Source organism: Leptidea sinapis, chromosome 30, assembly GCF_905404315.1.
Source record: "Leptidea sinapis chromosome 30, ilLepSina1.1, whole genome shotgun sequence".
Lineage (NCBI taxonomy): Eukaryota > Metazoa > Arthropoda > Insecta > Lepidoptera > Pieridae > Leptidea > Leptidea sinapis.
In genome coordinates, this window is record NC_066294.1 from 9636070 (window position 1) to 9757965 (window position 121896).

Here is a 121896-nt window from a genome sequence, read left to right on the forward strand (position 1 = left end):
GGCTGAGCAGACAAGCATACAACTCATCTGATAGTACAATCACCGCCCCCCAACTCAAGCAGCACGAATTATAACAAAAATGTGTGTATGCGGAGTACATTTAAAAAAGCATGACAAAGCTTTTGTTTTTCATGGGAGCACTTAATATGGGGTGATCGCAAAGCTAGTTTAATTAACACCTTTTCCGTATGATTGCAAAGAAATCGCTCTTCATCGATATCTAATATCGTATAAAGTAGTCTTCCAAGTTCAAGTCGACCCGATGAAAGTGATGTTTACACACGCCACATACTCACATATCTTCATAAGCACTTGGATTTACAAAAATGAAACAAATAAATATCACAAGTTTTCGAGTTGGAGCTTAAATGGGGGGGAATGTTATTGTATACATACGTGAGTGGTTTCATTTTTACTTCAAGGAATGGCAAAGGTACACCCATACAGCCAACGCGGGTAAACTGAAAATTACGAAATATACCTAGTAGCATCTTGATAAATTATATTAACAAGTTTTTTTTCTTGAGTTTCCATTAAAATGTGCATTCTAATGGCTTAAAAATGAAAATATTATGTATCTATGTACTACGTCTTACCTAATATTTCTGTGAACCAACCATACCTAACCTAGATTGAGTTGTCTGTGGCACCAAAACAACTGTGCTTTTTGGCGACATGAAAGTATAGTAGACCATGCTTTTTTGGGCCATAGAGTATAGACTTTTTCAAATTATGTAGGTACTTAAATTACTGATCGTGGCTGTATAAATGAGAGATAAAAGTAGAGGTGTAGTAAAAAATCATTTATTCTGCAACTTAAAGTATACAAGAAGACTTATTTAATAATTTATATGAACATGCAGAATTGGAGTTCACCTCAGCATAATACTGGTCATACCCACCAGGCGATATGATCAGCGCTGGTCTTCCGGTGACCCCAGGTGGTCTAGCGGATTGTCAAACTACTTATAGGTTATGGATATATGAAGGGTTACCATACTAAAATAATAATATCACAATAAAGAAGTAATAACAACAAAACAAAAATTACATAAAATTTCGTGACCTGACCTAATTCAACAAGTTAGTAATATGATTAAGGACACTAAAATAGCAAAAAAAATAATAATAATATATCTTTATTAAAAGGTATGCACCCAGTTAAAATTACATTAATATATGTATAAAGTATAATAATAATAATAACAATTGAGTACTTATTGTGTGAATGAATGAGTGTTAATTCTGTTAATATTAATAAGAATGTCTCTAAAAAGAACTATTAATAAAACGGCAGAGAAGTGATATTTATTTATAGGTAACACGCTTCGAATGTCCGAGGCAATTAATAACTTATTATCTGGAATGTTCCCAGGGGTATCTATGGCAGTGCGCGGCGGTCGGTAAATGACGTGATCAGTACAAGCCTACACAACTTCACTTAATCAATAAATAACTCTTTTATTTTTCAAATAATCTTTAAAAATGCTGCATACCTTGCTCCATTTTTGATGACGTCATTTTTTTATGGAAGAGGATTTTAAACGAGCGTACGGTTCACCTGGTGTTAAGTGATCACCGCTGCCCACAATAAAAGGCATTTTCTCAAAATTGATTCCTTTAGAATTCTTTTTGATGTCATTTCTAATATACTAGATACTACTACCGCTTCGGAAACAAATGGCGCTCTGAGAGAGAAGAAGGCCAATTTCTGGCAATACCAGAGGAATCATAGGAGCGTTGCCGGCCCTTATGGAAGGTATACGCGCACATGTACTTCAGGTTTCTACGCTTTGCAATCTTAATTTAATTTAAATAATACTGAATCAACAATATGTTCGGATAAAGTACAGCTCGTGAAAAGAAGAGACTCAACGGTCTCTATTAATCAATGACAATTTTAGTTTTTTTTATTTTAGCTATAATATACTTACATAACTGTTGAACATGAAGAAGATGTTCCACTTACTCGGGACCACAGATAATCTATGCTCTGGACCCTAAGCTACGCTTCATGTTCTGCCTGCGACGCGAACCCAACCAAATAACTATGCATCTATGATCATAAAATTATTAAGACTTTCGTGAGACATTATAAGCTTTATTTGTCTAAAAAGGCTTTACTCACGGTTTGTTGGAGTTGGTACCGGCCTTTGGACCATTCGGAGATGACCATTAGGGTAAGTGTATGGAGTTCGCGGTTTTTTTATGAAAGTAAGGGCGAGTCGAGCAGATCGCTAAGCTGATGCTAATTGATACGCCCCGCCCATTACAATGCAGTGTCGCTCAGAATTCTTGAACAACCCAAAAATTCTGAGCAGCACTAAAATTGTGCCACCTTGAGACATAAGATGTCAAGTCTTATTTGCCCAGTAATTTCACTAGCTACGGCGCTCTTCACACCGAAACACAATAATGCTTAGACATAACTGCTTCTTCAGAAATAGGCGCTGTAGTGATACCCATAATCTAGCCGGCATGCTGTGTAAAGAAGCCCCCCACTGGTAAGCCGTTTTAGTCAAATAAAGCATCTATGATCGGCTTGTTTGATGGTGTTGCGTAGAGATGTTGGTTGTTGTTGGTTCTCTGTGCATTTTCTACTGCATTTATCACGGGGAGACGGGAGCTTAGACGACTTGTTCGTATTGATACCAACAGGCGAATTTTACAACCAGACATTGCATCAAAATGCGAAATTCCATCCGAATTATGTTTACGTCCGGCATTATACAACCGCGAGGAAAATCTTGCCTCGCACAGCCACTTTGTGGAATCAATTACCGGCTGCTGTTTTCCCGAACTTAGGGGCATTTAAGTATAGCGTATCACCATCATCAGCCGGAAAACGTCCACTGCTGGATTTGTCCACCTTTGGGCCTCCCCCAAAGATCTCCACGACGATCGGTCCTACGCTGCCCTGATCCAGTGTACTCCGGCAATCCTGACCAGATCGTCGGTCCATCTTGTGGGGAGCCTACCAACACTACGTCTTCCTGTACATGGTCGCCATTCGAACGCTTATCTGCCCCACCGGCCGTCTGTCCGTTGAACTATGTGCCCTGCCAACTACCACTTCAGTTTCGCAATCAAGCATAGTGTATACTCCGAACTTAAAGACCGGCAACGCAACTCTTGACGCCTGGTCTTGCGGATGTCCATGGGCGGTTTCCTCAGCTCTTCTCATCACAGACATATCTTGCCCGTTTAACTCTCGTATAAAGAAAGAAATGTCTACTATGCAATGCCCATAGTGTGACCTATACTTACTATTTGCCGAACACTCAATCTCTCTTTTCTCATCTACGAACGCTCGAGTGAAACTCACCTTAATATAGCGAATAGGAATGGCGCGACCGCCCTCAGGCTATTAAATAATAAGTTTCATTGTACGATATTACATAGCAACCATATTTGTTTTAAAAAAAAAGGCAGCAGAGTTTTTTGCGCCCTTTCTTCTCAGGTCTAAGGCATACTATTCCGAATGAGTCGTAGTTTTTGACTTACACGAATTAAATTTCAAAACAAAATTTATCAACAATGCGGGACTCCGCAAGCTCTACTCTAGCGCTCTTCCACTAAGCCAACCGTTCGAGTGACGTATTCTTGATAACCTGCTCAGCCCCAATATTTGCTTATTAGGAAATTTAATTGAGATATCGCTCCTTCAATACTAAACTCTTTTCTTCATATCAATGATATTTTGGACACCTCTAACATACATTGCTATGCAGACGACAGCACTGGTGATGCCATATACACGGGCCATGCAGGTCTCTCTCGGGAAATCGGTGACTAGTGCCGGGAGAAACTCTGTGTCTTCTATCGAGTCCTCTCTTGAGAAGGTCGCGGAATGGGGTAAATTGAACCTTGTCCATTTTAACCCCCAGAAGACTCAAGTTTGCGCGTTTACCACTAAAAAAACCCCATTTGATGTATCACCGCTCTTCGAAAACACTTCCTTTGAAGCCTCGCCTAGTATCGAAATACTGGGTCTCATAATCTCGAGCGATTGCCAATTCCGTGGCCATCTGGAGGGCAAAGCCAAATTGGCTTCCAAGAAGCTGGGGGTCATTAATAGAGCATGGCAATACTTCAGGCCGGCCCACATTCTAGCGCTCTACAAAGCGCAGGTCCGGCCACACATGGAGTATTGCTGTCATCTCTGGTCTGGCGCACCCAAGTATCAGCTCGATCTATTTAACCGCGTGCAACGCAGAGCAGCTCGAATTTTCGGGGACCCAGTGCTCTGTGAACGGCTGCATCTCTTGGCGTTGCGTAGAGACGTCGCTTCATTGTGTGTCTTCTACCGCATTTATCACGGGGAGTGTTCCGAAGAGCTGTTTAGCCTGATTCCTGCCGCGGAATTCCACCTTCGCACGCCACGCCACAAGTTAGGATATCATCCCCACCATCTGGATGTGTGGCGGTCCTCCACAATGCGGTTTTCAAGGAGCTTTCTTCCTCGTACTACAAAGCTGTGGAATGAGCTTCCTTGTGCGGTGTTTCCGGGACGATACGACATGGGTACCTTCAAAAAAAGCGCATACACCTTCCTTAAAGGCCGGCAACGATCTTGTGATTCCTCTGGTGTTGCAAGAGAATGTGGGCGGCTCGTTTGTCTATTTCATAAAAAAAAATCAACAGTAAACAATTTGTTATTTTTTAAAGTGATAAACCTCACTTCTGGGATTAATTACACAAATTAAATTTCACTTTAAAAATTTGAAGTTGAATGCCCTGGCATTAATTACACAAATTTTTAAGTTCGACCAAGTTTAAAGAAAATTTATTGAAGTAGGCGTAACTTTGCGGAAATCCATAATCATCCATATGTTTTGAGTTTTCCTTAGTGTTAATTCCGCCAATATTTGTCTACAAACAATTCTACACGTGTTTCGCCTCTACACGAGGAATGCTCAGGAGATATTGACTCGCCAAACTCTGGCACGAGACTGTCTCGTTCCAGAGAAATTTTGAAGACAAATATTGGCGGAATGAACACTAAGGAAAACTCAAAACATTTGGAGACCAAGTTTTATTTTAGCTTCTAGTACTAAGATGGTTCGCAAGCTATAGGTTTTTATCACTTTAATGTTATAATTAAAAATCATTAGGTCTTCTTTGTAATCGTGGAGCTGAGTTGGTCAGAGTTGACCCCCAGCTATTAGGAGGACTTCAATGCAGTGCCGCCGTCGAGTTAATTCTCATCTCGAGCACTAAGTAACCTAGTGTGTAATCATATTAAGCTTATCCCGAGTAGGCACGTACTCGTAATTATATACACCTAGACAGGGGGGTGCATTGGTTTTAGCAAGGTAGGTCTAAACTAGATCTAACTAGTCGTAGATGCACTTTAGTCATATAGTGCTAGATTTTGTTGTTTTTTTTTTTAAATTAAAGTAAGGGACGAGACGAGCCGGACATTCAGATTAATTGATACGCCCTACCCATTACAATGCAGTGCCGTTCAGGGTTTTTGAAAAATCCAAAAATTCTAAGCGGCGCTACAATTGCGCTCGTCACCTTTAGACATAAGATGTTAAGTCTCATTTGCCCAGTAATTTCATTAGCTACGGCGCCCTTCAGACCGAAACACAGTAATGTTTACACATTACTGCTTCACGGTAGAAATAGGCGCCGTTGTGGTACCCATAATCTAGCCGGCTTCCTGTGCAAAGGAGCCTCCCACTTGTGGTTTAACTGGAAATGATTGTTAATCGTATATATCTTCGGGACTATTTGCTCAATCTAATACCTACTTTATACTGCTTTCCCATTTTATCTAAATAGCCTTGTACGCGAGATTTTTTAAATAAAGTGATTTTTCATAAATATTAACGATTTTTAATATTACGATGTGAAACGCACGTTTTTTTAGTTTTTATGGTCATAAACACATACTGAATCACTTCTTGGCTATAATGTATAGTCACTAGTGATATATTTATTTAGGTCCTTATCTAAGTAGGCACTGCCTTATTACCTATATGGTGTACACGCCCCTGCACCTAGAGAATACCGCCAAATAAAACCATTTAAAACAATATGTTATGTTTTTAAAGTGATAACCCTGACTTCTAGGATTATAACACAAATAAAATTTTAAAAACAAAATATTGTTTAGATTTACAAGAGCGACATCTCAAGTCAATGTCCCAATATGCAAATATTGGGGTTGAGCAGGTTATCAACTGTAAAGTTGATCCTGTAGATGAAGCCACAACCTGAGACTTGAACAAAGCAAACCGAATTTTATAACGAGGCGGTTAGCTCAGTTGGTTAGAGCACCGGCACGGAAGGCCGGAGGTCGTGGGTCCGAATCCCGCATCGTTCATAAAATTTTGTTTTTCATATTTTATTTGTGTATAAAACCATTTTACTTTGTACATCGGTAAACATGATAATATTATACTTAGAATATAGAAGCCTATAGACGAACTGACAGCCCGATAATGCGTGATTTGTTTTGTGAATGTGTGCGTTAGCTACTTTAATAATATAAAAAAAAACTACATTTAAAAAAACCGACTTAAAAAATATATAGAGATTTAATTTAATACTCCTCTTATGCGAATCTTATACCTTTAATATTAATAAAATACTATTATTTGTATGTGCTACATATGGATAGGGCTTAAGTCGGTGGTTGCCCGCTTGGGTTGTTTGGTTCTAGACGAATTTCCCGCTCAAAGTCACCTGCGATGACATTTGGCTTGGCTCTCAGAGTAATCGGTGTACATACATAAAGAAAATACCGATCGAATTGAGAACCTCCTCCTTTTCGGTTAAAAATACGAACTCCAAGCGTGGCTAACTGTTTACGACTTGTCAGTCTAAATCGGCTACATTAACAATAGATTTGGTTTCGTTAGAGATGTCGTTCTCTCTTTGCACGCTTTATTTGTCTGTAACATAGTATGTTGTATATTGGTTAACAATGTCTGTGGTTTTAACAAACGCGAAGTAAAATTAAAAAAGGCATAAAAGGCATTTATTTTCTCAAAATTGATTCCTTTAGAATTTTTATTGATGTCATTTCTAAAATACTAGACACTACTACCGCTTCGGAAACAAATGGCGCTCTGAGACGGAAGAAGAGGCGCAAGAAACTCTCCCAGCATTTTTTTTAGATATTCCAATTAGTTTTAGCCTTACAAATAATTTTGGTATAAAGTTTTACCTGATTTTAAACCCAGAATATGCTAAATGTTGACAATACCGCTGACAACACTGTCAATACAATGATTATTCTGAAGTTTTCCGAATGTCATGCAGCTTTACAAATAAACGCGCGAAAAAAAGAAAAAATGTTACATCTGCAATATTTAAGGTATTTCCACTGCATAGGACGCCCTTATTACGCCATTACGTAATGTAAGTAACTGTATGTTCATAAGCACACTGAGGAATTTTCTAGAAACTGTGACATTCATAATGTTAACACGAGGAACAAACATAATTTTGTTATGCCTACTACTCGGTTAGGTCTAGTTAGTAAGTCTTTTGTTGGGCGATGTATATGCTTCTACAATATGATCCCAGAAAATGTACAAAACAAATGTGTTACGAAATTTAAAAGAATTGTTAAAAAACGTTTGTGTGGGAAAGGTTACTATAGCATAAAAGATTTTCTTAATGACACCACGGACTGGGAATAAAGCGAACACCCCCAGGCTCTTTAATTAGAAATGTTTATTGAACGATATCACATTGTAATCCGTATTTTATATAAAAAAAAAAGCCCGCTGAGTTTCTTGCGCCCATTCTTCTCAGGTCTGAGGCAGTCTCTTTTGTTTTGTATTTAAATACGAGAATACCATTAGCTAGAATACGTTGCAATTAACTGTTAAAAGCTGCGTTCTTTAGAAATCGGCGCGGGCGCGGCGATACGAAGATCGAGAGACAATTAGGAACGCCAATACACATAATATAGCGATGTCTGAAGATGAGATGTATTCGCAGACAGGCGTTATGTTTTCCCACGGGGCGGGTGCCCACTGCCATTCCGGTTTTCGCCAACTTAAATGTTTGTTGTCAAATTAATCTGAAGTCGCTTAGTATGCAACGGTCGACCAGTCGAGCAACTATTCATTCATAGTCTGTGGAATGTTAGATCGCTTGTGGATCGCCTCGACCGGCCTTCGCCCGTCGCCACAAAAACTATGTGAGCCTTCGTGACTCGCGCTCAATTATGTGGAAGTACCACAATCCAGTCCCCAGTACTTACACGGTTCTGTTGCTTTACTTGAGCTTCAGATAAGGTTTTTGTTTCATATCGCACAGACATCATGAATGAACGAATTAATTAGTGGGACTATCGCTGTCGCCAAGCCCCGTTCTAACCATAGTCATACCATAACTTGTATCGATAAAAATATTTGAATTTATGCTTTAGTCTATGGCAAAACATTTTATTCGCAGGATATATTTTTTAATATTGACATTATATATAGCCATAAATATATCAAAAATTACATTCACCTAGTAAATCAGATAGTAGAAGTAGTTAGAAGTATGTATTTAGACGAGAACCGTTTCCGTTAAGTTCGGAGGATTTAAAAACACAGAGCGAAACTCTCTGAGAAAAAAGCGATTCACTCGATCGAAACGTGCAGTCATTGATAGATTGACAATTAATGGCGGCTAGAATCTTGTAAAAAACAGAGATACCCGAAAACCACTACGTTTTAAGCAACTGTTTGTTAGCTTTCAAACTTAGCCGGATTATACTTCGTCGCCATAGTGTAATTACTATTTCATACATAACTTAATTTCAATTATTACTTAGGCAGTCCCGTCTCTTATTACGTAGTATTTACATACTCTTTGGTTAGAAGTGAGTATTTAGACGAGAACCGTTCGGAGGATTTAAAAACACAGAGTACATAACATGACGTCATACATAGATTGTATTTGTTTAATTTGTCGCATTCTCATTGAGCACCGGATGCCTACAGTCACTGACCTTTTTACTACGCGGGTGATAGACTTAATTATAACCTGCCAGATCTATAAATCTTTATCATTTTTTATGCGCACTATTATATACTTATTCATCTTCATACAATATTATCATACATTGGGTATAAATATTTAAATGAAATGAATTTATATTATACCTAAATTAAATTTAGGATGGAAAATTATGAAGATTTTTGCTGGTAAATATGTGTAGGTATCTACGTTTGGGAAGAGCATAAGTTTACATAATATTATATAGTTAAACAAAGAAAATAATCTCCGTAAAATCTTGTCGTCCTAAATACCACAGTGTCTGAAGACGAACGTTTTCAACCAGTGTGTGTTGCCAGTGATGACTTACGGTACGCAGACGTGGTTGCTAACTATGGGCCTTATGAGAAAGCTCAGGGTCGCTCAGAGAGCATTATGTGTAACCATTACTGTGTTTCGGTCTGAAGGACGTAGCTAGTGAAATTACTGGGCAAATGAGACTTAACATCCTATTTCTCAAGGTGACGAGCGCAATTGTAGTGCCGCTCAGAATTTTTGGGTTTTTCAAGAATCCTGAGCGGCACTGCATTGTAATGGGTAGCATGTATCAATCACCATCAGCTGAACGTCCTGCTCGTCCCTTATTTTCAATAAAAAAGCACACTAATAGATAATATTTAACATTAACCATAAGATATAACAGATCCAAGAGTATCGATAATATAAAGGTTTTATGTTTATTTATTTATTCGGAAACCCAACAATCGCACACTAATACAAAAATTACATAAAAAAAATATATATCTAAGTGTACAGATAACTTACAGGGTTACACATCTATCATTATCTGTTACCTTCCCGACCATCTATACAACTTGTTTAAAGTTAAATATTATGTTAGTAAAATTACAGTTTATCTAAATAGTATGTTAAAATTAAAATTAAGTTAAGTGAAGTAAGGGTTTCCATTCATCATATTACAAGACCATCATCATCACTGTATGTATTCCTTGTGAATCATTCTATACTTACTTTTGAATTAACCGAGGCCGATGAGCTCCCAAGAGCTGGGGCTAAAGCAGTCCAATATGGTCCGGAACCCATTTGTGGACTGCCCAAGAGCGCCATCCGACACACCCTGAGTAACCAATGTAAACAAGAAGCACTTAAACGCTGGAACAACTCTTCAGGTTTAAACTACTCTAAAGCACTGATAAGGGCATTCAACAGTAGCTATGCGAATGAAGCCCTATCATTGAACAGGAAAAATCTATGCATACTCACTAGGATGCTAACCGGGCACTGTCGCCTAAACAAGCACCTCAGTGTGGTCGGCATCAAAAGCGACAAAGCTTGCAGGTTCTGCCTTGAGGATGATGAAACACCTATTCATCTACTCTGCGACTGCGGCCCACTAATGCATAAGCGTAACACAATCTTTGGTGACTACTTCGTGCCACCAGATAGTGTTTGCAACACTCGCGTCAAGGAACTACTGCGGTTCGTAAAGGCGGCAGGGCTTGACGATGAGCTTTAGTATGAGTGGCGAACACAACAGTCCAATTCTGGACGCGGTGTTACTAGGAATCTTTTAGGACTAGGAAATAGCCACCCTCTTCAAATAATAATAATAATAATACTTTTGATATTCATTCGACTTGCCAAGGTTAAATAGATTGTATTTATAAAAACTAAGCCGAAATTTGGAAAATGCCACAAATTACTAGAAGACTGCTATATCTATACATTGCCGCATTTACTCCAGTTGTTAAAAAAAAGCATGGTCAATAAGCAGCAATGTAAAACATTTGATTCGGACAGTGAAATTTGACACACAACTAAGGAGAAAATTGAGGTTACGTTATCTTTAAGCACACTTTGGCCGTTTCACTATCAGACTGCGATAGATATATACAGAATCTACATATGAGCGCAACTTAAAGCCTTCATACATGACAGTGACCTTGCTCAAAGGGCAAGAGCAGGTGACCAGGGCGTACGAGTCGCATTTAAGGCTAAAAATAGTTATTAATTTAATAATAGATGGTAATAACTAAGGTATCAACCAGTGTGTGTTGCCAGTGATGACTTATGGTACGCAGGCGTGGTCGCTAACTATGGGCCTATTGGGAAAGCTCGTGGTCGCTCAGAGGGCAACAGAGAGTGCTATGATCGGAATTTTCCTGCGAGATCGAATCAGAAATGAGGAGGTCCACGAAAGGCGACCACGTACCAGAAGATGCAGTGTTGGTTGGCCCCCCACAAGATGAACCGACGATCTGGTCAAGATCGCCGGAATACGTTGGATGAGGGTAGCGCATTAGCGATCATCGTGGACATCATTGGTGAAGGCTTTTCTCAAGTAGTTGACGTCTTCCGGATGATAAATATTTGATGACAAAAAAATTAAGAATACCCGATGTTATTTTCGTTTCATTCAATATTTTCGTTTCATTCATTATTAACAGATCGTGCAGTATTAAACTAAATATTTCAATATTTTGATTTCTATAAATAAAAAGTACACCAACCATTTTTAGAACTGCTAGTTATATCGATTTTACTCTATATAATCTACTATACTATCTTTGTCAAAGAAAATTTTGTCTACAGGTGACCAACGCAATTAAGATGCACTTCATTGTTTTGGGTTCAGTTAGGAATCCTACAGAGTACGTAAGTAAAGTCTGAGCAAAGTGTACGTACGTTCTACAGATCTCAGCCGTAAATAATCAATAAATGCGTACAATTTTGGGTTAAAATTAAAGGTTTGATTATGCATTCGTTCCCGCTGAAGCCTGAAACCCATCGGCACCTCAACTCGCACGTCACTCGGCATTCGGCACTCGTCGATACGATCGGCCGGGGCACTCCGGACGGGAGTCGCTTGCCTCTCCAAGGACAGTAAACGTTTACCCGGTCAACGATCGCGATCGTCGCTTTTTTACCATTTGGCCCTGACGATTGGTATCGCCAAATGCTAGGAGGCCCACTACAACACGGCCATTTTGTCAACGCAATAGTTTGTACTATTTTCTTAGTTAAAGCTGACATTTTGTAATGATAATCATTGCTAAACATGTATTATAATCTATCGCACATATATTCGTTCTCATGATTTCGATATCTACGTCTACGTTATTCTTTAATCTATGGCAGCATGCGAGAGTTTTTAAATTTGACAAAAAGCGCATAGCATACAAAATATTTATATTATTTTTGGTAAAAAAAATGCATGCATACAAAAATCCTTACATGTGATTGAAGTAAAACTTAATAATACTTAATTAACTTAAGGAATAGTTGACAAATCATTAATTATTTTATTATATATTGAACGTAAGATTAGCACACGTGAATATAATATTGTTATAAAATATATATATATAAATAATGTCACAAATATCAGAATAAACAAGATGGCGCGTAACCGAATATAGCGACGACATTGCTATAAATTTTCTCTCATATTAATATAGCTTTTAAATCCCAACTATTTCACATTTTATATACCTACACATTTTTTCGCAATTTCTAAAGTTACTCTACTTTCATTATAAAAAGTCTTTTTGTTCTCTAATATAAAGATGTTAGCGAAAGCGCTATTTCCTTTCTGCCGCTACTCACAGCCAGCCAGCATAAGGTCATTTCTTATACGTCCTCCCATCGTCCCACTTCCCGGCCTGGCTCCTGTGATTCTCATAAGCACCAGAATGTCACCTGTTTGCTCCATTTTTTATAATTAAACTAAATACTAGTTCTGTTGATGAACGTTGATTCGATTCTATACATTAGTATTATAGTCCGACAACTTCAAGCGCGACCGTCTCAGAGGGTGACGGTTGCGGGACGAGGTACTAAAGATGTCAGCGGGTAGCGGGTGGTGTTGCGGGGAACAGCAATGGGTGAGACTGCTGTTTTGTTTACGTCAGTTGGTGCTGGGGTTGCTGCTTCGACTGCCGAAGACAACAAGCGTCGCAAATATGTCCGTCTTGCTAAGTCTTACATCTTTGTGCCGTTTGGTGTCGACACCCTTGGCCCGTGGGGCCCAGAGGCGCAGAGAATGTACAGAATACTATGTTCTCGCCTCAATATTGCTACTGGCAACCCAAGCGGATCAGCCTAGCTATCCAACATGGAAATGCTGCCGGTATTCTTGGTACGCTTTCCCGTAGTGATAGTTTTAATTTTATGTAATCATAGTATCCTAAATATAATAAGATTTGTTTTGTTTGATTAATTTATTATAATTTGAATATTTTATCATCAACCTCAGTTAAATTTACGTAGGTACTTATATTATTATCTTACATCATGTAAAATTTTAGTTTACGTTGCTATTTTCAGTTGCTACTACGACAATAATTATAAGACTTCTAGGTTTATAAAGGGGCCACAATGAATTAATTACGTTAAAAAAATCGGGATCTCATATCATCAGTACGTATTTTGTTTTTTTTTTTTTTAATTTCAATGCAAAATAACACGAAGCGTATTTAAGTTATAAAATTTTGTAGATGCCAATTGAGTGTCAAGATACCACGCACACAATCTTTACAAATAGCTAATACACACTACAATATAAAGTTGCAGTAATAAAAAAGCTATTGTTCTTAGATAGTAAGGTATCTAGTTTTTTTTTTTTATTGGAAAAGCTCGTTTGTCCTAAACAAGCGTCAAAAAAAACAAGGTCACCTGGTGTTAAGTAATCACCGCCGCCCATGTTCTCTTGCAGCATCAGAGGAATCACAGGAGCGTTGCCGGCCGATAAGGAAGGTGTACGCGCTTTTTTTCAAGGTACCCATGTCGTATCGTCCCGGAAACACCGCACAAGGAAGCTCATTCCACAGCGTCGTAGTGCGAGGAAGAAAGCTCCTTGAAAACCGCACTGTGGAGGACCGCCACACATCCAGATGGTGGGGATCATATCCTAACTTGTGGCGTATCGTGCGAAGGTGGAATTCCCTAACCAAAAAGTGTCTAATATGGAGTTAAAGAAGTTTTTTGAAGATAGCCATGTCGTATCGTCCCGGAAACACCTAGTTGGAGCGCAGCGGAGACAAATCTTTTATCTAAGTCTAATACATTGCAATGCCTGATATTTAATAAAACAGTTTAGTTCCTAGTTGTCCCGATCTTGACAGCGGGACCACACAGGTCCGACCAATTGTCAACGGTAATGTTTAGTGCTGTATATCCTGTGGGTTATGAGGAGTTGTGTCTTCATATGGTGACCAAACTTCGTGATCACTACAGTGAATACTAAGCACTCAACGCTTTACTTAAATTTGGAATAATAATTATAATAATATTGACACACTCTTACACAAATTATCTTCCCCAAACTAGGCATAGCCTGTACTATGGGTGCAAGACAACATTATATTTAATACAATATACTTACTTAAACATACATAAATATTACATTTTACCAGTGGGAGGCTCCTTTTCACAGGAAGCCGGCTAGATTATGGGTACCACAACAACGCCTATTTCTGCCGTCAAGCAGTAATGTGTAAACATTACTGTGTTTCGGTCTGAAGGGCGCTGTAGCTATTGAAATTACTGGGCAAATAAGACAACATTTTATGTCTCAAGATGACGAGCCCAATTGTAGTGCCGCTCAGAATTTTCGGGTTTTTCAAGAATCCTGAGCGGCACTGCATTATAATGGCAAGGGCGTATCAATTACTATCTGAACGTCCTGTTCGTCTCATCCGTTATTTCATAAAAAAACATATAAACATCCATGGCTCGGAAACAAACATTCATATTCATCATATAAATTGTTGCACCTACCAGGATTAAAATCCAACAACAAACAACAATTACTAACCACTGGGCTGTAGGGGTCGTCATATAATAAGATCAATCATAAAATAAACATACATAATTTTCTCCAGGTATATTTCTAATATGAACAAAATCTAAATATAATCTATATATATATAAAAATGAATTGCTGTTCGTTAGTCTCGCTAAAACTCGATAACGGCTGGACCGATTTGACTAATTTTGGTCTTGAATTGTTTGTGGAAGTCCAGAGATGGTTTAAAAGGTGAATAAATAGGAAAATGCTGCAAAATTAAATAAAAACAACAAATTTGTTTTTCCTTTGATGTGTCCATACATAATTTCTATGAGAGAATTTATTGACGCACGGTTTGACAGTTCTGCTGTGAAACAATTTCATTACGACAGCAGGGTGCTGCATATTTTACGAAGTAATTTTTGATGTTATGATATATTATTGACAAATTCATATAAAGATTTATTTTTTTTTTATATACAGAACAACGTCTGTCGGGTCAACTAGTAATATATAAATATATATAATATATAATAACACACAGACTAGTTTTTAAATGAAATAGATATTTAAACAATTTTATATTATTTGACAGCTATCAACTGAAATACTACCAAATATTTCTTTAACATATTTGAACAAAATTAATTTAAATTTACTGATATTTAAATATATGTGTATACCTTTTTTATTATAATAAGGGACTAGACGCTAGTTACGCCCTGCCTATTACACTATAGTGCCCCATTCTGAGCGGATATATATTCTATTCGAATACTTTATTTTTTAATGTATGCTCTAGTCACAACACAACGCCAAGTGATCAAGCTGTTGACTACGTTGTGTTCAAATTTCAAATTTTGCAACCGTCTACGATCAACACCTATTTTTGTATCGCGATTTTAATATTATTCTATTCCATCCACAGACACGCAATAGAGTTGCCAGATGGCAGTCGAATATAATGATTATTGTAATACGATAAATTTTATGTAAGATAAATTTGGTAAGTCGGTTGGTTTTTATACTCCAAAAATTTTAATTATTGTTTTTTTTTTATTACTTTATAGGGCAATACAACGTTTGCTGGGTCAGCTAGTCTTAATATTTATAAATTACGTGACACGTTGTTTGTCCGCGATGGACTCCTAAACTAATGAACGGATTTTAATGGGGATTACTTCATGGAGTGCAGTTTGGTCCAACTTGAGAGATAGGGTAGTTTTTATTTCGATTTGGGACCCATAACTATTTTTATTTTCAATATTTCTTTTGTATGGGCATATTTTCGATGAGAGAATTTAGTGACGCACGGTTTGACAGTTCCGCTGTGAAACAATTTCATTATAACAACAGGGAGCATATTTTACGAAATAATTCTCAATGTTTTGAAATATTATTGGCAAATTTCTATAAAACCGTATTTTTTTTATTATCTACAGAACAACGTCTGTCGGGGCGGCTAGTATCATATAAATTTGTCATTAGTAATTACCACCAACTTCAAAATGTTTTAAAGGAAATAAATCGGTCCATATAAACGGCTGACACATGAGATACCAAAGAATCAATGTCGTTCTATACGCAAGGACATATCACTCGCAGTCTGATAGTGGAACGGTAAAATTTTCTCCATAGTTACTCTATTCTATTCTATTCTTCCTACTGTGGCTTCTGTGGAAGACACACCACAGATTTGCCAGTATCACGTTAAAGTAGACTACCATGCTATGAGTATGTGTCTCCAAGTTTAACGGTAATGATCGGTGTTAAGATTACATAAAGTTTTATTTTCTTATAATATCTGAAACAGATAATACATGCTATTACACTATAAAGATAGAATTACTTAAATTATTAATTAATATAAGTACTTAATGATATTTACAACTTAATCTTATTTATTTTAATATATTTACAAAAGGAGTGTAAACTAAGGAGAGGAGACATTTAATGGAGGTTGGACGGGGGACTTCAGCGGGTATATAATTGTACAGAGAAGATTGCATTAAGGGACAACTGAAGAACAAATGATCCATGTTTCCCTCATCAAGGCCACAATCACATGTGACACACACAATGATCTCTTATTCTAAGTTTAGCTAGAAAAACTGGAGTAAAGGCGAGTAACTCATGTGGTTGTATGTCAACTGTCACTGTCCGAATCAAATCTGAACTGAATAAATGTTTTCCATTGCTGCTTATTGACCAAGAATATTTTAAACAACTGGAATAAATGCGGCAATGTATAGATATAGCAGTCAATGCTTATTACGGTGTTATTTGTGGCATGTTTCATATTTCGACTTTGTTTTTATACGACGTGATTTGACAATATGTATAGAACGTCATTATTAATCATAATTTTAAAAAGTCGCTTAAAAAAGAACACTTTGTTTTTGATGTCTGTCGATACTGTACCTTATATTAAGGATTGGTCTCCGCTGCGCTCCAGCTAGATACCGCACAACCTAAGAACAATAAATAATTTTATTACGGTAACTATAAAATACTTGTGTGCGTGGCATCTTGACACTCAATGGCATCTTCCAAATTTTGTAAAATACGCTTCGTGTTATTTTACATTGAAATTAATAAAATACAAAATACTTACTGATGATATGTGATCCCAGTGTCTTTCTTATTTCTTGTAGTATTATTTTAATTAGCGAAGTTTAACGTCACACATTGTTCGAGATTGGCGCGATTATAGTCCGGTCAATTTAGACCAAAAAATGTTATCGTAGTTGTATTATAGGTGGCGTGGAAACGTGTGCTTATTATGACGATAACAACTTTTATAACTTTTTGAATCGTTATATCACAGAAACGGTGGCTCGTAAGAAAAAAAGTATTGATACATTTTTTATAGATAATTTTATGATCTACAATTTTTGTCCGAGGTACTTTTCTGATAAAACTTACCGTTTTGCTGAACATCGCGAAATACTCATTTTTTTGACCTTTGACCTTGAATAATTTTTTTTCCATTAACGGGAATGATGGGGAACTTTTACATTTATAATTATGTTTTGAACAATTACACTGATTTTCAGCTTGTTAGGACTTTATGTAACTTCGAATGTCTAAATTGACCGGACTATACTACTTGGCCGTAGTATTAGTTGCCGCACCTTACGACTACGCCTGCACTATACGTAGTTGTAGCGCAACGTTAATCCTTAATCTATGGTAAGTAGGTATTTTTTAATCAGCTATGACTCTAATACTAGCCGTTAATAAGTATATTGACTTATTAATATTTGAGGATTAAATGATTGAACGTTTCTAGAGACATTAAAATATATATGTCCGTGATAAAAAAAAATCCACGTGTTAAGATATTGGATTATGCTGAGGACAAAATTCGTAGCATAAATATTTCATATCCAGTTTATGTGAAGATACACTATACGACTACCTACGAGTATATGGACAGACCTGTTGACTGTGGGAATAAATCTTGGTCTATTTTGATTGATTAAACGTACTACAACTATGTCAATGTATGTGTCACAGTTATGGGCAGAGTTCTCAGAGGTGATATAGATGCACCGAGTTTGCATGTTGAGCTATGTAGAATCTTTGTACCGGACAATTACTATTAGAGGCGCAGGCATAGATTTTTGGTTTTACATTAGAAGTTTGCGTAAAAGTTATATTTCTATTTTAGTTAACCCGACAATGCAAGACCTTTCCAGATCTCGTTTTCAGGGGGACTGCAGATGAAGAAAATAAAAATAAAATACTATAGGCATAGATTGTTCGCGAGTCCGACTCATCGTACTGTGGCTCGCACCAACTCACCGAGGTCTCTCTCTGCTCTCAACGCTCTTCTCGAAGCCAACCCTGCTTGTGATTTATTTGCGGATGGATGGCAGACGATTTTAACAGAGTGCTTGCGTTTTTGTGAGAGGAATGGATGAACGGTATTTGGATGTTAATTGATTGTTAATTATTTACAGTAAACATTGTATTTATTAACTATTATTTGTGTAATATGTTTTGTTTGTAGTTAATTCTTACTTTAATATTGTGCTTGCGCCGTTTTATTAAAGTATAAATAAAAAATAAAAAAATAAATAAGACTTATTATATAAAATTAGCTGACCCCGGCAGGCATTGTCCTGCCACCTAGAAACACAGCGGACTTTCCACCTCTGTTGCTATAGAAAATGTGCTAGCAGTGATAAAATTTAATTCAAGACAACTTTCAGAATTCTAAATTATAAGTATTATCTATATAGCTAAATTTCTAACGATTGTGAACTATTTTTCTTTTGTTAATTTAATTCAGTTGGTTTAGACTAGTTTAGCAATTTTCGTTCCAATTGTTTCTCGATAGGTAACGAGTACTAAAACAACGATTATTGTTACTAATTACATCGATATTCGATACAGTTATTGCTATAGTTTCATAGAACTAAAACTTTTCTTTGCAATGATAATATCAACGCTATCCATAATCCGTGACAAGACCGGAGATGCAAACCATTTTTCGCGCTTTCTTCCTTGCTGGGAACACAAAGTTTTTTTTAATATTTTTTATGCGAAGTATTTTTGTTTAGATTAACCCCCATGGGCGCTGTATAGTTACGCGGCCGATTACAATAACCTATCTATCCTTTGTTTAACTTACTAGAGGTAGACAAATCTATCCTTTTACGCTTACTTACATTTCTATAACCTATTTACATAAAGCATTGGACTATGGACATAAGATCTTGTCATTTAACGGTGACAGCAATATATCCGTAACTAGAGATACGTTATCGAAAACGGCCGTTAGACGATTTGGCGCATCACGTCTATACGAAAATAAAATGACATAATAACTATAGACTTAGAAAATTTACTGAAAATTCATTTTCTTCCCACTCCCGCTGAAGAATTTGCCCGACGTAGAAATTGTTTTCACAAGCAGAAATCAATTTGCTAACATTAATTTGTAATTATATAGTTATCATTTATTTTATATGTGGCAAAATGGCATTGCTTGCGGCGGCGTCGTGTGCCGGGTCGTGTCCTTCCCTCAAATATGTGCAAAAGGAACGATGGCTGGTCCATGTGATAACTCGTGAATAGATAATATGAGCTCAAGCTCTTTATGTTACAGTATTTTCTCATGGTGAAAATACTTCTGAATTTGACTCTATTTTAATTTCTTATGTTATTTTGGAATAAAATTACGTTATTGTATAGGAAATTGAATTTTTTAGACACTAAAGGTAAAGGAGCATTAAATAAATTAAAAAAAAAAACACAAATTCTAATCATTTTTAAACAAACAAAAACTACAAGTTTCACGATTGCTCGATGCTGCGCGCTTATCCATATGAAACAAAACTTAACTTTTGTTATTGTATCACAAGCACACATTATTCAGGACTTCTTCTTCTTTTTTTTAAATTACCATAGTTCTAAAATCAAATCAAATCAGTCAAATTTCCTAAAAGGCAATACATGTATATAGTTAATAGTATTAATTTGTAAAATAGAAATGCTGTAAAGTTTGCTTTAATAAATAAATAAAAATAAAATTCAATCCTCACTTTACGAAATTATAAGTCAGACTTTATACGTCTATAAGTCTAAAAATGAGGCTAAAAATGGCACATAGACTTCGTATACGGTGGTATGGTAGGGATGCGATACTACATAACGTTCCCCGGTTACATTCCACGTCGCCGCGTTCCGAAGCCTTGTGATTCCAAGAAAGAGAGTTCTCTCTCTTTCGCACCAACCGGCCACCACACTTCACTTATGTTTTGGAATCCCGTTCATTGTTTGCACTCACACTCATTTCAATACAGCCGCGGAACGTGGAAACTCAAAGCAACTTTTAGGTCAGAGGTCTTTGAATATTATTATATTATATTAAAATTCTCTTCTCTCGTAGATGACAAGTTCTACGCGTTATGATTATAATAAATTTCAGATATCACATTAGAAACATCTTTTATAAATCCACAGCAGCCTGTACCGATTGTTTACGATATACTGCTATTATTACCTGACCAATTACAATATATTGCTATTATTACCTGACCAATTACAATATGTTGCGATTATTACGTGACCAATTACAATATGTTGCAATTATAACCTGACCAATTACAATATGTTGCGATTATTACCTGACCAATTACAATATATTGCTATTATTACCTGACCAATTACAATATATTGCTATTATTACCTGGCAAATTACAATATCTTGCGATTATTAACTGGCCACATACAATATGTTGCGATTATTAACTGGCCAATTACAATTTTTTTTTTTTTTTTTTATGGAATAGGAGGACAAACGAGCGTACGGGTCACCTGGTGTTAAGTGATCACCGCCGCCCACACTCTCCTGCAACACCAGAGGAATCACAAGAGCGTTGCCGGCCTTTAAGGAAGGTGTACGCGCTTTTCTTGAAGGTACCCATGTCGTATCGTCCCGGAAACACCGCACAAGGAAGCTCATTCCACAGCTTCGTGGTACGAGGAAGAAAGCTCCTTGAAAACCGCACTGTGGAGGACCGCCACACATCCAGATGGTGGGGATGATATCGTAACTTGTGGCGTGTCGTGCGAAGGTGAAATTCGGCGGCAGGAATCAGGTTGAACAGCTCTTCGGAACACTCCCCGTGATAAATGCGGTAGAAGACACACAATGAAGCGACGTCTCTACGCAACGCCAAGTGATCCAGCCGTTCACAGAGTACTGGGTCCCCGACAATTCGAGCTGCTCTGCGTTGCACGCGGTCAAATGGATCGAGCTGATACTGGGGTGCGCCAGACCAGAGATGACAGCAATACTCCATGTGAGGCCGGACCTGCGCTATACAATATATTGCGATTATTACCAGACATACAACAAAATGTTTCGATAATTACCTGATCAATAACAATATCTTGCGATTATTAACTGGCCACATACGATATGTTGCGATTATTAACTGGCCAATTACAATATCTTATGATTATTACCTGACCAATGAGGAGTCATTACCCGGCGCCCGCTCACCTGTCGGTTAAGTGAATTGTTTGGATATTATCATAAGTATTTAAATATCAAAAGTTTCTGAGTTATAACCAAAAATAAAAATACAATTTTTTTTTTCATTTTAATTTGCTTATGACTGCTGCCTCTATGAATCTACACTCTAGACGTCACGCCATTCCGAATCACTCATATTTTTTTTTAAGACTTTTATCAAGAATTGAACAAGACATTTATTTACGAACAGATTATTCCACAGATTTACGAACCATGCGTCACTCGAACGGTTGGCTCAATTGGTAAGAGCGCTCAGACGACACCCAAGGAGAAGTCGAGTCCCGGATTTCATAAATTTTGTTTACAAATTTAATTTCTATAAGTAATCCCCGAAGTGAGGATATCACTTTTTTTTGTAAAGAAAAATAACAAATTAAGATTTAACACGTTTTTTAACTTTTAGACTAGCCTAGTGTAATGTTTAGTACTCGTGTCTCCGTATTTGCTCAGATATTTAACTCGATCATTTATTAATTTGTATTTAAATGTAATTTGTTTTAAAAAGGCATATAAGGCATTTACTTTCTCAAAATTGATGATTCTTTTTGATGTGTTGTGATTGTGAGATTGTGTGATTTTCGGAAACAAATGACCTTCTGAGATAGAAGAAGCGGCGCAAGAACCTCTTCTAGCATTCTCTTTTAATATTTCTCTCAGAATTTGAATTTGAATTTGAATTTAGCTGTGGAGTAATAGGATTTACTCCAGAGATTTATATATAGATAATGCCTGAACAGTGACTGGGACTTTATTATAAAAGTGTATACATTTTACCTACACCTTTAAAGCATTTATGTATCTTTTGAAGCATATTAGAATAAGTTACAAGCAATCCCTTATTTCTAGTGTTATAATAATGAAATTGACAATTTAGAGCAAAAAGGTGACGATTTTTAACCGACTTCAAAAAAGGAGGAGGTTCTCAACTCGTCGGTATGTTATTTTTTTTGTGAACGTATATTAAATGTACTACAATGAATAGTTATAATATTCATTTCTTTAAATTTTTCTTTGAGAGACTGTCTATAACCAAGCTGATATATAGCACGAACAGATCTCTTTTGCAGAGCAAACACTATATCAATGTATAAAGTACTGTCAACGAGTTTCAGTAGAGTCTGAAGAGAGAGAGATAGAGACTGAAAACCGAGGTGCTGGCAGCTATTTCAGTTCAGGGTCAGCTATTCAACGCGGAAATGCTGTCCATATTCCTGGTATTTCACTACACGTAATATTAAGTATTGTAAATATAATTAAAAGCATTCTTATGGTCTAATTAAAGAGCGTTTAATTATTTCTGGTGTCACATACGTACTGAAATATTTTCACTCGATATCAGTACTATAATTACCTCGAAACAGATACGACTGTATACTTCGTAAGTAACACATGTGATTGTTCATTATTTTATATATTATATTAGCTTTTACTTGCGATTTCGTCCGCGTGGAATAAGTTTCTTTGGGGAGCATTTTAGGATACTTTTTCAAATAATACACATACAAATTGGTCTTTCCGCTACTGGTGGCGGTCTTCTATGATACAAGGAATATCCCTTGTCATTGTGGACAGTCTTCTTAACAGTATTTCCCTGTGAACTTTAATCTCCTATTACATCCCCATGTAGGTCGAAGTTTCAAAAATGCTCGAACAAATGTTTATTACTACTTATCAAGTGGCTCAATACAAAGTTTATGTTATTATCTCCAAAAATGACGAATTAACTAATGAATTACAGACATCCAACCCGTCCATAAATTTTTTTCGCAATTAAAGGTAGCCTATATCCTTTTCCAAGCTCTAGTCTATCTCTGTACTAAATTTTATCAAAATCGGTTCGGTGGTTTAGGCGTGAAAGCGTAACAAACAAACTTACATTCACCTTTATAATAATATAAGTAGGAATTTCATAATTGTGAGAATTCGTTTGTTATTAATCACATTATCTTTAAGTTATGATAAAAAAGCATTTAAAAATTGTGATATGATCAATACTTGTACCAATGTGTAGCTTGTATCGTCGTTTTAGGAAGAAGTGAAAAAGGATAGCCTAAGGTTCGACTCTTAGATAAATATTTGAAAGATGCCACGCACACAAGCATCTAATAGTTGACGTAATAAAAAAAGCTATTGTTCTTAGGGTGTGCGGTATCTAGTTGGAGCGCAGCAGCAGACCAATCCTTAATCTAAGATTAAAAGCAATTGAAAACTTCAAGATTCAATAAATTTTATTGGGAACAGTCAGCACCAAAATTACATATAATTTTGTACCTACTTTATCACTTCGTCGCGAGCTATATTTAATTGGGCGATGTATTGTAAAACAATATGATCCCAGAAAATGTAAAAAACAAGTGTGTTACGAAATTTAAAAGAATTGTTAAAAAACGTTTGTGTGGGAAAGGTTACTATAGCATAAACAATTTTCTTAATGATACCACAGACTGGAAATGAAGCGAACACCCTCAGGCTCTTTAATTATAAATGTTTATTGTACGATATTACATTGTAATCCATATTTTTATAAAAAAAAAAGCCCGCTGAGTTTCTTGCGCCCATTCTTCTCGGGTCTGAGGCAGTCTATTTTGAATGGGTGGTAGTTTTTGACGTTCAATAAGTGATTTTGAATCCTATTTTGATTAAAAATATTTGAATTTTAGTATTATATTTAGGTTCTTGTCTTTTTCTTGTTTACGTATTAAAGGTATAAATATTTACATATTGTACCATTTTACAATCTTGATTATATCTCCGAAGTTGTGTTTTAAAGTAACCTACGGTGGTTCTTCTGAATAGTTCTGTTTTTCTACCTTGACAAGTGAAAGTAAAGTTTTCTAAAATTATAAGACAAAAAAGAAACTTTTTTTTTTTTGTCGAGCCTATAGATTTTGTACTTTAATTTAAAAATGTAATGCACAGAAATGTCACTTATGTTGCTCATACAAAAAATTACATTAAGTATATATTTTTTACTTTATACACAGAAGAATTTAAAGTTAAGTTTAAAAAATAAAAGTAAAAGAAAAAATACAAAACCCTTATATTTTATGCAATAAAGAGTTACAAATTTTATTTGTTGATAATAGTTTTTTAGTTCGTTAGTTATGTTAATTAAACTTCAACCTATATATAGGTAAAGGTCTTATACAAGGATTGCCAGTCTACGCTGTATTGAGCTAGCTGGTACCAATTACTACAAGCTATCTAAAGGATTTTGTCCTCCCATCTAGCAAAGAGTCTGCCTTTTTTACGTGCCCATTATGTTCTTTCCATACAGTCACCTTTTTGGTCCATTTTTGGCCCTGTAGATGGTGATGATTCAAGGATCGTGCACATACCAGGGCATCTTCTACTTTTGTGTTGTTTCATTTTTTTCATCTTTTCTTACTTAGCAGTTAGCACAAACACATACACACACATCCATACATACACACACATACTTCCATACACACACATCCATACACGCAAATTTGTTTTATTTTTATTTTGTACTATTATAGGGGAAGAGACAGGACCTCACGACACAGGGAATCCTAGTGTGAGGCCAGAATACTTGTAAAATTAAAGTTACTTACTTTAAACCAACGTATACTTTGTAACAGATATTTTAAATCTATGTAACTAATATGGTACTGCAATAAATTATTCTTATTCTTATTCATATTGATTTGCAATTTTTTTTTAACTTTACATATGTTTCCCATGCTCTAATTTAAAACAACTAGAAGAAAAATTAAATATTACAATGGACAAAATCTTTTGTTGGCTAAATAATAATAATCTTGAACTTAATATTAATAAAACTAAAATTATACCTTTTAAACCTTATCAAAAATCCCCCTTAAATATATCATATTCTTACAAAAATTCACAACTTGAAACAGTTGACACAGCTACACTACTGGGAATTGATTTAGACTCACACTTGACATGGAAGCCATATCTACAGAAATTAAAAAGCAAAATGTCATCTTTTACTTATGCTCTTTACCAACTAAAACGCGTAACAGATTTCAAATCTGCCCTTGCTGCTTATTATGCATATGCACATTCTAGATTATCATATGGAATATTAATATGGGGAAACTGTAGTGAAATAAAAGATATATTTATTCAACAGAAAAAATGTATCAGAATTTTAGAAAATATTCAGCAGATGGATTCATGTAGACCATATTTTATTAAACACAAAATTTTAACTCTTACTTCAATTTACATCCTAGAAGCATGTAAATTTGTTAAAAAACATTCGGACTTATACTCAACACTACCAAATAACAAGCGAAATAATAGAAATTTAAACAAATTAAAAATTCCCCAAACAAGTATGTCATTAGTGTCATCGAGCCCTTACCACATGGCAATAAAAATTTATAATCACATCCCAAACAAAATTAAAAATAAAGAGAAGCCTTCTCTATTTAAAAAACATCTTAAATTTTTTTTAGTTTCAAAATGCTTCTACGATTTACCCGAATTTTTTAATTACAAGTGTGAGAATTAGTTACAATATAGTATAAGAATGTATAAGACTTATTTATTTTATGTATAACGTTGCTGTGCCCTTGCAGGCTGTCACATATTGTCTACCCATTAATGTACCAACCATCCTACTGTAAAATGTGACTTGCAATAAAATATTTTGATTTTGATTAAAATACTGCTGATGGTTCAAAATGTCGAAAAGGTAAGTAGTTGTTACAACCTTGCTGTCTACAACAATATTATTATATATTACCTTATTATATTATAAGTATTATTATTTATTATTATATATTAAATTTTTTCAAATTTCGATTTTGAAAATGTTTCCCTGCATTTGTAGTGTTTGTGACAATTAAAGGCCAATTAAAGATCTTTAAGTATACTTAATTACTAAAAAATTATTCAGATTTTTCTATATCTTTCCCAGGGCGGTCACCAACACACATTTAATTGATTGATCATGTATAAAAATTAATTAAACTGAAACAAACACTCATTTGGAGTTGCGTAGAGACGTCGCTTCATTGTGTGTCTTCTACCGCATTTATCACGGGGAGTGTTCCGAAGAGCTGTTTAACCTGACTCCTGCCGCCGAATTCGCACGACACGCCACAAATTAGGATATCATCAACACCGCGCCGGTCCTCCACAGTGCGGTTTTCAAGGAGCTTTCTTCTACGTACTACAGAGCTGTACTACTTCCTTGTGCGGTGTTTCCGGGACGATACGACATAGGTCTTTCTTAAAGGGACCTTCCTTAAAGGCCGGCAACGCTTATGTGATTCCTCTGGCGTTGCAAGAGAATGTGGGCGGCGGCGATCACTTCAAACCAGGTGGCTCGTACTCTCGTTTGTCCTCCTTTTCAATAATAAAAAAAAACATTCGTCGTACAAATGCTTTAAACTGTGTTCGTCATACACCTACCGGGATTCGAACCTGGACTTTTCAGCCACTGGCCGTTATACGCTGTCATAACTGTTGCTATAAAATATTAATAATCTAGTCCCACTCAATAAACGGTATATTTAGAATTCATTGAAATATTTACACTTATAAAGTATTAAGATGCGTGTAATTGTAACTGTGTTTTTACATTAGATTTTTGCGTAAAAGTTACATTTTTATTTTTGTTTTAGTTAACCCGACATTTCAAGACCTTTCCAGATCTTGTTTTCAAGGGGACTGCGGATGAAAATTGTCATAGAAGTCAGGTTAACTGAAATTAAAATGTAACTTTTAAGCAAAAATCTAACATACAAACACAGTTACAAATAATTACACGCCTTTTAATCCATTAAAAGTGTTTTATTTAATTGTGTAACACTCGCGTTAATGAAAGAAAATAATAATAATTATAATCACAGACGAGTAAAATAAGAAGGACTCCGTGTTACCTAACATTATAGGCACCAAAACAAGCCGGGAAACGTGTAAATACATAGCCCCACGCATACATTGCAAATAAATGAATATGAATGAATGAATACACTGCCACACGATTTGCCATCGTTTGTGACGGATCAGTGTGCGTCGCAATAAAAATTAAAAAAATGGCGTCGTGCGTTGTGTAAAAGTGTAAAAACAATACTATAAAAGTAATTTAATTGAGAAAAATTATTGTGTAACTGGTGTAGTAACCGCATACACACTAGCATAAAGGCGCTTCACTTGCTAATATCACGGCGCGGAGTCCTTCTTTTTTACTAGTCCGTGAATAATAATATAAGATATGCATGAGAATGACATTAGCTACGTAATTTGACGTAACTTGTCATTGACATTGACGTGAGCACGGGACGGTACATTATGCGACTACGCGGACGGAAATGGGCGTCAACCGGCGTCGATTCCTCATTTACATTTGAGGATTAATCGTTACCTTTGTCAAAAACAATAACTTTCTCGGTCCACTTGGGAGGCTAGACAATGCTATACCGTTTAAGATATACAAAGTCATCCTGCTTGGATATAGCTATAGAGTTTTTATTCAATTGCAAAAATCTATGCACATGCTAAGATTGAGGATTATCCAAATGTTAGCAACCATATTTTCATTGTAAGTAGTGCCGAGGTACTTTGTATTTCGTACTTTATATGTGAAATTTTCGTAATGGTCTCTTAAATATCATTGCTTGTGGCGGGGTCCTGGGGCGGGTCGTTCCCTTCTCTAAAGTATGGCGAAAGACTAGTGAAGAACTCTTGCTTCTGTTGGTAGTAAAAAGTTTATTTAGACTTACAAATTTTTCACACGTGGGTGTAAATTGATACCACAATGCAAATACTGTCGTTATAATTCTTTTGAGTTTTTTCTCTGATTTATTGTAGTGAAAACTTCTCTGTGGGTAATAAATAAGACTGATGCGTCACGCCCGCCTATGTAACACTCTTTAGGTCATTACTCATTAGGTAGAATGATCCAAATAAAAGCACAACAAAATAGGGAATGTAAATTGACGGAGTATTATTTATATTTGGCAAATCTTCAATCAAAATCACTTATTTATTTAATATTTATATTACCTATCACAAAACTATTGTTTCAGTTTCAGACACCGTAAAATCTGGTGAGTAATTTATACACAATTATTATAAAATGGTATTACTATATAATACCTAAACACAAATATTATTTATTATATATTCTTACCCTCAACAGAAAACAAATAATACAAAAACGTAAATGAATAAATACTTAGATAATTTATACGTACTTATATATAGAGTCACTTGCTGTTAGACAACCGATAAAAACAAGCCAGGAATATTTGTTTAGTATGCGTGACAAGCTACGTCTTACACTCGCGATATGTATGACACTTTGTGTTCGTGTTTTTTTTTTTAGAGAGGAGGAAAATACATTTACGTTTTGAAGACCCCGAAGCGAGGCCCATATGTCGGGCTCTCCTCTGTGCTGATAGCCCAAATAAAGGCTTTTACAGCGAAGCCGGGCGGGGGCCTTGGAGGCCGAAAATGTCGCTCACAGGCGCTGGGCGTCTCGAAGTGTTAGTGTGCGTGAATTGTTCAAAATAGAGGTTGGTTCCAAAGTCTATTTTTTTCGACGTTTTGACAGCTGTCATAGTTTAGATAATAATAATTCTAAGGGTACATGTAAATAAGTATGCGGTAAGAACTTGTTTTGTTTATTTGTAATTTAATATAACAGTTTGTATAATTATAATATGTATAAAGTTTTTAATGGTAATAAGTGTTAAAAAAAAATATATATTTTTTTTATGAAAATAAGGGACGAGACGAGCAGGGCGTTGAGTTGATGGTAATCTATACGCCATGCCCATTACAATGCAGCACCGCTCAGGATTATTGAAAAACCCTAAAAGTCTGAGCGGCACGACAATTGCGCTCGTCACCTTGAGACAAAAGATCTTAAGGCGCCCTTCAGAGCGAAACACAATAATGTTTACACATTACTGCTTCACGGCAGATATAGGCGCCGTTCTGGTACACTGGTTATTATTTTATAGATATTATGTCGCTTAGTATATAATTAAATTTTCTCTAATTATTTATTTATAACATGCGACGAGTGTAGTAGGTACATGGTAAAACCCGAATGGTTTTATGTTTAAGTAAAATACTTTTTTGTGTGTAAATTAATAAAAAAAAATTGTAGATTCTTTTATTATAATATATTCTATCTTAAAATTCTTTATTAATTTTTTTTTGTAGTTCGATACGTTTTAAGTATTTGTTGCATCACTTTGAATATATTTAATAAGCATTTTGTGAAATGCTGTTGTAACTGGACCCTAAAAATTGATTTAAAAGTTGCCACTCGCAATGAGTTTCTCGACATTTCATCTCATAAAAGATCTAGCTTTCCAATGGTGCTAAAATGTATAACTTTTTATTTTGACATTTATAAGTGTCATTTATGACGTACTTAAATGATTTTTTGATTTAGAATGGCCCTCTTTCTCAAAGTCAAACTTTATTCAGTCTTAAATTAAGTAATTTAATTACTACAAATATTTCTTTCAAATTACAGAATCTACCGTATGTTCGGAAAAAGTAGAGCTCGTGAGAAGAACATACAAAAAAATCAACTGCTCTCTCTCGGTATATACATAATATAACTATTAAGTACTAGTAAAAGCTAATGCCTACATCATATTATAATTAATTAACAATTGGCTTGGAATAATTATGATAATTTAGTTTGAAATTCAAACAGTAGTAATATTACTACGGTCTACTGAATTCAATTTATATTTTTACAGGTTACCTACTAGGCAGCAACACAGCTTCGATGTACAATAGTGTTCTTGAAATGGCGCCGAGAATATTTAACATACCTACACATATCACAGAACTTAAGTTGACGTGTTTTAAAAAGAAACTATTTAATGTGCTAGTGACAAAATCGTACTATTCCAAGACTTCTTTTCAGATACAACACTCAATTAACATTTTTTTAAATATCATTTTACTTAATTTAATTTCTTTTTACCAATTTCACTTGTTACCTATATGTTATTTCTAAATACCTATTCAATTATTGATATGTATATCAATGAACTGCCGTTGTGTATATATATATATATATATATATTTGTTTGACTTGTTATTAATTACTATTTGTACGCCACAGCATGCGGGCAAGGAATGGAGAACTTTTATTGTGATTTGAAACATCTATGTATACCCATGACTACAAATAAATGATCTTATCTTATCTTAGGTATTTCCTCATAGAAATCAAACTTCATATTATTTAGTCTGGTAGGTAGGTAGGTACGTGCGATATTAAACCGTCATGCTTGTTAATTTTATAATTATAGCTTGCACCAGTCAGGTTATTACTAAGTAGGTACGGAGTATTCTAAGTAGGTAGGTATGCCAACTACTTTATGAAGCACATTATTGTAACAATACTAATTTTATCTTAATTCATTTACCCACCGATTTTTGTTAATATAATATAACATAACAACCTGGTATATATAAATAGGTTTTACATAGATAATTATAACGTTTTAAAATTTTAAGATTAGGTAATTTATTTTTCATTAAAACACTCACTTGTACCTTTTTTCTCGCAACCACGACCACGATAAACGTTGTCATTTGTCATCGTAAATAATCGACACAAGGGTACCTGTTAATTGCTGTAGGCTCGCTACGGAACCCCAAGTAAGCGTGTCCGGTACGCTTTTGACCGGTTTTTTATTATCACTTATCAGCCATTGTATAATCCATCTCATTTCGTAAATACCTAATAGAATGAGAAGCAAGAATCGGACGGAGTGTGAGAGAGCAAGCGAACGTAGTTATATTCGAATATCGACTCGGGAGAAACCTGCGTGCGGGCCTCAGGGGCCACGGCTCACAGGCGGGCGCCCCCTCCCCCCTGCCGCCCCCGTCCCCCTGCCGTCCCCGCCCCGCCGATCATATGTTCGCCGGCCGGTGAGCGACCGCGCGCAGCTCACTCATTGTGATTCGGGCTGTCGCCGTCGTCGCAACAAGCCGTGCTAGCACACTGTGACCGCGATCAGCTGTGCACGACACGACGCGACGTTACATACTCGAGCCCTAGATAAGCCGCTGCGCGGTGATATGGAGCTATTGTGTGCGGAGCGCGTGAGCCCGGGCTCCTCCGGGAGCTCGAGCAGGCCGGAGGTGGAGCGGCCCGGGCCTGCCGCCGCCCGGGACCCGGTGCTGATGAGGCGCCGAGTTCTGGACAACCTGCTGAGGACTGAAGAGCGCTATGCCGTCACCGCCAACTACTTCAACACCGTGCAGACAGAAGTCACGCCGCACATGCGCCGCGTGGTCGCGGAGTGGATGCTAGAGGTGAGCGACGAACGCGCGGTGTATCCCATACATACTCTGTGGTCCTGCCAATGTCTCGCTCATCGCCATCTTGTCCCTTACGCTCGTACCCACCGCGACCGGCGACCGGCCACGTGTAGCGCCGGTGACATCACCCGTGGGCCGTGGCCCCCGTAAGCACTTAGTCTTACAGCCATTGCGCTATTTCACCACCAATGACCAAACTAACATCCAGGCTAAACACATTCTCACTCCTCGTACAACGCCATTTAAATACTCATTGCAGGAAAACAGCTGTTTGATTGTTTACACGATCAGCTGATAGTGTTTTTGTTTTCAACTTAGAATCGTATTAGACTGTTGGAAGATAATACGATATCTTACACGTTAATAATAATAACAAGGAAAATGTTGATAATTATTGAAAAACTAAGATGTAAATGATAATGTGCAATTAAAGGTTAGGAAACAAGGTGACCGGCGCGATATGCGGGAATAATTAGGTATATAAATAATAGTTGTAAGCGTATGTGGCGTGTCGCTCAGGGGCCCTGTGTGGAGGCGTCAGGCGTGAGGCGACTAACGACTACAGCTCGCAGCGCAAACGGTCGCCGACCGCTGTGGTGGGCTTAAACTATTTGAATAATCAGCTGATTTTGACACACAGCTGACGCGACGCCCTCGCACGACCGGGGCCCCGGACGAGCACTTATCTGTTTAGGCAATACGATATAATGCTCATACACTATTTCCAGCATAATTTGCGTCATTTGGTTCCGTCGAATACGTTTTATTTATTGTTAGAGAACAAATGTTGTATATTAATTAATAGTGAGAGTAGCTTTAATAATCTAACTTTAATTTAAACTAGATATAAGTATGTACGTCCTGACTCCTAAATGCGATAGTCAGCTGTAGACTTGACTAGGCCACGTGGTCCCGACTTAGTGCAGTGACGTCACTCGATCAGCAGCAAACCACAATGGCGGAACTCGCTACGAATTACGATGCCGTCTCTGTATGAGAATAATATTATTATTTAACACTTCTGTGTAAATTCAACAAAAATAAAACCGATTAAAATGAGGATAAAAATTTATTAAGGAGTTATTAGATGTTGTTAATATAAAATTTTCTTTGGATATGTATCTATTTAGCAAATAAAATGTATCTACATTAAAATTAGTATAATATTATATATGCAATACTAAGTAACATAACTAACAAGTTAACAACATAAATTATATTCCCAAGCAAAGCTAGGACTTAGTATGCTATAAAATAAAAACTAGGTGTATATATATAAGTAAAAGACAGCACGTCCAACCGACTGGGAGTAATCATTGATGTCCTATCAAGAGGTAAAGCCCTATTCTTATATCGATAGGCGTGCGATAAAAAAAACCATAGAGACTTCGCCGTGTCTCTGAAAACACCGGCTCGATTGAACAAACAGTACTTGTCGACTGTCACCTTACGGCTACGTACCTACACATCAATAAACCAGTCGCATACCAAATTTCAAGATAAACTGACGAAAAAATGTTTCGGGCCGTTTCGGTTACTGAAAGGTCAATGACACTTCAATGTCGACAATTATCGTATTTTAAATTTTAATTCGATTAGGTAGGTAGGTATTATAATTTACGTCGCTTCTATTATTATTGTATAATAATAATAGTTGATATAAAGCCTCAAGTCACAACATAATATCCTGTATAAAAGTACTTAATCATTTAACGTAAGTAAATATCAATAAATGCGGAATGTTTGAGGTTATAAATAATAATGGATATATCTAGGCATTCTTCAAATGAAATAAAGTGTCTCGACAAAAATCTAGAGTATAATTATAACATATGTGATATTACCTATCTAACATAGAACTTAAATAGTAAAACACGTCAGATTAAGTAAGACTGCTTTGTCTAAAAGTAGGCGAATATCTAGTATCTACTACCTACTTCAAAATGGCGTACCTAGTAGCGGAGGATGACCTTTCTCTATTTTAACTCAAAATCATTTTTAAAAATGTATTTAATCAGTGGTCGAGGTTTACTAGACAATGTAACAGATTACGTAATAGAATACCATATTTATATTCTTATTTCTTTATAGTGATTGTTACGCGACACTTGAATGACAATGACACTGAAATTAGCTGTCAACATATGTATATTATCAATGTACATTAGAGAGTACGAGTAGTATATTCTTTGATATATGTACTTGCTTTAATTGTAACTATCTTTATGCTTTTTTATTATTTAACAAACAAAGAAGCCTAAGACCCGTTATCATTTAGGGTAACTTTTCCTTCCTTTCTTATGCTTAGGAATTGGGTAGCTCTGAATGCATATCAAACAAAAATTGCTTTATTAATTAATTTTTTAAATTTTCATGCCTAATGGTTAACATCAGGTCACAGCTGATCGCTAATTCTTCGTCGCAACATCTGTGCTACTTTGGATACCGATTTGATTTTGTATTTGGCCTTTATACCGATAGTATCCATTTTGAAAGGATTATTTATACGTCTAGATAGACTTTGAGAGCTGTGAAAACGTCGAAAAAAAATATGTTTAGAAAAAACCTCCATTTAGAGCAATTCACGCACACTAACACAAAGTGTCCTACAAATCGCGAGTGTCACGCACACAAAACTAATATTCCTAGCCTGTTTTTATCGGTTGTCTAACAGCAAGAGACCCTACCAAGACGTATAAATTATCCAGGGGATACAAGCTAGGTATACTATGTACCTATTAGTAGGTAACGAATAATATAGAGACTATTACTGACGTGAAAAATCTTAATTTGTGGGTTTTCAATGAGACTGAACGGTCAAGTATGATCATAAGCACCATTTTTTATTTATTTAGGTATATAATTTTTAAGTTCGTACTTAGCAAGTAAGTGTACAATAGCTAAGTAAGTACAACAACGTAAAGTCGCTAACGTAACAGATTCCTGTTACGAAGTTCGTCCACGATTCACATGTCGCTTAATGGACTTGTCAGTTGTCAAGACACAGCTGAGTACAGACTACAAATACCTACATGCAACTCTCAACATTACCCACCAGTAATACAGTTACTAATGCTGGGGACACACCATTCTTACTCCCTTTTTGGTGGAAATAATTCATGTATCTAAATATATGGATATGTGTTTATTAAATTAGCTAATCCCTTAACATATAAGGATTGAAACAATAAAAGCGCATTCTGTAGAGCATAATCATAAGTACTTATTTAAAGTATTTATTTATGATAAAGAAATAAATTTTATGTATGCATTAGCAGGCGTTAAAATAAGTGCGAACCTATTGGAATAAACTTGTACTATATCCAAATAAGTAGTGTTTTTTGGATATTTCCTTCACTGATACTGTGATACCATGGCTTTTATTTATTAAGCGTTAAAATGGTATTGGGTTTTAATTAGCTTGATTTAAAATCCAAATTATTATGGCTGTAAAGACCTGAAAAATATTGATGTTAATTCTAACACCAAACACCACGCGTTACTAAGAAATAGGATATTGATTATTACTTATGACAACAACTCTCATATAAATAAAGAAAGTATATTGAAGAGAATTGAGTATATTAAACTAATTTGTGTTCATAAATTTCATGATTTATAAGTACTATGTTATTATGCTATATTGTGGCATAAATTATTACGTAATTATTACTAATTCACGATAGAAGATATCAGCATACAATTATGAGTATATACATATTGTTGATCCTATGTATTCCTACTGATTACTATTTACTTATAACGTTGTTTAATATTCAAAGAGTATTTAAAAGTAATGAGTGCCTTACAAGGAAGCTAAATGTTGTTAGTAAAGTATGCTTATTATTAACAGTTAAGTTTTTATAGATAGGGAACCCTCGACATAACACACTTGGCTGGTTTCTTAGTTAATATGGGCTAGCTGGGGGCATCGGAATATTATGTATAACACGTGGCTCCGAGAATACTTATCAAAATTAATGAAGCCTTTTTGAAGCACTATTTATTTACATACATACATTCACAGACACTCTATGCTGTACCTAAATTCTTTTTATATCGTATACAATAAAGTTTTAATATTTTAGTAACGTTACGATGTACTCAAAGATAAGGCGAATAATTTAATATAAAATATTTTTAATTAATAAGCTGAGATGCTAGTAAACGCTTTTTATCAATGAGGAAGCCTTGTATATGATACAAGCTAGGTGTAGTGTGCAAGCATTATTATTCTTTGGTTGGAAGGGTGCCGTAGCTATAATGAATCTACTGGAATGTCTCAGAATTTTGGGTTTTTTAAGATCCCTGAGCCGCACTACATTGTAATGGGCAAGGCATTTACAATCAGGTAAATGTCTAGTTTGCCTCGACACTTTTTCTCATTTGACAAGTACTCCTAGTAAATGTAAAAGTATCGTAAGGTATCCTTAAGACCAAAAATCCAAAATGTCCAAAATTATGAAGCAGATAATATAATACTTAAGTCTAATTCTTCTATTTATCATTATTACTTATTAATTGTATTACTATTAGATTTTCTAAACTAAGCCCAACTGAGCGACTGAAAACTATTTCATTTATAAAGAATTATATCGTTTCTATATAAAAAATATAAAAGGAGAATGGCGAGCTTGCATTTGTTTTGGGACCCATTGGTAGAGATAGTATGTTGATTGTAGATACATGTTGGAAACTGAGTTATAGTTGTAGAATGGGATAAAAGTAACAAAAAAAATGTTAAGTATGTCTAAAAAGTGAGAGAAAAAAGATAAAAATAAAAGACACTTTAATAAGGTACATACTTATTATTATTAATTGTACCAAGACGCGTGGGTAGAGATTATTGTTACCGATAGATTATAAGTGCTAGCGTGGGTCCATTTCTGCCATACTCCTTTATCATGTTTTTGTGTATCTGACACTAATTTTGTAATTCAAACAAATTTGAATTAAATTTAATTCAATTTTATGATAATTAAATTAAAATTCAATTCTTTGGTGTGACCTCAGCATTAGGGTGTAGCGTAGGTACATTATGACGCATACGTTGCAACGACGTTGCCTCGGGTTTGATCGCGAACGAAGTGGAAACAGTCTGCTCGAATCTCTCGTGACATTCTCTATTAACCAACTAGACCACTACTTCACTTTCTCCCTTAGTATATTATTCTAGAAATATCCAGTTATCAATTAAAGAAACTAACTGTTTATATATCATTATGTGGTAAGTCGACCGGTATTAGCGAAGTAGTTTTTCCAGCATTTACCGCGTGCAACAATAATAAATATACCGTAAAGGCTTAATGACTAAGTTAAATACCAAAATGCAACGATTAATAATTTGTTTTCTGAAAAAAAATGAAGCCCGTACAAATTATTTTAATATATTTAAAACAATACTCTGTGTTGCCTGTTTTCTTTCAGTGTTTTTAAAATTATTTTTATCCGTAAAACAGCCTAGCGAAACTCTAAGTAAAAAGCGATTCACTCGCTTGTATGACACGTGCAGTGATGGATAGATTGACAAATGACAGCTATAATCTTGTAAAAAACGGAGATAGCCGAAATCCACTACGTTTTAAGCAACTGTTCCCTTTCAAACTTAGCCGGATTATATTTCAACGCCATAATATTGTAATTACTACTATTTCAATCTTATGTCAAATGACTGCACGTTTAATACTAAACTAAATTTCAATTTTTACTTATTTTATTACGTAGTATTTACATCCTCTTTGCCAAAAAATATGCTGACATTATTAGACCCTGAAATTTTTCCCATTTTTAGTATATTGTAGGTAAACTATTTTGATTTATTTTGAATATCGAAATATTCGGCAGTGTTGGCCATATTTTATAAAGGTTTTCTATGTAGGACAGTTATTACAAGATCTTTTGAAAACGTACTGTAACCGTTTTGATAAGAATTCCGATGAAAGTACTCAACGCGCCTTGTTTATCGCGCTAAGTATGAATTGCAGTTGTATGAAATAATAAATAGGTTATCGGGAATTTCGTATGATAAAACGGTTTAAATACATAATACCTACATAAGGCGTGGCAGCCTAACGACTTTCGTAAAGACAGTCGATCTACGCTACATAAACGGAAAAAAATTAGTTTTTTTTTTCTCTTTTTCTCATTACGTTGTCTTCTGTTATGTCTGGTTTTGTTATTTATTTATAGCATAGCCGAAAATCAATAAGTAATACAACAATAAATATTTATAATTCGTTATTTCAAATGTTACAAAATAATTTCACGCTATGGCGCTTACGCAAATTCTTATGGAGGGGTTACGCATTTGCTATCTTTGCTTTTACCTGGTATTGAGGTGAAAAGGATTAACACTCGGCTAAGCCACGCCCTTGCCATGTCAATCTATTTTTATGTCCTTAATAACAAATTACTCTAATGAAAAAAAAATTGCTTATACTAATGTCAATTTCTCGTTGCCCGTGGCGAAACATAAAAAAAATAACATTTAGATAAGCATTCACACAAACTATTTTCTTTATCACTTTCTCGTGACTTTTAAAATTATTTTTTATGGCTTGTATCTAATTCATGGTAATCTTATCAATATGGAAGTAACGCTGACTTTCTGTATCACTCTAAATAAGCCAACCAATTTTGATGAAATTTACATTTAGGCATGGTCTAGGCCGGTTTTATCGCAAAACTTTAAAATTCTCTACGAAATGTGGTATCACCGAATTCTCACTGCATTTCAGAAGTAATTTTGATAATTTTTTATTTTGTTATGTGATAAACAATCTCTCTAAAATAATGGATACATGGCTAATAAAAGTTATGACTTTATAAAGCTTTTGTTGAATAAATCTACTTAGAATGTTTTTTAGACAGAACAAAGTACTTATAAATTTAAGCTATATTTACGTTATATTTGTTTTTAATCAAGTATCTAAAATCTAGATGGTTTTGATTTGGTAGATAAGCTCGTGTCGTTTCAAATTTTAACGTTTTATACATCAAACGAAATAAAAGATACAAATTGCCTTGGTGTCAAAATCGGTAACATCAAAAAAATATATATATATTTTATATATATATCAGTCAAACAGGTCAAATTTTTCGAAACCTCGCAGGGGTCCCGTCTTTCATATAATCCCCGTTTTACCAATATTCAAATGACTTAGAATAATTTGACATGTTTACTATATACATATACTATATAAATTTTTTATAACAATAAGGGACGAGACGAGCAGGACGTTTAGCTGATGGTAATTGATACGCCCTGCCCATTTCAATGCAGTGCCGCTCAGGACCAGATGAACATGTCTTGAAAAACCAAAAATTTTGGACTGCACTACAATTGCTCTCATCACCTTGAGACATAATATGTTAAGACTCATTTGCCCAATAATTTCACTAGCTACGGCGCCCTTCACACCGAAACACAATAATGATTTCACATTTCTGCTTCACCGCAGAAAATATCGCCGTTGTGCTAGCCATAATCTAGCCGTCATCCTGTGCAAAGAATCCTCCCACTGCTATTTAGCAGGCATTTGCCCATAGTCGCCTCTTACGACACCCTTGGGCCTATGACTTCCCTATTCTTTTATGCCCCGGGGAAGCACAGGGCTTTTTATTCTAATCAATCAATCAATCAATCAATTCAACTGTCTTTCCTTTGACAGGTTTGCGAAGACCAAGGCAGTCAAGAAGAAGTGTTTCCACTGGCGATATCGTACTTCGACAGGTTCTTGAGTATATGTACCGTTGGCAAGAGCCAGTTGCAACTCCTGGGAACGGCCTGTTTACTGCTGGCTTCCAAACTAAGAGAACCGGGATCCCGAGGACTTCCTGCAGAACTCCTGGTTTTCTACACAGCCAACAGCATCACACTCACAGATCTATGTGTAAGTTTTAAATTTTCGATCATTGTATTTGTATATATTAATGCAGATAATAAACTTGATCATTATTTAGACATCATTAAGCGGTTAGGGTGAAAGGTATATGCACTTTTATACTAATGTTAAACACTAGCTGCCCGTGACACCATTAAACAAGCATATTTTTGCACCTATAGGCATTTAGAAGCAGTTTGTACGGTACCTCTTTATCATACAATAAGACAAAAAGTAATAAAAAATATTTATGACTCTGTATGATATCTTTAAAAATATATGTCGCTGTCTACAGTTTGAAATGTTAATGGCTCTATTTGCCAGAGCGGAAGTTACGTTCTTATCATGCTAGATTGCTCAGAGGTGACTCGGGCGGGGCGTAAGCGCTGCTATTTCGTTTAATAGTAATAACTTGTAAGTTTTTACGCAATCCGTACATTGTTTGTAACTAGCACACGTAAAATGTCTCATTTGTTTTCGTCTTTATGTGGATGAGAATACATTAATAAATGTTTTCGCTATCCAACTGCTTAAGCTCTAAGCCGGTGGTGGTAATATATTATTATTCGCTTTGATTTATGAATGATGCCGTTGAGGTTATGCAAAATAGATTATTTATCAGATATTTCTTATATTAAGTGATTACCGCTGCTTATTCTATAGCAACATACGACATTTTCCAACCCTTGAGAAAGTTTAGGTACATACACAGCCAGGGGCGTGCATTGGTTTTTTGGCAAGGTAGGCACTGATTATATAACTAGTTGTAGTTGAGCCTGGAGTTTGCTTACCGTAGGTATTTTGGAAATATTATGAGTGGGGCTTCAATAGAAGTTAGGTTATAAAATAACGGAACCAAATTAAAGTAAATTAACTTTAACACTATATTTATTTAGGTTCATAAAGAGGTAGACACTGCCTAATTGCCTATATGATATGCACGCCCCTGTACACAGCATTTGAAGCACTAGTTTTTACGATGTCTAAGATTTTTAATTTAAAACTTCGATGTCCTGCATTCTAAATGGTTCCTCGTTGCCCCTTTCTAAAATATTACGTTATAATATAGTTATTATAATTCTTTTTCGTCAAATCTGCTGTTAGATAGATGTTTGTTAATTATAGATGGCTCCATTTTTTTTATGGGCTTGTTCTTACAATATTAAGATCAATTTGGGCCTCGCAGGAACAGCTTATTATTATTGATTTTCTTCTTATCAAAAACTTAAGTTTTATGCATTCCTCTGAATACAATTTAGCTTGACATGAACTAATTTATGATTCAATATTGTTACTAATATTTCCTGTTTATTAATTAATAACTTGTATTAATAACCTAATTAAGAACATTGTACCTACATAATCTGTTATCATTACTATAGCTACTGTATACATTGTTGTACCAGTGGGAGGCTCCTTTGCACGGGCTAGATTATGGGTACCACAACGGCGCCTATTTCTGCCGTAAAGCAGTAATGTGTAAGCATTACTGTGTTTCGGTCTGAAGGGCGCAGAAGCTAGTGAAATTACTGGGCAAATGAAACTTAGCATCTTATGTCTCAAGGTGACGAGTGCAGTTGTTGAATTTTAGCTCAGAATTTTTTGAGTTTTTCAAGAATCCTGAGCGGCACAGCATTGTAATGGGCAAGGCGTATCAATTATCATCAGCTGAACGTCCTGCTCTCTCGTCCCTTATTTTCATTAAAAAAAAGTTATATTGAAGTTAGCAAAGTGGTTGTGACCATGGGGAATTATCTCACATTAAATACGATTAAAATCTGTAATCATTAATCAGTTATAGAACATCAGGTTTAGTTAAATAGTATAATTCTATTTCATTGATTTTTAACGAAGTTCCTCGCGGATCCTTAGAATTCACGTAGAAACAGTTTTCAACTTCTTGTTAAAATGATTTCTAAGATCCAGAAAAGTTTTTCGACAACTCAATAATTTACTTTGAAAATACTTAGTAGAGTTGTTATTATTCGGACGTAATGAATAATGTTTTTTGATTTCTCGAGTAGACGCCAAAATGATGTAATTAATTTTTAACGCCAGCTCTAAAGACAAACACAACTGCTTTTCGATTCGATTCGATTCTTTCGAGAACATTCTCAAAACTTCTATAGATATACCTTAGATCATGTATACCTCTAAAAAGACTTTGACAGCTGTGAAAACGTTTAAAAAAAAAGTATGTTGGAACTAACCTCTCCTTACTTCACGCACACTAACACAAAGTGTCATACAAATCGCCAGTGTAAGACGTAGCTTGCCATGCACACTAAACTAATATTCCTGGCCTGATTTTATCGGTTGTCGTAACAGCAAGAGACTATCTAGACATATAAATTATTTAAGCAATATACAATCTAACAAACTAATGATTAAAACACGTGTAACACTCGTATTGATCAAAGGAAAAGAAAATACTATGACATTGCCTTATTATTAAACGCAATTTTAAGTTACCCCAACTTTAAAATTACTTCTAACTGTCATGTAATTATGTAGTGACAAAGGTAAGATAGAGACAAAATGTTTTAAATTTGGAATAAATTTACTTCGCGATCATTCAAATTCAAATATTTTTATTCAAAATAGATTGTGACATCACTTATTAAAAGTCAAAAACTACCACCCATTTCAAAATGAATGCCTCAGACCTGAGAAGAACGGGCGCAACTAACTCAGCGGGCTTTTTTTTCATCGAAAAATGTGTTTACAAAGTAATACTGTACAATCAAACTTATTATTTAATAGCCTGAGGGGGGTCACTCCATTCCAAATCTTTGGTATCATTAAGAAAGTCATTTATGTTATAGTAATCTTTACCACACAGACGTTTTTTAACAATTCCTTTGAATTACGTAATACTTTAGTTTTGAACATTTTCTGGGATCTTGTTGTAAAAGCATATGCATCGCCTTACAAAAGACTTACTAATAACACAGTTTACATTTCTCGTTGATCTTCAAATGACCTGTATATATAATCTCGTATTATGTATATATCGTTAGCGCACTCACGCGTAAAACGAATATTTCAATACATTTATTGGAATTATATAATGTCGTAATTTGCATGTTTTGTTCGTATCTTGCAGCGATGTAGGTAGTCGCGATGCAGTTCGGTTCACTGTTCTAACCCGACGGGGCCCCGAATGCCAGCTCCGTAGATAAGTGCACGCCGCATCTGTAACGTAATACGTGGCTGTACATTGCTTATTTTACTTGCAATCTAACTTAGTTCTATCGCAATTACTATCTATGGAATGACATAAATGCTTTATAGGCCGGCTAGTCTTTATCTAATATATAAAATTCTCATGTCGCGGTGTTTGTAGTTAAACTCCTTCGAAACTTTCGACGATTCTCATGAAATTTCGAGTGCATATTGGGTAGGTCTGAGAATCGGACAACAACTATTTTTCATCCCCCTAAATGTTAAGGATGGTCCACGCCAAATTTTTTTTTAATTTTTTTGAATTATTTTTTGAAATTTGTTTGATTATGAGTCAGCGTTAAAAAGTACATACAACTTCAAATTTTCACCCATCTACGATCAACAGTTACTTTTGTATCGCGATTTTTATATCGGCAATACAACGTTTGCTGGGTCAGCTAGTATACCTATATAATTCTTCTGTATGTGTGTTGACAGTGAACTCCTCCTAAACGGCTGGACCGATTCAAATGTTTTTTTTTTGTTAGTGTTCCAGTGGATTCGAGGATGGTTTAGATTCACAATTGAATTACCTCCTAAATGGCTGGACCGCCTTTGGTGATTTTTAGAGTGTTCCAGTGAATTTTAGATAGATTCTCAATACAGTCTCTATATAATTCTCCTATGTATGTTAGTGATCTCCTCCTAACGTCTGGACCGATTTTTCAAATTTAACACGTGTGTACAGGACAACGTCTGTCGGGTCCGCTAGTTTATTATATATTTCTCTTTCTATATGTGAGTAATATTATTTATTAGACTGGAAGACTTTATTGTCCTTAAAAATAAACTTGGTAAACATTTTGCATATTCTTGACCTATCTTAGGTATAACTTTATACCAAATTTATTTGTAAAGCCGTATGTGTACAAGTTATAACTGAATAGCCATGCCCGTCTATGCTTGTAGTTTTTGTCTTTCATTTTGCTCGCGAATATAATGCTTCTGAGGTGTCTACAGAGAACCCTGAAAAGCGTCCCGGTTTCACACTGCACACAGAAATAAGCATCGCGAATTACATCACTGTCGAAAAAAAGGTTAGGCCCAAATTTGGCAGGAGGAATGCGGTAGAGAGGAGGAGGCGAGGAGGGCCTTTGCGAGTGCCGAATGCGGACAGTGGCCAGTGCGCACTAACGAGCCGACACTCGACTTTCTCGGAAGGAGCGAGGACCGCGTTTCAATCAGACCAATTACAGACGAAACATGCCGCATATTTTTTCTCACGGAATCACGACCGCGACTAACCTTGCTTACAGCCAACATACTTATTACCAGCGGTTATAGATACAGTTTCATTCTCAGACAATCTTAAAACTTAAGAGAACTTAAGAAAAATAGACGACAAGATGTCGAACATTAATATAATAATAAATAATACGGAAAGCTGACTATAATACGACGACCCATATAGCCGAATAGTTAGTGACCCTGACTACTAAGCTAGAGATCCCGGGTTCGAATCCCAGTAGGTGCAGTCATTTATATGATGAATATAGATGTTTGATCCGAGTGATGGATGTTTATATGTATTTATGTTATGTTTAAGTAAGTATATTGTATTAAATATATCGTTGTCTTGTAACCCATAGTACAGGCTATGACTAGTTTGGGGCAAGATAATTTGTGTCAATATTATATTATATTATTACTACTTAGTCTATAATAAAGTGTTACTTAGGATGCCTGAAAAAATAAAGTTTAAACGAGGCAATATATGAAATTAAAATATGGCGTCTTATCATAAATCTTAAGGGTTGCTATTGGATGCAAACTTAAATGTTTGTAATATCAAAAATATACTATCTCAGACATGACATCTAATATAATAAGTTAATATCTCAATTCTCATCACCAGACATGATAATCAAGACATTGAGCAAAAGCTAGGTCTTCCAAATTGGATGTTTGGAGATTACTCGAGGCTTAGTAAATATCATAGGCGTCGCCCAAATAAGAAATTAAGTGTTTAACTTTTTCATCAAATTGACAATATAATTCTGAAAAATATTCCTTTTTGAGTTACTTTATGTCTTCTTCATTTTATTGAGCGCACCTAGGCTTTCCTCAGACTTTACTTACGTGAAACATAGCTGAGTGTAAGCTTAGCATAATCTTTGATTTAGTCTTTATAGTCTTTTGACAGCTGAAATTATACTGAATTTAAGCTAAGACTGCCTAATACAAAAGTCAAGTTCACATTTTATATGTATACTAGCAAACCCGATTGACGTTGTTGTGTGCATAGTAAAAAAATACTGTTTTTTATGTATTTGTCACTAATATTTCATAACACCAAGAATTATTTTGTAAAATATGCTTCCTGTCAATGACGTTCTATATTATGTATAGAATATAAAATATGTCCATACAAAACAAATATTGGAAATTAAAATAATAATGGGTCTCAAATCGAAATAATAACTATCCTATCTCTCAAGTTGGACTAAATTGTTCTCCATGAAGTAATCCCCATTAAAATCCGTTCATTAGTTTAGGAGTCCATCGCGGACAAACAACGTGTCACGTAATTTACATATATATATATATATTAAGATAGGTAAAGTCTGAGCAAAGTTATATATCTCAGCCTTAGACTGCTTCTTAATATAGAACATACCACATAAATAGTACACTTTCCGATAATTTGCTTATAATATTTATAATGGTAATTGATCGTTCATCCTTGACATTTCCTCCTGATTGTATCCACCATCTTTGATTGTATCAACCCTTTTGCTTCACGCATTAATGCATAAGAGTTATTTGTTTAAATAATGAACAGAATGATGTATTATTAAACGATACGGGTTTGTTGTTAGTGTATTACCTCCCAATACTTCGTAGCCTCCCAAGACGCAAATGTTTTTCTTTATTTTCTTCTGCACAACCGCTCTGATCGTCTCGTAGCAGTTCCGTAGCACACCGGCTGCTACGAGTCCTTAGCGTCCGGACAGACGCGGCTAATTCTTGCAATTGTTAAAGTATTACGGAAATTTATACATTGATATTATTATACATGAAAACATGAAAAATTATATCAAACACTACTTTTTGAATAATATCCAGTGCAGTATTTAATATACATAAATTAGTTCTTTGAATGCCGTTATAAATTATTAGTTTTGTTAAACTTAAAGCTAAAACAACTTTGCTACTAAGTGTTACTAAGTTAAATTACTACTAATTAATTAACATATAGTTTATTCAAATAAGCATTAAATTAAAATAAAGCAATTGTGTATAAGAAATAATACTTATGTTATTATATATATGTGTGTGTGAGTGTGATTTTATATGAATAACACTCTTTATATAAAACTTAAAAAAATCTATTAAACTGTGTATTAAGGTGCCCATGAAGCTAGCAACGTCACCTCTCTGTATGGCCAGACTTATCCTCTGAGAGAGGTACTTACCAGACTATTATGAGTTTTTGTGCAGAAAAACCCCAAGGACCCATCGTCTCCACGCTAATAGAACAAATATGAATCCATCACCGAGTGATGCATATTTAATCCGAATTAATAAAAAACCTCTTACCGTTAGAGCGCTTTCGCACTACGTCCGATCAGAGTCCGATCCGTACCCGTGAAGACACGGTCCGGAGGAGTCGAAGAGCTATTATTTCTATAGTCGTTTACGCACTACCGTCATCCGATTTCTTTCCGTCAACCGTTAGAAATAGTATACGACTACTCCGGAGCGTATTTTCACGGATTCGGATCGGACGTAATACGAAAGCGCTCTTAGAGTCTAACGTTAAAGTGAAATCAAATTAAAATATGATTTGACGTGTACGCTGGCTGTACGCACGAAAAAGTGACACATTCTGCTTGAGCCAAGCGTGCAAGCGAGAGAGAGGAACAATCGATAGAGAGGCACAATCGGCCCAAGGTGTGGTTTAGTTTAAGTAAAAAAAAATGTTAATTTATCGGAATAATTGTAATTTTCAATTATCTCCTTCTTATGATAATTCTGTGATAATAATTCAATTCAATTCATGAAAGAATGCAATTTTTCATCAATGTTTTCTTATGACGTTATCATAACTACTTTTACACATTTTTTATGGGCTTCACCTGTGTGTAGGTTTGTTTGTAACCGACTCATTTGGGCGCGATTTTGACCCTCTTTAAACTTCCAGATTTCGTCCGAACTTCGTAGATTTATCGAGGACCGATGACAATTATTTCATTTTCAATTTGCAAAATAATATTTTGTTAATTTATATATTTTTCATCTATCGTCTATAAGGCAGGAATTGGTGCTAATTATGAATTTGTTTTCTATAGTCTAGATCGGTTTTGTATTAAAAGCGTGTTCTTTAGTTTTTTCTTAACTACAATTTATTTATAAATACGTTACGTCGCGATCTAGGAACCAAGAGACGTAAGTACATAGACAAGTCCCTCTACCATTTCCCCTTTTTATAATAGAAGCTTTGGAAAGCTGTAGACATGCTCTGTTGCGTTCGTAACGCCCGCGACGCAATCCAACGAGTAGATAGGTACATTGTAACGTTGTCGGACTCATTAACAATGGCCCTACTCGTAGAATGGGTTGGTGAAGTGCGACCGATAGTAAAGTCTAACCAGCCACGTATAATTTATACATGACTTTATGATAATTCAATGAATAATTCATGTAATTTAAATTTACAGTGATTATTACTTAACTGGTGTGCTCGGGATTTTGTTCTGTGTTATCTTCATATATACGTCTGTAACTCAAAATATGTTTTTTTTTGCAACATAAAGCGTATTTTTACGTTCATTATGTATATATAAAGAAAATAGAGAACCAAATGTTTATTGATATTTTTGTCAGCACATAGAATGCAATCGTTAAAAGATAAACAAAAAGTCCTAAAATGTTATTAAATATAAACAATTTGTTACATTTTAAGTGATATCACTCACTTCTGGGATTCATTATACAAATTAAATATATAACCAAAATTTATGGACTCAGTTAAAGTCCCAACTAAGCCAACCGTCTTGGGTTCGAGTCCTTCATTGTCCATAAATTTGGGTTACAAATTTAATTTGCGCTTTATAAAGTAATAATGTATAGTAATAAGTAGTAATGTTTTTAAAGTAATCACCTCATATCTGGGATTAATTACACAAATAAAACTGAAAACAAAATTTTATGAACGATGCGGGACTCGATCCCGCGAGCTCTCGCGTTCCGCGCGAGGGCTCTTCTCAACTGAGCCAACCGATCGAGTGACGTATCGTTCATAAAATTTTGTTTTCACTTTTATTTGTGTAGACTACTTATTAAAACTAGTTTCCAACAAATACCAGAGTAAAAACTAGAAACAATTGAAGTTGGTAACGGCTACGTTGATTGGTTTGTGTTAAACTCGTCAACGTTAAAAAGTACTGCTTTGTTGTGAGCCCGCGCAGTGTGCCCGCTCTCATGCGGGGTACACGCGATCATAAAACCTGAACGTTCCCACATACACGCCACCGTAAACCTTTATAATAATCGAAGTATACGATTATAAACGGCACGCAGTAATGGAGGAAATTAACCTCTGTTTTACCAGTGGGTGGCTCCTTTGCACAGTCTGCCGGCTAGGTTATGGTTACCACAACGGCGCCTATTTCAGTAATGTGTAAACATTACTGTGTTTCGGTCTGAAGGTTGCCGTAGTTAGTGAAATTACTGGTCAAATGAGACTTAACATCTTATGTCTCAAGGTGACGAGCGCAATTGTTGTGCCGCACAGAATTTTTGGGTTTTTCCAGAATCCTGAGCGGCACTACATTGTATTCGGCAGGGCGTATCAATTTCCATCAGCTGAACGTCATGCTAGTCTCATCCCTTTTTTCATAAAAAAGACCTCCTCTTGAACCATGTTATTTTTCAGACCAGATTCTACAGTAATGTAGGATGAAAAAAGAACTTACCTTCTTCCATTTTCATCTAATTTAGATAAAATGTACATTAATATCATTATCATATTTTTTTTCCGTCTAGATAGACTGTTCACAGCTGAGGTTGACTGATAACCTCTATTTTGAGCAAATTGTCTTGAGCTTGTCACGTACACGAAAGTAATAAATCTGGCCTGTTCCTCTAGCAGTAAGCTCTATCTAAGATTTTTACTTTAAAAAGGGGGTATTCTAAATGGACCGAAGTGCTATTTTATACATTTAAAACGGCGTGTAATAGATTAAAACTCTGTTATAATTATTTTATACATCCCGAAGATTAGAACAAGTTACATACAATTAACATAGGGCGTGTTCACGCTGGCACCCAACTGTGTATTTTAATTTCGAGTCAATTAACTTTAATAAGAGACCAAAGCGGTTAACTAGTTAAATTCCAGTTATTATTTCAAATAATTTGCTCGAAAGTACGAGTTTCAATCTTCAATAGCGACAGATATGCGAAAAGGGTAAATAAGTATTCGTTTATGTACCGGGTAAAGGTCTTAAAGACTTCATTAACAATTAGATAAAGTGAACCTAATCTAAAGGGTTCAAGGTTTGCCCTTGACGAAGCGTAATAAGCTTTTTAAATGTGAAACACGTCATTAATTAAAAACAGGTTTGAGCGAATCATAAAGTTGTCATTTAAAGGTTTAATAAGGTATCGAAGTATTATAAAAACGAGTGGAAAGAGAGATGATTTTTTGGTTATTTTTTTATCAAAATATATTGTTGTCTAAACAAGTTTTTTAATTGAAGATATATCGGACGAAGATCATAAAAATTTTATATCACTAATATTAAAATCGAGTTTAACCAAAGAAGTCTTGTTGAAGATAGTCTTTATCTGACCAAGAATACCTGTTAGTACTCAAATCGGCGACAACTATAATTACTATACTGCCACCACACCATTTGCTGCAAAACTAATTATTACCATAGACAACTATTGAATTTTTAGCGTTCATTGACGGTGCATTGAAGGTACATTCATCTTTGTACAACCAAACTGTGAAATGAATTTCGAACTTGAATGGCAACGCTTTTTGTCATTCCTCTGTTGCATCATATTGGTGGATTGGTGATTGTCTTCATCGTGTGTGCTCCATTTCAAAATAAACTGACAATTGCATACTTAAGACAACATAAGAAAAGGAAGAAATATCTACTACTTAATATTATACCTAAGATATATATGACAACATATTAATAATATGATAAAGATTAAATCGTAAAAATAAATGCGAAACTTTTGTATTACTCTTTGCTGAATTACTTATACTTTTAAAGGCCATAAAACTTACTGAATAGTCTAGATGCGGGCATTCAAGTCGGACAAAAGAAAAACTAAAGAATTCTGCGGTTAAGCCTTTCCAAAAAAGTATCACGAACGATTCAAAACCGAAGCATTGTGCCTGTTTTCTATCTCCAGAATATAAAACCTCCGTAACAGTAGAGGAAAGGAATTTGCTGCAATAGCGTACATACTTTATAATGTATCAATTTGCATAGTCGCGGTAATATTAGTATTCCACTAAACACTAATACACTTCCGACTTAACATACAAAATATTCACGAATCAACAGACGACACTGCTGAATCATATAATTAATACTCATTACGCGAGCCATGCCTACATTTTATAGTTTATATTTAATAATATCTGTGGCGACAAACATAAAATGGAAAATTCCAGATGTTTTGTCCGCAGCGCTGTGACTGAATTGAACTTATTGTTTGTTTCTAACACCGTGTTCGATGAAATTGGATAAAGCATGGGAACTGAGTGCGGAATTTAGCGCATGTGAGGCGAGGGGTCTGTTTGCATTGGTTGCTTTATCGCCTGTTACGTGGCTCCATGACTGCCATCGTCACTACAGCTCCTTAAATGAACACTCAGAGGTTATGAAACCGCATTCCACTTCTCAAGTTCGTATCGCACGTATACTGAAACAATTCTTCAGCCTGAGAGCTCAATTTAATTTAGCGATCGTTAAGATAACATAGTATCCGGCTGGCGAGGTGAGAGGCGAGACGTCTCATGCCACGTCTGCGGTGAATGCTTTATGTACGCATTGTTTCCAAAGCTCTTCAATGATAGTCGAGACGGAACGTTTTCAGTGCGCGGTCGACCCGCATACCGCCGCATCGTAAACCGCTTATGCTCACCTGCAACTGCGATATTTACGTTAAAAGAATGCATTATTATATCTACATCAGCCTGATTGGAGACCTCACGGAGAGAAGTATCGCAAGCTGTATCGCATCACGCACACATGCAAGCCCTCATAACAACGTACGACTTCCAGTGATGAGGCTTCATTCATTCACAAGTCGCTCGTCGAGAAGCCAAGAGTCGTAAGCTGTAATCTATGCCATACAATTTTGAACTCTACCCTTATCGCGGTTAGAAGTAATCTCGGTTAGGATGTGAACGTAAACGTTCGTTGCTGGGAGCGACCCCATCGTTCGAGTTAAGTAAACATCGAGTATTATCTGTCAACGGCATGCATCGCCAACATGTGCGTATGTATCTGTGTGGGTGGACACTAAATAATCAAGTTATTCATAAAACTAACCATTCATATCGCGGTCTTTCTCATAGAGGTCGACTTTATCAATATACTTTTTATTTTATATGGGTCAACTAAATACCGCAGATAATCATTGAATTTGCTTAATAATCTGTTGAATAGGTCTAATGCAGAAATTTTACTAACGAACCTATGTTTAAAGAATAAAGATACATACATTGTAATATCATTAATTCTTTAAGTCGCTGAGTTTCTGTTTCGCAGTAATTGCCAGAGATTATGTCTACAGCTTTATTATTTCTCGTTACATTGTAGGGTTCAGATAAAATACTTTTAAAGGCAGTTAACAATAATTAGTATAATATTGACGTTGAAAGGAACAACAATGTGTCGGCTGTCGGGGACTACCTCCGCAGCTCGTAAGGTTCCGGGAAGTCGGGCGAAACGTCGTGTTTACGATTAAACAGCGGATGTGGCAACTGGAATGCCGCATTATTGTAACAGCCAATAAGCACTTCTTTGTGCTCAATCGGCTTTCATACTATTAGCTTTGCTAATCTTGACTTTGATTTTTTGCTCGGCTTTCCAGTGCTTCTCGGTAAAGTTATAAAGTAATCTACGACCAGCCGACCGTACTGTGTTGCATAACAAATTGCCGTGAACCCACTTAATTATGCTGTTTTGTATGTATTCATTATAAATTCCTACATTGTTTCCTATTATTAATAATACCATGCAAGTACTAAGGCTAACTGATCTATACGATTTTATTAATGATACCACAGACTGGGAATGAAGCGAATACCCTACGGCTCTTTAAATATAAATGTTTATTGTACATTGTAATCCTTATTTTTATTAAAAAAAAAGACCGCCGTGTTTCTTGCGCCCGTTCTTCTCAGGTGAATGTGTTTTTGACGTTCAATAAGTGATTTTGAAGCCTATTTTGAATAAAAATATTTGAATTTGTACACATATTTATGTGCTACAGTAGCAAACCTTAATGTCTGTGTATTTTTCTTCTTGGGGTAATGAATGATCTTTATAAGTAGGGGTAATGTTTTCACTGATTTGTTTCAAAACTGCAATTTTTGTTGTTAACAGAGTTGGGAGCTGTTCGTGCTATCGAAGTTAAAATGGGACGTCGCCGGAGTGACAGCACATGACTTCCTGCCTCTACTGCTCTCTCGGCTGCCCCTGCGAGGAAGATGCAACACAGAAATGGTGCAGAGGCACGCCCAGACATTCATAGCATTGGCTGCAAGAGGTTCGTAATTCCCCACTTACTAAATACAATATTAGAAACAATTATACTATACATATGGCAACATCGCTCGCCGGCTCGGGCGGTCGGGTTTTAATACAAACGATAAGGCTCAGATATCTGTCACGAATTTGTTGAGCGAATATGTTCGGTAATTTACCAACTTATACAAACAATGATAAGCCAACTATTAATAATACCTAATACAAAATCTCGCTCCAAACACATTCATAATATAAAATGGATTTATTAACGAGTTAAATTTAATTAATTCAACTGCGCTTATAGTCGATAAAGTTATATGGAAGTCTATAAACACGTCATAGAAGTTTTTTACTTCACTATCTAAGGCACTGCAAGTCACTGAACTAGGCACTGTTACATGAATAGTAACAGCTATGGTACCGATGTTAAACCGGAATGTATTTGGGATGCATATTCATGTCATCTTACGTGAGATACCGCGCATTCCGCCTTTTGTTTTTACACGGGCGATGTATGAGACGAGAGGCTCTCACGGTCAACATTGTCGCTAACAACCAAGTCTATCTACGTCTACTAATCGGTATCTACTGGCAACCCATGCTCACCAGTAATAAACCATTCGATGTAGTTTCTCATATACACGACCGATTTAAGTGAATACCTAAATGTATCTGTTAGGTTACATTGTGATAACAACTTTACTGATTTATACAAATGAAAAATTGTTTTTAATTCAGTGGATTTTGTGGTTTTGCAGCACTACTCACGTTGGTAAGGTTATGTTGGGTTAGGCATGCAATTATGATCTTTCATAACTATCATAGCTAAAGCCAAAAATTTGTACGTTTCAGAATTTTTCCGCTGATTTGATGTTTGTAATATACGTCTTTTGGTAGGTTAAGTTACCTTTTGCAATAGTCTTCGTATTAATACAATATCATATTTTCGAAGCCATAGCAAAAATCGTAAAATTTGTTAGTACTCATCCTCCTCCTCCTACTAATACCTCCACTATAGACATGAATAATTAGCCTAGCGAAACCCTCTAAGAAAAATGCGCTTCACTCGATTGTAAAAAAACGTGCAGTGATAGATAGATTGACAAAATAAAAGGGGATAGCCGAAATCCACTACGATTTAAGTAACTATTCGCTTTCAAACTTAGCCGGATTACACTTCGTCGCCAATCGCCATACTGCAATTACTACTATTTCAAACTTATGTCAAATCACTGCACGTTTCAACTTTTGCTTAGGCAATCCCGCCTCTTATTACGTAGTATTTACATCCTCTTTGACCTGAATGATCATAATATTAAGTCTTCAGCGAGAGTTGAAAATTCTAGAATGATATGAAATGCCTACATTTTTTTTCTGTTTTTTAACGGCACTGCGCGATATGTGCATTCAGCCATGATAAGTTTATTTGGTTTTAGGTTATTTTGAGTGTAGTGTGGATGTGAATAGGTTTGTTTAAAGTGAGGGCTGAATACCGAGAGCCGAGGGCTACGGAGGGCGATGGTAGGACGTGTGTGGCGGTCGGCGGTCGGTTGCGCCTCGCCTCCCACGCCGCCCGTTCGATCGCATTCCAACACGCCTCGGGACTCCGACCTCCCTCCGCCTCGTGGGATCATATGTTTTTATGCAACGGTTTTTGTTGTTCGCCGCCCGCGCCGCTCGACTTGTTTTTTTGACTGAGATTCACGCTCCGGCTCTTTTATTTCACTTGCTTGGTATCATCTCTCACTTGTCGGCTATTGTATTATCTTTTACCTACTCAACAAATTTTATTAAAAATATATATTTTTTTTAAATATAAAATACAAAGTTAGAACTAAACATATTGTACTCGCCAAACTTTAACGTTTGATGGCGAGATACACTCTTATTTGAAACAATAATTGGTACAATTAACACTTGAAATCAAATACTTATATATATATACATACATATTATACTAAGAACTTACAATCTATGAGTAATTGTACATTATTAAAAACCTTTGGTAATATTAAATATACAGTTAGTTAGTCGTTCTCCATAATAATTCTTTGGCTGATATAATTTTCTGTCTGTTACACTTTTTGTTTCATAAACATTTTTTACATTAAATTTATGTTCATTAGATTGGATCTCGACTTCTTATGTTTTACCTGCCTGTTTACCAAGAGTTTTCTCTCTTTGTTTCTTAAATAATGTAATAGAGTAAAATTTTGTATACTGGCTGCAGTAGTACCCTTGTAAAACTACTATAATTGTGTATTAAAAACAACTTGGTGATAAGAGTGACCATTTATGTACCTATTGTATGTTTTTATTCTCTGTGGACAACATATTAATTAAATATTTTTTATAATATTTTTTAACGAAGATACCATATTGTCTATGTTTGAAATTGAATTGAATACCTGATGAATTAATTCATTTCGAATTGTCATGATTAAGAAAAATGGCGGAGACGTTATAAAATGAATAATGAACATTAATTAAAATAAAACGTATGACTTAAAGGTAAAGCTGTTTCAAAGCCGTAAATTATACGGCTTATTACTTATTATTATAAAAATTGAAAAGAGTATTGTCTATTTTCTATCAATACAGGCTAGACTATAGACTATAGAGCTTACTTTTATAACTTCTACGTGTAGTAAGTAGGTACTCATTTATAGCTGAATGCCACACCGCCCGTGCCCGAACGTAGAATGTGGTGGTTTCATTTTGCGATATCGAACGAACCCGCATTATGTATCATTATTCCAATGGCACATTTTTCTCGGAACATTCTTTCTATTTTGTGTTGCAGGCATTAATAATAATTCCGATTGATGTTATTCCAAATCCGAGCTTACGCGAACTCCTTTTATTTGTGAAGAGCATTCGATTTTTTTTAAATATTACCCATAATTATTATTATTATTAGAATATAAACTTACAAAAGGCCTTGTGTTATTTAATATTTTAGAAGCTTGTCACCGCAATGCCAACGAGACAAATGCTACAGACGATAAACCAGTAATGAATTTAGAGTGGGTTCTTCCACCGTTTTTTGTTATAACTTATCAAAGAATTGTAAGGAAATACAGACACCGTTTAGATTTTTTTTTAAATTTGTTCTGATGGGTTACCTTTGCGGCCTCGAGCGATCATTGACCTCACAAATAGGTAACGATGTCTACTCAACGCTCGCGGTGCGTTGTCGGTACCTCCGTCTATGTTCAAGGATATTTCAACGAGCATTACGTCATAGTCCTTATTCGCCTAAATGTTAGTCGCTGAATACCAAACAGAATATTTCAGTTGTCGTCTTTATTGTTTGAATACATACACATCCGGAATTAATTTAAATAAAATATGGTTCCTCTTACACGTGCTAAATACACTACAGAATAGTTTAAGTTCTCCTGGAAGTGACGGACGCATAGCTATTGGGGTAACACACTAGTCTACATTTGGGTCATAGCCTCACCTCATTTATTACCATAAATAGCAGTTGAAATGTTTATTCTTTACCACTTCAAGAGTAGAAATTGAATCGCTGTTCCATTGATCATATTTTTTTAATTAAGTAGACAGCACTAATATACAAAGAACACATCATGGACAAGAAAGCTAACAGCTAAATGCAACTGCGTTTTCCACCATGTGTGTACGAATAGCAAAAAACGAGATTTTTCGAGACCAACATTATTCAACAATCACAGAAGTACCGATGACGGATATGTTTGATATAAAATCAAGATAAACTTTTAATATAGTAATAATAATAGAATATTTGGTAATTATATTTTGTGGACTTTATGCGAAGCAGATTTCCTAACGAGATAAACTGTGGACATGGCGATTTTTGTGTATCAAACAGGATGTTGCATTAACGACAGATTCTGTAGATAGGGTTGAAAATGCAAAAGGCACTGGAGAAAGGGTGTTCATTCCATAGGAATGTCAGACTACGTATAGATATCATGAAATTAGTTAAATATTTTAATGACAACGAAAGATCTTGAATATACCTCGACTGTAAGACTTTATATAGAAAAGAAATGCGGGTTGCCGCTCCATTCCCAATCTGTGGTATCATTAAGAAAGTCAATTACGTTATAGTAACCTTTCGTAATACACTCGTTTTGAACATTTTCTGGGATCTTGTTGTAAAAGCATATACATCGCCCCACAAAAGACTTAGTAGCTCGACTTAGCCGTGTAGTAGGCATTATAAGTTCGAAAGTTCCCGCTTGGCCACAGTCTGGTTGAGACTTGAGAGATCGTGAGAGCCCCCAAGTCCGCGGCACGTAGCGGTAGGGCTCCGATGTTTGATTAACATCAGATTATGCAAATGCATCGAGCGAGCGCCCGCTCGCCTTGTTTCATATCTTCCTTTTTGTTCTTTCCCTCTCAGGCCTCGGAGCTTTTATCTCGGCAATGCCGCCAAGCAAATTAAAAAAACTCTAAAACGACCTGAAAGAGTATTCGGTATCCGTAAGCCCTTCAATATAAAGGGCTATGTTTAATAATGAATGGAACGCTCTTATGAGCTTACAATACTGTTTGCTCATACTTTCAGTAGAAGGCTGCCCTCAATGGCAATAGAATTTTTGAGAAGTACCTCAACCTCTTATGTAAATAATATATAGGTAATAGCTATATAGATGATTATATTTATTGAATAATTCTTATAAAATAAACATTAATAATATTATTACGAGAGCGCGTTATGATTTTCCTTTTAGATAAAACAACGGGGAAAAGATATAATAATGTCAAGTTACTTCAGGACTTGTAATTAAAAGGACATTGAGTCTGAAAACTACTAATTATAGTGAATTACGTAACTCAGTCATCAGTTATGTTGGGCTAACAACTGGCGCGACCACGTTTGAGCCTTTTTGTCATTACAGTTAATTTAAAACCAATTAGCGCACTTGTTACACGATCGACTCGAAGCAGCCGTTCGGTTCCAAATTGGTCGGTGGTAACTTTTTAAGCTATCACATATGTATAATAACGATATGCCAAAGCAAGTCCGTGAGAAATATTCCAGAGAATCGAACGTAAGTTGAGGAATGCGGCCGCGAGAGCGGATGCCGGCGCTTTTGAGGCTACTCTGAAGAGAGACGCGACAGTGCGCGGGAACGAAAGGCGCTTTACTAAATATACTATATATATTTGCCGTATAGCCCAGTCGTTAGTCACCCTGCCTACTGAGCTGTAAGTCCCGGGATTCGAATCTGGAATCGATTAATATGGATGTTTGTTTCCTAGTCAGAGATGTATGTGATACTATATAGTTGATTTGCAACTATGCCTAGTTTCGGGCAAGATAATTTGTATGAAAGTGTGTCAATGTTATATTATTATCTTTAGTAGTAGTTGAAGTATCAAAATTATTTTAGCTCCTTACCAAACACTAAATGAATCAATTCAAAATACATTATACAAGAAAATTCTTTTAATCCTCTCACCTCGCAAACGTTGGAGTCTGGGGATTATTATTGTTAGACTAACCCTGGGAAATAGATCATGTTATATTTGAAAATGCGACCCTTATTTTAGAAAATATGTTTAAAGTACAGCACAATATTGTGTGGTGTAAAAACTTTATCCCCCTTATTCATAATGGTCCGCTAACTTAAAACAGCTGCTAAAACGTGTTATTTCTCATTCTGACTTAGGTCAATAGAAGAAGACCGAGTGAGAATTATTATCAATGCTTTAAGTTAGCAGACTATTATGAATAAGGGGGTTAATGTATAACTAACTAGCCGATCCCGCCCGGCGAATTTTAAAAGGAAATAAATTAAATTTTATTCATCTTATTACAAATACAATAATTAAGTAGCCATAAACCATCTAGGATTAATTTCGCATCGAACGGTGGTAGTTTCATGTCAATAGTAGTTTAGGCGTGATTGAGCCTCAAACAATGACCATTTTCATTATATTTATATAGATAACAATATCACTTATGGTGACCAACGTTCCCCATACTCTAGTAACTAGTAGCAGACTCTAGGAACGCCTGAAAACTTAACCATCAATAATGTTCAACTTATTACTAACATGGTCGTTAAACCAAATGTATTTGTTTCACATCCGTTTTAACTAATGCACGTTATTGCATTGCAGTGCATACCGCGTAAACACAGTGACCCGGTTTACGTTGATATTGTACGTTTGTTATTTAAATCATAGAAACGTTGCTTGTATTGAGGGCAGTGTAAGAGTTAATCGATATGTTTGATTACAATTACTACTCTTTGTTTCAGATTATGAGTTCACGCTGTACTCCGCAAGTACTCTGGCCTCGTGCAGTATTGCTGCTGCCCTTCGAGGGTTGGGCCTGGACGGACATCTGCAACGTCTACATGAACTAACTGGCATTGATTTGGTGAGATTATTTGATAATACCTATTATTTGATAAAGGTCGAAAGATCGGCGAGGCTCAGATGATTCCGCTGGTATTGGGAGAGATGGCTTACTATCAGGAAATTCTTATCGAATCCCACTGCTGGGTAAAGGCCTCCCCTGCTTTACTTCATTTATCGCAGTCCTGTGCCAGCTCCCACAAGGTCTGCCTCGGCGTCTTTGCCCGTCTTGATGCACCCAATGCGTGACGAACTGTGCCCACCAGTCTGCATCCGACAGTCCAGTTCCACTTTAGCCTGGCGGTTTTCAATGCCAGTTCCGAAGCGTTCGCATGTTCGTATCTCCTATTCCGTAAAAATATTCTCTACTATATTTTTAATATTAGATGGCACACAACTTTTTGTGTTGTCTTATTTAACACTATAAAAATTCTGAATATCTTGCTACGACTTGCAAGCGTATCAATTACCATCAGCTGAACTTCCTGTTCGTCTCGTCCCTTTTGTCATAAAAAAAATCTATAATGATGTTTTTTTTTGAACAGGAATGCCTGCAGACGTGCTTGGAGCAAATCGAAGAGATGGTCCAGCGTCTGATAGAAGAGCGTGTGATCACGGACCCAAACGGACAGAACCGGGAGGCGACCGGGTGGACCCCTCCTCCCACGCAGGACAAAGCTCACAATAACGCCGCCACCCCGACCGACGTGAGGGACGTACACTTCTAACCCATCACTAGACCGTCCCAGTGAAGTTCATACTATTACGGTGTCTTAGTACGAGAATACTATAAACTAAAACTATCCGACGGAGCTGCCGTCACGAAGGACTGATAGCAAGACTGACAAACGCATGTGTCTAACATAGGTACCTACTAATGAAGTAATTAGTTAAGATAATTTTGTAGAACTACTTGTACACTTCCTCGTGTCTAACATTTCTTACAATAGGACACGGGAATATATATTTAACTAGAGCCGGCATGCTCTTAGTTGATGGTGTCTTGAAATTACAATCTACCTCTTAATTTATAGGAAGCATTTTTCTTAATCACCTGATATATAAAAATCAAAGTTATCTATCTTTTTTTATTTAATATTAAGTGTAAGTGATAGCATTAGGGGACCAAAGTTCTGTATTATTGACAATTGACATTTGACAGCTGTCATTTGCGCTGACCACGGAGCATTGTTTCGTTAAGCTATGAGACAGTGAATGTTATGTCAGAATATTTGTACACTATAGTGAAAAATATGATATAGGTACTCGCTTAAGTGACGATATTCATAGTAAGCTTAATTCATCATCAGATTTTCGGGGGAAGGCAATAAGTTACGCTTTTGTATGTATTAATACATAGTTAGGTCCAACAAATTTAGCTCGCTTCAATCGCACACAGGCATTTGCGCATCGCTTTTAATTTTTTTTTGCAAATTACAAATATTTTAATCAGTACGACTTTATATAAAAAAAAGTATCTACACGTCATGATAATAACACACAGGGAGGTCTTTCCCAACCTATCCTGGACCTTTACTGTTATGTAATCCAAAATAGACCAATTTAGAATTGTAAATTCGCATAGATAGTTCAATTTTATGACATTATTCTACTTTTAAAATGCATTGCTAAGCCCCAACTCTAGAGCGTTAGTAATTGCAAGCAGATTAAGAAAACTAATTAAGTCTGATTAACATGTTTGTAATATTTTCTATAGTCTATTGTCGACTGCATTTGGCTAAAGGAACCAATCTATAAAGTGTTATATCTAGTTTCTATAATTCTCTGTGAACTAGATCCATTGAGATTGAAGTATATATTTGAATCAAACGACAAATAATATAAAAATATCATAAAAATACTATGTTCCTGTAAGATTGTACCATCAAGAACAGCTTTAGTGTTTAAGTGTCTAACATTTAATGTGATAGCATAAGAAAACTGACTTAATTCGGTTTCATAGTCACTTCCAGTCATAATATGTTAACTAAGAGAAGAAGAACTATGTTATAGTTATCGTAAGTAATCTTGATATAAGTAAAATCTGAGAAAATGTGATTTATATTCAATTAATGTACTAATTTAGATAATAATAAAATTCATACAATTGTTCCTATATTCGATTTGACGACGACCATTGGAGTTAAGCAAGCAATAGTCTAGAGTTAATTTTGTACTTAATGCTTCAACAATATTGAATATATTGAATAAAATGTGATATATTTCCACAGATATTATTATGTAGTTTTTATATGCTTATGCTGTAAGTACGGGTGGCGTAGATTGTAAGCTTAAACTGTTAATATTTAAGATGTCTCTTTAATTATGCTAAGCCCTTGTGCATTTAGGAGAAATGCTTCAGTAGTCCTACGTCTTCCATATTATAATTGTAAGAACGTCAGATATAGCTCTCGAGAGCTCGGGTTTGGGCCCGTTCACTGCTGTAATTGCAATTTTAGTTACTTTCCATTACATTCATGAACGCAGTGCTTATCCGCTAATATCTGATGTTCGTGTTTTCAGAGTGTAAATATAAAAGTTATTTAATTGTAAATATAAATTATGTTTTGCTGTAAGCATGTGGTGCCATAAGTATACAACTATAAAAGTATTTTGTTATATGTATATCGTAATATTGACATATTATATGAGAATAAGCAACAGTGTATTGTATGTATTCTATATACAGATATATATTTACTAATATAGAACCGCTATAGAGCTTCCTTTTATGACAAGTCAGAGGGATGTATATAAGCATTGTAATTATAAATAATTTGCGAGAAGACTATTTTTATTTGTTTGTAGATAAAACTATGTGGGAAAGAATACGCGTTACGATTATAGATATATTTAATGCTTCTGCCTTCGGACTGGCTTTTGAACATAGAGTAATTAAGGTTCGTAATATAGATTCTATGAAATATTGTGTTAAGATATGTTAAGATTATATAATATAGGTTTATTTAAGAGCACGGTGCTCTTTACAGAAGTGATCTTATTTTTTATCGCACAGTTTGTGTAAGTAATTACATATTATTATGATTATAAACGAGTGGGTGTCTTATTTTGATGTGATTATTATGTTTAAGTTACTTTGTATTGACAATCGTTGACTTTGAAGTGTAGATATTTGAAACATTGCAATAAAATGTTTAAAAATAATTACCTTTGGTTTTTTTTTTCACGAAATCTATATCGTAAGCCTAGATTGAGGATTGGTCTCCGCTGCGCTCCAACTAAATACCGCAGGCGTAGTCGCAAAGTGCGGTAACTAATACTACGCCCAAGTGAGCGTACTCGAGCCAGGCTCGAACAATGTGTGACTTTGACGTGCCACATGTTCTGTTAAACTTTGCTAATAATTGAAACTAAAATGCCGGGTTGCGAAGTAAAACTTTGTTAAAATAATATTTAATACAAGAAATAAGAAAGACACTGGGATCACATATCATGAGTAAGTATTTTATTAATTTCAATGGTAAATAACACGAAGCGTATGTTAAAAATTTGCCGTGCTAATACTTGCCGTAATAAAAAAGCTATTTGTCTATGTAGTGCGGTATCAAGTTGGAGTGCAGCGGATACCAACCCTAAATGTAAGATCGTAAGTTATAACAATAAATTGCCGATGTTATGATTTTTGTGACAGTGTTTATGAATGTTGATATTCTATCAAAAGCCGTTTTTAAATATTATCCAAATACTGTCTTTGTACACAATAATTTCAGAATAAGGCTACGTTCGCACGAACGAACGTGGCCTAAGATCTAATTTGAAGTAGCTCCAGTGGGAGACTCCTTTGCACAGGATGCCGGCTAGATTATGGGTACCACAACGGAGCCTTTTTCTGCCTTGAAGCAGTAATTAAAAAAAATATTGTGTTTTGGTCCGAAGGGCACCGTGACAAGTAAAATTACTGGGCAAATGAGACTTAACATCTTATGGCTCAACGACTTCAACTTCATCAACTTGACGATTGCAATTGCCGCTCAGAATTTTTGGGTATTTCAAGAGGCACTGCATTTTAATGGGCAGGGCGTATCAATTACCATCAGCTTAAAGTCCTGCTTGTCTCGACCCTTATTTTCCTAAAAAAACTTAATGAATTATTATAATTACCAGTGGTCGCCCAGAGCTCGAAATACGACCATAATTATTAATGTTTATTTCTCAAAGACCTCTGTAATATTTGTGTGTGTATGTTCTGTTTTATTCAAACAGTAGTGTGTGTTATACCTTTTTATTTTAATAAATTTAATGCATTTATACGGCACTAGCTGACCCGACAGGCGTTGTTCTGTTCATAATAAAAAAAAACTTTTGCGGATGGAATTTATTGAAAATTCGTTCTTAGCTTGACCTCTTGAAAAAAAAAAAACCTTTACTCGGTGAAAAGAATATTCCTACCAAATTTCAAGTCTTTAAGCTCTAATAGTTCCAGAGATATCGTGATATATATATATATATTAACTTTAACTGTGTTAAATTTCAAGTTCCGGATGAACCTCGCGCATTTTTTAAAAAAGGGGTAGATAAGTACAAAATTATCGCTTTACGTATTAATATATATCTAGATACTTACCCTATCATATACTAAATATCCGTGTACGTACCCTATTAAGTATAACAGAATTCGTCCTGGGTAGTTTTAGTAAATAAACATTTATTAGGTCAAAAAGGGCACTTTTGAATCTCAATTTTATGTAAACATTTTACCATCACTTCGGAAAGGGTGATTGATCTTTAAGGCTAGGTTACCTCTCTCGCAGAAGACCGCCATAGTTTAAAATCGGAATTAGAAGCATTTTTAATTTATTACAAACATAATACAATTTTCTTTACAAAACTATGTTGTGTTGAGTAGTATTGGTGTACAATTAATAAATTTTCGTACAACATTTATTTAGATTGAATGATTAGCATGGCTCCAACTGTAAAAGTTAGGGGTATTTTGTGATTTTTCGCACTGTCTATTAAAAATAGTAATGTAATGAAAAAATGAATTTTCATGTTCTTTAGATTTTTATTTCGTTTTGGCACCCGTAATTATTTTTATTTTTAATATTCTATGAGAGAATTCTATTGACGCACGTGTTGACAGTTCTGCTGTGAAACAATAATTTCATTATAACAACAGGTAGCATAATTTATTTTAATTATTATGTACAGAACAACGTCCGTCGGGTCAGCTAGTGGTTATATAAGTTGTTGTAAATAAAAAAAAACTCATGAAATAACTTTTATTAATAAACAATACATTATAATATACAAATGCTTACACAATCACTTTGATTAATTAACCTAATTATATACATGAAGCCCATTTCATCATACATATATTTATCATACAACTAATTAATTTATTATATTTATATTATTTTATACATACTAATGCAATCAATTGTAAAGGCACCAATTTTTAACTACAATCTTCTGGCCATAATGAACTTTGAACATAATTAATTTAACATTCATACTTTTACTGCCATCTTAGTTACTTCTTCTTATTGAGAAAGCAATTGAGGCAATTCTCACCTGTTTAGCAAAAAGCACGGGTAAAACTTTACGCGACCTTCAAGAAGTGAATATTTTTTTTATTATACACTAAAATATTTTATTTACGTGCATTGATTTCTATCATGACTATTTCACAAAATATTTATTTATTTGCCGAAATCTATATATAAAGACACAATTATTCAGTCGATTCGGAAAGTTTTCGTATTTTTATTCGGACGGGACATAGTTAAGTACAGTCATTCCGATAACAGTGTATTATCACCTTTTTTTCAGCAATCCACTAGTTATCTATGGTTTTTAGGTTATTTTAATGCACACAGTCGTACACACGGAGTATAGTAGCTTTGAGAGTTCAAGGCAAGTAAGTATAAAGTAAATACAACAAAGAAAAAATGGTGTCAAAACTATTTTTATTCGTAATGTTTACTTGAAAGTCGGCCATTTTAAATATATATATAGACAACAATATGTATGAACGTTCTAGATTTTCCTGCTATAAAAGAGTAGAGATACAGAAAAGTTGATCTTGTTTGCAATGGGCCAGAGATAGAGAGAGAAAGAAATATTATGTATCACCTTGTACAACGTTACAGTGGTATCTAGTCAATAAAAACATTAAATATGTCACAAAAACTCTCTATACAGAGACATTTTCAGCAAATGTCGTAAATCATATTTAAAGTAAAAAAAAGTACTAATTTAATATTAAAATTCACTAAGTAACATAGTTGTTGTTGTTGGTGATTTCGTGCACGAACGTTACACGAGTACCGATCTGCAGTGGAATGAATCGGTACGACTGCAGACGACGCGGGCACGAGGGTTACGCCGCTCTTATTCATAACCGCATACAATCATTCCTCTGTCTAGTGTCAAGTTATTTGCTTTTATTACACATATGAAAATACTTAATATCTTTTAATGTTTAATAATGCAAAAAAGTGTAAGCCGATTAAATGTATAGAATAGGACAGGGTTAAAGGATAAGTATTAGTAAGACGTTTAAAATATAAGTAATAATGGCTCAAATAGAAGGAAATTAAGTGTTAAAAATAAGCACCGTAAAAAAAAATTTGTAGCGAAATTAAACAATTTATATATTTTTTCGTTTCGATTCGCGTTTAATAACAGCGATGTACATATTTCGTGTAGATTTTCGTGTTTCGTCGGCAAGTGATTGAATAATACTAAGTGGATTCGTGTATTTAACTAGATATATCTATATTACATTGGTTGAAGAACAACTAGGGCTCTCATAATGTACTAATATTCGTAGCAATTGTGCTTCCGTGCTCGAAAATATGTTTTTTCCCCACCTCAATGAAAAAGGGACTAAATCCCTGGTACGAGGGACAAAAGTGGCCGATTCTGTCCCGGCAAGACGACTTTTGTCGCTAGTACCAGGGACTAGAAGCAAACATTTCATCCAGGGCGGAACAAAATCGTATTCGCACCACGTGAGATAGTAGGACATTGCCACCCGCGATTGTCAATATTCCGCGGGTGAGAATGAGCTTCTTTTCTCCCTAGGTGCGTAATATACTATGTTATGACCAAAAGGAATTTTGATATATAACAATTTACAACCTATTTTCGTTAATTAATTACAAGATAACAATAATAACAATTTACAATTTACATATGAACAACCTTCGGTGTGCTTTTCCCACGAAGCCAATTGAGCAGAACAGTGGGTGCGCTTTGAGAGTCACGGGCTGAAAAGAAAAAAAAGGTTGTATTACCTCTTTATTTTATAAACTGAAACAAAATTAAACCGTTTAAAAATGGCAACGAACTCCAAATGTAAGTACAGTGAAAGGTTTGTGAATTTGCTCAGTTTTAAAAATACAATCTATCAACAAAATATTTATATATTTTTCAAATTTTTTATGACAGTAAGGGACGAGACGAGCAGGACGTTCAGCTGATGGAAATTGATACGCCCTGCCCATAACAATGCAATGCTGCTCAGGATAGATGAAAAATCCAAACTTTTCAGCGGCACTAGAATTGCGCTCGTCACCTTGAGACATAAGATGTTAAGTCTCATTTGCCCAGTAATTTCACTAGCTAGCGCGCCTTTCAGACCGAAATACAGTAATGCTTAAACATAACTGCGTCACGGCAGAAATAGGCGCCGTTGTGGTACCCATAATTCGCTTTCGGCTGTCTTTTTATTAGTCTAAACTGCGCAACGGATTCCTTCATCAGATAGTTTTATTTGTATCTAGGCGTAAAACATATTATATGATAAACTTTGATTGAATGTCTTGCATATCGTATGTATGAGCTTGTTATAAAATCCCTTTGGCTGTACTCTATGGCTATTTTGCTGACATTAATAAGGTGATATAAAAAAAAATAACAAAGCGATTTTATAAAATATAATGGTGCTCGAATAATACCTTTATTTATATATATATTATAGTGTTTGTGGATTTATGTATCTACTGTACTAAATAACTCTTGTTTTTATATATTAATTTATGTAAGCTATTGAGTATTTGACATTTGAGTTGTTTTTGTTGTGTCACTTGACATATTATAATGAAACTGAAATTATTTGTAAAAATATGAAGCTGTAAATGTTGATTTAAAAGAGTGCCAATGAGTTTCTTCTCATTAAAACTCAACCCTTTAAGAAGTGGCGGAAAAATATAAAAAGAAATCAAAACGTTTGACATTCGTAAGTGTCATTTCTTTGACCTACATGAATAAAGTGATTTTGATTTGATTGACCCCTTCAAGAGTTTTAAAGTGCAAGGGTGTTAAACTCACATAGTGTATGGTGCGCCTGTGTCAGTTGGTCGACGGCCTCCGCAGGCAGGTTGGCAACGTCGCGTTGGAGTAGCCTCATGCCCAGTTGCCGATGTTCGCTGTCCTGACGCAAGGTTACGTCGCGGCTATGCTTCACACTACGTAGCTCAGACAACCTGCAGAGACCACACATTTATTTTTATGACAATAATAGACGAGACGAGCAGCGCGTTAAGTTGATGGTAATTGATACGCCCTGCCCATTGTAATGCAATGCCGATCAGGATACGAAAAAAGAATAGGACAGAAAAAGAGGTTAACAGATCAAACAGGTAACCAGATATAAAGAGATTACCGACCAAACTCTCTGGCAACGCCAAAGGAATTATAGGAGCGATGTCGACCATTAACACTTACGTGCTTTTATTGAAGTTATGGCCAGGATTTATACTTGTTTTAGTGCTGTATTGTAATCTTATATGTTATCGTATTTTAATATTATATTGAAATTTTAATAATAAACAATATAAGTTTGGGTACTTACTTAGCTTGCAACTTTGGTTTATCCGAACCATCTGGTTCACTGATACTACTGCTACGAGATGTTTGACCACGATGGATATCAACAATGGGATGCTCTTTTTCTATCGAGAAGCTCGGCAGTTCAGGAACTGTGTCTACACTTGAATCTGCAGAAATATCTGCGCCAGAATATCGCAATTTTAGGTCTTCGTATGACCGCAAACTATCTGATAGCCGGAGCTGTAATGTATCTCTTTCTTCTAACAATTGAGTAAGTTCCATCGTCAGTTCCTCGCAGCGGACATCTCTTTGATGTAACATGTATAATGCTAAATCTAACTCAGCTCTTGGAACCCCATCTAACAACTCTTTATTCAGAACACCTTCACGCCCTTCATTTGCACTTTCTTTGGTATCTGGAGCAAAAGCTACATGTTTTTCGATTTTACTACTCGGTGATCTCGTCAATTCACGAATACTTGCAATCTCATCCTTAAGGGTTACTATTTCCAATTCTTGGCTCTCCAAAACCATTTGTGTCTCAGCTGTTTTATTTACATACTCTTCTAATATTTTATTCAACTCTTCAATCTGTTTATTAAGAGTTGTACATTCTATAATCTTTGCGTTTACAGCTTCTGCTAATTTTTCCTTCTCTTCTAAAAGTTCTTTTACATAAGATTCGTAATGTTCCGTTTTTTCATGCATCTTGAGGCGTAAAACAGCCAATTCAGATTCTCTTTCATATGACAACTCTTCAACTTTCTTCTCGTACTCCAACAATTGTTTCCGGACATTCTCGAATTCGGCATTTCTGTCAGCAAGCATAACCGTATAATCATGTGTCTTATGGAAAATCTCACTTTCTTTAATTTGAATTTGTTTTGATAAATCGACAATTTTGATGTCATAATCTTTCGTCAGTTTTTCTATTTTTTGATTAAGGTCATCATTCACAGTTTTTATAGCAGCTAATTCTACTTGTAAATTGTTATTTATGTCACATTGCTGCTCCAAAAGCATTTTGTTTTCGAGTTTTAAATCTTTTATAATCTTCTCATGCTCTTCTTGTAGTGTGAGCAATTTTTCCTCATTTAAGACCTTTTCATCTTCTATGTCTGATCGCAGCATTTCTAACTGATTAATCACATCTGCATATTTTTCTTTCAGTGAATTAAGTTGTTCCTCTTTTTCTTGTAACTTAGATTGCAATGATGTAACCTGTTCTACCATAACTATTTTATTGGTTTCTTCCTGTGTGGAGGATTGGACATTATCAAGTAGCTGTTCATATCTGCTTTCAGACGCACTAAGTTGTGTTCTCAGATCTTCTTCAATTTTCAAGAATTCAGATTCTCTTTGTGCCAAATGTTGCTTCCAAAGTTCTGCAATTTCAAATCCACGTTGGTCCATAGCACTTGAAATGGATGATTGAAGTTCAGTTACATTAGATAGCAGTTGATCATTCTCAGAATTTAGCTGCTTTACTTTTATTTCTAATTCCTTAATTTTCTCAGTTAGTTTAAGTTCGTTTTTAATATGTTCTTGAACTTCAAATTCATATTGTTTTATTTTTTCGGTCATGATATTAACTTGTGAGCTTGAATTGTCAAAATTGAGCTGCTCCAATTTAATTTCCAATTCTTTATTTTTCTCAGTCAGTTTGTTTTCGTTTTGAATATGTTCCTGATTTTCAACTTCATAGAGTCTAAGTTTTTCGCTAAAAACATTAAGTTGTGAATTTGAATTTTCAGATTGATTAATAATTTCGATTTGTAATCTTTCTATTTCAGATTGAAGTGATTTTACAAGATCGGAATTGCTTTCTTTTTCATTTCTAAGGACCTCTATTTCTTGACGAAGCGATTCATTTTGATCGTTTTGTAACATACAGTCTGCTTTTATATTTTCACAATATTCACACAAATCTTTATGCTGACTTTGTAACATGTTGTATTGATCGGTCAACTTACTAAATTCATTAGACAAATAACTGTTATTATTTTGTAACTCTTCGAACTGTTGCCTGAGTGAGTTATATTCTTCAATACTAAATTTGTCTGCATTTACTTTATTGAGTTGGATTTCTAATTTTACCACATGATCTGAGAGTTCTTTGTTTTTGCTATTTAGACTATCAAGAGCCAGCTGTAGTTCATCATTTTCCTTTTCCAATTTTTCAAAATCGCCTTGCAATTGACTGTCAGTTTTTATAGTTGTTTGTAATATTGTTGCTTCATCAGAAGTTTTATTAAATGAACTTATATTAATATCTGATATTTTATCATTTGCCTCTTTGAATTTATACTTCCATAGCTGTAACTCACTGTCTAATTTTTCTTTCATTTCAATTAGTCTATCATGGCCGTTTTTGAGCACTTCATTCTGTTTTGAAAGTGCTTCTTTTTCTTTTTTCTCTCTGTTAAGAGTGTCATTTAACTCATGAACTTTTTTCTCTAATTGTTGAAGATTTGTTGATAGCTCACTCTCAATCGCCATATCTAAAATATTTGAATGTGATATTTGTTTTGATATTTTTAATTCATTTGATAACATATCATTTGAAGATTTTAGTTCTTTTATCTTTTTGATGGCTTTCATCAATTTAGAATTAGCTAATTCAAGCTCTTTCTTTAAATTAACATTAACCTCCTTTAGTTGTTCTATTTCTTGACTTAAACGTGTCAACCCAGGAGTTATATCAGAGTATTTTGTGTCTTCTTGTTCGTCTAATCCCCAACCTTCTTCTGAGTTAAATGGATCTATTTCTTTGTTTTCACTAACGTCCCCTTTATAGCAAAGATAACTTTTTTTAGGAACAATTAGAGGTTCTATTAATGTTTCGCTTCCCAATGTTGAGGTTAGTAAAGGTTGATTTTCGACATTTCTCGTTTCCCTTATTAGAACAGGCTCCAACTGCTTGTCAGGTTTATCAGTTTCAAAAACTATTTGCGATTGTAAGTATTCTATGTCTTGCATTTTTTGCTCATCGCCTAATTCCTCAATTGTAGAGGTTATCATCATTCCCTCAGTTTTGGGGATATTCATTTCAAACATTACTTTTTTCTTTTCAATCAACTGTTTTATTTGATCTTCTTTTTGGGTCAGTAAGTTATTAAGTTCGATATTTTTTACAGATGTTGACTCATATTCCTTGGTCATTTCTTCAAGTCGTTGTAGGGACTCATTAAGTTTAGACGACAGTTCGTTTATTTTGCCTTCCAGGTTTGCTTTCAAAGAATCATTATTTGATAACAAATCTTCCAATTTATTTTGATAATTATTTATTTCAAGCGATTTTTGATTAACTAAAGCATTCAATCTATTGATTTCACTTATATACTGTTCTGTGTAATCAGGAAGCGCTTCTCTTGTTAAAGTAGAATTTTGAATAAGGTTTTTATTTTCTAATGATACTTCCTGAATTTGCAATTGAAGGTCTTCAATTGCAGACCTGTAGCCTTGGTTTTCTAATTCTAATTTACTGACATGGTCACAAAGTTTTTCATATTTCTCTCCAAGAACTTTTTTTTCTTTAACAGTTTCTTCAATTTGAGTGTTGAATTCAGATTCCAAATCGTCGATTTCCTTTTTCTTCAGTGACAAAAGGTTTTGATGTTCAATAGACAACTTTTTAAGACATGTCTCTTGATTTTCAGATGAGGCACGGTAAGATAACGCTTCAGCTTCTAAATCATCTAATTTTGCTACTTTCATTTCCAGGTTATTACTATGATGTTGTAATTCTGCATATGCAGTCCCCAAATTTTGTAATTCCTCATTTAGGTGTTGGATCTTAATTATTAGATCTTTATTATCTTTTTCTATTTCCTGAAGTTGCTTCTCTACAACTCTATCATGGTCCATGAGAACTGCCAATCGACAAATTAGCTCGTCTTCCTGAGTTGTATATTCATTATATGCTTTTTGTTTATCTTGCAATAGTGTATCTAATTGATCAGCTTTCCGTTCTAGAGATTGTCTTCTGTTTTCCATAATAGATATACTCTCTTCAAGACGACAAATGCGATTCTTATACTTTTCATTTTCTATTTGCAAGTTTTCAATATACATGTCTCTCTCTTGAACTTTAGCATCATGGCTATATTGTAACTGATTGAAGTTTTGCTCTTGACATTGCAGTTGTTTTGTTAATTCAGAAATTTGCTGCTGTTTTTCAACCAAATCACTTTCTAAACAAGAAATTTTTGTTAAAATATTTGCATTATTTCTTTGCTCAAGCTCAGTCTGTGCCAGCTTATTGTTTAAACTCTCTATATTAAAAACGAGCTGCTGTTTTTCATCATTAGCTACCAGTATAACTTCATTAAGTGCTTTCACTGATTCTTTATAACTTACTATTTCATCCTCTAGGGTAATGTATTTATTTTGTAAACTAGTAAGTTGTTCCTCCACATCATGCAAACTATTATTCAACAGGCTTCTTTCAGTTTGTAGCCGATTAAGTTCCTGATCTGCAAATTTTAATTTTTCCTGCAATGCTGGAATTGCTTCGACTTGTATTATTGCTTCTTCATACTTTTCATTCTTTAATTCAAGTTGACTTTGCAAATTATTATACTGTTTTTCTAAATCAGAATACATTACTGTTCTTTTCTTAATATTAGCTGCAAATTTTTTCAACTTTTCTAATAATTCCTTATTCTTATTTTCAAGTGCTAAAAAATCACCTTTATCTTTAAATGTTACTTCTAACTTTTCTTTGGCTTCCTCATATTGCTTATTGATTTCTAAAACAAGGTTTTCTTTTTCTTGCAAGCTGATTCGCAGCTTTTCGTTCTCTATTGATTCTTTTCGCAATTGTAATTTAATTTCATGAATTTCTTCATCTTTGTCCTTAGCTTCTTTACTAACCTTTTCATATTCATCTTTATACTTTTGTGTCTGGGCCTGTAACTCTTTGATTAAGTTAAGTTTTTCATTAAGAGTTTCTGTCAATTTTGCTAACTCGTTTTCTAAAATAGTATTTCTATTTTCTAATTTAGTTTTTAGTGATAATATTTGAACTTTTTCTTCTTCAAATACTCTTATTTTTTCTTCACAATCGGCCAATGCATTTTGATATAGAGCTATTTGTTGGTTAAGCGACTTGACAACTTCACCATTATGGTCATTTGCTTTTTCTTGTTCTAAAAGTTCCATAGTTGACTTCAATTTATGAGATAAATCATTTAGTTTGGTGATTTGATTTATATAATCCGTAATTTCTTTATCTTTCTGTTGCAAGGTATTGTTATAATTGAAAATTTGTTTTTCATACTCTTTAAGTAGTTGTTCTAAATCTTGAATTTTTGAATCATGAGTGCTGAGTGCAGCACTATATTCTTGTTGAATTTGTTGAAGTTCCATTTTTAATTTTTCATTAATTTCTTGGTATTCTACCTGATCTTCTTTTTTATAGGAACTAACTATTGCTTCATTCTGTTTCTTTAGATTGCTGTTTTCTTCCAGCAAATGTTTTATTTTATTTTCATTTAATAAATTTGTTTGAACTAGTTCATTTTGTTTTTGTTGTTGTTCTTCTAAAGACAATATTTTCATTTGACAATCAGCTATCTCATCTTCTCTCTCCTTAATAATATTTTTAAGTTTTAGTATTTCCTTTGTCATTTGTTTCATAGACTTCAATCCTTTTGCCCCTTTTTCGGTCGAACTTCTGTCATCATGTTGGACATCACTTTGAGAACCATCAACTACATCATCTGTTAGTAACTGTTTGGGGACTTCAATAGGCTCTTTTATGATGTCATTTCTCTCCCGCTTCAACTCTTCTATATGGACCTTTAATTCATTATTGAGACTAAGAGCCTTCTCTTTTTCTTCAATTAAAGTATCTATATTTGTTTGTAAGGTGAGACATTTATTCCGAAGTTCTTCAATGCAATTATTTAATGCATCATTTTCACTACAGAGACTATTCATTTTTTCCATAACCTCTTCTCTTTCTTGAGTGAAAAGATCAATTTTTTGTCTTAGTTCTGCACTCTCTTGGACTACTTCATCAACACTTTGTTTTTGTGTATGTGTTTTAGTATCCAATGAAATTGATTGTACACACACTCCTTCCCTTTCCTCTTTTTCACTCTTACTATTTTTATTGTACTCTTCCAATTCTAACCTCTCTTGCGTAGTCAAAGACTCTACTATTTCGATTGACTCAGCTGAACTAACTTTTTCAGTGCTTAATTTTTCAAGTTTGTCAGTAAGGTCAATATTTTCTTGAATAAAATTTTCCAATTTTAGTACTAATTCTTCTTTTTCATTTTGTAGTGTCTTGATAGTTTCTACATGCCGCTCCACATCCAACTTTAAGTTTTGAACAACAAATTCCAATTCAGATTTTGAAGCACTTAATTGATCAATTTCTTCTTCTAATTGGACTGATTTCATTTCTGAACATACTTGTTCATTTTGAAGTTGAGTGATATCTGCCAACTTGTCTTCCATTTCAGCATTTTTCTGTTGCAATTGATGTAGATCTAGAAATTAATAATGATAATGAGTAAAAAATTAACAACTATAAAAGTTAGTATGTATTTTTTTTGGAATAGGGGGACAAACGAGCGTACGATTCACCTGTTGTTAAGTGATCACCGCCGCCCACAATCTCTTGCAACACCAGAGGAAACACAGGAGCGTTGCCGGCTTTTAAGCAAGGTGTACGCGCTTTTTTTGAAGGTACCCATGTCGTATCGTCCCGGAAACACCGCACAAGGAAGTTTATTCCACAGCTTTATAGTACGTGGAAAAAAGCTCCTTGAAAACCGCACTGTGGAGGACCGCCACGCATCCAGATGGTGGGGATGATAACCTAACTTGCGACTTGTCTTGCGAAGGTGGAATTCGGCGGCAGGAATCAGGTTAAACAGCTCTTCGGAACACTCCCCGTGATAAATACGGTAGAAGACAGACAATGAAGTGACATCTCTACGTAACGCGAAGTGATCCAGCCGTTCACAGAGACTGGGTCGCCGACAATTCGAGCTGCTCTATGTTGCACGCGGTCAAATGTAAATATTATTGTTATTATTACCTTGAACTAATTCAAACTTCTGTGCTTCCAGCAAGCTTATGGATTTTAATCTAGCTTCTGCTAAATTTTCCATTTCCACCATTTTTGTGTAAATTTCTGTATCAGTCACTGAAAAATTTTAGTTACAAAATGTTTATTACAAATGATTAAAATTTAAGTAATGTCAAAAATTTAAAGCCATAATTTTATTGTATCACAAATGCTGGTTTTGTGTTTGTGCTATAGCTACAAAAATAACGCCATTAGTGAGCATAAAAAATATTTATTTTTCTTTGTACAAGATCCTGGCTAGGTGGGTCTGTGGCTACCACAACGGCGCGTTTTTCCAACGTGTGTATAATTATTTTACAAGTTTTACTTTGAATAGCACTGTAGCTAACTGAAATTACTGAGTGTCTAATGTCTCAAAGCGACGAGCGCAATTCCAATGCTGCTCAGAATATTGAGTACAATCGAGAAGTTTAAGTGGCACTGCATTGTAATGTGGCTTCATCTAGCATGTTACATCGCCTCCTCTCATAAAAAAGCAAAAGCTTATATACTTACATCTTCCACTATCATAATCAACAAGATGTAACTGTAAATTTCCTTTTTCTTCCTCCAATTCTGCCACCTTTTGAGTTAGATGGTGTATTTCCTCATTCAGGCGGACTATTTCAGCATTTGCATCAGAAATTTTGCTAAAATTTTCTATTGTCTTTTGCATTTGCTTAAGCTGCAACTTTGAATTAGATTTAACTTTAATCATATTTCTATTAGCTGTATCAATTTCTTCATTGAGTGATATTATTTGATTATGGGCTGACTTTAATTTTTCATGGAGTTCATTCACATCAGTGCTATCGATTTCATAGTGAGATACTGGTATAGATTCTTTTAATTCTATTAATTCTGTGCAAACTCCTACATCAATTTTATTTATAGTTTCCTGTTTCTGTGAATTAACTAATTTTAGATCATTGATAATCACTTCTTTACTTTCAATAAGACCTTTCAATTCTGTTATAAGGATATCCTTTTCAGAAATTATATATTCTTTTTCAATAATATCCTTATTTAAAGCCTGCAAAAGCATTTCAGCTTTAGTGTTATCAGTTTTGACTGTTTTTTTTTCTGTTTCTTGATTAAGTGATTCAGTTGACAATCTACTCCATGGTGATTTTAATTTTGACGCTGTATTCCTTGCACCTTTTCTAGAAGGAAGTGGACTTCCTTTTTTACTTGGAGATGACACAGTAGATGCGGCAGTAGATTTATTGTCATTGCTTAGTATAGAAATCTGATTTTGTAATTCTTTATTGGATGTCCTCATTTCATAGTTTAGTTGTTCTAATAAATCTAATTTTTTTGTTAACTCCTCCATGTCAGCAATCTCTTTGGAACCTTTTTCTTCTTTATAATGTTCCTCAACATGACCAAAGCTTTGCATTTCAGATATACTACTTAGTTTTTCTTCTAATTGCTTAATTTTTTCAATTTTCAATTCAAGCTCTTCAACTAATTTAGAGTGTGCTATACTAATTTCAAATCGAGCATTTTCTAGTATAGTATTAGCTTCCTGAAGATTTTTAATCTTGTCATTTTTCTCATTAATTTCGGCTTCTAATTTTGATTTTTGTTTTTCCCACTCACTTTCCATATTTATGAAATTATTTTGCATCTTAACCATCTGCTGCTTTGTGTCATCAAGAACACTCAGAGATTCTTTTTCTATAAAAATATAAAGAGTGTTATTATAATTATTTATGTATGAATAAATGTATTAAAATTTTAAGTGTTTGAATTTTCAAATATTATAAGGTAATTGTTTCCAGTATTTGAAGAAGAACTGACTAATGGTTGAGGAAAATATGGTTGAGGGAGGCGATGGTTGGTCCATGCGTTATGCTCGTGAACGGGTGCTACTCATGGGGGCTGGATGATCTTGTTACCGGGAGGTCTGCTTGATATGTTTTTTTATTATTATTATTTCCTTTAAAGTTAAAGTTATTATATATTTTATTTTATGAAATGCTCACATAATGCCTCTATTTATTTACGGTATGTGTGGATTGATGCATCTACTATACTCAATAACTCTTGTGTTTATAAGTATTAATTTACTTTTTTTTCTTTTTTTGACTTACTCATGTAAGCCTTTCAGTTTTTGACTTTTGAGTATTTTTGTTGCGTCACTTTGCATAAGTTGTAATTAAAATGATTTGTAAATCTTGGCTTAAAAGAGTGGCAATGAGTTTCTTGCTACTTCTTCTCATTAGCTCAACCCTTTACGAAGCAGCGGTAAATTCAATAAGAAACAATATTTATATTTTTTTTTTTGACATTCCTAAGTGTCATTTTTGTGACCTACATGAATAAAGTGTTTTTGAATTTGAATTTGACTAAGAAATCTCAAAGTTGTCCATAATAATTGTTTGTAATTTTTTTTACAACAAGACATTTTATTAAAATTAAAAATATATCACTTATTGAAAATCAAAATCTACCATGCATTCAGAAAAAGAAAGAAAGTCAATAGCTTTCTCTTTCCTTTAAGATATAATACAAAAGATATTTCTCTAAATAGCATGGAACAGGTGGACTTCTTGCAAACAAGACACCCCATGATAAGTGCCATGTATCCATATTGCTTCAACCCAGACAGACTGCAACAGTTTGTCCGCTTTTGAGTATGTGTACAATCTTTTAGGCCTTGTGTCAATCACCCCATTTCAATGATGTGGTATTTATTTATTTATCATATATGAGTGAACCCTTTTTCCAAAATTAAAAGTAAAGTAATACAATATTTTCTTAAATAACTAATAATAATATTTAATTTACTATAATCTGAATATATATATAAATTACATGACACAATGTTTGTCTCTGATCGACTCTCTAACGGAGTTTAAACTAATGAACAGATTTTAAATTACTTGATAGATAGGATAGTTTTTATTTCAATTTAAGACCCATAATTTTTTTCAATTCCAACATTTGTTTTGTATTGACATATTTTCAATGAGAGAATTTATTGACACACCATTTGACAGTTCTGCTGTGAAACAATTTCATTACAGTTAACAACAGGGAGCAAGAAGAATTGACAGGGAGCAAATTTTGCGAAATAATTCTTGGTGTTATGAAATATTATTGACAAATACATAAAAAATGTATTTTTTTTATTATGCACAGGACAATGTCTGTCGGGTCAGCTAGATATAATATAATTTATTAAAACAATATAAGGCTGACAAGAGAGAACTACTGAACAAAAGATAAAGTTGGCTGGCTTTTTGTTTGTGGGTGATCTATGTATAATATACAAGGCCTGATATAAACACCTTACCTTTTTTAGTCATACTATCAGATATAATAGCTGTTGCTTTATTTTTTGCTTCTATAATCTGATCCTTTTCGTTAATTTTTTCTTGTAAATCCAATATAGTTGTTTCCATTGCTTTCAACTTTACCTGCATAACACTTAAGGCATTTTCTTTTTCTTTCACAATGTTCATTACTTTTGATAATTCACTGCTATCAGAACTCTGCAATATATAAATTAATTTTACTTTATACTGAATTATATAAAAATAAATCTCACCAAGTCATCATTGGACTTAATTATTATTATATTATAATTTATTAAACTTATAAAGATTGAATAACCATTGAATAATATGACACTTAAAAATTATCTATCTTCAAGTTTTTAGTTAGTTTCTGTTTTTTTCTATCATCATTAAGTGAATGTAGAAATGCATTATTTAGTTTAATTTAATTATTTCTGATGTATAAAATATGCATAAATTTAAGAATTAGTGTTTGTCGCAGTATAAACTTTAATGATTATTATTATAGATTTATCTCACACTCGTACTCAAACAGTATGCTTATAAAGGTGTTAAGCTGTCTTGTGTTAGCCTAATTATTATATACTAGCTTGTTGTCACAAATTTGTCTGTGTGGAATGCCTCATTTGGATCCAGAGAGCAATGTGAAAGGTCTTAGTATAAAAAAATACAATTTCTATGTTTCTATTACTGAATTAGATAAAATTATATGTATATAAACTACATAATATTTCTATAACCAGTTTGAAATCATTAAAAAGGTATCAATAAGATAATATATCTTATTTTTCTGAATTTTAATGGAACAAAGCTGTTATTCTGAATAATGATTGCTCTAAATAAGAGTCATTCTGCTGTTTCAGAGAAACATGTGAGAGGTGTGTAACAGACAGAACTGACAGACGGGAATCAATTTTAAAAAATTGTTAATTTGTGTCTTCTTATTACTCTTACATTTTACTCTTCTATAATGACCACTCCCTATATTTATTATTACTTTTTCATTCAAATTCAAATATTTTTATTCAAAATAGGATTTAAAATCATTTATGGAATGTCAAAAACTACCACCCATTCAAAAGAGACTGCCTCAGACCTGAGAAGAATGGGCGGAAGAAACTCAGCGGGCTTTTTTTTAAAATATAAAATATGGATTACAATGTGATATCATACAGTAAACATTTATAATTAGAATTAAAGAGCCTGAGGGTGTTGGCTTTATTCCCAGTCCGTGGTGTCATTAAGAAAATTGTTTATGCTATAATAACCTTTCCCACACTAACGTTTTTTAACAATTCTTTTAAATTTCGTAACACACACTGTGTGGACACACCTGATTCTGCTGTTTATCTAGACAAATATTTAAAAAAAAAGTCTAGATATTTTCTTTTTTTAATTATATGAAGTGCTCATTCCACTACAACTGATAGCACTATAATCTGTCACAGATTGTTGTTTGCTATTTTATGTCTCTTTTTGTACATGACTACTATTCTACTTTTTCATTAATGTCGAGCTAATTTATGAATATATTTTTCAAATAACACATTTGCGGTCATTACCTTTTTTAGTTCTACACTCTCCAATTCCTTTTTTACATGAGGTTTGATTTTCATAGGTCTTTTACTTATTTCTTTATATTGTTTTATTCTTTCCATTAACAACTCTTTCTGCTTCAGGGTGTTTGCCAAGCTTTCACTAATGCCTGGAACTAATTAATATACACATTAAACTTATGATAGGGTGGGATACATTTATTTCAAAATTAAAATTGAGATATCAACAAGTATAATTTTAAATCACATTGATTAAAATATGAACACATCAACTTTTAAAAATATAAAATAATTTATATTTTTTTGGTATTCTGTACTCTTTATTTACCTTCTTCGAAATCAGATATACTCTATTTTTTCTAGTAAAAGTTGGCAAAACTATTTATAAATGACATGTGTGAGATGTGTCACTGAGTCTGTTATTTCCTGAATGTCTTTGTTCCCATTTTTTATGGGTAGATACATCAGGTAACCTGATGAAAAGTGACATTAGCCTAATAGAATAAATTTTTCTATTGGCAATAGTTATTCTTCCATATAACCAGTTGCTTTCAGTCCAAAGAACCAATGGAAATTATATCAGCTATTTTTTTACAGTAAAGAGTGTAAAATACTTACTGTTTAGAGCATCTTGAACGGAGAGTGTAGCCGAGCTGTCTGTTGCAACAGAATAGTTTGTCTTCTCACTCACGGCTGATGCCAGCTCTGACTGATTATCTGCTTCATCATCATCTAAAGCAGAAAACCCATGTAATCATAAAGTTAAATATATAGCAGTATGGGTACAAAGTTTGGAAGGAAAGTGAACATCATTTTAACCTTGCAAATGGGCAGCCCGGGACAAGATTTTTCAGATACACCACAACAGAGAGTGCTGTATGACATACTATTCCTTGTAGCACTTATCTATGACATATTTCAATAAAACACTGTAGATATACAGATACCACCTCCATATATGCCAAATTTGAAGACATCATCTTCAAATTTGGCATATATGATACAGAGTGGACTGCACATACTTATTACAACATTTGCTGTGTTTCTTTGTATCTTTAATAAATAAATAAATATGATGTCAGGCATATTCTGTCCAGAAGTGGAAACTATTCCAACTGAATCATGAATATTAGAAGATATAATTCCTCAATTACTTTCTTTAAAGTATGAAATTGGAAGGCAAATAAGTGGTTGGTTGCATAAACTATTATACAAAACTAGAGCAATCACTTTTTAAAGTTCTCGATAAAAGTAGCTTTTTAAAATGATAACAGTATACCTCATTGGTGTTCTTCACCTTTCCATCACTCAGTGCTCTAAGCAGTACACTACCAATTAATTTATATTGGACTACTTCATGTTACAGCAATGCCATATAGAAAGAAGACAGGTTCAACTGTTTATTTATTTATATGCTCACCAAATGGTTTTCCCAGCAACTCAGCTGCTGCTTTTCTGTGCTCCTTAATTCTTTTAGAAACAAGGGCAGCATTTTCCAAACACTTCTGTGCTTTTTCAAATTTAATTTGCCTCTCTGCTGTTGTGCTAAGCTAAACAAATAAGGTCAGTATTATTTACACTTTTATTCATGATAATTACTAAGACAAAAATTAGGAATAAGGCCAACATTTATAGCTCAACTAACTGGGAAGCCAAACTCAGAAAATTATTTGTTGATATCTGTCACATCATTCAATCCACAACTTAGAACCATAATGATTATGCAAGTAAATGTGTCTTAATTCAAAAAGCAACATTACAACATTATTGTAAACAGATTGCAGATTGATTCAAGAACCTTGATTAGCCCATTACTACATACGACGATAAGTTATTCTGATAGATTTCAGGAGCTTTTGAATACCTTCTAATTTCACTTACCCTAACATTTTTAATGCTAATTCCTGTTACACTTGCAACTTCACTAGCACTATCTGCTACATTAAAATCGACATCACTTTGATCCTTTTCAGAATGACTCTCGATGTTTGGTTTTTCAGCCATCGTTTGCAATCAAACGAATACATGAATAAAATCACTGTATAATGATAACAGAAAAAAATCTATTTACACAAATTCAACAAGAAAATAGATGTGAGCGATTAAAAACCGAAAATATTGCAATAACCACAGTATGTACGCACTCAATCACTTGCCATATTATTATTTTTGATATTATTGCAATTTGCAGCTACCAGTTCACCACGTCAGCCACAACCACAGATGACATATACAAAACTTTACATAACAAAAATTTGACATTTGAATAGTATTGACAGCTGTATTCTTAGGCAAAATTATAGATTTGTAGCTGTACATACAACCAATAATATCAAATGTCTAATATCTAACTTGTAACGTAATACCTTCGTAGCATTATAGATCATAGAGATATTAATCGTGCATATTAACTGTAATAAGCGTATGCCGAAAGATTCGTTCAGAAAAGAACATTTTATTTTATATACCGCAATATTAGCTTTTATAAGAACCATTTCATAATGCTGTACATCAAGTCATAGAATCATATAGATCACAAGTAGTCAGCTCATCGAAGTATAAGCATCGTCACGTTCTCTCGAAGACCGCAGATATACTCACTTGATCAGTCATATGCTCCGCGTTACACAACCTCACAGCAAGGCCGAGCGTACTCTACTAAAGCGCGTTGATTACTAATCATTCAATTTTTTTCAATGAGCGACAAAGTATCGAGGTTCGACGCGAGTTTACACAAGCGCGCGCTCGCTGGCCGGTTTAGTGAGATAGAACACATAATATTATTCCCAATTCTTATTGAATGAAACGTTTTACTATTGGTTAAAATGTAAGCTTTAGTATTGGTGTGTATTTTCTGAACTTGTAAATATATTTTAAGTAACAATTGTAATTGGTTAACTAGTTTTAAGGATTTTGTATATATATCATGTAACTGAAGTAAAATATATCATCTTCCACATATTCCTCACAGTCTTCATACTACTCAAGCAGTTGTTTTATTTAATCTCCAAACGCTCAGTCTCTAAATATTTATATAAGATTGATTTATAAAAATCGTAAATAATTTAGTAAAACAAACATGTTTTCATTAAATACCGTGCAAGTATTCACATCCCTTTCTCTCCCGCTTGTTAGAATGAGACTGACGAAGGCACGCGACTAGCACACAGTCAGAAATGAAAACAATAGAGTCGCTTTTTAAAGGCCCAGTGAATAATAATAAGCAATATTGTATTTTACGTATAGAAAGTCATTTCCGGTGAATGTGAATGGATTACAAGAACGAGAGCAATTACAAAGTACTGCTATTTAGACAGGTATCAGAGACTTATCGTCACCCAGTAAGTTAAAAGTACTACTAACAGAGTAAGTTAGAAGTCACAAAATTTGTAATTGTAACAACGCCTACAATTGCACTGTGTTGAATTTAAATTTATTTATTATTTTGTATAATTTTAAGATCTTCAATTTTGTAAACTGGTAGATGCGAGACTCAAAGAGTCCCGAACAATAGCGCGCGATAACAATTGCTAGCCCAGGTGGCCTGAGCAGATAGTGCGATAACGCAGGTAATAAGTATCCGAAGGAGGACAGATAACGCGGCACGTATGCTCACGTTGCCTGCCTGAATAGAGCCTGTTGTAGTACCTACTGAAATTAAATCGCCCGGTAAACAAACCACATTCAATGTTAGAGAGCGGAAATTAAATGGTTAAAGACAGTCTAAACACACTTAATCAATAAAACAGTAAAAATTTAATAATATAATCCAAGGTGTGAAAAAATTTGTCATCGCGTGCGCTACAAGTAGTGATGGTAGAACAAAAAGATGTTCTACAATATTATAGAACGTATCAATATCTACAAAAAAATCCACAATACCACATGTCCAACTACTCTATATTTTTTTTTATGGAATAGGAGGACAAACGATCGTACGGGTCTCCTGGTGTTAAGTGATCACCGCCGCCCACATTCTCTTGCAACACCAGAGGAATCACAAGAGCGTTGCCGGCCTTTAAGGAAGGTGTACGCGCTTTTACTCTGTAATTATGCCACTTTTACTACTTTTTTACAATTTAAATATTAATAAAAGTTACGACAATGATCAAACCATATTAAACATACCTCTAAAAAGTGCACAAACTTGAAGGGCGGATGCAAGGATGACGGAACATGCGAGCCAAACCTCGTTGATATGACTGAAAAGAAAATTGACACTTGACAGTGACAAGCTGACAACTGATGATTAATTTTCATGCAGTTTTCATTTAGTAAATTGTAATTTTATTTTAATAAATTAGACATAAAAATTAATCTTGTTAATGAACCTTATTATTCATTAAACTTAGTTAAATGGCATCATCTCGCATTCAGGTAAGCAGTTAGTGATAATAATGCATGTATCAAAATGTTTTGTTGCATCATACGTCAGTAGTTATTTTGTTGACAATTTTTAGTATGACCTTAGCAGTTAGATCAACTTTAATATTACAAAATACATATACATATTATCATCCAGTCACTGTTTTCAGGTTACTGCGCGCCAGTTGTCCAAAACATTAAAGAAAAAGTCTAGGTTTGATATTGGTATTGCCACAGAGTTACCTGCTGCGTACAAAAAATTCTGGCGTGAATGGAAACTGCTGAAGCCAGCAGCTGTACATTTTATTCCTCAAGAAGGCAAATGGAAACGTGACGAGCTTACTGGAGAGACACTTCCAATTCAAAATATTCCTTTACCATTGAAACATCCAGCTGAAATCTATGAGGGAATATGGGGTGGAGAGGCTGTCATCAAAGGTTGTCACTTTTGATGTATTTTATACATATAGTTGATGTTAACCATTCAGAATAAAGTTTTCACTTTTGATTTATTTTAGTTAGCCTTTCAGAATTTTGATGTACCAGGTGTCTTAGCTATTGTACTGTACGCTGTAAGTACCACATGCTTTATTGTCTATGATTGTAATTACAGCAACATGGGGTGTAAATATTAACTTGAGTATAAATAAATACAACAAGGAATCAGTACAAATCTATAATTGTATTCTACATGAATTATTCAGAGAAATACTGAACAATTTTAGACAGAATATGATAATTATATTGTCATCATATTAGGATTTTTTTTTAAGAGCCCACGCAGACAGAGAGCGGTCAGGAGTTCCGCGTTCAGCGTTCATTAGAATATACTGAGTCTATAACAACAACGCACATAGTGGGCAGTCTGACCGCGGCGGTCAAAGCGGAATGTCGCGTTCCAAGAGTTCTTTTCCCGCCAAGACAGAGAATGCCGCAATGTCTGAGTTTGGAATAACGGAAAAGTTAATTGAATTGGTTAGGGAAAGGAGTTTATTAATCGACATTCGAATATAAATATAGAATTGTTGTTCATCTTTAAGTAAATCCTGAAATATATTACTAAATTCACCTTGTTCTTCTCGCTTTGTGTTATTTGGGTGCACCCAATACTTCCTTTTCTTCTTAGAAGCTGCTGAGCTCCCTTCTCGCTTTGTGTTAATTGGGTGCACCCAATACTTCCTTTTCTTCTTAGAAGCTGCTGAGCCCCACAAGATCAATAATTTTTCATTGGTTGACAAACTTTCTAGTGACATGTTGCATGTGCAAAAACCCAAACGAAACTAGAACGCGAGAATTTGCATGCCGCTTGTGTGCGTTGGAATTCTTGTGAGGTCAGTGGTCATTAGAATGCAGAACTCTGACCGCTCTCTGTCTGCGCAAGCTCTAAAGAGAGACACACAATTTGTTGACAAAGCACTCTCACAACTTGAAAACTGTTTTTTTTTTTAAATTGTTTTTTAAGGTCCTTTTGATTGAGTTTTAACTATATTATCTCACAAAATAATTATTTCAGGGTTTCAGAAACGGGATATGCATAGACGCCGTGTACCTCATTACTGGGTGCCGGTTCTGAAAAGAACTGTAGTCAAATCTGAGGTGTTAAATACTCATCTCTCAGTGACCGTAACTGACCGAACAATCAAGTTAATCAATGATCATTATGGCTTTGACCATTACTTGCTTAAGACACCAGCCTGTGATCTTGTTTCAATGCTGGCCTTGAAATTAAAAAAACAAATCCTGTCTGAATTGATGAATGGATGTCCAAGATATGCACATGATCCACAAAAGCAAAAAGAAATTTATGAGGAATATAAAACTTACCTGTCATCTGTATGTATTAAATATATATATTATAATTCTATTCCAATTTGTTTATTAATAGAAACATTAAAAGGTTTGATATTTTATTTTTTGCAGTATACACCTGAAGAAATAGACTGGTATGGCCTTACCTGGCCTGAGGCATTAAATAAGGTTGCAAAAATCAAGGAAGCCGCCAATAAACCAATACCATTAAAAAATGTGTATAGAAAAAATCTTGTTGAAAAACTAAAAGAAGCTGCTATTGAAGCTAAGACCCCAACAGATGATATGTCGTAAGTATTTTTTTTTAAATAATTTAAATAGGAAGAGAATTACAATGATGTCACATCTTTATAGAGAAAGGAATATCTGTCCTTCGGTTGTATTCGTTTGAGACAACAGCAGCTGGTTATTGATTTCACAAAGTGGCTGTGCAAGACAAAATTTCATGCAAATTATGGGGTTGTGAAATGCCAGAAATCAATGTGATGTGGGTGGTATTTTACATTTTTACGTAATGTCAAAATGTAGTAGAAGATGCAGAGAGAAACCACATCACTACGCAACACCAAAGAATCAAGCCTTTCTTTGTTGTATGCAGTCAAATGGAAGAAGCTGGTACTGGGAAGGGCCCGCCCAGAGGTGAGAACACTACTCCATGTGATGTCGAATTTGCGCTTTATATAGTAGCAGGCAGTGGCTTATAGTGAAGAACTGTCTCGCTTTACTGGAACTTTGAACTTATTCAAACCTTGAAGGAACATGTTGGCACGACTGGTGTAGTAAATATACCCTGTGCTGTTGTCTGCATAGCAATGAATACTGCTGATTTGTAGCATATTATTGAAGTACTATGCCCAAACTCACAGTCATCGCCTCTCCCTTTGACTCAACCACTTGCCGCTATTTATGAGTGAGGTATGCAAGAAGATCATCAGCTGAGCGACCCTGATGGAATCCGTACTGGCATTCGCTGATCAGCTGCTGCTCCTCTAGGTATCCCAAAAGCTGACATGATCGACTTTATGACTTTGGAAACAATGGTACCTCCATAGGAATGGGGCGGTATCCGACCGTACACCTTAGCGATTGGGTGCACTAAAGCCGCCATCCATAATTCTGCAACTACGCCTTATAAGTAGGAGAGCCGGAAAAAATGGGACCAGTGCCAATTCTGGAGAAAATATCCGCAGCACTATTGTTGGGATTGCCATCAGTCCCACTCGATTTATAAATGTCCAAGGAGAAAAGCGCCTTAAGCACGGCGTCATGCCGGAATTTTACCTGCGCACTGCGGTATATGCGGTGTTGATGCACCTTGGTCATCCAGAGTCGAATTGGACGCGAAGAGGGAGTTCAGCTTTTTCTTTTGTGTCATAGGCCAGTGAGTCATTGCCCCTGTACAGTGGCGGAATGGCTGGCTGGCAGAAGTTTCATTTGCAAGCCAAGGCTGGCCAGAGAGTGACCAGAACGCAAGAGTTCTCGAGGGAAGGCGTACAAGTCTCTCGTCTTTTTTGCCAATGTGCTTCAACTTCGTGAAACGCAGAGCAGTTCGATATACTGGGAACCCATTGCTCTGTGAACTGCTGGATCACTTGGTGTTGCGTAGAGACATCGCTTCATTGTGTGTCTTCAACCGCATTTATGACGGGGAGTGTTCCGAAGAGCTGTTTAACCTGATTCCTGCCACCTTTAGCTTACAAATGTTCTAGAAGATTTAACTTGTCTAAGAACTGATAGGGTAATATTAATATTTTATGCATATGATATAAATAACTCTCTTGTTTATTACAAACATTCCCTATTCTCAATAATGTAAGTTCTAAAAATGTATATTGATTTTAATTATTATTTATTTTCAATTATGCAGGAGTACCACTTCATGGCTGTCGAAAATGAATCCTTTTGGAAAAAAAGATGAAGCTTAGTGAATATAAAAATTGAAGAAATAAAAATTGTTTTGTTGTAGTTAAATATAAATACATAGATATTTGAATATCAATAGTTGTTTTGATGTCTACAATTAATCCAACACACAAGTGAAATAAAATAGCTATTATTGTTCATTTTTTTTATTTTGGAATTATCAACTACAATGGATGCTACTTATATTTAAGACTTTACCTCTAAATGGTTTCTTAAAATTATAAACTATAAATACATTATAAATAATAAACATTTTTTGAAGCATTAGTGGGGCTAGAGTATGTGATCTTTCTGCACCTTTAAGATAGGAAAACATATCTATTCAGTTGGTTGTCAATTGCTTAATGTGTGTGCCACTTTTATTGCAGTCATAGGTTTTCGTTTTTTCTTTATTTTATAAAAGTGGAGTCTTGAAGCTTTTATACACATGGAGATATTTTTTTTTTAAATAATAATAATTACATAAACTTCAAACCTAGGTACCTAAAGTGGGGGGAGAGTAAGTAGATTTTTTCTTCTGTTACCTTGCAAGTTGTTAAGTAGATTTAATCTTGTCAGATGGATAACAGCACATAACTACTGATAAATAGTGTGGAAAAACTCTCTGCTATCTATCGTGCCCCAGAACCGAACAATTTAAAATAATGCTATCAGCCATTTAGCAATTTCTTTCTAAGGTGCTATAAAATTTACACTTCTGTATTCTTAGTTCTGACTAAACTACTAAGAACAACTCTAAACAGCAAATATTCAATTGAAGAACATATTTATCTACACACTTATAAAATATCAAAACAGCATTCAGGTTTACCGTCATTTTATAGTGTAAATTAAATAACTTAATATTTTTATTGTAATATTTGTTAGGTGATCATCAAATGATGTGTTAATCTTTAATTTTTACATATATCAGAATTGTACCTAGCATAACTTTATATATAATATGTAATATGGATGATCCAAATAAATAAGTGAACAATCTTGTAACAAAATGATCATGAACATCAATATAATCTTAAATTGATAAACATTTCTTGATTCCCGAATTAAGAATATGGAAGGAACCTGTTGAATACTTTACACACATGTTTTATACATATCGTCACACTAATATCTGCCCGGGTCAGCAATATCTGTGCCTTAAGGAAGGCTTGGAAACTAAAAACAAATTTTATCTGGTGAATGTTTAAATACATTGAGAACTTGTTATTTGGTTTTGTTTAACCTTTAACCAATATTTACAGTTATTTGTTATTTAAGTTCGTTATTTCGTTTTCTTAAATAAAATGGTTTAGATTTTTTTTTATCACAGAGTCATTTGGATTGTTTTTTAGTGACATTAATATATTTACCTAACATTTTTTATAATATGGCTAGATAGTTGCGGTTTACCAATCGTTAGATACACTCGTCTTGATTCCACTCTCGCGGAATTAACCGCTAAGGCTTTAAAACAATTCCCTTAAGAAAACGAAACAAAAGATAGACATTTTAAAACTGGTTCTAAGCCTAGCTTTAAGGCTGCATTTAGTGCTCGACCGACGGACAGCGTTCACATCGGTCGGTTATATTCGTAAATTATTGTATAAACTTCTCCTTAAATTTGACTCTCTATGATTGGGTAAAAATGATATCTTCTCCGTCTTTTATGCCGTAATCGTTTACGTAAGTATTATGTGCTCGTATTAAAGAGGTTGGGAGGAGGCCTTTACCTAACTGGGATCCATTTGAAAATAATCAAGAAAACTAACATAGTGCATGCATTATAACTTACTTACATAAAAGTTAATAATAAAATAATCATGTTTGTCGACTAACCGTACTAACATACTAACACTAAAATGTAGAAATCAAATGGAAAATCATTAATAAAGGCTTTATTATTATTATTAAAGAGGTTAAGGTCATTTTTCTTCGGAATTGTACAAGCGCAATCAAGTTTGCTGTCAGCTGAGCACTTACGGCCATACCCAATATTCAGTCTATCTCCGGTTGTGGCCTACTTGAGATAATTGTAACTATCGTTGACTTTTCTGTCCCAATAAACTTATCGACGTTAACTCACCTTACTCGTACACGTTGTCTGTCAATGGGAGGACGTATAGCTTACCAGCGATAGATTTTTCTATGGAAATTGCAACACGCATCTCAATATAAGGCGATAAGAATGATTTATCGGGTATATTGGAACAGCTTCAGATTGTTGACAGTAGAAGGTGGTAATTTATCTTTATCTGTAGATAGTATATTGGGAACGGCCGTAAACGTATTTTATCTACACCCATGTTTTAAATCCTCTATTAAACATTTTGAAACAGTTAGCTTATTGCAAAAGTATTTTATTCGAATCCCCGCCATTTTTCTTTGATATTTTTATTGTTTTGTTTACAAAAAATGAGCGATTCATTTTAAACGCTGCAAAGGAACATTATATTAGAGTGAATTTTAATTATTAAACTATACAATATGTAAATTACTACTAAAATAAATAATTCTTTCATTAATACTTAGTTTATTTGTTTATAATCAGTAATGAATGATATTAGGTTACTACTAGGATTTGTATTTTAATGTTAGCAGTAAGCTAACTGTTGCAGAATCATTTAGAGGATTCATATTCTAGATAAAGTCTTGTATGCAACTGTTGATAATTAGGTATTAAAACACTCATGTGATACTATTATCACAATAACAAATCCACATTCGTGTTTTAATGCCCCTTATTGCACAACAGTTGCATAAATAACTAATACCGTACGCACTACGTCGAGCAAAAAATGCAGCCTAAAGAGTAGGTATAGTAATAGCGTGTTAGGTGACATTGCACTGTATGGGCGTGTCCTGCGGCAGGCGCTCGGCCAACAGAGCGGCAACAGCGCGCGCCAGGTACGTCATGGTACCGTAGCTGCCGCTCGGGGCACTGTCGTACAGCAGCTGGCACACGCCCCCCGCGCCCCCGCACACCTCCCCGCCCGGGCCCGCGCCGGCGCAGCACAGCGTCGCGTCGCCGTTACAACGCATCTGGCAGTACCCGACAAAACAATGTATTTGAATAGGAAGCCCACGTTGTATACAACTTATTACCTTATGGTACATTTACACATTAATTGTATACCCCATTTACGGGCTAACTCGACATGCAATTAATTACTTAATTAAATTACAAGTACATTATTAACATAATTATGGCAATTACCTCGTTTACTTACTAAATAAATTACTTTATAAATCAGTTACCTACATAAAAATATAAAAAACTTATAACTCTAAACAAATTAAATTTTATATAAACTAAATTTAAATTCGCACTTATATAGGAAGATTACTGTGTAGACCACTGTCGGCTGATCAATTTAGCGGACTTCGTGCGGAGTGGACTAGGAAGCTAACTTTATGAATGATTTTTATTTTTATATGACAATAAGGGACGAGACGAATAGGACGTGCAGCTGATGGAAATTTATAGGCCTGCCCATTACAATGCAGTGCCGCTCAGGATTCTTGAAAAACCCAATAATTCTGAGCGACATTACAATTGCGCTTGTCTCCTTGAGACATAAGATGTTAAGACTCCTTTGCCCAGTAACTTCACTAGCTATGGCGCCCTTCGGACCGAAACACATTAATGTTAATAAATTACTGTTTCACGGCACAAATAGTCGCCGTTGTGGTACCCATAATCTAGCCGGCATCCTGTGCAAACGTGCCTCCCACTGGTAAAACTTGTTTGTAGTCCAACTGGTTCAAACGGTTTTCCTCCTATTCACAATTCGTTTCGCGTCGCGTTAATTTGCAAGCGGAGCGAGTTCACTTGGCATCAAGCCCGTACGCGACCGTCAAGGCATCAGCGAACGAACTGGCAGCGTAGCAGAGTGGGGAAGAGAGGGGGCGTGATTAGAGAAGGTGAATAGATAGTGCCGGTAGCAATTACTGTTAGTCGTTAATAGATAAATGAAGGTTGAGAGATGTTTACACTTATTGGCAACATAATGCTGGATTAGATAATATAAATAGGACGGCGAAAGAAATTTATAAGAAAGAAGTGGAATAGGTGTCTGTGGTGAAGCGTGTGATAGAGAACTTTATCAGTCCTTCTTTCACCAACGGTTATGAATATAAATAGGACAAGACCTAAGTTATCATATACACGCATTCCCCAGCCAACCAGCGTTCACAGAATTTATGATACAGGGCTATCCGGAATATCAGGCACTCAAAACTTATTCAACAAGACGTGTGAATGCGTGATGATTACCAGTGCCAGCATAAAGCAATTTTTATGTCAAGAAATCCAGCAAAACGGTTTCTTCTTAAACTTATAAGAAAGTAAGGGACTTTGAAAGTACCAAAATGTTATCTTCACCTGTAAGTAAAGCGGGATTATTTGTGATCGAAATTTAAGCACAGACATTTACTTGACGGTAAACAATGAAATAACGTCTTGTAAACCAAGTAGTCTTAACGGCACCGCGCATATTTTCACTAGCTATGGCGTCCTTCAAACCGAAACTCAAATAGTAAGTCTCATAATATACATATGTATTTAACCAGAACTTAAGTTGTACTCCCGAGGGGTGAGACCCTGGTAACTTGTATCATAGGCACCAGTCTCTCAAATAAAATAGATTGTAAGGCTCAACAAAGAAAAAATACACACTACTTAGCGGCAGTAAAAGCATTAGGCACCCATCACAGTTTTGGCACACCCAAGTATCCGACCTAACCATTTGGCTGCTTGCAAGCTGGCGATGGTGAGGATCGATCGCTTAGCATTGCGTCGAGAAATCACTGTCTATCTTCTACGGCATAATGTACCGTAAAATAATGTTAGTGTTAAAGTTGATTAAGTTTAATTTGGTTCCGTTATTCTAAAACCAAACTTTTATGAAACACCCACTAATTAAATTTTTCCATACGCCAGATACTAAATACCTACGGTAGTCAGTTTCCAGATTGCATATTCGATATGCAACTTCAATAATTAGACCTCAAAACCTAGTACTGTCAGACTAGAGCGCAACTATTACAGTAATGTTAACGGTAATGTTCTGAAGAGCCTTTTGACCTTCAGCCGAAATCCACCATTGAACCACATAAAACGACCTACACTCACTATCTGCGGGCCTACCATGAACTCTTATTGCAATTCAGTTGACAACCTAAAATGAACTGCTTTGCTATTTCGTACCACGAGGTGCTTAGAACTATTTAATTTAGGTTGACGTCAAATCAACTGATTAAATCGCAATGTTGTCAATTGAATGTCAAAAATGATGTCAATTGAATCGCAAACTGATTTAGTTCGTTCATTCATTCGTACCATGAAGTAATATTTCAACCTAAACTGGATAGCTTATGTTTCAAAGTGAGCGATTCGAAAAAAGTTGCTGCTTCCTAAGAGGAAAGTGAATCGTGTTGTTAATAACTTTTAAAAAATTGTGAAAACATACAGAAAAGGAAAAATTTATTGATGAAAGATGAGATGAGAATACTTTATTGGACTTTTTTGTAAAACAAAATACTGAAAATAAATACCGAAAATGAAAATACTAAAGACGAGGCAGCAAGGGCCCGGGCTATGGCCTGTTCGCAAGAATGAATTTAACCTGTAAATGTACTCTGTGCTCCTGTCAAATCAAACATCAATGGAGGTGCGTTCATAACTTGTTATTTTACTTTTTGTTACACAGATTTTTTTCGTTCATTCTTCATAAGCGATCCAAACGCCATTCAGTAAAAGGCACTTTATGGTACGAATTTTAGTGATTCAGTTTAGGTACCTAAACTTAAGTGCATCGGAATCGCATCGCTTATTAAAAGTTGATGGTAGGCCCTCTGGATGTGCGATTTTCAAAGAACTTTCTTCCACATATAACTGAACTGTAAAATTAATTCCCTTGGGCGGAGTTTCCAGCGCAATATCATTAATACCTTCAAAAACGCATTTGGCGCCGTTGTAACGTTGACTGTTATTTAATTAAAATTCTAGGGTCAACCTTACCTGATCATCCAGAAATATCTGATTCGCCTTATGCACCAGATGTTCCACCGTTATCATGGCACCCAAGTGGTTGATGGTCTTGTACTCTACAATCAGAGTCAGCACCATTAGCGCTTCTACAACCAGCTGCCTGTATTCGGGCTGCGGGATGGAGTTGAGAACAGTCTCCACCGCGAGCGCAAATTTTAACTCCCCAGGTGTCATTTCTTGGGTCAGATTCGGTTGCAGTATTTTCCCCTGAATGACGAGTCCTTGACACTGCAAATATAGTAAAGTTGGGATGTAGGAGGTTATCGCTAGAGAAATATGTTTCTTAGGCCGAGTTTCCACCTGCAAGATAAGTTCCGCGAGAAATGTCCGATAGTGTATTTGACAGCAGCTTGCAAGTGTAAACCCCATTGCAAGTGCTGTCGCGACAGTTTGTCAAGCGCTTCCTGCGAGTAGTTGCGCAAGCATGTCAAAACATGTCTGCATCGACTCGCGACAGATCTCGCTGCTTATCGGTCTAGTTTCGTATATCTCGCAGCAAGTATGCCCGCACGGCTTGTGTTTTTGTTTCAATTGAAAATAATGAGTCAACGACAAAGTCGTGAATGGTCTCGTGGAGAAACTATAAAGTTAATAGGATTTTATGAGTGCAATCCTTCTTTGTGGGACAAACGGTATGCGGATTATAGAAACCGAATTAAAAATAGCTTTGTGTTTAATTCCATCGTAAGAGCATTCTCTAAAACTGAGAAAGAAGTCCGAAAAATCGCAACATCAAAACGAGTCTTTCCTTCGGTGATATCGAATCTCTGAAATGTGTGTCTTTTGACTTGTTTTTTTATAACGTCACCAAGTTTTACTTATAACACTTCTAACTGCGGTAATACGAATAAAATTGAAATATTGTTGACCATCTTCCAGTTGTATTTCATGTAATAAATGATGGTAAACACCAGCTTCACATCTTGTAGAAATCCATTTTCGAACCCAAATTCATCTTCTTTTCTTGCGTGCGCGTCTTGACAGTTCCTATCGCGACACTCGTAAGCTCTCGTGTGTGAACACCTCCGCGATAAGTTGCGATAGTATGATCCGCGAGCTTTTCGCAAGACATCTATAGCAGAGATAAATTGCAGGAATTAGTACGACATGTAAACACTATTGCAAGAACTCATGCAAGACTTCCGCGAGTTTGCTTACAGGTGGAAACGCGGCCTTAGAAGAGTTACAGTATTACTTTTTATATATCTTTCCATCACGTGAGCCTCTTTCCCGTTTGACTACTCTTTTAAAAAAAATAAAAAATAAAATACGAAGGCAGTTTCGTGTTTCGAAGGCGACAAATAAGTATTGCTAGCAAAGTACATTCGAGTGTGAAAATCGGTACGCACCTTTTCCAGAATCATCCAGACCTTAGGATAGAAGTCCCTAGGGACCCGGTTCAGTGCTCCATCTAGCCGACGACGCCTCAACCATTGCCCTTGACGGTCCGGCTCGGCCGCTATGGGCGTTGCTATCAATAATAATAACAAGCCCTTATACACATACATCAAATAACATATTTCTAAGTATTGTAGAATAAAGAATTATTTTAAATGCATGGCGGCCATCTTGGTTATTATTTACTATTTTGAGTTACAGTTATACAACTATGTCAACATTGCAGATGCTACTATAATATATTATATTGCGGTTTATGAGATACTGGCAGACAGACGAACGCAAGGACTCACACCGGAGTCTTATTAATAGGGTTACCCCAGGGGCGTGCATTGGTTTTCCAGCGCGGTAGGCACTGTAAGCCTAACTAGTCGTAGTTGCGATTAATATTTAAAAATACAGTTCCTGTTATAAGGATAAATATAAGTTCACTTACCAATATTTTTCTGCCGTTCTATCAGATTGGTCGTGTTTTTTAGCAAGATTTGTCAAATTATTCAAGTCAACGTAACCAATATCATTCCACACAGTCTTCGTTGTAGAAAATAAACAGCAGGTCAAGCAGACCAATAAATTTCAATGGTATTGAAATATCTCATAGTTTTACCTTTTTGTTGAGTTAAACTAATATTTGGTATTGGTTTCAAGAAAAACAATTTTTATTTTATCTAAGAACAAACATTGTGCAAAACAATACGTAGGTACTTATTTCTGTAAACAAATCATTTATTATTTTCGCCACATTCGCGACAATGGAATTTCTACATAATATTTTAATTCCTTTCAATTTTAAACAAAAAACACCGAGCAACTTCTTCCCAATACAAACACTAAATATAATTATTAATAAACAAATCAACACAAAACAAATAACTAATGTAATAAGTTTAATAATTCACGCCCGTGATATAAAGTACACGAAAACACAACTAAAAAAATGGCGCTGTTATTGTTGATTACTAAACAATATATTTTTATTTCCGGAAATGTCATATTTTATATCTCAGAACCATTAATCACGTCATGTGCGATGTCAAAACTCTTAGCGCAATAAGGTTGAAACTCGGACACTAAGCGAACGAGATACGTCTTAATAATTACTCATAAATCTTAATGTAGGTGCAATTTCTTTCGTTGGTTTAATCGGCGACAGCTACAGTTGTCAGTTCTAACTGTCATAAGCTTGCCTACCCGAAACGTGCCAAAGAAGTCAAATTGCGATGGTCATATTTAAGAAAGATTTACATAGTCATTGTATATTTTTGCAGTGGTCGTATAGCCTTGACAAATAAATTTTGTTATACAAATTGAACGTATTCTACTAGCCTTGATTAGGCATTATCGGAACTGCCTACTATCTTATCGGAACGTTTAGTATATCGCGTAGCGAAAAACTTACTGGTTTAGTGTTCAATAGAAGTTCGATTATAGAATAAAAGAACTAAATTTATCTGAATTAACTTGGAATCTAGTGTAGGTATATTATTTATAATCTAAATCATCTTTTTATACTATAATATCATTGATCTAAATATGGTAGGTAAGCTATGCCTATTGGCATATATGGAATGCACGCCCCTGGGTTACCAAACCATAAATTTTATATACTTTTTCTTTCGATTCAAGATTAAGTTAGATATACTGACCTTCCTCGATGCCACTTTGAAGATTCTGCCCCTCCAGAATTATCTGAGATTTCTTCCCATAACGATTAGATTTGTTGCTTACAATTGAAAAGTTGCCGCGCCCAACTGAAATGATACCAATTATTATTTTTTGCCTGTTATTAATTTATTTAATAATAAACTGCGTGTTTATTATGATTTTGAATATTCATGATTAAGACGATGTTTTTCATATTCAATTTATTTGTATATATTATTTCTGTGTGAAAAAAATGTGAGAAATTATTATTAGGTAAGTCGCGTAAAAGTGCATTGCCGTGCAAAATACTAACAACTTTGCATGCTATATAATAACTGTCTAATTAATAATCGCAGTGTAAAGTTACTCCAAGTTTAAAATTACTACTCACTGTCATGTAATTCTGTATTGACAAAGGTAAGGAGATAAAGACAAAAAGTTTTAAATTTGGAATATCTTTACTTCGAAATGATTGATGTAAAAAATTAAATGAACGTAACAGAATTAAACACTGGCCTCTACTATATACCACTGGACTGGCGGTTGTCAAAATGCTTTGTGCCTGTTTGATATTCGCCATTTTGGCGCTGTTGGTGATGTAGCGAGAGTCTGCGGTACTAAAACTAGTGATGACAACCAAGTGGACAACATAGATGGTGGGAAACTATTTACAAAAAAAATGTGTACTTTATTACGTTGATTCTTGAAGTATAAAAAACACTAGAAATTAATTTAAAATGTAAAAATACTTCAGATTATTGTACGTTCCTTCGCAGCCATTTGTATTATACGTCAAAATTAGTTCTCTGGACGCTCGCGAGTAGCGCTACAAATAGGCACAAAAATTTTGCTGTCAAACATATGGAAGAGCCTGTCCAGTGGTATTTATACAGGTCAGTGGAATTAAATCAATTAATATTCGAATGATATGTTGTGCGGGTTATCACAAACACACAAGAATCACAGTAAAGAACTCGCCTTTGTTAACTTTATCCGTTATACCGAAAAGTGAATTAGCTGTAAAGAAATATTAAAGTACACATAAAAAAATACAATTCAGGCTAATTGAATAAACATAATTTTGGCCATAAAAAAACTACGTTTAAAAAAACCGACTTCAAAAACTGAAAAGTATCAAATAACTAAAAATTTAATTTCATAACCTTGTTGCCTTTAATATTAATATAATGCTATTATTTGTATGTGCTACATATTGATAGCTTTGAAGTCGGTGCCAAGCTAAATGTTATAGTAGATACTTACACTCGCCAAGCGTGATTAAACGTAGTTTTTTTTTTACTTTTTAGTGTCAGTTAATAATCTTAATATACATAAATCTCGTGTCACAATGTTTGTCCTCAATGGACTCCTGAACTAATGAACGGATTTCAATGGGGATTACTTCATGGAGTGCAGTTTAGTCCAACTTAAGAGATAGGATAGTTTTTATTTCGATTTGGGACCCATAATTATTTTTATTTCCAATATTTGTTTTGTTTGGACATATTTTCTGTGAGAGTATTTTTGACGCGCGGTTTGACAGTTCTGCTGTGAAACAATTTCATTAAAACAACAAGGAGCATACGTTAAGAAAAAATTCTTGATGTTATGAAATATTATTGGCAATTCATTAAAAACAGTATTTTATTTATTATGTACAGAACAACGTCTGTCGAGTCAGCTAGTAATAATATATAATCAACCTGAATGAAAACTCCTTAAAAAGCCGTACACAAAAAATAATTATATCATCGAGGTAGACAAAAATTTTCATAAAATGAAAACTACGAGGCCAAACTATGTAAATTTTTTATGAGACCAAATGGCATCTATTACGCATCGAACTAAAGAAAAATTACGTAAATCGTATCATGAATCTTAGAGTAATCGATGTACATACACATAAAATACCGATCGAATTGAGAACCTCTTCCCTTTTGAAGTCTGTTAAAAAATGCTAGAATTTGCTTTTTTTCTGAATAACTAAAGAGTACGCCCAATTTATTAGTAGAATAGAGCAATTTTCCAGTGCCAACTTTCGCTATCTAGACTCTAGTGTCTCTCTTGCTACTTAAGCGCTTCATGAGATTGTTCTCCTTGACTCTACCCCCATACAAATGAGTTTGGAGTGTAACCAATAAACTATAGTATGATTCTCGTTTTGACATGTATGGTGCCTATCTTCCTTTGAAGGACCAACGTTTGCCTATATAATACAAAACACCAATCAAAACGTGCCACTAGATACCGATAGATAATTGATAATGATTCCAGCATTAATGATGACTCCAGAAGAATGTATACATATATTAATTTACATGAAATACTATTTAAAGGATCAAATTGCGTGTAATTATAGCCCAAATTATACATTAATTTGTAAAAATTACCTTACATATTTTTGTTCCGACTTTCATATAAAAATAAAGTTATAATTACACATAATTATTCAAAACAATATTAGTCTTTCTACAATAAGCGATATTCACAACTTCAACTGAATTTTTACCCAAAATATTTTTATAATATCAACATACCACTGTTAATGGCAAACTCCTTTCCACTCAGGATGTGGTAGAGGAGATTTTTCATTTCGAATGGTGACAGGTTCAGTAGATGTTCTGATGCTTCCTCACCGTTGCACGACAGTGTACGTGATAGCTCCGTTGCCATTACCTATGTTGGATTATACAAACAATAAAAAATCAGAAGTGGGATAGTAACACTGTATATAAGTTTTAAATCTTATATTCTTAGTGCCCTTTTGTCAATTAGCTACAATAATATGACATGAAAATAGATAAAACGAAAAAATTTCTAGCAAACATCAAATTGTCTTCGGAAATTACAATTAGAAAAATACATAATTTGTTATGTTCTTCTTACACTGAATATTGACTGGATGGTTAGTTTAATGTCAGTTTTAATGGCGTCGTTTTTAGTAAAATTACGGTCTAATGCGACATTTTATGTCTCAGGAAAGCGAGCGTAAGCGCAGTAAGGCTTTCAATTGTGGCGTTTCTAGAACCCGAGTGGGTACTGCATTATTGTATGGGACTTGTTGACTGAGTCACCAAAAAAATAAATAAAGCTATTAAAGATAAGTAGTTCTGAAATTATATCCACATATTGCCCAACTAGCAGATAGACTCAGCTCTGCGGCATACGCCGTTAGAAAGATTGAAGAGTACACGAATGTTGCGACCGCTAGATTAGTGTACTTCAGTTACTTTCACAGCATCATGACGTACGGTATTTTACTGTGGAGTCATGCTGCTGACATTGATATAGTGTTTGCTCTGCAAAAGAGAGCTGTTCGTGCTATATATAGACAGTCTCTCAAAGAAAAATTTAAAGAAATTAATATTAGTACTGTTCATTATCAGTACATTTATGAAAATGTAATAATATACGTTCACAAAAATCTTCACCGTTTTGCTCTTAATGGTGATTTTCATTATTATCACACTAGAAATAAGGGATTGCCTGTAAGTTATTCTAATAGGCTTCATAAGATACATAATAGCTTTAAGGGTAAATGAATATACTTTTATAATAAAGTCACTGTTCAGCCATTATCTATAAATAAATTTAAATGTTTTATTAAAAAATGGCTCTGTCGTAAATCCTACTACTCCACAGCTGCGTATCTAAGTGATCCGACAGCTTGGGACTAGATTATGATTATTTTATAGCAATAGCAATGACAGTACAATATTGTATACCTATATCATTAAAAAGAGCGCAAAAAAAGACGGCTGGGAGAGTTTCTTGCGCCGCCTCTTGTCTCAGAGCGCCATTTGATTCCAAAGGGGCAGTATTATCTAGTATATTAGAAATGACACCAAATTCTAAAGGAACCAATTTTGAGGAATAAATGCCTTTTATACGTTTATAGAAATAATTATAAAAAAAAACAGCCCACCTGAATGATGAGCCCCACACGAAGCCGCAACATCTCCAGGAACAGCTGTGGCTCAGTCCTGATGAACATGGCCAGGTACACTAACAACTCTTGCGTCAACATAGCAGTACTCTCGTCGTCTCCATACGCCTGTAGCAGAGAACTTGTACAAATATCTGAGATTAGAAAGAAAGAGATGAAGTGGTGGGGCAGTGAAGTCCTCGAATGGTGACCACGAACCAGAAGACGCAGTTTTGGTAGGCCCCCCACAAGATGGACCGACGATCTGGTCAAGATCGCCGGAATACATTGGATAAGGGCAGCGCAGGTCCGATCGTCGGGCAGATCTTTGGAGGAGGCCTTTGTCCAGCAGTGGACGTCTTCCGGCTGATTACGATGAGGTAGAAAGAGTTTATAATATTATACAAATCAGGCAAATCTTAGATTAAATTTATTATTATATGAACAATATTATCCGATATTTTGGACCGAAAATTTGGCTGTAGACAGAGTCTTGTTGCATAAATTTATGTTAAGGTATCTTTACTGCAATAAACGCGATTACACATAAAAACATACAATATTAATAAACATTTTTTTTGCATAACGACACCTGATAATAACTGGACTTGTCACTTTTGGGTGTCAAACTTAGATTATTTAAAAAGTTGAATCTTTACTACTTGCTAGATGGTATACCTAAAAAAAACAGGCACTAAGCAAAGTATTCCAGATATTTTAATTGTTGATGGTAAGTGATTTTTACCATCTATAATCTGTTGCAACCCCAGAAGTTTCACGGAGCGCTGCCGACGTTTAAGGTAGGTTTATTAAAGGTATAAGGTAAAATAAAGGTAAAGGTATAATTTGTTACCCATAAGGTTACAAATTGAAAAAATACTATGTAAGCTAAAATATAAAATTCTCGTGTCATGGTGTTAAAGATTGAACTCCTCCGAAACGGCTTGACCGATTCTCATGAAATTTTGAGTGCATATTGAGTAGGTCTGAGAATCGGACATCATCTATTTTTCATCCCCCTAAATGTTAAGGGTGGTCCACACGATTTTTTTTTAATTTTTTTGACATTCTTTTTTAAATTTGTTTGATTATGAGTCAGCATTAAAAATACATACAACTTCAAATTTTCACCCATCTACGATCAACAGTTACTTTTGTATCGCGATTTTAATATCGGCAATACAACGTTTGCTTGGTCAGCTAGTAATTTATACGTCTCGATAGAGCCTCTTGCTGCTAGACAACGAATGAAAACTGTCCAGGTTTATTAGTTTAGTGTGCGTGACAAGCTACGTCTTTGTATGACACTTTGTGTTAGTGCTCAAAATAGAGGTGAACAGTCAACCTCGAATTTTTTCGACGTTTTCACAGCTGTCACAGTCTATCTAGACGTTTAAATGATCTAAAGCTTATGACACAATTTGGTTGTAATTGAAGATCAGTTCCATAATAATAGCACTGTGCCGAATTCCACACATTCAGATGGTGAGGATGATATTCAAGATTGTGGAGTGAAGTGCGATGGTGAAAATTGGGCTTTCCGGAACACTTCCGTGATAAATGTGCTATTGCGTTTCAGTTTGACGGGTCCATTGCGAGTTTACCGCATAGTTACCCCGTGGCATCAGAAAAAAATATTTACAGAACAAATAGAAAGTAGTATAACTATATACTACTTTCTATTTGTTCTACGTTTTACTCTTACCCCATATTTAAATCAAAACCATATAATGAATACTATTATTAAACTAATCAGCCCCAAAGAAAATCTCATCTCTTTAAAATAATTTCTTTTCAGTTTTACATAAAAACTGAGAATAATAAAAACTACCAACGTTCTTTGAAAAATATTTATAGAAATACCTTCTCGTTGTGTTTCCGTCGTAACGACTGCGTGAAATGAATTAATATAATAATGTTTTATAATTCGAGTACTAAATAATGTGGACACCGGCATTTTATTTACTTAAACTTCTATTTTCGTTACATAAGACAATATTATAATGAATTAATATTATTATGTAGTTGCAGTAGAACTAGCTTTATGTGTCCGGCGTAGTACCGCCGCCACGCCTATTTATATACAAGGTGAAACTAAATGGGTATACTATGCTTCAAACCAGACATTCCTTAGGTCATCTCTAATGACTATGTGAAGTCAGAAATGAATTAGCATTATATTTTAATACAATATTTAAAGTGCTAAGTTTTCGCAAAAACTATGATTAATCAGCTGTTTTTTGAACTCTCTTTGACCTAAAACAGATGAAAAACGTAGATGTGACATAATATCAGATAATAGTAAAATGCCTACTATTCATTGCAGCTGTGAAGCAATTTGTGTTCTCATTTTGCCATGAAGACAAAGTTATTTTGTATGTGCATTTGCTTTAGCTGACATTGAAAATACTTCTAAATTTGTATTTACTGTAGTTATATATTACCCAATAAAGATAGTTAATTCTAATCTAATTATGAAACTATGTTATGTTAGTATTTACTCTGATTTCCGCGAGTGTTACAAATTTAAATGAAACACGTTTAAAATATAAAAACTAGTGTAATTGTAACTGTGTTTTTACATTTTGTGTTTATTTAAATATGTTACGTTGAAAAGATCGGCCTGTCTGCGTTAATACTCTTTGAATTGTGCTTTAAAACACGATATTTACTGCTCTGTGTGTGTGTAAATGTCTATTCTAAAGGCACTCTACACACTGCAGCATTTATAATTCAAGATTTGTTTATTATGTTCGAAATTAAAAGAGTTCACATTTTTGATAAGCGTAAGCACTTCAATGTAGAATTATTAGCATTATTATGGTTTGGTCTGAATGGCACTTTAGCTGTTGTTATTACTGGGCAAATGAGACTTGACGTTTAAATTCAAAAATGTTTTATACAATAAAGATAATTCTAATAGACTCCTATTAAGAAATTGTTCTTCACGGATTTTTTTTGTCAAATATGGATATCTTTGACCATCGTCGTATTAATAATAGGTACTCCATTCCCGGACCGGGTTTTCTACCCGGCCTGGAATGGGGCAGTTATTGAGTTTTTCGTAGTAAACTTCTCACTAGCAGCCCATAGTTCAGAAATGTAGATGCTCACCCCCTATTACGTGGGAATTAAACATTGTGAAACGTGGGTGGAAAAAATACACCTCTAACCCTTCAGGAATACAGATGTGAAACTGTGTAATGTTATGTAAATTCTTATTTTGTTTATTTGTTTCGCAATAACAGGAAGTAAAAAATGAATGAATAAATACATAGACACAAGCCACATTTCATGTAGTGTGCATACTCCTTAATCATAGATTATTGTTTATAATTAAGTTCATAGGTAGGTGACCTCATTCTGTTTACAAACAAAGGCCCCGCCTAAAACTGGCAGTTTCTTTAAAAGTTAAGGTTGTCTAAGAAAAGAAATTGAAAAATAATATTTTTATTTCGTCGGGAAGTTTTTTCTTATTTTTTATTTATTTATTAAAACTTAAACATCACCATACTATTGCATATGACCCAAATAATGTACCATTGAAGGGATGTTATACCCTTTCTGGTTCACGTTGTATATATATTTTTTATACCAATACGGGTCAAGACGAGCAGTACATTCAACTGATGGTAATTGACATGCCCTGCCCGTTACAATGCAGTGCCACTCAGGATTTTTGAAAAACCCAAAAATTCTGCACGGCACTGCAATTGCGTTCGTCACCTTGAGACAAGATGTTAGGTCTCATTTATTTGCCCAGTAATTTCACTAGTTACGGCGCCCTTCAGACCGAAACACAATAATGTTTACACATTACTGCGTCTCTGAAAAAGGCTCTCACTGGTGGTTCGTATCTTACATCCTCGTACGCTATGGGGTGAATAATTTTGGTGCATTGCAGCTGAGAGCTTCTGCAGATTATGTTGATTATCCGCAGGTAACGAGTGTTTAATATAACTATACCATAAATACTTACGCAATGAATCAACTGCCGCAATTCGTTCTCGGGAAGCGGTGCAATAATGGTATATTCATTACTCGGTGGCATGCCCACTGTTATCTGCTTCTGTCTCACAAGCAAGTCCGTGACAGCCTTCGCCAGGTCTTCCACACGTTTTCCGAGCATCCCGGCCGAGTGACGTACAAGACCCCACAGCTTTTGAGTACACGCCTTCTCGTATAGCACTTTGAGCAGATCCTTGACGGTCACCGGCTTACCGTTCTCGAACATACCTGAAAGTATTTATTTTCTGCGATCAAGATATCATGGTTTACATTTTAGATGGGGTGCTCAAACGGTCGATCGAAAAAGCACTCATTTTTGAGTCGGTCTCGAGAAAAAAAATCCGGTATGATAAACTAAAATCGGTAATTACGTACCATCTTATGAAAAGTATGCTCAGGACATGCAGTGTCATGCAGGTTCAACATCCAAAGTCGCTCTTTAGTTAAGCTTAGAACTTTAGAACGCGTTTGTTTTGTAAGAACCAATAAACTCGCAGTTTTGAATAATAATTATGAGTTTTTTCATTGACATTTAAGAGCACACTACACTTACCTTGACTAAAAAAATGCATATTTTAAAACTAATATATATGTCATCGTGACACTCTACCTAGACGACAATCCTTTATCACACATACTTGAAGCCTCTCAGAACCGATCAATCGTAGTCTAACAATTTTGAGGTAGATCGCCAGCAGTTCAAGCTTGAGCACCCCTGCTTTAGATTGTTTATGTCTAGATACGTAACATTTACCTACGCAGATGAAGTCGCTAACTATAGGCCTTATGAGAGAGCTCTTGGTCGCTCAGAGGGCAATGGAGAGGGCTATGCTCGGAGTTTCACTGCGCGATCGAATCAGAAATGAGGAGATCGGTAGGAAAGCCAAAGTTACCGACATAGTCCAAATGATTGTGAAACTGAACTGGCAGTGGGCAGGGCACATAATTCGACGGACAGATGACCGTTTGGGCAGTAAAGTCCTCGAATGGCGACCACGTACCGGAAGGCGATTAGGCCCTCCACAAGATGGACTGACGATCTGGTCAAGATCGCCGGAATACGTTGGATGAGGGCAGCGCAGGACCGATCGTCGTGGAAATCTTTGGGGCCTTTGACCAGGAGTGGACGTCTTCCGGCTGATGATGATGTCTAGATAGACTATGACAGCTGTAAAAAAACTTGAGTTTAGAATTACCCTCTTTTATGAGCAATGCCCGCACACTAACACTAAGTGTCATACACATCGCGAGTGTAAGACGTAGCCTGTCACGCACACTAAAGTATTAAACCTGTTTTTATCGGTTGTCTAGCAGCAAGATACTCTATCTAGACGTATTAATTATCTAAGGTTTATATCATAGCCTTACAATACAGTAGCGTATAGACAAAAAGCGTGCGAGAGAGAAGAACATCTCTAAAGGAGATACAGCAAGATAGAAAAGGAATGCCATAATTGAATTAATTTGAACTCACACAAAGTGACATTCAAATCGCAGTGTGAGAGTGTCATTGCTACATTTCACCATATTCGCTATATTTCACGGTGGCGCAACCAGTCGCGCCATTGTGTTGTCCGTAAGCTACCAAACTAGACACCAGAGTCATGACGCATCCGAGATGGTCGCGCCACCAAATTGGTTGCGCAAGCGGACACCGTGTGAGTGAACTCTCTATGGAGCTGTATACATTTTGTTGGTAGCGGTGACTGGTTGCGCCACCGTGGTGTCCCGGTGAAATATAGCCCTAAGACGTAGCTTGTCACGCACACTAAAATAATAAACCTATTCATCGGTTGTCTAGCAGCAAGAGGCTCTTATTTAGACGTATAAATTATCTAAGATCTTAATGTTTATATTATTATAGATGTTATGGTCGGTTACCCGTGTTAAAGTCGAGGCCGTGCGTGTCCACCAGATACTGCAGTATATCACCCTGCTCATCCAGGTTCTCTGTCTCCCGCAGCATCGCGATCAGCTCGTCTGTCTCCTGCTCGGCGTACACGATGTTCTCAGAAGCCGTGCGGTTGCGGGCTGGCTTGTTCACCACTGAAATATACGGGTCGTATGATAAATTAAGTATATCTAAGTTTCTAAAGTGATAACTTCTTTAGGCGCGTTAGGATAAAAAAAATATGAGAATGAAATTTTAAGATCCGCGCGCATCACTTATAACACAAAAGTAACAGGGTGAAGATGGTTACTAAAATTTTCTGACGTTTGCGACATTCGTGTTTTTTTTTGGGTTTCTTCGTCCATTATTAGGATAGGCAAAGGGTTCAAGCCTTTACAGCCGTATTCGTTATTTAATACTTAATTATTATCAAAGTCATCGTTGCAAGATTTTTACAATGTTGTTCTTTCTACAAACGTAGGAATAAATAATTTTAAGGGTTTTTGCTTTGTTAAGCCAAAGAAGTATAACTTCTTGCGTGCGTACATAAGTACACACACACTTTTTTATATAAGAGGGGGCAAACGGGCAAGAGGCTCACGGGATGGGAAGTGGTAAGGAAGTCGCCCATGGACATCCGCAACATAAGGTGTCAAGAAATGCGTTGCCGGTCTTAAAGGTGGGAGTATGCTCTTTTCTTGAAGGTCGGGAAAACCGCAGCCGATAATTGATTCCACAAAGTGGCTGTGCGAGGCAAGAAATTTCAAGCAAAACGGTTGTGGAATGTCAGACGTCTAAGTTATGCGGATGGTAGTAATGTCCGGTGGTGGAATTCGGCCGCTGGAATTGACCCAAACTGCTCCTCTGAGTACTCCTCGTGATAAATGCGGTAGAATGAGTTTCACTTTATTTTGTATTACATGAGAATGCTCGAGTAGACTATGCGAGATCAGTCCCAGTATAAAAAATACCAGAATAATTTATATGTATATACTTATAATTGTATATAATATTGTACATTTCTATAAGAACATTTTTATTAACCTCGGATTCATGAAGATTCGCTTCTTGGTTGTTTTAAGATCACACCGTTCGTTTCCCTTATTTGTATAATGTTTTTCAATGTATTTTATGCTGAGATTAAATGATATTTAAAGTAACGGAATATACAAAAAATCTGTTCAAAACTAAGAACTTAAGAAAATGGATTAAAACTTTAACATTTTCAAGTACCTAACTTAATAAGTTGCTATGTGAATTGGTGATTTCAAGACTTTAAAAAAATTAAGACTCTCTGCAATTCCAGTCTTCTTTACAATAACACTTACAAGAACATTTTCGGTCCTAAAGGAAACAGCAACCAACGGGGTTGTTTATTATTATTAGTTATTTTCATGATAAACTCTTGACTGTTTGTCTAAAAAAAACATTTAAATGCGCAACGACTGTAATTATTGATACATATTGTGTTAGGTGTTACCGCCTGTGATTCATATTTTATAGTTCACTCTACGAATGATACGATCCATTAAGTCGCGTAACCAGTTCTTCGGCTCTCGAAGTCCGAGCATTCATTCATTCCGTATCAAACCTTCAAGCACGCCATACTAGTTACTGCACATAATATTGTACTTAATAATGTGTCAGAGTTTTAATATATTTAAGTTCACACATCTTTTATTTATGTTCAAGTACTGAACATTAGGTTATAGTATTATAAAACGAAACCACTAAAATATTTGCATGTCTGTCCAGACGAAACATGTGCCTACTGTTATATTTGTAACAACTTTACTTGTGAATGTTTCTGGAAAATAAATAACTTTGACTTTCAAAACGGCGAATTATGGCCACATAAAATAAGATTTATTTAATTTAGTTAAGAAAATGTATTGAAGTAGGCGTTACTTGGCGAAAATCCATTTAATTCCGCCAATATTTGACTGGTCTGGCACAGATTTTGGCGAGTCAACATGTCCTGAGGATGCATGAAGGCAAATATTGGCGGAATTTACACTAAAGAAAACCCAAAACATTTGGATAATTTAGTTAAAACATTATAAACTAACTCACCTTCTTCTTTCGGTGGGGTTGGTGACTTCTCTTTAGTTACTTCAATAGTTGGTGTTACTATGAGGCTTGTAGTAGATGTGCCCCTGCAATTCATATTTTAAAAAATTGTCATTTATTATATATACAATTTGAAGGATTAAACAAATAAAATACTTGAAAAGACTCAATACTTGTTTTATTAAATTACTACAGAGACAGACAGAGCGACATTTTTTAGCGGGAAAATAATGACAGAGCCTAGCGTAGTGACACTTGCGTTTTGACAGCTAGGTGACAGGATGACGTGTTCTTTAATTCAATCAATTCATTTAACAAAAATAGGTTTTAGATAGACAATGTTACTTGTAAATAGTCGATGTGTTTATTATAATTGGAATAAGGGTTGTGGAATAAATAGCTTATTGTTATTATTCTATTATAATTGGACGACGGCAGCGTCAAACTACCAATTTTGAAAGATAAGTTAAATTTAGAAGATTATTATAATTAAGTAAAAAAATAATTGCTTATTTTTATACAATCTAAATGTTTAAAAAATCATTTACCCTGTACAGTGTAAGCATTAAGGAAGGACTTCAATAACAGGGCAGGTCCATAAACACTTTAAATGCGTTGTTTTTGAAGTCGGATAATCTCTTAAATTGTTATACTTACTTTGTAAATGCTCTCTTTTTAGCATCTTCGGGTGATGGGCTGCGGCCAAATGTGACATCAACATCAAGCCAGGAAGGTTTCCTTTCCAACGGACCATGGGATCCAGTGTTCTCTCTTTCCATTCCCAATGTGTCAGCTAGAATCAAGATAATAACCAATCATAATCTATACCTTTATATATATAATTCTCCTGTACGTGTGTTGACAGTGAACTCCTCCTAAACTGGATCAATTTTGGCGATTTTTTGTGTGTTTCAGTGAATTTGAGATTGGTTTAGGTTCTCAACTCAGTCCATATAATTATAATTCTCCTGCCCCATGTGTATGTAAGTGGACACCTACTAACGTCTGGACTGATTTTTTAAATTTAAGACGTGTGTACAGGACAACGTCTGTCGGGTCCACTACTATATAATATATGAGATTTCTACCTATGTATTGACTCATCACAATATCTCTGGAACTATAAGGCGTAGAGACTTGAAATTTTGTTGGAATATTCCTTTCGCGGAGTAGAGGTCGGATAAGAACAACTTTTTTCACCCGCAGAGTTTTTTATTATGAATAGAACAACGTCTGTCGGGTCAGTTAGTTTGTGCATAACTACGACAAAAGACATATAAAAAAATGTACGATAATGGGGTTGCCAGAGAGTGTGATATTATCTATAACAACTTGTACAGCTATTGTCATTTGGCCGTACATTTTGAAATTTCTATCATATTTCAATTCCATCAAGCCGTAATTTCTCGGTACTAGTAATTTCAATTCGTTGATAAATTTGATAAATAATGCATTAGGTATTGTAAAAGATAAATGCGAAACAAACCGGAGACGTTAAACTACAAAGTAGGCAAAGCGAAACGAAAGCGAAACGTTGCGGGACGCCACTCGTGTCAAAGTTTTGCAAATAAACTCAACCATCGCGCTTCTGTCCTTCTTCGCGTCTCGTATTCGCTCTCTGTTTGACGTGATGCATACAAAGCCAGCTAATACAACTATTTGCCCTGGCGTGACACGACTTTCGGTTCGCCACGTATTCGGTTTGCTTTCGCTTTTCTATGTGACTAGATTCAAACGATACTATACATAACAAAATGAAAACGCTTAGCCACGCCTTCGGATCGCTATCTGTTTGACAATACCTTAAGCGAGAGATCAAAGCAATTCCCTACATAGTTTTTACTTATATGGCAAAGGAATTTCGACCTTGCGTCTCTATTATAAATTGTTTGATGGATAGATATCGGGAAACTTATGTATATAAATAAGAACTCGCAGGAATGGCTACCAGTCCCTTCGTCACTGCCCCATATATCCAAATGTTGCAAAAGAAAACCAGTGGGAGACTCCTTTGCACAGGGTGCCGGCTAGATTATGGGTACCACAACGGCGCCGTCGCACTTCACTGCCGTGAAGCAATGTGTAAACATTACTTTGTTTCGGACTGAAGGGCGCCGTAGCTAGTGAAAAAACTGGGCAAATGAGACTTAACATCTTATGTCTCAAGGTGACGAGCGCAATTATTGTAGTGCCGCTTAGAATTTTTGGGCTTTTAAAGAATCCTGAGCGGCACTTCATTGTAATGGGCAGGGCGTATCAATTACCATCAGCTGAACACCTTGCTCGTCTCGTTCCGTATTTTCAGTAAAAAAAAGAGAACCCACACTTAAATGGCCTGGCTAATCCAGTCATCAAGAACAAGTCACATTAAGTATCGCCTCGAAATTAATCACCAACCCGTACGAAACAAGCATACGAAAACAAAGCGGAACAATTTTACGAGTCGCGAAACTCTCGGACTGCTGGACATATACTTTTATAATTATTACGTATGTTGTCTTGAAACCGTAACAGTCAGCTAGTTAGGCATATTATTTTATCACTATATTATGAAACCCGCACACGTAACCACAAATACGTCAACCGCTCGAGCTAGGTTGGTAAGAGCTCTCGGACGAAACCCGAGAGGCGCGAGTTCAAGACCAGCATCGTTCATAAATTTTGATTACAAAGATCGTTAACAATCCTTAAACTACCACTGAAACAAATTTATCCTCCTTAGAACTTCGCGTACGAGAATGTGAGTAATTTTTTCAATTTTTGGTTACATATTTGGATGGAAACAGCACTCGAGTGGTAAAAATATCATAAACTCACAGTCAACATTGATAGATCTGGTCTTCTTAATCGCCCCTCGAACTGACATCCTGCGTCGAAGAGTACGGCTGCGTGAGCCAGACGGTCGCGACATAAAACTGAACTTATTGCTAAACGACTTCAATAAATGTTCCTCCAGGTAGCTTTGCACTTGAGGGTTCAATTCTGTAACAAAAATAAATAAGAAAATTAGCCATTAAAATAAAATCTGTTCGGGTTGATTCCAGCGGCCGAATCCACCAACGGACATTACGTGCAAAGTACCACCCCCATCACGTTGACGTCTGGCATTCCACAACCGCGCGTTTTCAAGAAAATTTCTTGCCTCGCACAGCCTCTTTGTGGAATCAATTACCGACTGCGGTTTTCCCGAACCGATACGACTTAGGGACCTTGAAGAAATACTGCCACCTTTAAGGCCGGCAACGCATCTCTTGACACCTGTTGTTGCAGATGTCCATGGGCGGTTGCCTCACCTCTCCCCATCCCGTGAGCCTCTTGCCCGTTTGGCCCCTCTTATATACAAAAAAAGTCAATATGATAAAAAATTAACCTTTCATGTACGGCAGACGTATACGTCCCATGATGTCACGGTACGGATCTCGAGCGGTGCCATTGAAGTCCAAAAGAATTTGGTAAAAATTCAGATAAACTGAGACGAAATGTATATAGCAACGTGTTACAGATCCAGTATTCCAGTACTAGGCGAGGCATTACCAGGAGTTTTCACAGTGGTTAACGCGCAAACGTCTTGGAGGGTAAAACTAAACAAAGTTCGACCCTATTTAGCGACCTCCACAAGAGAGACCTTTTGGTGAAAACAAGCTCAAGCATCATTGACTCAAAGAATTATCCATATTAAAGGTTTGGTATATGGTCTTGATTGTCATTTATGAGATATGTCAAATGTACTTACTGTCCGGATAGCCATCTTCTTGACTACCAAGAAAGCTTAAATTTGTTATTGCAGAAGTACTTAAGAAATCACCGAGATTCCCCAGAGTAACTCTTGTTCCATTTATATAACCTGATTTTAATTTTTTCATTGTTGTTATCATTGCCATTGGTATTTTACCTTGATCTGTAACATTTGATAGATTTTAATAATCCACTATCATTAATGCAACACATGAAAAGCCATAAATAGCCACAAGACCATCGAAGTACACAGCATGAGAAAGCCACCAGTTATTATGCATAGTAATGTTATGTTGTTAGTTAGATAATAAGCATCCGTTATTGACAAGGCGTTGACATTATAATAAAAATGTAGTACCTAATAAATACTGGGTGGCAAGTAATGTGATGGTGGGCCGTCCTAACATTTGTTTCCAACTCATGCCGAGGAACGCAACGTTCGCCGTAAAAGTGCTTGCAAGCAACGCCGGGTCACGAGTCATGTAGTACTCCTCGTAGTCAAAATTCTATTCATGCGGTATGATTTTAATAACAATTTAAACATTATCCGCGTACTGACTGTGCAAGCAGCCGCGCAAACGCACGCGCCGCGGCCCGAGCTGAACGTAGTCGGTTTTTGTCGATTCTCAAAAGCGCCTCAGTAAGTTTACCGAGCGCACTCAAAATGGTTGTATACTCGCTTGTTCGACGAACGACGGAATTTTTTTTCTGATTCACTAGGACCATAAAAAGATTCCTTAATAGTGAGGGTTTCCTCAATATGCTGAACACAGAACTGAAAATGCCAAAGAAGTTCTCCACAAATCTTCTTCCACTGGATAGCCTGTAATTTGTTTTCGTTTTCTTTTTTGTACAACAATTAATATAAAGGCAGTGGTGGCTATAGCTTTCCGAACGTACGGTTTCATGACGGTCTAATGCAAAACTAAGGATATAAGACGGATTAGGCACTTGGAGTCTCTGTTCTACTTTACGTTAAGCTGAGAGCTCCATGCTGGCTCAGCCCGATGGTGGCTCGGCCTTGCCTAATCTATAGACCGAGGCAGCCTTCCGCGGCAAACGTCCGAGGCTGCTCGCTCAGTCAGTACGCGGCTATTAAACCAACAACCAATATTTTGGGACATCCAACAATGAAACAAACAATTGACAGTAAATATTAAATTTGTTAGCAATAAGGGGTACTATCTAAGCAAACAAAAAAGCTGTAATGTTTTCAAATAAATACCTAAATTCATTTTATTCAAAGTCAAAACGACCAGAGGTCTTCCGAGGAGATTTTGCCAAGAGGACTTCAAGAAGTTAATCTCTCCTTTTAACATATCTACCATCAGTTCATAATCGGAGGCAATGTAGAAGCGCTTCATATCAGAAAACTGAATTATAACATTCACAATTAGATACAGTTAAAAAACCCAATAAATATTAAAAGCTATTTAAATTTTTTATTATTCTGATCCAAATTTAAAAACAATGATTCACGTTTTGGTTTATGATCATCCTCAATAAAAGCATTCATTAAAGCTAAAATATATAATAAGTACAAGTTACAGTCTGTACAGTCTGTCTTTACAGTACTCTGTAGAAATTTAGCCCCTATGACGAGATATATTGTATAGATATTGTGAATATGGTTCACGCAATGCATATAACTCGACGGACAGATGGCCGTTGGGGCAGTAAAGTTCTTGAATTGCGACCACGTACTGTTGGTAGCCCCCCACAAGATGAATCGACGATCTGATCAAGATCGCCGGAATAGGTTGGACGAGGGCAGCGCAGGACCGATCTTTAGGGGAGGGCTTTGTCCAGCAGTAGACGTTTTCCAGTTGAAATGATGAATCCACTATTCTACTAAGAAAGACTAGTATCTATACTACATAATATTAAATATTTATAACTGTACCTGCGGTGTGAACGCGAAGATGCGGTCATTTAATGTATACAGCTTGCTTGTACTTAGAATGCCCACGTCGCGAGATTTTCTACCCGACAGGCCCAACTTTTTATTTCTACCTAGAATGAAATATTATATTCGTGTAGACAGACAGACGTAACTTGCAGGTTTGTAAAGGAACACAAGAAATAGCCTAATCAATTGATATATAAAGCGAAGGAAAAGAAGCGTCGGTGGCGTAAATGATGGAAACGGTGACTCTCGCCCGACACGTACCAATATGTTTTCGGTTTTGAAATTCATAATACCTTCTGTAGTGTATGGACTAAACTGAGTATGTGTTAACAATCACTGTCATGACATCGACAGTGACATTAACCGTGTGACGTTAAGTGCTATATAAAGAATGCACAGTAAAGCGGAAGGCCAGTTCTAATCGGCTATCGGTTGCGAGCGGACGTCCCCGGGTGTAGTGCTACATAGATTAGTTGTTTCACTAGAGACCAAACGTGGAACATTACACCTTCATATGTACGCTTTACAAGTTCCACCCTCTTGTAATTCTTAATATTTTTTTGGGCGGCGGTGATCACATACGTTCATCAGACGTCTTTTATTTCCATAAACATATACACACACATAAGTAAGGCTCTTCTTTATGTTATAACATTTAATCATATAATTAAGTTAGAAGTGTTTATCTTATCACTCAAAGATTTATGTCCTGTATTCATATACTGCAAAATCTTGTTTACGTTCAGTACTGGACTTATAATGAAATAAGCCGGCTCAGTTCTATTGGGCGGTCGAACCGAACAATAATTAATAGCTTTTAAACTGTATGCATAGCTTTACTAAGTACTAGCTGACCCGACACACGTTCTTTTAATAATAAAAAATTATTGCGGGAGGAATTTCGTAAAATCCTACCAAGTGTCTACGCCTTATGGTTGCAGAGATATCGTGATGAGTCAATACTAAGGTTAAAATCTCATATCTGTATAAATTACTGAGCAAATGAGACTTATCATCGTATGTCTCAAGGTGACGAGAGCAATTGTAGTGCCGCTCAGAATTTTTGGTTTTTTCCAGAATCCTGCATTGTAATGGGCAGGGCGTATCAAATACTGAACTGAAAGCTGAACGTCATGCTCATCTCATCCCTTATCTTCATAAAAAAATTGATAGTTTATTTTTCTGGTTGCTTTACGTACTGAGTTTATCAAGGTAATTTAGATCATTCATACATCTGGATAAACTGTGACAGCTGTGAAAAAGTCGAAAAAATTGTGGTTGGCAGTTAATATTTATTTTGAGCAATACCGTACACTAATACGGACTATTGACCTCTATTTTGAACCATACCGCACACTAACACAGTGACATACAAATAGCGATTGTAACACGTAGCTTGTCACGCACACTAAAATAATAAACCTGGCCTGTTCTCATCAGTTGTCTAGCAGCAAGAGGCTCCATCTAGATTCTAGACATATATATTATCTATTATTTTCAAATTTTGTTAAATAAATTCTGAGTCTTTTGGTAAGTTCAAACTTGATAAATATAAAAATGTAGGTTGTCCAATAGAATATAAAAAAAACACAGTACATATCCAAATGATTTGAGTTTTTCTTTAGTGTTAATTCCGCCAATATTTGTCTTTAAACAATTCGTCATGTGTTTCGGTGTTTCGCCTCTACACGAGGCATCCTCAGGACGTGTTGATGCCTCGTGGATAATTATGGATTTCCGCAAAGTAACACCTACTTCAATAAATTTTATTTAAACAGTACATACCTAAATATGTGTACAGGTGACTTAGTACTCTAGCGGGCTGCACTTCTATTGGAGCCACCTCATTTATAGTTTGAACATGTAAGTCATATTCCAGCAGCTTATCCCGAATTTCATTGTCTTCGGCCAATATCACAATCTGAACCACAACATCTGGCTTCTTTTCCGAACATAACCTTCTGTTTAATGGATCTAGTTCTCCAACAGCTAGGAAACCCTAAAAATTATATTCTATATAAAAATAAGGAACTTATGATACATTCAGCGATTTCTTATTTTTAAAGTGATATCCTTCTGGTATTAATTAAATTAAATTTGTAGCCAACATTTATGAAAAGAGGTTGAGTAGGTTATCAACTGTAAAATATATCTTGTAGATGGAGCCACACCCTGAGAGTTGAACAAGATATACCAAGATTAACGAACCATATATTCACTCAAACGGTTGACTCAGTTGGATGAGCTCTCCGCAGGTCGACAATCGTTCATAAATACTGGTAGCAAATTTAATATATTCAGCAATTCGAAGTGAAATAGTCGCTTAAATTTTATGAGACATACAATAACATTTGTTAGTACAAACAGTCAGAATAAATACATTTTTAAGGTGAACCAAAAAAATTTTAAATCAATATTCCACTATTTACTAATAATTCTAAGGACACCAACAACGGATCCAAGTAATTAGGTTACACAGACCGTTAAGAGTTTTACCAACTAAATAAACCCCATTTGTCATGTTGCTTTGAGGGTCATCGATAGAATGAGAAAATGTGAAGCTTATGATGAGTACTGCTCTCTTATCTTTTGGTAATCATTTAGATGCTTGCATCACAGAGCTCAAGTTTTTGCTGGAGAGGTGGTTTCGTAAGGTTAATTCTTGAAAAGATTTAAAGAAGGCCTTTAAATTGGAGCTAAGTTTTTTAAGTGTTTTCTTATAATGTCACTATACAATTAAATGTGTGTAGTACTTCCACTAGTTGTGGAGCCCCTTTATATGTATTATTATTATAAAACTAACCAACCCAGCAAACTAAACAAAAAGTAATAAAAAAATTCAATAATTAAAATTTTAGGGTATAAAAATAGATGAAGAACGATTCTCAGACCCACCAAATATATCGTAGATACATAAAATTTATCGTACTGCAATAATTATTGTATTCGATTGTCATCTTGCAACCCTATTGCGGATCTGTGGATAGAATCATTGAAAATTTGAAGTTGTATGTATTTTTTAATGCTGAATTTTTTTTATCTATGAGAAATCTTTCACAGGAGATAAAAAAGATTCTAATTAGTTATTAATTTTAAACTTTTCTTTTAATTTTATTTCTGAACGACGGGGGCCATATCAAAGGATAAACAACATTCTTGTTTTTATTTAGTTCCAAGCATTTTCATATTTCACCTTTTACACCTTTCAAACCAGAATATGGGGTGCAGCCTGGGCATGGATTTTAAGTGGGCCTACTTATAGAATAAACATTTGAATTAATCTTACCTCTTGCAATAATTTCCCGAGTATGTACAAAGATTGTCCCCAAATAAAAGGACATCTTCCCATGGGTATTCTTTCCTGTGTGCCAGGTTCACTTTGTTCAAGGTGGGCTTTATCAGCTGGCACAGAGTACAGTTCCGGGACTAACTTCATTCCATTATCTTTTCTAATCATAATTTTTTCTAACTTTTGCATATATTCAGCTATATTATTTTTATCTCCTTGAAAACAATAGTCAAGTATAAGGTAACAGAAGAACAGTGGCCACTCACATTCAATGTTCTCAAACATTCTCAATTCCCATGGTTCATAATATAATCTATTTGGATCTTCCCTGGGAGTTTTATGCCCATCTCTAAGAAACCTTTTACAACCATATTTTCCTTGAAGTTTGTTGACTATAGTATCTCTAGTTTTAGCTATTAAGTTGGGGTCATCCACAGCAAAAGCTGGATAGCTAATAATGGATAGCAACCCCGAATCCAGCTCTTTGCTGTTGGATTCTCTTGGAAGCATTGATTGTAAGACAGCTTGGCATTTCTGCGCCTCATCTGCCAAAACATGAATTACACTAGATGGCCCTCCCCGGGCCCCAAAAAGGTCCAACTCATTCATAGCCTCAAGAGCAGCCTTAGCCATCCCAATTGAGCTTGCGTTTAGTTCGGGCAAACCATGGTTGGTTTTATCACCTCTCTCCCAAATTCCATAATCTGGAGTGCAATATGCTGATTCAATGTAGAATACTAGATTTTGTATGAAGGCAACTTCGTCAAGAGAGAAAACAATTTGTAGCCCAGAAGCTGTCATTTGTGCTAATACTAGAAGATAAAGAGAAATGGCATCAATCTGTAAGTGACCCCATTCAGTGTCTGTGACAACTGTCTGTCCAGTGGTGGATGAATATTTAGCATGTAAAGAATCTAGGGGATTCTGTGTGCTTTTAAATTGTTCCACCTTTTCTTTTTGCTGCATCATTGCCATTAAAAGACCTAAAATGTAAGCATGAAATATATGTTTAGTAATGTAAGCCTATTCCCATTTAGTAAACTAATAGATGTGCTATGGCAATGGGCAGGCCACATCATGCACCATAGACAAGAGATATACCTAACGAATGAACCGAATGAATCGAACCTAATGAACAATAACATAGAAATTAAAAAAGGAGATTAAAGGAGACTTAATTGAGGCATTTAAATAAATATAAATCTTATATTACTACTAATAAGTTTATTATGTTATTGACAGAAATATTTAATACTAACAACAGAAGTTATGAATGGATCAATAATTTATTTTTCCCAGACATCTCTTGTGTACCTCCAATTTTAGCTTCCATTAAAAAAAAAATATTCATAAAACTAAACTTAAAAGACTACATACTTAGGGCAAGAATGCTATCAATATAATATAAAATTAATGTAACAAGGGATAAGTTACAATTAACTTTACCTCTCATAAGTTTAACACAACTTTGCTCTAACTCATATGTTTTGGCACGGTCTTCATCTTGATCAGCAATTTTCTTGAAAGCCATAGAAAGACCCCACACAGCCAATATGCAGTATAAGTTATCTCTGATCCAAGCATGATCATTCTGTGGACTTGCAGGGAATAATCCTGTTACTGGCTGCTGGTGATCTAGGATCAATTTGTGCACAATACGTTGATAATAATCTAATCGAACTCCAGAATTACTTCTAGTTCTCATATTGTAGGCTGTGTATGTATATTTAGACCACTAAAATATTTTTGATTCAGTTCCAACAACTAGGTATATTTATAGTAATATAAAAGCAAAATCAAAAAAAGTGGAAACATGTAAGTTATACTTTCTTATCAATAAGTTATAATTTCAAACAATAAAATAACAAATGCTAAATAGTATAAAAATACATAGATATTTATTAAATTTTAAACGAAATGTAAATAGTATTTGTAAATGAAAATGACATTTAACAGCACAGACCAAAGAGAATTAAACCACTACGTTATAGAGACGGGAGTGCCCTGTGCCATAGAAAATGATCATATTATGATGAGATATCTTGATACCAACACAATCACCTAACATTGACGTTATAACAGAGCTGCCAATATAGTAAACCAACTATGGTAGTATATGGTATATAGAATAGTAATTAGTAACGCTATTCAAAAATATAAAGAATGCATTTTCAAGTTTATCAGCTTTGCTGGCACAGACTACAAAGTAAAAACCAAAGAATAACACACACACATAAAATATATTTGCTACAAAGAAAGAGCACAAATCACTAAAATTTATCTGTGCTACAATTCAAGGAAATACTTGAGAATACTGTAATTGTAATATGAGTAAATATATTCTTTGAGTATGTATGAATATAAATAAGATCGAAGGCTACCAGCTCATAAAATTAAAAAAAAAATATACGATGGAGGTTGACGTGCCCTTCATCGATGTCATGTTCCTCCGTGATCCGTCATGAGTGTCTTGTCATTTGTCAAATTGTCATCCACTTTCCATTTATTTTGTATAGCCTTATTTTAGAGTATTTGTGTTTATTATTTATTTCGATATATTTTAGTTATTTTGTTTTAATTCTATACAGTTTCATTTTTTAAATTGATAGTTATTTTAATGTGATTCATATGTTACCTAAAATACGCCAACGCCTATCCGTATAACGTAAATTACTGTAAATACTCCAGGGCTTAAAATGTTAAGTTATTTCCTAATAATAAATTTATTTATAGTATCTTTAAGCCGTCCCGCTTTTTCTAAAACACTCGACAATTTAGCTGGGGCTGTTAATAGTTCTAGCTTTAATTCTCTTTTACGAAACACCACCAAAGAAACAAAATTTACAGGAGTAAGTGAAGGTGGATCCATACCTGTTACATTACCAAAAGAAAATCATACCATGATTCTCAATTTTGACAACGAATTAGGAAAAAATAAAGAAAAATCAGTAGTGGCACGAAAGGGTGTGAAATATGATCTCAAAGAAGATGATACTGTGAAAGAATTGACAGGATTACTTCATGATACTGTTATAAGTAATAAAAGTGATGTGGCTATCCTCCCACCATTAAACTCTAGTGTTGTGAATAATAATGTGAATGTAGTTAAACCTCACAAGCCAAGAGTATTATCTGCTGATGTTTTAGAAAATCTAGGTCCTGACAATGATATTGATCCAATTCCAAAAGTCCAAAAGCTTCATCAAAATAGCCACCCTGATCTCATTATGCCAATAGTTATAACAATTCTGGTAGTTCCTATGTTTGCTGTTATTACTTACATGGCTATCAAACGTGGCCGAGAAGCATGGCAAAACCGTCACTATAAGCGAATGGACTTTCTCCTGGATGGAATGTATAATGACTAAATTTTGCTATAGTAGTAAGATTTAGATCTTAATATGCTACAAGGGGTTTGTTAAATATGATGGGGAAAATGAACACAGTAAAGCAATAATGTGGTGCTTCAATTTAATAATTAGTGCCTTAAAGAAATACCATGTAATATATAAATTGTTTATGTATATGATAAATAATTTTATTATAATATTCTACTGTCTTCCTTTTTAAGAAATAAGAATTTGTGATATTCTCTTAATGGATTATAAACAATTTTGACATATTTTTACAATAAAAGTTAACTTTTTGTTACATTTTTTTTTATAGCACAACCTGTATAGGTTATTTCCTTTTCATTTACTTCCTTTTTCAAGATAGGTACTTAATAACTCTAATATCTCTGACGACCCATATAGCCGAATGGTTACTGACCCTGACTACTAAGCGGGACTACTAGAGGTCCCGGGTTCGAATCCCGGTAGGTGCAATCATTTATATGA

The 121896-nt window shown here is 35.1% G+C and overlaps 4 protein-coding genes and 1 long non-coding RNA gene across 9 annotated transcripts; 3 read left to right on the forward strand and 2 right to left on the reverse strand.

The window, feature by feature from the left end:
- The first annotated feature begins 28173 nt into the window (after positions 1-28173).
- On the forward strand, positions 28174-31240 carry LOC126973846 (uncharacterized). 2 transcript variants are annotated; one of them, XR_007731432.1, is made up of 4 exons: positions 28174-28353; positions 29140-29329; positions 30304-30374; positions 30536-31240. It is a non-coding gene; the product is annotated as an uncharacterized LOC126973846 (long non-coding RNA). The 2 variants fall into 2 exon arrangements; XR_007731433.1 differs by lacking the exon at positions 28174-28353 and adding an exon at positions 28839-28861.
- Positions 31241-31738: 498 nt separating this feature from the next.
- Positions 31739-62478, forward strand: LOC126973847 (G1/S-specific cyclin-D3). The gene is made up of 5 exons (XM_050821188.1): positions 31739-32108; positions 39785-40006; positions 52807-52969; positions 59214-59335; positions 59859-62478. Exons 1-5 carry the CDS (start codon positions 31872-31874, stop codon positions 60039-60041), a joined length of 927 nt encoding a protein of 308 aa, XP_050677145.1. The 5' UTR covers positions 31739-31871; the 3' UTR covers positions 60042-62478.
- Positions 62479-64542: 2064 nt separating this feature from the next.
- Positions 64543-82243, reverse strand: LOC126973839 (protein lava lamp-like). Its single transcript, XM_050821179.1, has 10 exons — positions 81942-82243; positions 81481-81610; positions 80679-80792; positions 80067-80215; positions 78501-78699; positions 75716-76879; positions 75170-75277; positions 68138-74615; positions 67615-67769; positions 64543-66551 (listed from the first exon to the last, which is right to left on the reverse strand). Exons 1-10 carry the CDS (start codon positions 82062-82064, stop codon positions 66472-66474), a joined length of 8700 nt encoding a protein of 2899 aa, XP_050677136.1. The 5' UTR covers positions 82065-82243; the 3' UTR covers positions 64543-66471.
- A 2044-nt stretch (positions 82244-84287) lies between these two features.
- On the forward strand, positions 84288-88233 carry LOC126973842 (39S ribosomal protein L28, mitochondrial). The gene is made up of 5 exons (XM_050821184.1): positions 84288-84437; positions 84596-84863; positions 85939-86258; positions 86346-86524; positions 88102-88233. Exons 1-5 carry the CDS (start codon positions 84417-84419, stop codon positions 88157-88159), a joined length of 846 nt encoding a protein of 281 aa, XP_050677141.1. The 5' UTR covers positions 84288-84416; the 3' UTR covers positions 88160-88233.
- Positions 88234-88287: 54 nt separating this feature from the next.
- Positions 88288-119995, reverse strand: LOC126973840 (probable phosphorylase b kinase regulatory subunit alpha). Of its 4 annotated transcripts, none has more exons than XM_050821180.1 (18): positions 119504-119995; positions 118055-119040; positions 116554-116767; positions 114763-114872; positions 113218-113365; positions 112858-113022; positions 111942-112106; positions 109782-109917; positions 109128-109210; positions 107045-107209; positions 105135-105391; positions 101156-101284; positions 99768-99906; positions 98209-98247; positions 97233-97337; positions 95538-95659; positions 94159-94416; positions 88288-91178 (listed from the first exon to the last, which is right to left on the reverse strand). In XM_050821180.1, exons 1-18 carry the CDS (start codon positions 119760-119762, stop codon positions 90969-90971), a joined length of 3690 nt encoding a protein of 1229 aa, XP_050677137.1. In that variant the 5' UTR covers positions 119763-119995; the 3' UTR covers positions 88288-90968. The 4 variants fall into 4 exon arrangements, with proteins under 4 accessions (XP_050677137.1, XP_050677138.1, XP_050677139.1 ...); XM_050821181.1 differs by lacking the exon at positions 113218-113365 and adding an exon at positions 114085-114232; XM_050821182.1 differs by lacking the exon at positions 98209-98247.
- Positions 119996-121896: the final 1901 nt, after the last annotated feature.

Excerpts from the sequence above, each read along its gene's own strand:
- LOC126973847 (XM_050821188.1), top strand. The coding sequence starts at position 31,872 with ATGGAGCTATTGTGTGCGGAGCGCGTGAGCCCGGGCTCCTCCGGGAGC. Across the intron at positions 40,007-52,806 it reads TCACACTCACAGATCTATGT|AGTTGGGAGCTGTTCGTGCT; the intron begins GTAAGTTTTAAA and ends TGTTGTTAACAG. Across the intron at positions 59,336-59,858 it reads AACTAACTGGCATTGATTTG|GAATGCCTGCAGACGTGCTT; the intron begins GTGAGATTATTT and ends TTTTTTGAACAG.
- LOC126973839 (XM_050821179.1), bottom strand. The coding sequence starts at position 82,064 with ATGGCTGAAAAACCAAACATCGAGAGTCATTCTGAAAAGGATCAAAGT. Across the intron at positions 74,616-75,169 it reads GAAGTTTGAATTAGTTCAAG|ATCTACATCAATTGCAACAG; the intron begins GTAATAATAACA and ends ATTAATTTCTAG. Across the intron at positions 66,552-67,614 it reads ACAGGCGCACCATACACTAT|CCCGTGACTCTCAAAGCGCA; the intron begins GTGAGTTTAACA and ends TTTTCTTTTCAG.
- LOC126973842 (XM_050821184.1), top strand. The coding sequence starts at position 84,417 with ATGGCATCATCTCGCATTCAG. Across the intron at positions 84,438-84,595 it reads TGGCATCATCTCGCATTCAG|GTTACTGCGCGCCAGTTGTC; the intron begins GTAAGCAGTTAG and ends CACTGTTTTCAG. Across the intron at positions 86,259-86,345 it reads ATAAAACTTACCTGTCATCT|TATACACCTGAAGAAATAGA; the intron begins GTATGTATTAAA and ends TATTTTTTGCAG.
- LOC126973840 (XM_050821180.1), bottom strand. The coding sequence starts at position 119,762 with ATGAGAACTAGAAGTAATTCTGGAGTTCGATTAGATTATTATCAACGT. Across the intron at positions 119,041-119,503 it reads TTGTGTTAAACTTATGAGAG|GTCTTTTAATGGCAATGATG; the intron begins GTAAAGTTAATT and ends CTTACATTTTAG. Across the intron at positions 94,417-95,537 it reads TCTGGATGATTCTGGAAAAG|TGTCAAGGACTCGTCATTCA; the intron begins GTGCGTACCGAT and ends CTATATTTGCAG.